Source organism: Podarcis erhardii, assembly GCF_964252035.2.
Source record: "Podarcis erhardii genome assembly, chromosome: 13".
In the NCBI taxonomy this organism is placed as follows: domain Eukaryota; kingdom Metazoa; phylum Chordata; class Lepidosauria; order Squamata; family Lacertidae; genus Podarcis; species Podarcis erhardii.
Genome location: NC_138502.1, coordinates 2,112,700 through 2,254,641, shown reverse-complemented (window position 1 = coordinate 2,254,641; position 141,942 = coordinate 2,112,700). Strand labels below are relative to the sequence as shown.

General features: G+C 50.2%; 3 protein-coding genes across 6 annotated transcripts in view; 1 reads left to right on the top strand and 2 right to left on the bottom strand.

Annotated features, from left to right (window-relative positions):
- PLSCR3 (phospholipid scramblase 3) overlaps positions 1-16,575 on the bottom strand; it is a 23,746-nt gene extending 7,171 nt beyond the window's left edge. Inside the window, exons 1-4 of one of the 3 annotated variants that reach the window (XM_081835795.1) lie at positions 16,459-16,575; positions 10,004-10,113; positions 3,103-3,380; positions 1,111-1,153 (exon numbers count right to left, since the gene is read on the bottom strand). In XM_081835795.1, coding sequence (XP_081691921.1) covers positions 1,111-1,153; positions 3,103-3,380; positions 10,004-10,016 — 334 coding nt within the window. In that variant the 5' untranslated portion in view covers positions 10,017-10,113; positions 16,459-16,575. Of the gene's footprint in view, positions 1-1,110; positions 1,154-3,102; positions 3,381-10,003; positions 10,114-12,953; positions 13,208-13,237; positions 13,678-16,458 lie in introns of those variants that run through there. The other 2 variants (XM_081835797.1, XM_081835796.1) reach the window with 2 other exon arrangements.
- A 4,961-nt stretch (positions 16,576-21,536) lies between these two features.
- Positions 21,537-31,136, bottom strand: TMEM256 (transmembrane protein 256). The gene is made up of 4 exons (XM_081835864.1): positions 30,986-31,136; positions 28,705-28,742; positions 23,219-23,299; positions 21,537-22,040 (listed from the first exon to the last, which is right to left on the bottom strand). Exons 1-4 carry the CDS (start codon positions 31,071-31,073, stop codon positions 21,897-21,899), a joined length of 351 nt encoding a protein of 116 aa, XP_081691990.1. The 5' UTR covers positions 31,074-31,136; the 3' UTR covers positions 21,537-21,896.
- Positions 31,137-46,047: 14,911 nt separating this feature from the next.
- Positions 46,048-121,525, top strand: NLGN2 (neuroligin 2). 2 transcript variants are annotated; one of them, XM_081835677.1, is made up of 7 exons: positions 46,049-46,167; positions 75,820-76,612; positions 86,859-86,915; positions 96,526-96,675; positions 105,500-105,685; positions 112,997-113,786; positions 115,885-121,525. In XM_081835677.1, exons 2-7 carry the CDS (start codon positions 76,147-76,149, stop codon positions 116,702-116,704), a joined length of 2,469 nt encoding a protein of 822 aa, XP_081691803.1. In that variant the 5' UTR covers positions 46,049-46,167; positions 75,820-76,146; the 3' UTR covers positions 116,705-121,525. The 2 variants fall into 2 exon arrangements, with proteins under 2 accessions (XP_081691804.1, XP_081691803.1); XM_081835678.1 differs by lacking the exon at positions 86,859-86,915 and having other exon boundaries at positions 46,048-46,167.
- The last annotated feature ends 20,417 nt before the right edge of the window (positions 121,526-141,942 follow it).

Here is a 141,942-nt window from a genome sequence, read left to right as displayed (position 1 = left end):
TGGTGGACTCATGCGCCACCATCGACAGCCTTCCATGGCAACCTCTTTTCTTTTTTATTTATATATGCTTTTCAGATCCAGCGGCGTAGCGTGGGTTGTCAGCACCCAGGGCAAGGCAAGTAATTTGCGCCCCTAACCCCTAACCTGCCGCCGCTGCCAGCTTCTTCTTGCTGCTGCCTGGGCTGGGGTATTGACGGTAAGGTAGCCATGGCGGCGGGGGCGGGGGCGGGGGCGGGTCCGTGTCAGGTGATCTGAGGCGAGTTGCCGCTGGCGCTGCCGCCCAAACGACGCCGCTTGCCCGGAGGAGGAGGAGGGCAGAGAGGCAAGGAAAATGCAACATGGCCCAGCAGCTGCAGCAGCGGCGGCGGGGGGGGCTGTGAGGAGGGGCTGCCTGGCGTGCCCCTGACGCGCGGGGACCGCGACGAGCGCTGAGAGCCGCTGCCTGCCGGACGCCTTCAGCCCGGACGCGCGCACAGCTCGTCGGTTCCGTGAGACACGGGGCTCTGCTACAGCCTGCGCCCGAGGCTCTTCGGCGACTCCGGAGGCGGCGAGTGCGCCCCCCCCAGATGTTGCGCCCGGTGCGGCCGGCCCCCCCTGCACCCCCCACGCTACGCCACTGTTCAGATCTATACATTTCACTGATCTTCCAATCATTTTGACACTTTAAAAACTTGACTTCCTTCCCCCTCTTTCTGCAGATCCAAAGTGGTTTCCAAATAAGATAAAACAAGAAGATGATCAATAAGAAAATTAATGGAAATAATTTGAGACTTTTGGAAAGCTGAAACAGCAACAGACTAAGATTAAAATTCACACCAGCATTTCTAAGCAACTGGGTAGGTTTGTTTAACCAAAAACATTTTTAGCAGGTGCCGAAAAGAGCACGGTGATATGAAGTGGCAGGGAGTTCCAAGGCTCACTAATGAGCTTCGTGGAGCAGTGGGGACATCTGAATTAAAACATCTGAATTAAACCGCCACAGCACCCAAATCTCAAACTATAGGGCAGGCCCTCTGTGCATAAGCTTTAAAAACAAAACTTTGGTCCAGATTTAGGAAACCACTTCCTGGTGGACTCTGAACGCCAACATCTCCGCCATTTGTCTCTCACCTTCCACGAGTTCCACTTTCTGGTGTATCAAAATTTGGTCAACCTGAGGAGACAGAGGCCACAAAAATCAGTAAAAAAATAAAAATTGTGTGTCTCCCCCTCATCTAAAAAAAAAGAAAAGAAATAATCCACAACATAGACCACATGCATTTAAAGAGTTTAAAGTTTTAACCATCATGCCTTCCCCCAAAATACAGTCTGGGAATTATAGTTTTTTTGAGGCACCCCCATTCCCCTCAGAGAGCTAGAATTCCCAGAGTTCCCTGGGAAGAAAAATGGAAGATGGTACCACTCTGGGAACTGTAGGTCTCCTATCTACACCAGCATCCCCAATGAAACTATAGCTCCCAGAATTTTACGGGGGAAGCCGTGTCTGTCGATTGAAATATATGGCATTTCCAGGCCTGAACCATTTCTGAACCCGGACACTCCCCGATTTAGAGACACGGTTCAGCTCAGCCTACCTCACCTGGCAACTTTCAACAGGGGCCACACCTGGGCCTCCACCTTCAAGAGCAGGTGTGACCTGTTTGTGTAGTGGTCATGATTGTTATGAGGAATTATGAAAAATGAAGCGAGCCATTGTGTCGGCGGTGAAAACATCGCTTTGACTGGGTTTGGGTCATGGACATGATTTCTGATTGAACCCACAAGCATCTCTGCCTCATTTTCTCTATGCCTGACAGTCACGTGTAGTAGTAGTAGTAATTATTATTATTATTATTATTATTATTATTATTTACTTATACCCGCCCATCTGGCTGAGTTTCCCCAGCCACTCTGGGCAGCTCCCAATCAAGTGTTAAAAACAATACAGCATTAAATATTAAAAACTTCCCTAAACAGGGCTGCCTTCAGATGTCTTTGAAAGATAGGATAGCTGCTTATTTCCTTCACATCTGGTGGGTGGGCGTTCCACAGGGCGGGCGCCACCACCAAGAAGGCCCTCTGTCTGGTTCCCTGTAACCTCACTTCTCGCAGTGAGGGAACCGCCAGAAGGCCCTCGGTGCTGGACCTCAGTATCTGGGCTAGACGATGGGGGTGGAGACGCTCCTTCAGGTATACAGGACCGAGGCCGTTTAGGGCTTTCAAGGTCAGCACCAACACTTTGAATTGTGCCCGGAAACGTACTGGAAGCCAACGTAGGTCTTGGCAGCCGCTCCCAGTCACCAGTCTAGCTGCCACATTCTGGATTAGTTATAGTTTCCAGGTCTTAGTTATAGTTTCCATGGCAGTAGTCCAAGCAGGAGATAACCAGAGCATGCACCACTCTGGTGAGACAGTTTGTGGGCAGGTAGGGTCTCATCCTGCGTCCCAGATGGAGCTGGCAGACAGCCGCCCTGGACACAGAATTAACCTGCGCCTGTGTAAAGCATTCTAACACAGACTGTATGCTGGTCTCCGCCAGCAATTTCTAGATCAACTCTGTATCCCCAAATGGAAACCAGAGTCGGAGGTCATACATTTCCTATTACTGGGGAACGATCAGGAGCTCACCAAGTTAGTGGCTAAATATCTCTATTTGGTTTTTTGTTGTCGAAATACGGCGCAGATGCCTGATCTACCTGGAGACCAAGAGATATGGCAATAGACTGCTCTGCCTCCTTTTTGGGGGGGGAGTGGCGAATCTGTATTGATTCGTTTTGGATGTGATGCCAATAAAAGGTTTGAAATCAAAAGTAATCTCTGGGTCGTGGGTTCGAGGAAAAGATTGGGTTGGACGAGATGACCCTTCCATCTCTGCCTGGGACCACCGAGACCTGAGCGTAGCCACCGATAGCCCTCTCCTCCACCTCCACGAATTTGTCCCATCCTCTTTCAAAGCCGTCCCTGCCTCCTGTGGCGGGGAGTTCCACAGGTTAACGGCGCACAAAGCGGAAGAAGGGCGTGAGCCGTCCCTCTCAAGCTGCTCGAGATCCTTTCGGCCGGAGAAGCTGGAGGATGAACGCAGGGAGAAGCACGTGGCCCAATGGCCAGGGTACGGACCCTTACCTGCGCCAGGTACTCAAGGCCGGGCGGGATGTTGCTGGCCACAGGCAGGTAGGGAGTGATGCCCGCGTGGGGGTCCGGCGCTTGGTGGTGGTGGGGCGTAGCGGCGTGATCCCGAAAGGCACGAGGAGGCGGCTGGGGGGGAATTAATTGCCCTGCGGCGGGGCTGCCGGCTGGATAGACGTTGAACCCAGGGCTCGGCGCCGTGGGGACAGGGTGAGGTTGGTGTATGGGATATGGGGGAGATGCTGTGGGATATCCCGGCTGTGGAACGTGGTACCCTATGGGATGGGTGGGAGAGAGAGAGAGAGAGAGATTGTTTAAAACTCATCTACACCCGCAAATCCTTTAAAAAAATAAACATTACTGTGCCTTTAAGAAACAAGTGTTACTTTGTTGTTGTTTTATAATTCTTAATAAATTTTCTGTTTTACAAATTAGGGTATTCATTTAAACCAGGCTTCCTCAACCTCGGCCCTCCAGATATTTTCGGGACTACAACTCCCATCATCCCTAGCTAGCAGGACCAGTGGTCAGGGACGATGGGAATTGTAGTCTCAAAACATCTGGAGGGCTGAGGTTGAGGAAGCCTGGTTTAAATGAATATCCTGATTTGTAAAACACAAAATTTAGTAAGAATTATAAAACAACTGTAGCCTTTCAGCTAGGAATCCCAGAACTGTGGCCCAGGAAGCCATCGCCCATGTCCAACAGGTAGATCGCGATCTACCGGTAGATCACTGGAAGTCTGTGGTGGATCACTGGTAGATCACTGGCTCCCCGCAAAGAAGCTCTACAACTTTGGCCTCCCTAAAAAAAATCTCAACATTTTTACCCTGCACCCCAAAGAAAAGTGGTAAAAAAACCTCAACAACTTTGACTTGAACCCCTAAAAAACAGAGCTTTCCTTCCTGGACTCCAAAAAGGGGAATAGATCACTGCCAGTTTTTAACTCTGTGAGTAGATCACAGTCTTTTTGGAGTTGGCCACCCCTAGTGCAACCCATTGTGAGACGGAAATTGCAGCTTAAAGGATCCCCTGCTTTAAAACATCCAAAATCTCTTCTCTTTTTCTCTTTCCACGGTTCATCTTGCAAATCACAAATCCCTGCTTATTTTACAAAAAACTAAACCGTTCCGTCTTCCATTATTACTTCCACCAAAACTTATTTACCCTGCTGGGTTTATCTTGACACTGCCAGGGTTTTCAAACCAACACAATCTCCCCCCATATATTCAATAAACATTATTATTAAAGGTTATTTATGTACGCCACTACTGCGGCCCGTGTTTTGTTAGCCCCAAAATGGAAAACGAGCGAGGTCCCAGCCAAAGAAGAACGGCAACTTAAACTGATGGAATATGCGCAGCTTGCGGACCTAATGTATAGAATATGAGAACAAGAAGAACATACATTTAAAGAAGATTGGAAAACGTTTATTGAATCTATGGGAAATATATTAATGCTGGCAGCATTAAGATAAATCTAACAGTGCAAATAAGTTTTGATGGATGCAATAATGAAATACTGAATGGTATAGTTTCTGTCTCTACTTTTTTTTTTTTTTGCTCCCCCCCCCCCCCACTTTTTAAAGCAGAGACATCAACTTGCCAACAAAGGTCCGTAAAACCAGTAAAAGCTCTGGTTTTCCCAGTAGTGATGTATGGAAGTGAGAGCTGGCCCATAAAGAAGGCTGATCGCCAAAGAATGGATGCTTTTGAATTCTGGTGCTGGAGGAGACTCTTGAGAGTCCCATGGACTGCAAGAAGATCCAACCTCTCCATTCTGAAGGAAATTACGGTAGCCCTGAGTGCTCACTGGAAGGACAGATCCTGAAGCTGAGGCTCCAAGACTTTGGCCACCTCATGAGAAGAGAAGACTCCCTGGAAAAGACCCTGATGTTGGGAAAGATGGAGGGCACAAAGAGAAGGGGACGATGGAGGACGAGATGGTGGGACAGTGTTCTCAAAGCGACCAGCATGAGTTTGACCAAACTGGGAGGCAGTGGAAGACAGGAGTGCCTGGCGTGCTCTGGTCCAGGGGGTCACAAAGAGGCGGACACGACTAAACGACTAAACAACAACAACAATAGTTTTTGTCAAATATGCAGGGATTTGTGATAGGTAAAATGAACCATGGAAAGAGAGGAAGGGAAGTCACTGATATCTTTAAATTGTAAAACAGAAAATTTAATAAAAATTATATAAAAAGAAAGAAATACAGAATGGGAAAAATGGAGAGGTGTAAAAAAACACAAAACCACAGCACCTCAGTGTCCCCCTTAAGCCAACCAAAAATAAATAAATATTCCTGCAGAAAGATGCGTATTATAAAAAGCAAACCATAGCTGTGTCTATAAGAATAATATTCTAAGCTCCACAGTTGGGTGATACCTTTATTAGTCAACCTGAGAAGCCACAAAAAAGGGGGCAAGCTTTAGAATTCCCCAGATAATTTATGGAGAACTTGAAAGCATGTCATGTTTCTGTGACTTTTTCATTTTCCCTTATTTTTTTAAAAAAGGTCTTTAAACGGCTTGCAACTTCCTAGCTGAAACTGCGGGTTCCAGGTCTGACAGGAGCTGAGCTGGGGAGGCAGCAAAAGAAAAAGTTTTTCGGGAGCTCCTGAAAGAGCGATCGGAGGAGTTGACGTGTGTTAGGAGGAGGAAATACACAGGGAGAAAGAAATGGCAGGGAGGAGAAAGCTGAAAACAAAGAAAAAGGAAATTGCAAATGGAAAGCAGGGAGGAGTCATGGCCAGGGAGGAAGTGAGAGCAAGTCATGAGCTTAAAATATTTTTCTTTAATAAAAAGGAGCGTTCAGGATGCTATTGGTGTTCTTTGGGCAGCTATTTTAGGGTGGAGGGCAAAGTCCTGTGGGGGCACCTGCGTCATCCCGCCCAGGACCGGATTTAGGTTTGATGAGGCCCTAAGTCAGGGGTCAGCAAACTTTTTTTGCAGGGGGCCAGTCCACTGTCCCTCAGACCTTGTGGGGGGCCGGACTGTATTTTGAGGGGGGGGAAGAATGAATTCCTATGCCCCACAAATAACCCAGAGATGCATTTTAAATAAAAGGACACATTCTACTCATGTAAAAACACGCTGATTCCCAGACCATCTGTGGGCTGGATTTAAAAGGCGATTGGGCCGGATCCGGCCCCCGGGCCTTAGTTTGCCTACCCATGCCCTAAGCTACTGAAGGTAATGGGGCCCTTTCTATGTCCAGCTGTCCTTTGTCAACAACAAATTGTCCCTGTTTTTTGTGTTGAATATATGCTATATGGTAATTGATGGACCTCATAGGTATCTCAAGCCATTTGCCCCTGTTGCCATGCAACCAGTCCATGCAGAATGCAGGCACCCTATATATAGAAAGGAGCAAACCAGTGATATTTCAGGGAGCAGGTGGGGTCCATGACTTACATCCTAGGAGCCTACACAACCCAAAACACGGTTGCTGTAGGTAGGTTTTATTTTATTTGTTTTTTATCTTACTTTTTTGGGGGGGGGGAATTCCCTTTAAATTTTTGGGGGCCCCCTAAGAGAGTAGGGCCCTAAACTATAGCTTGTTTAAAGATAAAGGGACCCCTGACCATTAGGTCCAGTCGTGGCCGACTCTGGGGTTGTGACGCTCATCTCGCTTTATTGGCCGAGGGAGCTGGAGTACAACTTCCAGGTCATGTGGCCAGCATGACTAAGCCGCTTCTGGCGAACCAGAGCAGCACACAGAAATGCTGTTTACCTTCCCGCCAGAGCGGTACCTATATACTTGCACTGGTGTGCTTTCGAACTGCTAGGTGGGCAGGAGCAGAGACCGAGCAATGGGAGCTCACCCCGTTGTGGGGATTCGAACCGCCAACCTTCTGATCGGCAAGACCTAGGCTCTGTGGTTTAACCCACAGCGCCACCCGCGTCCCTACCCTATATATGGAGCAAACCAGTAATATTTTAGGGAGCAGGCAAGCAGGCGGGGCCCATGACTTACATCTAGGAGCCTACACAACACAAAACACTATTGCTGTAGGTAGGTGTAATTTTATTTGTTTTTTATGTTATATTTTCGAAATGTACATCCAGGGGTTTTTTTCCCCCTTTAATTTTTTTGGGGGGCCCCAAAGAGAGGTGGCCCCTAAACTATAGCTTGTTTAGCTTATGCCGAAATCCGGCACTGAGAAGGCGACTTGCAGGCGTCTCAGGTAAGTTAAAATAGCCCGGGGGGGGGAGCAGACAGTGACGCAGCCCCCCTGAGCCCAAATCCTGCTCAGCCACATTCCAGCTATGCCCCGTCACAAAAGGCCTTGCCCTCCCCCAGGGAAAGGGGTGGCAAACATCGCAGCCGACTTGGGTGGGGCTGTAGAGGCACCTCCTTTCATGCCCCAATGCCCATGTCTGCAGCAAAGTTCCTCCTCTCCGGTTTCTCTTCAAATCCCTCTTTTCTTTTCTCTTCCTCGCCCACTGAACTGGTAAGTGCTTCCTGGATCAGGCCAGACAGCCCAGCATTCAGTTACCCCAGGGGGCTAAGCAGATGCCTCTTCTGGGAAACCCGCAATCAGGATTCGAACACAAGACCCCTCCTGAGGTTTCCAGTAACTGGCTTTCGTAAGCATTTACAGCCTCCAACTGCAAACGCAGAATACAGCCATCCTGGCTAGTAGCCATCGATAGCCCTTTCCTCCTCCATGAATTGATTTAATTTTCTTTTATAGCCATCCTAGTTAGTGAACATTGCTGTCTCATGTGGCAAGGAGTTCCACAGTTCCCTCTGCATGAACTTCATTTCCTCTGCCCCAAACCTTCCAACATTCAGTGGATTGATTGTGAGACTGCGGAAATGGATAAAAGCCCCCCATCAAAACAATGACTATCATCAGCGCAGGGAAGAATTATTTTTTTAAAAAATTATCATCTACCAATACTGTCTTATATATTTTATAGTACAGTACATTGATTATTAGCGGGACGTGGGTGGTGCTGTGGGTTAAACTACAGAGCCTAGGACTTGCTGACAGAAGGTCGGCGGTTCGAATCCCTGCGATGGGGTAAGCTCCTGGTCTCTCGGTCCCTCTCCTGCGAACCTAGCAGTTCGAAAGCACATCAAAGTGCAAGTAGATAAATAGGTACCGCTCCAGCGGGAAGGTGAACGGCGTTTCCGTGCGCTGCTCTGGTCCGCCAGAAGCGGCTTAGTCCTGCTGGCCACACGACCCGGAAGCTGTACGCCGGCTCCCTCAGCCAGTAAAGCGAGATGAGCGCCGCAACCCCAGAGTCGGCCACGACTGGACCTAATGGTCAGGGGTCCCTTTACCTTTTTACATTGATTATTGCTTTTATTTTTCGGATCAATGGTCTCATTAGAGTAAAATTCATGTTAAATTGCTGTTTTAGGGGTTGTTTTTAAAAGCCTGGAGTGGATTAATTTGTTTTGCATGACTTTCTATGGGTAATTGAGTGCCTTGGTTTTGGAACGGACTTCCGGAACGGGTTAAGTTTGAGCACCAAGGTACCACTGTACAAAGACTGTCACAGAATTGGCTTAAAGACCGAAAGGGCAAAGACGATTAAGACGGGCGAGGAGAGAGAACATTTGCATATTGTAGGAATCAGCATTTGGCAACCTTGACGCTCATTGGAGAAGCAGCCAAGACTGCAGACTCAGAGGTGATTTTTGGTTTGAGTTGGACGAATATCGTGGAAAAGTTCATTTATTTCGGTAATCCAACTTAAAAGGTGAAACTAATATATGAGATAGACTCATGACATGCAAAGCGAGATACGTCAAGGCTTTATTTGTTATAATTGTGGTGATTATGGCGTACAGCTGATGAAAACCCCAAATTAACAATCTCAGAAAATTAGAATATTGTGGAAAGGTGCAGTAGCTATTCGAGACATAACACCTGCAATGGGTTCATCACAATTATAACAAATAAAGGCGTGACATATTTCGCTTTGCATGTCATGAGTCTATCTCATATATCAGTTTCACCTTTTAAGTTGAATTACCGAAATAAATGAACTTTTCCACAATATTCTAATTTTTCTTGCAATATTAAAGATATGTAATCACTTGAGAGAATCAATTAGGCTTAGGACTAAATTGGGATTAAATAAATAAATAAGAAAATGTACGATGAGAAAAGTTAGGAAACATGATTTTGACTGTGATATGGTTTTATGAAATAATGATATTAGAAACTGCTATATATAATTACTAAGAAATTCAGATGGAAGAGACTTGAGGAAGTCAAGTAATATGTCTATGAAGATGGATTTTAATTAATTTACTAACTTTTAGCTTATGTGGCGATTTGATGTATTTTATGTTTTATATTTTTTTTCCCTTTTCGTTTTATTCTTTTTTATTATTGTTAACTCTTTCTTTTGTTATGTCTTTGCATGAAAAATAATAAATATTATTGTGATATTCTAATTTTTCGAGTTTCACCTGCACAATTCTATGAGAAAGAGAGAGCGATCGAAGTAGTATTAAACAGACACACAATAATCTTCAGCGTTGCATTCCGATTTTTGTGCGTGCGGACGATGGAATCGAGGCGGGACCGCCTAGCTACGAGGCCAGTTTACGCAAAGAAATCAAATGCATCCACGCTTTCTGCCGTTTGGCTGTGCAACTGCTTACATCGTGCAAAATCAACTGCCTTATCGGAGGCCAATATATAGATTTCCCGAGGGCTGAAATCCACTTTGCATCCTCTGAATAGAGCGAGTTTGCAAAACAGCTGGGTTGGATTTAACTTGAAATACACTCCCCTCGCGTAAGGACTCCTCCCCGCCCAAAATATACGTGCAAGTTGCTACTTATGTGGGGAACGGCTCCTTCGTTTCCTCCGTAATTTAGCAACGTAATTAAAAAGCAAGGTAAGGCAGGGATGAGAGGCCCGACCAGACCTGGAGCCGCCATTTTTGTATCCTTCTGGAGAGGGGTGTGGGGTGAATGATGACCCCGCTTCCGGTGTCTTTCTGATCAGCGGCGGCGACTGCCTTCCATTTGGACGTCCCTGCAAGGAAATAGCAAGAGAAAGGGATCATTTCGGGACAGAAGCATATTGGTCGCTAGCACAGCAAACAGATCTGTAAAATATTAGGCGGCCTCGGCTGTTTGGGTGGAGGCAGGGAGACAATGAGAAAAAAAGGATGGTTTTTCAAGAGAAGGAGGTGCATATTAGCACAAAACATCTCAAATAAGCCTGAACAGAGCACAGGGCGTTTGGATTTTTAAAAATCACCTTTTTTGCAGTACAGTGGTACCTCGGGTTAAGTACTTAATTCATTCCGGAGGTCCGTACTTAACCTGAAACTGTTCTTAACCTGAAGCACGACTTTAGCTAATGGAGCCTCCCGCTGCTGCCGTGCTGCCAGAGCATGATTTCTGTTCTCATCCTGAAGCAAAGTTCTTAACCTGAGGTGCTATTTCTGGGTTAGCGGAGTCTGTAACCTGAAGTGTCTGTAACCTGAAGTGTCTGTAACCCGAGGTACCACTGTACAAGGTTATGGAATACAGTGGTGCCTTGGGTTACATATGCTTCAGGTTACAGACTCCGCTAACCCAAAAATATTACCTCGGGTTAAGAACTTTGCTTCGGGATAAGAACAGAAATCGTGCTCCAGCGGCGCAGTGGCAGCAGGAGGCCCCATTAGCTAAAGTGGTGTCTCAGGTTAAGAACAGTTTCAGGTGAAGAACAGACCTCCGGAACGAATTAAGTACTTAACCCGAGGTACCACTATATGCAGAAATAGCCAAGCTAACGGCAAAAATTCGACATCAAGGTGATGAAACATATCGAAAAGAATGGAGGAAATTTATGTTATATCCAGAGAAAGCGATTTGAAATAGGGAAACCAGTAGAACTGAAATAAACCACAAGTAAACACAAGAAATTTATTGGATAATAATATCAAAATGAATTAAAAATGTACACTAGGACTATTGTTGAACAATATTTGTAAATGAATATAGACAGACAACAAGAATTGTATATATAGAAAGATTTGTTTACAGACATTTTATGGAAAAAAATTGAAGAACAATTCTATATAAAACGAACAAAGACAACGCAAAAGTTAAAGACGACATAAAAAAGATGGAAGGAGGAAGGAGGGAAGTCAGCTCGGAAGAGCAAGAACAAATGTGAAATATAATGTATGTGTATGTATAAAGGTAAAGGAACCCCTGACCATTAGGTCCAGTTGTGGCCAACTCTGGGGTTGCTGTGCTCATCTCACTTTACTGGCCGAGGGAGCCGGCGTACAGCTTCCGGGTCATGTGGCCAGCAGGACTAAGCCGCTTCTGGCGAACCAGAGCAGCGCACGGAAACGCCGTTTACTTTCCTGCTGGAGGGGTACCTATTTATCTACTTGCACTTTGACGTGCTTTCGAACTGCTAGGTGGGCAGGAGCAGGGACCGAACAACGGGAGCTCACCCCGTTGCAGGGATTTGAACTGCCTACCTTCAAATTGGCAAGCCCAAGAGGCTCAGTGGTTTAGACCACAGCGCCACCTGCGTCCCCATGCAGAATGTAGACACCCTATATATAGAAAGGAGCAAACCAGTGATATTTTATGGAGCAGGCAGGGCCCATGACTTACATCCTTGGAGCCTACACAACACAAAACACTGTTGCACTTGCACTTTGAGGTGCTTTTGAACTGCTAGGTTGGCAGGAGCAGGGACCGAGCAACGGGAGCTCACCCTGTCATGGGGATTCGAACCGCCGACCTTCTGATCGGCAAGCCCTAGGCTCTGTGGTTTAACCCACAGCGCCACCCGCGTCCCGACACAGGTCTTAAAAGGGGGTTAAAGGAGAAATAACTGCTTTGTGATGTGTGATACTGGATTTGGGCCGCCCGCTTTTCAAAATCTGCACCCATATGGACGTCTCACTTATCCTTGTATACCTGAGCTTTGTCATTTGGGGAGAGGTGACTCTCTGTTGCTGCAGCAAAGCACAGAGGGCTGTTCTCCTAGATTCAAACAAACACACACAGCCTCCTCGCCGACTGGCACAAAAGCGGGTAAACCTAGTTGGCACAGAGGTACCCCTTTTGCTCTTTGCATTCATTCTTCATCACAATGCAGACCTGGGGCCTGTCTCCAGGAAGCCAAACAAAAGGTATTTACAAAAAACAACAACAAAAATGGAGACACACGATTGCCACCTCTCTCATTGGCAAGGCTCCCGAGCTTTTGAAGAGCTAGCAGGCAAGCCGAAATCCAACAGGTGTGCGGAATTCCTGGCTGCGGCAGGCAAGAAACGCTTCACCGGTGGAACTGCACAGTTTTTAAACGCACAAGATAACACAGAAGCTTTGGGTGGCAATTCGCACACGTACAACCCGTGCCGAAACGTGCAGAGAATCAAATTCACACAATCGCAATGGTGTCAAAAACACCAAAGAAGAGGAATTAAGTGTACAAAGTTCTCACTTCCTCTCTGACCGGGTCAGGATTTCTTTAGCAGCGATTCCTGCCACTAAATGGGGTTGGGATAGATGTCCTTTGGGGGATCCCTTTCCACTCTGAAATTCTGTGATACACCAGAGTACAGAAACCTGCACACACACACACACACACACACACACACCAGTCTCCCAAGCCCACCCAGAAGTGAAAACACATGATAGCCATCAACACAGAGACACAAAGTGTCACAGAACACAAATCGTGTCCCCAGAGGGAATTGGGAAACAAACAGTTTAAAAGTCACCAGACCCTCCGGCCCAAATGCCAGAGGCCACACACTGATTTGTGCAACCGTGCAAGGCGTTGCGTGCAAACACACACACAAACACACAAGTCTCAAGGAGAATCAAACTCAGAAGCCTCCAGGCGTTACTCACTTCATGCCCGTCCCTGAGTCCGGCTTTCCAGAAATGGCACCCACTCCTCTTGCCTAAGCAAGGAACACATGATCCAAGTGAAACTGGATCTCCGCTTCCCCCCCCCTCCTCAAGCCCACACAGACTCATCATGGGGAGGGCAGGAGCAGCAGCAGGAGAGGCAATCCCCGACTCCTTGCCAGGCCTCTGAGCCGAACTTTCAGCCTCCAAACCCTCCTGCCCTCTCCGAAGAACCCAGGAGTCCTGACACACACACACACACCCCCCCCCTTGGTCCTCCTCACCCAAGAGTTCTGCCTACCCTTCGATCTCTCGCCTTGCGAATACAAAGTCTGCCTTGATCTTCCATCTGCACCCAAGCGGCTTGGGGGAGGAAGAAAACAAAGCCTTGCGAAAAACCACATGACAGCAGCTACCCTCTTAAAAATAGGGGTTTTTTGGCAAGCTCCTCTCACTGGCAAACCAACAGCTCAGAGTCTTCGCCCTACACCAAAATTGGGTGGCACCCAAGGTTTTGGGCTTGTGTGTTTTTGTTCCAAAGCAGGGATTGTTGCTGGAGGGGGGTGTGTTAGGCGATTCAGGCCTCCTGTTTCCAGGCAGCGCTTCCAAACTCCCCAGACCGCGTGGGATCCAGTCCACTCTCCCTGAAAATCCCAGTGACCTTTGGGTGTGCCTGGATGTCTGCGCTGGGTTCTGGGTTCAGAAGGGAGAGGCTGGGTTTCCCCGCGGAAAGATGGAGGCGGCTTTCCAGAAAACCCACACAGATGGCAAGAGAGCCTGTTTTCCACTCCCTTAAGATAAAAAAAACTAGAGCCCCAAGATTCGCCAAGAGAGTATTTTCTCACCCTTGAGAGAAGCCACAAAATCCCCGGCTTTTCGCCCACTTGCAAAAGCCACCCAGGAATCCTGTATCTTTCAGAATCCGCAGCCCAGATGCTCTCTAATCAACCCCTTCCTCTCCCTCCTGGCAAAGCTCAAACACACATAAAATCATGTAGAGTCGGAAGGGTCCCAGGGTCATCTAGTCCAACCCCCTGCAATGCAGGAATCTTTTTGCCCCATGTAGGACTCGAACCCAAGACCGGGAGAGTCTCATGTTCTACATGCCGTATCCCATCCCCTGTTTCATCCCCCCTGGTATATTTGCGTCCACTGACAGCACCGAGGCAGCACCATGGGAATTTATTTATTAATTGCATTAATTCGTACCCTTTTCCTCCAAGGAAATCGAGGGGGAGTACATGGTTCTCCCCCTCTTTTATCCCCACAACAATCCTGCGAGGTAGGGTAGGCAGCAACTGGCCCAAGTTCAGCAAACAAGCTTCAGGGCCGAGACAGGATTTAAACCCGGGTCTCTCCCAGGTCCCAGTCCGACATACGAACCATAATATACTCCCACTAGCCGGTGTTTACAGTGTTCAGATTGTAACTTCCTAGAGAGCAGAGACCTCTCTCTAAATCGCTTTACACACAACAGTACACAGATAAAACAAAAGCCCTTCTTCGTGCGGCATATAAACTTCGGAACTCCCTGCCACAAGATGGACACCAAATTGGATGGTTTTAAAAGAGGATTAGGCAGGCTCATGCAGGAGAAAGCTATTGATGGCTACTAGCCAGGGATGGTTCTGTTCTGCCTCCACAGTCGGAGGCAGCACTGTTTCTGAATCCCAGTTGCTGCAAGCCGCAAGAAGGGAGAGTGGCTCCTGTGTTCGAATCCTGCTTGCTGCTTTCCCGTTGGGGGCATCTGTTTGGCCACCGCAAAGGCATGATGTTGGACTAGGTGGGCCACTGGCCTCATCCAGCAGGCTCTCTTGATAGAAGCACAGAATTGTAGCGTCGGAAGGGCCCCCCAAAGGCCATCTAGTCCAGCCCCCTGCAATGCTGGAATCTTTTGCCCAACGCGGGACTCGAACCCACTACCCCGAGATCAGGAGTCTCATGCTCTACTGACTGAGCTATCACGATGCTTAAACTCCTTTCCAACTCTACAATTTTATGACTAGAACAGCGGTTCTCAACCTGTGGGTCCCCAGATGTTGGACTACAACTCCCATCATCCCTGAGCTCTGGCCTTGCTAGCTAGGGGTTATGGGAGTTGTAGTTCAACAACATCTGGGGACCCACAGGTTGAGAAAGGCTGGACTAGAGCCTAAGGAGAGGCTGTTAGATCAGGCCAAAGCGGCTCATTATTTTATTTTATTTATTAATAATTATTATTATTATTTGTATACCGCCCTATACCTGCAGATCTCAGGTCGGTCCCAACAAAAATTCAATATAGAAGACAGAAAATACACAATAAAAACAAAGACCACCCAATCATGCAGCCAACCAAGTCCTTGTGCAAAACCAGCAAGCGGAACCCGGGCGCAAGAGCCACTCTCCCTCCCTAGCAGTGGCGTAGCGTGGGGGGTGCAGGGGGGGCCGGCCGCACCGGGCACAACATCTGGGGGTTAGGGTTAAGGGGCGCAAATCCACGGGTTGGGGGGCGCAAATTACTTGCCTTGCCCCGGGTGCTGACAACCCACGCTACGCCACTGCTCCCTAGCGCAGGCTTCTGGGTGTCGCAGAACTCGCACTCAAGGCCGGGGGAATCGAAAACTGTGCAGGAGGAGCGAGAACAAAGGCGAGGGCTGGACAGGAAACCTGGATGAAGGGAACATAGGGAGGAGGGGGGAAAGCATTTTGTGGAGCCTTCCGAGAACCTTGGAAACATAATTCTGCAGTGTTTTGCAAAGCAACCACCACCTGGCTGCAAGGCGTCTCTCAGGCTGGGTGCAGAGAGAGGGGGGGGGGAGATTGTTGGGTTAAGGGAAGGGAGGAAAATCAGGAAGAGGAGAGGAGGGGAGGCTCCCTCCCTCCGGGGGGGGGGAGGCGAAACAACAACAGCAAAATTTAAACCATCTGGTTTCTCTCCTCCCAGAGCTGCCAACCTGGCGCCCCCCAGCTGCTGAGGACGCTGGGGTGGGGCGCCAGGATGGTCAAGGCTGCGCCGAAGAGCCAGCAAAGGAGACGGGGAGGAGGGGCGCGCGCCCCCGACCCCCCCCGACCCCCCCATCCTCTCTCCAAAGAAACTTCTTTGCTTTCTTCCTCCTCCCATCTTTATTTCCACGGGCAGGATTGAGGGGGGGGGGTTTTCCAAACAGGAAGCCCCTCCCTCCCTCCTTGCAAAACAACCTCCCCGCTGTCCACATTCACACGAGAAAGAAAAGACACCCCCCCCCGGCAATTGCAAATCCAGCCTTGAACTGAGAGGCCCCCCAAATCTGTCCCCGGGAACAGAAAGAAACCAAGCGCGCAAAGGATGGGGATACCCATCTTTTATTTTCCTGGCCATCTCAGCTGGTTTCCCAAACAGCCCCCTGGTGGGGGGGGGTAGAGGAGGGAGGGGATACCAAGGCCAAGGACCCCCCCACCCCACGGCTCCTCTCCCTCCCCCCCGCCCCACATTATTTGGGCCTCCCCCTCGCCTCCCCGGCTCCTTCTCCCCACTCCGCGTTACCTTCACGCCCTGGAGCCAGCAAAGAAAGTGGCGGAGGGAGGAGAGAGAAGAGAAAGAGAGGAAAAGGATGGACTGAGGAAAGGAGGGAGGGCAGGGCGAGGCAGGGGCCGCCCCCTCGCCCTCCCATCGCCGGCAGCAGCCCTGGAGCGGCGCCGCGCCCGGAGAAAGAAGCGCGAGAGAAAAAGGAGCGATGCGCGCCGGTCGTGTGAACGCGACGTGTCCGGGCTTGCTCTTTTGCTTCGAGGGATGGGAGGGGAAGGAAAGGGCTTAGGGGCTCTTAACCCGGGTTAATGGTCTCGGCCAACCCGGCGCCCTCCAGCTGGTGGGTTTTTTGTAGAGTCCTCCCGGGCTGCCCTAGAAGCGAGAGACGCGCGTCTTGCGCGGCTGTTTTGTTTGGACGCGCCGCCACGCGAGAACGCGGCCCCGCTGCTGCCTGGTAGGAGGGAACTTGCCTTTTGGACACCGACTTCAGGCCTGTTTCCACGACGCCTTGGGGAGAAGCACTTCTGCGCCACCCGATTGGGAAGGTTCACACGTGACAGCTATCTAGCCCACGAGCAAGCATCCCCGCTTTGTGTTTTTGCAAAAACCGGTGCGCAATGATGGCCCTTCCTGGCTGTTGCCACGGTCATGCTCTAGTCCCTGCAGCACCTGACATAGAATCAAAGAATTGTAGGGTCAGAAGGGACCACGGGGGTCATCTAGACCAACCCCCTGAATAGACCCCGCCCCTTTCCCCTCCAGATTTAATCTCAAAACCAGGTAGGGCTCCAAACCCCACTGATTTCAAGCGCTCAGACTTCCCCCAGCCTGCCTCAGCTAAAAGAGCCCTCTGCAAGTCTCTTTTTATTATTACATGTTTTTAATAAAATATTTTCTTAAGTAACAATAGAACACACAGAGTCTCGCTTTTCAAGTCAAACAAATCAGTTGCATTCTGAGTGAGACGTTACAATTACAGGCAATATGGGGTTGTGTGGGAGAAAAGGAGGCAGTAAAATTTCATTCTTCTGTATGGCGTGTCAGCAAAGTCTTTGTGTCAGCATCACATAAACCGGTACTTGTTTTTGCTGGCGGTGCAAGAGCCCACAGGGCCCAGGGCGTGGTTGGTTGCTGTGTGTTGTGTTTGTGTGTTTCTCAGACCATGTGCAGAGTGACTTCACCACTAGAGCAACTACAGTTGGCTCTTCCAAGATTGTGGGGCAGAGTTCCTGTGTAGGCCCGTCCTCTCCAAAAAAACTTTCCTTTGAGGGTGGAGATCTTCCCGCCCCCAAGTCAACCTAAGGCTTCACTGTTCTGAGAAAACTTCCCTCTATAACCTCCTTTTTTTACTTTCTTGGGCTCCATGATCACTGCAGATGGTGACAGCGGTCATGAAATTAAAAGACGCCTGCTTCTTGGGAGGAAAGCAATGACAAACCTAAACAGCTTCTTTAAAAGCAGAGACATCACCTTGCCGACAAAGGTCCTTATAGTAAAAGCTCTGGTTTTCCCCGTAGTGATGTATGGAAGTGAGGGCTGGACCATAAAGAAGGCTGATAAAGAATGGATGCTTTTGAATTCTGGTGCTGGAGGAGACTCTGGAGAGTCCCATGGACTGCAAGAAGATCCAACCTCTCCATTCTGAAGGAAATCAGCCCTGAGTGCTCACTGGAAGGACAGATCCTGAAGCTGAGGCTCCAATACTTTGGCCACCTCATGAGAAGAGAAGACTCCCTGGAAAAGACCCTGATGTTGGGAAAGATGGAGGGCGCAAGGAGAAGGGGACGACAGAGGACGAGATGGTGGGACAGTGTTCTCGAAGCGACCAGCATGAGTTTGACCAAACTGCGGGAGGCGGTGGAAGACAGGAGGGCCTGGCGTGCTCTGGTCCAGGGGGTCACGAAGAGGTGGACACAACTAAACGACTAAACAACAACAACAACAACACCATCTTCTAGACCAGCATCTGTTCTCACAGCGGCCAACCAGGTGCCCGTGAACCGTTCCCGCGCCTGTGTCTTCCAGAAACTTGCGTTCAGACGGATCACTGCCTCCCAACTGCAGAGGCAGAGCAGACACATCCTGGCTAGTGGCCATTGATATCAGCCTCTCCGTCGTGAATTTGCCCTGTCCCCCTTTTAAAGCCATCCAGGTTCTTGGCCGTCGCTGCTTCCTGTGGCAGGGAGTTCCAAAGTTTAACTCTGCGTTGCGTGAAGGACTTTTCTTTCATCCGTCCTGAATTGTCCAACATCTACCTTCATTGGATGCCCATGAGTTCTCGTGTTGCGATCATTTATAAACTTATTTTTATTATAAATGTTATTAGTATTTTCCACACAACAACACAAAAAATAACAATACACAAAACACAAAAACCAACATACAAAAAACCCACAAATCCATATCTTACAAATTAATAATATAAACACAAAAAACAAACATTAACTTCCACCAATCCCACAGCACCTCCTTTACCTCTCATTGTGTCTTCCTGTTTTATCCTCTCTATCCTAACATCTAGATATAAATCCTTCTTTCAGATCCTTTCACTTCACAAGGTTATTCCAGACTCAGCCAGATTTCTGCCCTCAAACCTTGGCTTTTAAGGTATTTATTTAGACACTCCATTCAGTTATAAACTTCTATCGTGTTGCCTCTTAAAAAACCTTATAATTCCCAGACTCTGCATCTTTTCCGTCCTCGCAGGGAAATTTCTCCATTTCCCAATTATTTGTGTTGCCCTTTTCTGAACCTTCTCCGACTCCTCAACATCCTTTTTGAGGCAAGGTGTCCAGAACGGTATTCCAAATGCGGCCGCAGCGTAGATTTTGATGCTAAACCAGGTTTCCCAGAGCTTTTATTTTATTTATGATGGAGACTGTGTTGTTCTTAGACGGCTTTTTAATGCCGCTCAAAAAGAAAGGAGCTTTACGGCAGCAATATTGGAGTCTCCATATTATCTTTTTGGCTTTTATGCTGTACTGCTTTGATGACAGATGTATTGTTGTTTTTAATCACCGCTCTGTACATTTTTATGAGATGGCAGCTTACAGTGGTACCTCGGGTTAAGTACTTAATGCGTTCCGGAGGTCCGTTCTTAACCTGAAACTGTTCTTAACCTGAAGAACCACTTTAGCTAATGGGGCCTCCTGCTGCTGCCGCGCCGCCGAAGCACAATTTCTGTTCTCATGCTGAAGCAAAGTACTTAACCTGAAGCACTATTTCTGGGTTAGCGGGGTCTGTAATCTGAAGCGTATATAACCTGAAGCGTATGTAACCTAAGGTAAAGGTAAAGGGACCCCTGACCACTAGGTCCAGTCGTGGCCGACTCTGGGGTTGCGGTGCTCATCTCGCTTTACTGGCCGAGGAAGCCGGCAGACAGCTTCCGGGTCATGTGGCAGCATGACTAAGCCGCTTCTGGCGAACCAGAGCAGCACACGAAAACGCCGTTTACCTTCCTGCTGGAGCGGTACCTGTTTATATACTTGCACCGGTGTGCTTTTGAACTGCTAGGTTGGCAGGAGCAGGGACTGAGCAACGGGAGCTCACCCCGTCGCGGGGATTCGAACCGCCGACCTTCTGATCGGCAAGTCCTAGGCTCTGTGGTTTAACCCACAGCGCCACCCGCGTCCCTATGTAACCTGAGGTACCACTGTATAAAAACATATATTTAATAATAATAATAATAATAATGGTGGTGAAATAAATGCATGGAGAGAGATTTTTTAACGGTGGGTTAGCATCTGTCAAAGAGCATTCAGTAGGAATTTCAGGCCCAGATCCTTCCAGATATTCCTAGACTACAGCCCCCATCATCCCTAACCATTGGTCCTGCTGGCTCATGGGGAGTTTGCATCCCAATATCTGAAGGGCCAAGGTTTCCCCATCCCCACTTTTTTAAACAACGAATTTTATGACCCAATTTATTCCTGCATTGCCAGGAGTTGCACTAGATGATCCTTGACGATTCCTGGCAACTGCAATTTTATTATCTTTTGCCAACCTATAATAATAATAATTTATTATTTATACCCCGCCCATCTGGCTGGGCTTCCCCAGCCACACTGGGCGGCTTCCAACAAAGTATTAAAATACAGTAGTCTGTTAAACATTAAAAGCTTCCCTAAACAGGGCTGCCGTCAGGTGTCTTCTAAAAGTCAGATAGTTGTTTATTTCCTTGACATCTGGTGGGAGGGCGTTCCACAGGGCGGGCGCCACCACCAAGAGGGCCCTCTGCCTCCCTGTAACTTGGCTTCTCGCAGGGAGGGAACCGCCAGAAGGCCCTCGGAGTTGGACCTTAGTGTCCGGGCAGAACGGTGGGGGTGGAGACGCTCCTTCAGGTCTACTGGGCCTTTGAGACCGTTTAGGGCTTTCAAGGACAACACCAACACTTTGAATTGTGCTCAGAAATGTACTGGGAGCCAATGTAAGTCTTTCAGGACCAGTGTTATATGGTGTCAGTGGCCACTCCCAGTCACCAGTCTAGCTGCCGCATTCTGGATTAGTTTCCGGGTCACCTTCAAAGGTAGCCCCACGTAGAGCGCATGGCAGTAGTCCAAGCGGGAGATAACCAGAGCGTGCACCACTCTGGTGAGACAGTCTGCGGGCAGGTAGGGTCTCATCCTGCGCACCAGACGGAGCTGGCAGACAGCTGCCCTGGACACAGAACTGACCTGCACCTCCACGGACAGCTGTGAGTCCAGAATGACTCCCAGGCTGCACACCTGGTCCTTCAGGGGCACAGTTGCCCCATTCAGGACCAGGGAGTCCTCCACACCTGCCCGCCTCCCGTACTTCTGTCTTGTCAGGATTCAACCTCAGTCTGTTAACCTAGGGCTCCTCACCTGCTTTGGACTACAACTCCCAACCAGCCCAGCCAGGTTGCCTGAAACACCCTTTAGCCCTTCTTTTGTCTCTCAAAAGTCTCATGACTGATGGGAGTTGTAGTCTAGCAACCTCGGGAGGGAGGCGGAGACGCACGTGAACGCTTTGTGCTTCCTGCTCTTAGCTTACGCGTGACATCTAACATATAGCCCCGATTTACCACGACATTTATCCACGGAATAAATTTATTCACAGAAAAAAAGGTGCGTGGGTTTTTTAAAAAGGTAAATCACTTTCATCATTTATTAAGTTAAAAAACACCAATTGAAAAGCACCGATCAGACATTGCATTTCGTGGCCTCCATCGCAAACTCAAATCTGGTTGCAATTTTTTTTGGGGGGGGGGGAAAGGATCTTGGCTTTTTGAAAAGGGGTTCGGCATTCGGGGAATTCCAAGACGCAGGACAGAGATGCGTTTGGGGTGGGCTAAAGACCTCAAGGGATCCCACTGACATTTGGAAATCTCTCTTCTCCTAGGGCTCCCTTCTGGCTAGCCTATGGGGGGAGTGAGGGGCAGGGCTGATTGCCCTGGCGAAGGGAGATGGGGGGCCACATGGGGACAGAACAGGGTGTCAAGGGGCCATGGCGATCCAACCGAGGATGAGGAGGGAACCACCATAAGGAGCCGCCTTGGTCAGGATCGGGTCCCCTGTCACGGCGTGGTAATACAGGGCGCCAGAAAACATCCCCATGCCCAGAGACAGGATGCTGCCGGCCTGGGAGGAACAAAAGGTGCAAGTTAGAATCACTGAATGAATGAATGTTTATTTGCGTCAGCCATTGGCCGCAGCATTAAAACAACAATATGATATACAAAGAGGAGAAATAAAAAGGTTTTATTTCAGGGGGTCAGACTAGATGAGATTTGGGGTCCCCTTCCAACTCTGAGGTTAGTACCAGTACCTAGAATGTGGCCGGGCTGTGCATGTCCCGCCGTCAGGGATGATGGGAACAGCTTTTTCCAGCATGGCAACCACCAAACATTGGACTACGACTCCCATCATCCACACCCAACGGTTACCCCAACCTCCCCTGCCTTGTGGGACAGCTATAGAATAGAATAGAATAGAATAGAATAGAATAGAATAGAATAGAATAGAATTTATTATTTATACCCCGCCCATCTGGCTGGGTTTCCCCAGCCACTCTGGGTGGCTTCCAACAAAGTATTAAAATACAGTGGTCTGTTAAACATTAAAAGCTTCCCTAAACAGGGCTGCCTTCAGATGTCTTCTAAAAGTCTCGTAGTTGTTTATTTCCTTGACATCTGATGGGAGGGAGTTCCACAGGGCGGGTGCCACCACCAAGAAGGCCCTCTGCCTGGTTCCCTGTAACTTGGCTTCTCGCAGGGAGGGAACTGCAAGAAGGCCCTCGGAGCTGGACCTCAGTGTCCGGGCTGAACGATGGGGGTGGAGACACTCCTTCAGAGATACTGGGCCTTTGAGGCCGTTTAGGGATTTCAAGGTCAGCACCAACACTTTGAATTGTGCTCGGAAACATACTGGGAGCCAGTGTAGGTCTTTCAAGACCGGTGTTATGTGGTCTCGGCGGCCGCTCCCAGTCACCAGTCTAGTGGCCGCATTCTGGATTTGTTGTAGTTTCCCTTCAAAGGTAGCCCCACGTAGAGCGCATGGCAGTAGTCCAAGCGGGAGATAACCAGAGCATGCACCACTCTGGCCAGACAAACAGCGGGCAGGGAGGGTCTCATCCTGCGTACCAGATGGAGCTGGTAGACAGCTGCCCTGGACACAGAGCTGACCTGCGCCTTTAGGAGAAGAAATGGCCCAGGAATAAACCCTACACAAATTTGGAGTCTCTAAGGCGCTTGGTTGGCACCTTGTAACCCCCCCCCCCAAAAAAAAACCCTAGCCAATTCTAAGTTGTGGATCCTTACCATCATGGGATAGCGGCAGTGGGGCACAGCCAGGAGGGCCAGGCTGTGAAGGAAGTGGTATTTGTTGGCCGTCTCGTAGAGCTACAAAAGAAGGTCAAGGATTAAGGTGAGGACAGTGATTCAACACACACAGGCCATCCCTGTCGTCGTTGGGGGCTCACAACTCCCATCAGCCCCTGCAAGTGCGATGGCCGTTGCAGCCCAGCAATTTCTGGAGCCACAGGTTCCCCATCTCTGTACTTCAGCCATTTGCTTCCTCCCCACCAGACGTTGGACTACAACGCCCATCATCCACAGCAAGCTTAGGAAACGGTCGTGGATGATGGGCTTTGTAGTCTTTCCGGTGCCTTCCTTTTTCAACAAGGGGAGATCTGCTTCCCAGGCTGCCTCTGTATTAGATTATTTTTTTTTAAAAAAGTCCTTATTGAGCATATTCCACAGATTTATACATCAATATACTATATTATGATTTATATCCCATCCCATACCGGGGGGGGGGGGGGAATGAAAATACAAGAAAATTAAAACAAAAAAAGACCTAGATTTCTGATTGTTCTCAAAAAACCTAAATCACACTTGTTATATTTTACACAGTGTTATATTATTTCCTTAAATCTTTTTAATAAAGAAGAAGCAGAAAGAAAAAAGGTTAAAGAGAAACATTTGTTTTAAACATATTATCTATACATTGTATTGTATACATGTTTTAAATACATTACCTATACATCTGTACTGGATTTGAAAGTGTTTCAAATTGTTTCTATACGTGGAACTGTTTTTAGGAACGTTTTCATTTTAAATTGTGCCATTGTTTTTTTTCCTATGTGGAATTAAAGCCACTGCTTTTATTACTGGTGTTTTTCTCTGGGAAATACAGCTTTGAGATTACCGTATTTTTCGCCCTATAGGACGCACCTTTTTCCCCTCCAAAAATGAAGGGGAAATGTGTGTGCGTCCTATGGGGCGAATGCAGGCTTTCGCTGAAGCCTGGAGAGCGAGAGGGGTTGGTGTGCACCTGGGGGGGAAATACTTTTTTCCCCTTTATTTCCCCCCCAAAAAACTAGGTGCGTCCTATGGGCCGGCGCGTCCTATGGGGCGAAAAATACTGTATTTCGCAGGAAGAAATCTGCAGACTGAATTGGACAAGCGTGGCTACATCTTGGGGGCCTCGGGTTGGGAAAAAAACGCTTGCCTACACGACCCAGCGTTCAAGTAAGAGGAGCGTCTTACGAAGGTGAATTCGGGAATACTGATTCGCGATCTCACTGAGAACGGACAGCTCCATACACCTGCGGCATCCCAATCTCCTTTCCGCAAAGAACCCAGGAATCCGGGTTCCCTCCCAGCCCCTTCCCAGGATTGGAGCCCACCTGGAGATGGGTGCCAGGGGGGCCCGACTAGCAGCCACAATTCTTCTTAAGGACATAAGAGGAATCAGCAGGATCAGGCCAAGAAGGGCCCATCTAGTCCAACTTCTTGTTCTCACTGCTGCCATTATCAGAATCCCACATCAGGATTCGAACACAAGATTCCCTTTCTCCCCTCCTGCGGTTTCCAGGAACTGGTATTCGTAAGCATCCCTGCCTCCGACCACGGAGACCTGAGAATAGCCACGAACAGTCCTCTCCTCCATCATGGAAAAAAAAAAGGCAATGCAATTCTTGGCTGCATCAATAGGAGTATAGCATCTAGATCAAGGGAAGTAATAGTGCCACTGTATTCTGCTCTGGTCAGACCTCACCTGGAGTACTGTGTCCAGTTCTGGGCACCACAGTTCAAGAAGGGCACGGACAAACTGGAACGGGTCCAGAGGAGGGCAACCAAAATGGTCAAAGGCCTGGAAACGATGCCGTATGAGGAACGGCTAAGGGAGCTGGGCATGTTTAGCCTGGAGAAGAGGAGGTTAAGGGGTGATATGATAGCCATGTTCAAATATATAAAAGGATGTCACATAGAGGAGGGAGAAAGGTTGTTTTCTGCTGCTCCAGAGAAGCGGACACGGAGCAATGGCTCCAAACTACAAGAAAGAAGATTCCACCTAAACATTAGGAAGAACCTCCTGACAGTAAGAGCTGTTTGACAGTGGAATTTGCTGCCAAGGAGTGTGGTGGAGTCTCCTTCTTTGGAGGTCTTTAAGCAGAGGCTTGACAACCATATGTCAGGAGTGCTCTGATGGTGTTTCCTGCTTGGCAGGGGGTTGGACTCGATGGCCCTTGGGGTCTCTTCCAACTCTAGGATTCTATGAATTTGTCCTAACCTCTCTTAAAGCGGGAAGGAGTTCCACAGGTTAAATAATAATAATAATAATAATAATAATAATTTATTTATACCCCGCCCATCTGGCTGGGTTTCCCCAGCCACCCTGGGCGGCTTCCAACAAAGACAAAAAATACACTAGGATGTCACACATAAAAACTTCCCTGAACAGGGCTGCCTTCAGATGTCTTCAGAATGTCAGGTAGTTGTTGTTCTCTTTGACATCTGGTGGGAGGGAGTTCCACAGGGTGGGTGCCACCACCGAGAAGGCCCTCTGCCTGGTTCCCTGTTACCTCGCAGGGAGGGAACCGCCAGAAGGCCCTTGGAGCTGGACCTCAGTGTCCAGGCAGAACGATGGAGGTGGACACGCTCCTTCAGGTCTACTGGGCCTTTGAGGCCGTTTAGGGCTTTCAAGGTCAGCACTAACACTGAATTGTGCTCAGAAACATCCTGGGAGCCAATGTAGGTCTTTCAAGACTGTGTTATGTGGTCTCAGGGACCACCCCCAGTCATCAGTCTAGCTGCCGCATTCTGGATTAGTTGTAGTTTCCGGGTCTCCTTCAAATGTAGCCCCACGTAGAGCGCATTGCAGTAGTCCAAGCGGGAGATAACCAGAGCATGCACCACTCTGGCCAGACAGTCTGCAGGCAGGGAGGGTCTCATCCTGCATACCAGATGGAGCTGGAAGACAGCTGCCCTGGACACAGAACTGACCTGTGCCTCCATGGACAGCGGTGAGTCCAGAATGACTCCCAGGCTGCGCCCCTGGTCCTTCAGGGGTACAGTTGCCCCATTCAGGACCAGGAAGTCCTCCACACCTGCCCGCCTCCCGTACGTCTGTCTTGTCAGGATTCAACCTCAATCTGTTAGCCGCCATCCCTGCTCCAACCGCCTCCAGGCACTCACACAGGACCTTCACCACCTTCGCTGGTTCTGATTTGAAAGAGAGGTAGAGCTGGGTGTCATGTGCTGGATGAAGGACTTTCTTTTATTGGTACTGAATTTCTGAATTATTATTATTATTATTATTATTATTATTATTATTATTATTATTATTATTTCTTAAATCTGTCAGTCGCTTTAAGCCAAAGAACATCTCCCAACGTGCAGCTTCACAAGTTCTAGTGTTAGGAAAGAGGTAGGGAAAATAATTATCTGTCAACTTTCTCCATGCCAGGCCTTATTTTATAAACTTCTTCCTTCCATCTAATTAAGAACGCACAAACTTATTTCCCATCTATCACACCCAATTGTGCCTCTTCTTCCACTAACCTGCCCCACTTCATTCCTCCCCCAGGGGTTGAAAATTTGAACCCCCCAGGGAAGGGTTTCTCTCTCCACCCACAAACTATGACAACCAGCGGTTCCGGTTTAACTGGCTCAGCCGAAGGGACTTGGAAGGGAAGGAGGAAGTGAAGGTAAGTGTGGTGTAGTGGTTAGAGTCCTGGACTCTGAGCTTGGGAGAGGCCAGGGTTTGAATTTCCACTCAGTCACAAAGATGTGACGTTGGGGGCCAGCCACTGCTTCTCAGCCTAGCCTACCTCAGAGGGTTGTTGTGGGAATAAGATGGGGCAAGACGCGAACCATGTAAACGTCACTGTGGGCTCCTTGGGATACTGTTATGGATGCTTTTGAATTCTGGTGCTGGAGAAGACTCTTGAGAGTCCCATGGACTGCAAGAAGATCAAACCTCTCCATTCTGAAGGAAATCAGCCCTCAGTGCTCACTGGAAGGACAGATCCTGAAGCTGAGGCTCCAATACTTTGGCCACCTCCTGAGAAGAGAAGACTCCCTGGAAAAGACCCTAATGCTGGGAAAGATGGAGGGCACAAGGAGAAGGGGACGACAGAGGACAAGATGGTTGGACAGTGTTCTCGAAGCTACAAACATGAGTTTGACCAAACTGCGGGAGGCAGAGGAAGACAGGAGTGCCTGGCGTGCTCTGGTCCAGGGCGTCACGAAGAGGCGGACACGACTAAACGACTAAACAACAGCAACTGTTATGGAAATTACCAGGGGGTAGGCACATATTTAAAGTTGTTAAATGTTACAAATATTATGCATAAATGTATCTTTTCGACTTGAAGTTACCTAGCTTTAACAATCATATAAAATCAACTCCTTTGCCAGTTTCCTCCATTCCAAAGCTATTTTGTGCTTGGAAAAAGGACTCCAGGAAGTTCCCAGAGGTGAAAATTGCTGAGCCGATTGTTGGCCAAGGAAAGCCTAATTCCATCACCAGACCTGCCAAGGGGCCAGACATGCAAAGGAAGTTCTCTTGTCCTTTGGGTGGTGGGACTTCAGAGGGGTTTGCCTATGCTCATCTTATACCTGGGTCTTGCCCTGACATGTCTGCTTATGGCAATCTTGGACCAAGGACTTGTCTGGACATGTTTGCCAAGGTTAAACTAGTGTAGCCCCTGTCTCCCCCTCCCCTTTGGTGACACGTCAGTGATGTAGCAATGATGCTGTACGAAGTGTATTCTGGGATATGGTGGGAAAGTTTTAAAAGTCCTTGTCACCCCATCCTCAGGGTTCAGAATTCCTCTTTGAACGTGTTGCGTGATAAACTTTGGTCTACAGCTATTTGCTCCAGTTGGTGGTTGGACTCCCTCCTTTATTCAGCAGGGATCTGCATGCTCTTCCCAACCAGCTGGGGAACTGAGCAGCCTCGCACCTAGATTCTTCTGTAACAGATAAAGGTAAAGGTAAAGGGACCCCTGACCATTAAGTCCAGTCATGGCTGACTCTGGGGTTGCTGCGCTCATCTCACTTTACTGGCCGAGGGAGCCGGCGTACAGCTTCCGGGTCATGTGGCCAGCATGACTAAGCCGCTTCTGGCGAACCAGAGCAGCGCACGGAAACGCCGTTTACTTTCCTGCTGGAGGGGTACCTATTTATCTACTTGCACTTTGAGGTGCTTTCGAACTGCTAGGTGGGCAGGAGCAGGGACCGAGCAACGGGAGCTCACCCTGTCGCGGGGATTCGAACCGCTGACCTTCTGATCGGCAAGCCCTAGGCTCTGTGGTTTAACCCACAGCGCCACCCATGTAACAGATACAAATGCAATAAATAGAATCAAGGAACTGTGGAGTTGGAAGGGGCCATGAGGGTCATCTACTGCAACCCCCCGCAATGCAGGAATCATTCGCCCAACGTGGGGTTCGAACTCACAACCCTAAGATTAAGAGTCTCGTGCTCTACTGACTGAGCCAAATAAGACCGTTTACCTCCTTCAAGTAGTCATCTCGGTCGCTGCGACGGAAATCTGGGAGGAGGAGGGCGGGGAAGAGAGAGAGAGGAGTTAGCAGAAACTTCACAGGAGATAAACTGGGGGAAAGGGGTGGGTCATAAACGCCTCCCCAACGGCTGCAAAATTCGATAAGGTGGAGGAAAAGTCTCCAGGATCTGAGCTTGGAACACAAACAGGGGAGCTGAACCAAAGGGCCCAATTCACCCGGGGAAATTCTCAGCCAAAACAAGCCAAAACCCTGACTTGATATTTAAGTGGACTTTGGAACTTCCTGCTTTCACTATACAGTGGTACCTCAGGTTAAGTACTTAATTCGTTTCGGAGATCCGTTCTTAACCTGAAACTGTTCTTAACCTGAAGCACCACTTTAGCTAATGGGGCCTCCTGCTGCCGCTGCACCGCCGGAGCACGATTTCTGTTCTCATCCTGAAGCAAAGTTCTTAACCTGAAGCACTATTGCTGGGTTAGCGGTGTCTGTAACCTGAAGCGTATGTAACCTGAAGCATATGTAACCCGAGGTACCACTGTAATATTTTCAGTGCCTGTCTAAAAACATTATTCCTTAGACAAGCCCATGCAGATATTTAGAAAGCTGATGGTGCAAGTTTTTGGCCTGTTGTAACTTAATGTTTCAAACACCTTCTGTTAATGCTCATTTTTCTTGCTGGTCATTTTATTGTGTTACTATTAGTAGCAGCAGTAAACCGCTTTGAGTGGTTTGATCGCTTGATTTCATTTTGCAACCAAGGGGCACATAAATGTTATGAAATAAAACAAATCCAACCGCGGCTTCCGCTGCAGAACTTCCAGGTGGTTTAATAGCAATTTGCTGATTTAATAAGGGGGCTGGGTGGGTGGGTGGGTGGGTGGGGCAGCTGGCAAACCCCAGGGGCGTCTTGCAATAACCAGCCCCCCCGAGGTAATAAAGGGACCGCAAACCTCATCTGCAAAAACAGACCACACCTCGCTTAACTTTGCGCTGACAGCCCCATTTCAAGGCTCGCCCCCCGCACCTCAGCTGCAACCTCCTTTTTTTTACGATACGATAATCTTTATTGTCATTGTCCCATACAGAACAACGAAATTGAAAAATCTACATCAGATATTCAAAAAATAACAAGCCTTCTATCCCAGCCTGGTTAGCCCCTAAAAATTCTGATACCCCATAAGTGAATACAATATACTCCCATAGAGACTACCTTAAGGTAAAGGGACCCCTGACCATCAGGTCCAGTCATAGCCGACTCTGGGGCTGCGGCACTCATCTCGCTTTATTGGCCGAGGGAGCCGGCATACAGCTTCCAGGTCATGTGGCCAGCAGGACTAAGCCGCTTCTGGCGAACCAGAGCAGCGCACGGAAACGCCGTTTACTTTCCCTCTGGAGTGGTACCTATTTATCTACTGGAACTTAACGTGCTTCCTTACTGCTAGGTTGGCATGAGCAGGGACCGAGCAACGGGAGCTCACCCCGTCATGGGGATTCGAACCACTGACCTTCTGATTGGCAAGTCCTAGGCTCTGTGGTTTAACCCACAGCGCCACCCGTGTTCCTTCAGAGACTACCTTACCCTGCGTTTAAATCCAAAATCGCATTTGGGTAGAAACTGTTTCTCAGATGGCTAGTCCTGGTCTTTATAACCCTGTCCCTTCTTCTAGAAGGCAGAAGCTGAAAGAGATCATTTCCGGGGCCTGCGCTATCCTGCGCTATCTCTGCAGCTTTCCTATGGCACCTGGAAACATAGAATTGATCCAAGGTGGGAAGAGTGCGCCCAATTACAGTGGTAACTCAGGTTACATACGCTTCAGGTTACAGACTCCGCTAACCCAGAAACATTAGTTCCAGTTACAGATAGCTGTGTTGGTCTGCCATAGTCAAAACAAAAAATCTGAAGTATCTGTGTATCTGAAGAAGTGTGCATGCACACGAAAGCTCATACCTAGAACTAACTTAGTTGGTCTTTAAGGTGCTACTGGAAGGAATTTTTTGTCCAGAAACATTACCTCGGGTTAAGAACTTTGCTTCAGGATGAGAACAGAAATCGCGCGGCAGCAGCGGGAGGCCCCATTAGCTAAAGTGGTGCTTCAGGTTCAGAACAGTTTCAGGTTAAGAACGGACCTCCGGAACGAATTACGTACTTAACCCGAGGTACCACTGTATTCTCTCCGCAGTATTTGGGAGCTGCCCACAAATACCGTCGGGGGATCGAGGCCAGGATTGCACCCACTCTTCTCCAACCCCAGCACCCGCCTGTCCTCACCGTGAGCCCCGTAGGCGGCCGCCCCGACGGCCGCAGCCCCGCTCAGCGCTCCCAGCCGTCGGAAAAACGCCCCGGCGCCCGCGACCATTCCGATCCCCGACGTGAAAATGTATCAACTTCGTTCTCGACTCCCGGCGCGTTTTATCCAATCAGCGCCCTGGGCGGCTCGTTAGTATGCAGCCCCCGCCCCCGCAGAACGCTGCGCCTCAGCCAATCGGCGTTCCCCAGCCCTTCCTTCCGCATCAGCCAAAGTTCGGAAAGGGTTGGCCAATGGCGTGCGGCGTCCCGGATTAGAACTCGGGTGCGTCCAATGAGAAGCGCGGTTCCTCCTTCTCCCCGCCTCTCTTCTCCAGTTCCATTCTCCTGATAGGTTGCCTCCGGGAAGTCCATCTCAGCACCTCAACCAATCAGGGGGCGCCTGGTAGAGGAACGCGCTTGCAGCAGCTTCTGCCGCAGCTTAAAGAGGAAGGAAAATTAAAGTGTGCGCTGCTCTTAGGATGCATACGGTAAGCACGTGACAAATAGGAAAAGTTGGCTGCGCGTTAAAAATCCCACCAACCTTCATCCCATCTTTTTGGAAGGAAGGAAGAAATGGTTTGTGCTCCTTGTTTAGAATATTTACGGCGCCCCAAGTGTCTCCACAGCGCCGCCTAGTGGAGGAAAAGAGATTCCCATGTGGTTTCTCCTTTAAGCCATTGCCTCTTCCATCATAAAGAGGCATTGTCTGTTTCAGCGTTCCCCAACCTGGCGCCCTCCAAATGTTGCCGACTGCAGCTTCCACCAGTAGTCCAAAAAATCTGGAGGGCGCCAAGAGTTTTTATTATTATTATTTCAAACAAAAAGCAAAAAAATAATTCAAATAATTCTCAAAGCACTCGTTGGTCCTTTAATTACTTTTCATCATCAAGACTAGGATTTCTCTCCTCGCTCCCCCACCCCAATTTTTCATTTTTTTTTGCAAGCGTCGACCACCAGAGGGCGGCAAAGGCGCGACAATTCAGCGCATGGCGACAGCATCGGGTTTTTAATGCTGGGTTTTGGGGTGGATGCTGGCTCCGCCATCCGCATTGCTGGCTTAGCAATGCCACAAATTAAATTTTAAAAAAAAAAAAACTTGCCCGGTTAATTGCACGAGCGTCGATCGAGGAATCAATCGCTTTACCCACGCACAAAAAAATGAACACGAGTGTAACAGGTTTGGGTTTTTTTTTAAAAAAAATGGAAGACGTTTTCCGTGAATGATAGAGGGGGAAACCCCTGTTTATAAAGCGACCTGCAGTTTTAGCAAATATTCAGGGTTTAAAAGCGTTTACATCCCCAATTTAGGGACGTTTTTAATGACTGATGTTTTAATGTACTTTTAATCTTTTGTTGGAAGCTGCCCAGAGTGGCTGGGGAAACCCAGCTAGATGGGTGGGATATAAATATTATTATTATTAATTATGGATTGGCCAGACCTCACAATAAGTCCGCAATCCCATTTCCACATGTGATCAGATCTAGATGTTTGCTTTGAGCCAGGATCCCACATCTTCTAAAATTCTCTTTTTCTCCCATTGCAGTCTTCCTCTAGATATTTGGCCTACAACTCCCATCAGTTCCCATTGCGCTGATGGGAGTTGTAGTCAAAAACACCTGGAAGGTGCCAGCTCTAAACCGCTTTTCCCAGGTCCCCAGGCGCTGCCGGACTACAACTCCCATCGTCCGCGACAGTTGGCTGAGCTGCCTCAGGATGATGGGAGTTGTAGTCCGAAAGGGCGCCAGGTTAACAACGAAGGCTGTCTTTGTGGTTCTCCCAGGCCCGGGAGGTGTTCTGAAGGCAGATCTTCAAGAAACGTGAAATTAAAAAAAAAGACATCAGAGCATGCGCAGAGTGGGATTTGAGAAAGAGTGGGGGGCACCCCTCCTTCCTGCCGCTATCTGATCACGCCACCTTCGGTCCCGTGATATCCCGTGTTGCTCATCTGAGGAAGGTGGCAAGGACGTGTTCAGTGTAAATTGCATTCACCACCAACACCTCACCCTCCTCCGCTCTCTGCCCTAAATAGCTCGTTCTGGGGTTGTTGTTTTTTAACACACACACACACACACATATATAAACATAGGGACGCGGGTGGTACTGTGGGTTAAACCACAGAGCCTAGGACTTGCCGATCAGAAGGTCGGCGGTTCGAATCCCTGTGACGGGGTGAGCTCCCGTTGCTCGGTCCCTGCTGCTGCCCACCTAGCAGTTTGAAAGCACGTCAAAGTGAAAGTAGATAAATAGGTACCGCTCTGGCGGGAAGGTAAACGGCGTTTCTGTGTGCTGCTCTGGTTCGCCAGAAGCGGCTTAGTCCTGCTGGCCACATGACCCAGAAGCTGTACGCTGGCTCCCTCGGCCAATAAAGCAAGATGAGCGCCGCAACCCCAGAGTCGTCCGCGACTGGACTTAACGGTCAGGGGTCCCTTTACCTTTAAAAGAGGTATCTAAAGCCATTTGAAAGGGACACAAGTGGCGCTGTGGGTTAAACCACAGAGCCTCTTGGGCTTGCCAATCAGAAGGTCGGCGGTTCAAATCCCCGCGATGGGGTGAGCTCCCGTTGCTCAGTCCCTGCTCCTGCCAACCTAGCAGTTCGAAAGGACATCAGAGTGCAAGTAGATAAATAGGTACCGCTTCGCCAGGAAGGTAAACGGCGTTTCCGTGTGCTGCACTGGTTCGCCAGAAGCGGCTTAGTCAGGAAGGCCAACCTGGAACCATTTAGATTCCTAAACTGAGCAAATGTTTTCTCCGCAAGGTCAAACTGGAAAAGCCTCCCCATTGTCTCTTTCCTCACAAGTCCTGTCTTAAGGATATGTCTGTTTGAATAGGGTGTGAGCCTGTGACCTGGCCCAGGACCTAAGTACTTATCATCAGGAAATCCAATCAAGTAACCTGCTAGACAGGAGATAAACAACAACAGGAGAAAAACAATATTAAAATTTCTGTGATGTAGGTGAGATGTATCTGAGGTTACACCCCTTCTGTAATGTATGTATGATGTTCGTGGGGGTGGTCTTGATCTACAGGATGGGAATTTCAAAAGTCTTTATAAAGCTTTGCACACCATTTTTCTGGGTCCTCCTCCTTTCCTGTGTTTGAGGGGAGCACCCTGTTGCAACAGATCAATAAAGATCAAAGATATGGAGAAGCTGCTTTGCTTCTCAATATTCTCTGGTTGGCCTCTGTTATTTTCTCCTACCAATAGGGAACCTATGTAAGGACTCTATATGGGCTCTTGGATACCCCATAAGGGAAAATGACACATTTTTATTTACAACATGGCCAGTAAAGCGAGATGAGCGCCGCAACCCCAGAGTCGGCCACAACTGGACCGAATGGTCAGGGGTCCCTTTACCTTTACCTTTACCAGCTTGAGCAGCAAGCTCTGGAAACGAAGGGCTAAAAACCGGCGCTGCTCTCCAAAATTATCTGGTCCCTTTTAACTTTGTATTTCAGGCAATTGACTAAAATCCCTTATTTTGGCTGCTGATCCCTTTTTTTCAAATCTGTAAGTTGACAGCTATGGGTGGGGCACATCTTTAAAGTTGTTAAATGTTACAAATATTATGCCTGAATGTATCCTTTCAACTTGACAACTCAGGGAAGTTACCTAGCTTTAAAAATAAAATAAAATCAACTCCTTTGCCAGTTTCCTCCATTCCAAAGCTATTTTCCACTTGATAAAGGACTCCAGGAAGTTCCCAGAAGTGACAATTGCTGAGTTGATTGTTGGCCAAGGAAAGCCTAATTCCATCACCAGACCTGCCAAGGGGCCAGACATGCAAAGGAAGTTCTCTTGTCCTTTGGGTGGTGGGACTTCAGAGGGGTTTGCCTATGCTCATCTTATACCTGGGTCTTGCCCTGACATGTCTGCTTATGGCAATCTTGGACCAAGGACTTGTCTGGACATGTTTGCCAAGGTTAAACTAGCGTAACCCATATCTAGGTAAAGGTAAAAGGACCCCTGACCGTTAGGTCCAGTCGTGGCCGACTCTGGGGTTGTGGTGCTCATCTCGCTTTATTGGCTGAGGGAGCTGGCGTACAGCTTCCGGGTCATGTAGCCAGCAGGACTAAGCCGCTTCTGGAGAACCAGAGCAGCGCACGGAAACGCCGTTTACCTTCCCACCAGAGCGGTACCTATTTATCTACTTGCACTTTGATGTGCTTTCGAACTGCTAGGTTGGCAGGAGCAGGGACCGAGCAACAGGAGCTCACCCCGTGGCGGGGATTCGAACCGCTGACCTTCCAATCAGCAAGCCCTAGGCTCTGTGGGTTAACCCACAGCACCACCCACATCCCAACCCCTGTCTACCCCTCCTCTTTTGTGACATGTCAGTGATGTATCAATGATGCTGTACGAACTGTATTCTGGGATATGGTGGGAAAGTTTTAAAAGTCCTTGTCACCCCATCCTCAGGGTTCAGAATTCCTCTTTGAATGTGTTGCGCAATAAACTTTGGTCTATCACCTTGCCAACAAAGGTCCATATAGTTAAAGCCATGGTTTTCCCAGTAGTGATGTAAGGAAGTGAGAGCTGGACCATCAAGAAGGCTGATCGCCAAAGAATGGATGCTTTTGAATTCTGGTGCTGGAGGAGACTCTTGAGAGTCCCATGGACTGCAAGAAGATCAAACCTCTCCATCCTTAAGGAAATCAGCCCTGAGTGCTCACTGGAAGGACAGATCCTGAAGATGAGGCTCCAAGACTTTGGCCACCTCATGAGAAGAGTAGACTCCCTGGAAAAGACCCTGATGTTGGGAAAGATGGAGGGCACAAGGAGAAGGGGACGACGGAGGGCGAGATGGTGGGACAGTGTTCTGGAAGCTACGGACATGAGTTTGTCCAAACTGCGGGAGGCAGTGGATGACAGGAGGGCCTGGCGTGCTCTGGTCCAGGGGGCCACGAAGAGGCGGACACGACTAAACAACAACAACAACACGACTAAACGACTAAACAACAACAACAACACCTTTATTTGCTCCGGTTGGTAGCTGGAGCTGGGTGACTGAGCAGCCTCGCACCTAGATTTTTCTGTAACATGCATGATAAAAAGAGAACGTAAGTAGCAGAATGGACTCCCTGGGAAGGCGATGGGCGGTTTCTAAGCAGAGGCTGGACAGCCGTCTGTCACGGATTTTATTCCTGCCTCACAGCGGGATGACCTTTTGGGTTCCCTTTGAACTCGGCACTTCTACGATCCCACGGCCCAGCCCTCCCACGGCCCAGCCCTCCTTCTGGATCTCAGTTGGGCCGTGCCATGTGCCCAACTGTCCTTCGCCACCTCTCATTTGCTCTTTCCGGCCGAGAAATTCCCCACCCCACCCCAGGGGCCACGGGCTCTATTGACTGGAGACGGGTCTGGTTCATCATCTATTTTTCTCCCGCATCGATTTCAACGTGGAGATCAACACCTCCTCTCTTTTCCACGCAGTCAGCTTTCGTTCACCCACAAGGAGGCATGAATATGCAACGCGGGGGCCAAATCGATGGTGACCCTTTGCACGCCTCCTGTCTCGTTGGCGCAAGACGGGGGGGGGGGGAGAGAGGTGGGGGGGGTCGCTCCCCCACCCTCTGCCGCAGGGGCATCTGATGGGAGTGTTGCAGGAATTTATGTATAGGTTGGGGGGTTGCCCCTCCAGCAGATATCATGCACATGCAGCCCACTACTAAAATCAGCACAATCAGTTTTGTGACTTTTGTGATTTGTCCCCACAAAACACTTCGTCACAGTTTCTTCCTATCTATTCAAAGGGCCTTTGCTGCACGATACCAAATGTAAGAATTCACTGATAGATGTACCTATGTACTGGCTCATTGGGAAGACTTCAGAAATTCATTGACATGTGAGCTGAGCTCCTCAGCAGCCCCTCTGCCTGAGTGATAATCCCTGGCATCCTGATACCTGAGTGCCAGACAGGTAGCCATTCCAGAAAGAACAAACCCAGATGAAGACAAAAGGGTGGGATTAACTTGGCAGGGAAACAGGGAAATGTAAAGATCTCTTTTGTCCCACTTGATGGGTGTTTGGTGGAGGGCAAGGGGAACCATGGGGCAGGGTCCAGGATGCTCAGATTCCTGCCACCAGACCTCCCCTTTCATGATGTGACCCTGATGTCGTTTGGGGGGATGTAACATGGGGATTAGCAGCTAATAAAAGTTTGGAGGCTCTTTTGTTCGGGGCTTCCACCTGGTGGCAGGTGGGAGTCCTGTTGCAACAGTCTTCAATCAAGACCAAGCCGACTGGCTGCTGTTTTGCTCTGGGATTCCTGGCTGGCGTCCTTGTTTCTTGTCCAAGGGAGCCCTCCGATTTCTCCGTTAACAGGAGACAGAGTCAGGCCTTCTCTCAGTTCACAGTTGGGAGAGGGCGATCGATGGCTTCTAGACACAACGGCTTTGCTGCTCTGCCTCCAGGGTCGTGGCTGTAAAGGCTTTAGAATCCCAGTTGCCGGACAGTGCAGGAGCGGGGAGTGTTGCTCTGTGTTCGAATCCTGCTTGCTGGTTTCCCATGGCCTCGTTGCTGCCCCATCAAAGACACTTGGTGTGCTCCATAACACTAGCAGCTAATGGGAAAGAGCTGGGGAGAGTTGTTGTTGTTTAGTCATTTAGTCGTGTTCGCCAACAGTGTGATGCGGCAGCTAAAAAAGCCAATGCAATTCTTGGCTGCATCCATAGGAGTATAGCATCTAGATCAAGGGAAGTAATAGTGCCACTGTATTCTGCTCTGGTCAGACCTCACCTGGAGTACTGTGTCCAGTTCTGGGCACCACAGTTCAAGAAGGACACTGACAAACTGGAACGTGTCCAGAGGAGGGCAACCAAAATGGTCAAAGGCCTGGAAGCGATGCCTTATGAGGAACGGCTAAGGGAGCTGGGCATGTTTAGCCTGGAGAAGAGGAGGTTAAGGGGTGATATGATAGCCATGTTCAAATATATAAAAGGATGTCACATAGAGGAGGGAGAAAGGTTGTTTTCTGCTGCTCCAGAGAAGCGGACACGGAGCAATGGATCCAAACTACAAGAAAGAAGATTCCACCTAAACATTAGGAAGAACTTCCCGACAGTAAGAGCTGTTCGACAGTGGGATTTGCTGCCAAGAAGTGTGGTAGAGTTTCCTTCTTTGGAGGTCTTTAAGCAGAGGCTTGACAACCATATGTCAGGAGTGCTCTGATGGTGTTTCCTGCTTGGCAGGGGGTTGGACTCGATGGCCCTTGTGGTCTTTTAAGGCGTGATATGATAGCCATATCATATTGTGGTCTCTTCCAATTCTATGATTCTATGATTCTATGACCCCCTGGACCAGAGCAGGCCAGGCACTCCTGTCTTCCACTGCCTCCCGCAGTTTGGTCAAACTCATGCTGGTAGCTTTGAGAACACTGTCCCACCATCTTGTCCTCTGCCCTCCCCTTCTCCTTGTGCCCTCCATCTTTCCCAACATCAGGGTCTTTTCCAGGGAGTCTTCTCTTCTCATGAGGTGGCCAAAGTCTTGGAGCCTCAGCTTCAGGATCTGTCCTTCCAGGGAGCACTCAGGGCTGATTTCCTTCAGAATGGAGAGGTTTGATCTTCTTGCAGTCCATGGGACTCTCAAGAGTCTCCTCCAGCACCAGAATTCAAAAGCATCCATTCTTTGGCGATCAGCCTCCTTGATGGTCCAGCTCTCACTTCCATACATCACTACTGGGAAAACCATGGCTTTAACTATACGGACCTTTGTTGGCAAGGAGATGTCTCTGCTTCTTAAGATGCTGTCTAGGTTTGCCATCGCTTTTCTCCCAAGGAGCAGGCGTCTTTTAATTTCATGACTGCTGTCACCATCTGCAGTGATCATGGAGCCCAAGAAAGTAAAATCTCTCACTGCCTCCATTTCTTACTGGGGAGAGAGGAATGGTCAAAATTAAATGCGTCTCACATTTCCAAACATAGTCATAGTAAGTTGGCGAGCCTAACATGGCAGAATCACCACAGCAACCTTCTGCATTTGGCAACCTAGTGCGTCCACCCTTGTTTGAGAATCCATGCTTATTTGAGACTGTTTATTGTGTGCAACGTTCCCTCCAACATTTCTCCAATGAAATCCTCTTTTCAAGCCGTCTCAGTTGGCCGTCGCTGCCTCTTGTGGCAAGGAGTTCCACGGTTGTGCTGCCTGAAAAAGGACTTTCTTTCGTCCGCCCCAAATCTGCTAACATTCAGCTTCATTGAAAGTTCCAGTGTCGTCAGAGAGGGAGAGAAACTTTCTGCCACCAACTTTCCCCATGTCGTGCACGATTTTTAAATTTTTTGATCGTTTTGACTTCTGCTCACCTTTCCTCTAAAGCAAAAAAAATCTCAAACACTGCAACCTTTCTTCATTTTTATTCCACCTCCGTGATCGTTTCGCTTGCACTCGCTGGATCCCCAAGTACATAGGATCACAGCCTCAGTCCCCTAAATAAATCTTGTTTTCGGTTCCTCATGCCCGTGCGATCATGAATTTCCATTTTTGGTTTCCTGGTTCCGAAGGCTGGATCTTGGCAAGGAATCCATCTGCTTCTCCAACCCGTGGAATATTTTCTATGCATCACCCAGAGCTTTTGTGCGTGGTGCTATCCATCTCGCCCACGCTGCATCACAGGTTTTGTAGTCTGTCACTTTCTCCAAATGCTTGTGGCAAGGAGTCTCCCTGCTTCTCTGACCCATGGAGCATTTTCTGTTGCAACAGGGCTCACCCAGAGTTTCTGCGTGCGTTGGGATCAATTGTGCCACGCTGCATCACAGGTTTTGTAGTCTCTAAGGCTCTGTGAACATTTCACGTGTTTTGATTGCGATGATCGGAACGGAGACTTTTTTGTGACCACATTTGCAGTAGTGTGATAATGAAAATATCATCAGAATACTCATTATGTATGTCTTGCATGAATAAAAATATAAAGGATGAGCCATATACGGGATGAGCCCCATCTTCTCAGGGTCTGCAACAGTGTCTGAAACCGGCCATCTCCCCATCTCACGGACTCAAGGACTCGGGACGCAGGGCGCCTCTGTGTATTTTTCCCAGGATTTGGTTCCCATTTCCTGGCCGGTATCCAGCCTGTCACTGCCTCAGAGGAGTGATCTAGCACTTCAAACGCCACTCCTGATCTCAGATGGAGCAGACAGATAGAGCCGGGTGTCACTCACGTATTGACGGCACTTCTGATGACAGCTTTTCCCACCCTCAACACTGCGTGAAAACCTCTGGGGGATTTCTGAGTTCTTTCGTCTGTGAGCAGGGCAGAGAATCTCAACCAGGCATCCCTGAGCTGGTGGCCTCCAAATCCTTCGGATCTCAAACTCCTATCAGCCCTAGCAGGGCAAGGCCGAAAAGCCTATAGGTTTATAATAATAATATATATTTTTTATACCCCGGCATCTGGCTGGGTTTCCCCATAGCATGGAGCCCATCCATTCAATAGGCACTCAGTCAGGTGGGAGGGGGAAAACTTCTGATTGTTACGGAAATTGGGGGGGGGCACACATCTTTAAAGTTACATATTACAAATATTATGCCTGAATATATCCTTGACAGCTCAGGGAAGTCACATATCTTTACAAATAATATAGAATCATCTCCTTTCCCAGTTCCCCCCATTCCAAAGCTATTTTCCCCTTGCAAAAGGACCCCAGGAAGTTCTCAGAGGTGAAAATTGCTGGGCTCTGGCAGAATCCGAGACCTGGGAGAAGAGTTGGTGGAAGAAGATTGGAAAAAATTTAAAGACTATTTGCAGAAATATTATAAAATTAATGAAAGTTAAAATGATGTTGGACTGAAACGAAATGGTTTTAGCAATAAGGTTAGAATGAATTCGCAAAAATAGATTGATAACAGATGAAAGTATAAAGTCACAATGTGTTAAGATATTGGATTAAGATTAAAACAAAGAGGGAAAGGATTTGCTCAACTAAATATGTGAACTGGAATACAGAAAAGGGAGGTGAGAGGGGGTCAGGAAATTAAGTAAATGAAGTATAAGTTATGAAAAGATGGACTTGTTTTTAACCTTTTGGTTTTTTTTCTATTTTGTACTCTGTAACCTTTTTTTGTACTTCTGTAATTCTGTATTTTTTATCTTTATCTTTTTTCTTTAGACATTTACTTTGTAATTCCATTTATTGTTCTAAAACTTTAATAAATATATTTTTTAAAAAAGAAAAGAAAATTGCTGGGCTCATTGTTAGCCAAGGGAAGCCAAATCTCATCACCTGACTCGCCTCAGGCTCCAGACATGCCAAGGAACTTCTATTGTACTTTTGGGTGGTGGGTACTTAAGACATATTTGTCTATGCTAATCTTATACCTGAGTCTTGCCCTCCCATGTCTGCTTATGCTAATCTTGTACCAAGGACTTGTCTAGACATGTTTCCCAAGGTTAACCCCTCCCTTTCGAACTGTATTCTGGGATGTGATGGGAAAGTTTTAAAAGTCTTTGTCACCCCATCCTCGAGGTTCAAAAATTGTGCAATAAACTTTCCAGTTCTGGGCACCACAGTTCAAGAAGAACACTGACAAACTGGAACGTGTCCAGAGGAGGGCAACCAAAATGGTCAAAGGCCTGGAAACGATGCCTTATGAGGAACGGCTAAGGGAGCTGGGCATGTTTAGCCTGGAGAAGAGGAGGTTAAGGGGTGATATGATAGCCATGTTCAAATATATAAAAGGATGTCACATAGAGGAGGGAGAAAGGTTGTTTTCTGCTGCTCCAGAGAAGCGGACACGGAGCAATGGTTCCAAACTACAAGAAAGAAGATTCCACCTAAACATTAGGAAGAACTTCCTGACAGTAAGAGCTGTTTGACAGTGGAATTTGCTGCCAAGGAGTGTGGTGGAGTCTCCTTCTTTGGAGGTCTTTAAGCAGAGGCTTGACGACCATATGTCAGGAGTGCTCTGATGGTGTTTCCTGCTTGGCAGGGGGTTGGACTCGATGGCCCTTGTGGTCTCTTCCAACTCTAGGATTCTAGGATTCTAAACTTTGGTCTACAGCTATTTGCTCTGGTTGGCTGGACTCCTTCCTTTATTACGCAGGGACCCGCGGGCTCTGCCCGACCAGCTGGGTGGCTGAGCAGCCTCGCACCTAGATTTTTTCCTTAACATTATGAACTACAACTCCCATCCTGGCGAAGGATCAACCTGATCTCTGTGATCAAGTTGGGGTAGGAGGGTTCAGACCAGTGCCGGATTTACATATAAGCCAAACAAGCTATAGCTTAGGGCCCCATTCTCTTGGGGGCCCCCCAAAAAAAAATTAAAGGAAAAAAAACCTGGATGTACATTTCCAAAATATAAGATTAAAAAAAAAAACCAAATAGAATAAAACCAACATAGAGCAGCGGTGTTTTGTGTTGTGTAGGCTCCTAGGATGTAAGTCATGGGCCCCGCCTGCTTGCCTGCTCCCTAAAATATCATGGGGTTGCTCCTAGAGGAGAGCGCAAAATATGGTCTTGAAGCTCAACATCAGAAAAACGAAGATCGTGGCCACTGGTCCCATCACCTCCTGGCAAACAGAAGGGGAAGAAATGGAGGCAGTGAGAGATTTTACTTCCTTGGGCTCCATGATCACTGCAGATGGTGACAGCAGCCACAAAATTAAAAGACGCCTGCTTCTTGGGAGAAAAGTAATGACAAACCTAGACAGCATCTTAAAAAGCAGAGACATCACCTTGCCAACAAAGGTCCATATAGTTAAAGCCATGGTTTTCCCAGTAGTGATGTATGGAAGTGAGAGCTGGACCATAAAGAAGGCTGATCGCCGAAGAATGGATGCTTTTGAATTCTGGTGCTGGAGGAGACTCTTGAGAGTCCCATGGACTGCAAGAAGATCAAACCTCTCCATTCTGAAGGAAATCAGCCCTGAGTGCTCACTGGAAGGACAGATCCTGAAGCTGAGGCTCCACTACTTTGGCCACCTCAGGAGAAGAGAAGAGTCCCTGGAAAAGACCCTGATGTTGGGAAAGATGGAGGGCAGAAGGAGAAGGGGACGACGGAGGACGAGATGGTGGGAAAGTGTTCTCGAAGCGACCAGCATGAGTTTGACCAAACTGCGGGAGGCGGTGGAAGACAGGAGGGCCTGGCCTGCTCTGGTCCAGGGGGTCACGAAGAGGCGGACATGACTAAACGACTCAACGACTCAACAACAACAACAACATTCTGCATGGACTGGTTGCAGGGCAACATGGGCAAATGCTTTGAGATACCTATTAGGTCCATAAATGACCATAGAGCATATATTCACCACAAAAAACAGTGACATCTTGTTGTTGACAAAGGACAGCTGGACATATAAAGGGCCCCAGTGCCTTCAGTAGCTCAGGGCCTCATCAGACCTAAATCTGGCCCTAGTTCAGGCGGTTCCAGGAGCTCGAACCTGGTTCAGGAGCAGCTGAGCAGTAGCCCATGCAGCTGCTTTAACAAGACACTGTGTTGGACACTGAGCAGCTCAGAAGAGCCCTGCTGGAAGAGGCCAACAGTCCATCTTGCCCAACATCCTCTTCCCACAGCGGCCCAGCAGGTGCCCATTATGGAGAACCAGTGGGCAGGATTCAAACACAAGAGCCAGCTCTCCCCTCCTGCGGATTCCAGCTGTCGCGGCCGACCCCAATCAATAGCCCTCTCCCCCATGAATGTGTCAGACTCCTTTATCTTTCTTTTTCACAAGCAAATTTTATTTTCACATTTTGCAAATATTTTAAAAGAGGGGGCGGGGAAAGTCTTTACAAAATTCAGTTGACATTTCGCTCCACCTCCCTCCTTTCCCTGGTTACTTAATTTGTATCTTCTTATTACTGCATCTCTGATTCAAAACTATTTACTAATTTCCCCTTATCTTCCCATTTAATTATTTCTTACTGCATGTGTTCATATCAATCCTGCTGGTGTTTCAGATTATTTACAATATATACCGGTATTCAGATAATCAATACATTTCCCCCATTTTAAAAGAGTCTCTCTTCTTGGTTTCCTATTCTTCCGGTAAGTCTCGCCATTTCTGCCTACTCCGTCAATTTTAATTGCCAGTCCCCCTTTGTTGGAACGGTTTCTTCTTTCCATCTTTGGGCACAAATCATTTGGGCAGCTGTACACCTGACTCCATTTTCCAGATGTCCAAGTTGGTGGTTTCCTGTGGGAGGGAGTTCCGCAGTTTCGCACCCGCCCAGCTTATTTTATTGTGGGGTCTGAAGTCTCGGAGACCTCCTCCGAGCCCAGGCGAGACCTTTGCAGGGCATCGGGGCTGCGGAACTCCCTGCCACTGGGAATTCTCCCGAGCCCAAGCACTGCTTATTCGGCTCGGCTCTGAGCACCCAAGGCTAAGCAGGCACGTTTGCCAGCAATACGTTCCCCTTGGCATTTGACTCCTCTGCTTCACTGGGTGGTGGGCCGCAAAGCCCACCCAGTCCAGCCTAGCGTCCCGTGCTGCAAACGTGAAACCAAATCTGCCAGGGCCAGGATGCTGCTGCCTTTCCGCTCGTCTCGTGCCGGGTTTTTGGTCAATTGAATCCTGTCGATAGCAATTCTCACAGGCCCAGAGATTGCCCTTAGCCAATCCATCAGCATGCTTCGAATCACATTTTTTTCTTTCTTCGTGGAATGGTGGGGGGCGGAGTTTGGGGCAGGATAGAACCCAGGAGTCCTGGCTCCCCACTCTCCCACCTGCCCCCCCCCGGAGCAGACGCTCCCTTTTGTTGTGACATTGACACCCCTCCATTATCTCCTTTCCTTTTTGCTATCGCCCTCGTTCTTTCGTTTCATATTGCTGTCTGTGGGCATTTTCAGCTTTAACTTCATCCATCCGATATCCATCTATTTATCTCCTCTTTTGGTCACCTGCCAGGCAGATGGACACAGGTCCTTCTCCCTCTTCCCGCTGTCATTTCTTCCATAATCTGGGTTCACACCGATTCAGACTTGGAGGGCACCACCTTTGGGATCTGATCGAGCCCCTTTCCCCCTGCCCTTCCTTCCATTCTGCAACTCTTCCTCTTCTCCCATAATCCTATCCATCCATGCACCTGGGAGTTCATGTCTCTTCAATTTTCCTGCCTTGAGAGACCCTTGCAGGGCCTGTGGAACTCCATGCCACTGGGGATTCGCCAGAGCCCAAGCACTGCTTTTTTGGGTTGCATTCTCAAGGCTGAACAGACACCTTAGCTTTGATTTCTCTCTGCTGTGTTGCCTTCCTTCTCTCTCTCATTCCCTGCTTCTTTCTTCCATCTCCACCTTTCTGTCTTCCATTCCCAGCTGGGCTCCATCTCCTTTTCCTGTCTTCCGTTTCTCAAGAGCTCCTTCTGTTTACTCTCTGCCCCTTTCCCTGCCTTTAAACCAGCTCCTTCCTTCCTTCCTTCCTTCCTTCCTTCCTTCCTTCCTTCCTTCCTTCCTTCCTTCCTTCTTTCTAGTTCTCTCCCTCTCACCCTTTCAACGGGGGCCTTTCCTACCCCATTCTTCCACCCTGGCCTTCTTTCATTCTCTCTCTTCTCCCCAATACTCCCTTCCTCGCTTTTCCCCCTCCCCCCTCGCGCTCCTCCCTCTCCCCCCCCCCTCCGGGCCGGGGTCCGCCTGCATCAGTTGGGAGGGAGGGGCTCCATCTCTCCATCTCTCCTTCCCTCCCTCCCTCTCTCCCTCTCTCTCGGCTCCCGCCTCCCTGACGCGGCCGCTGATGCGGGCTCGGTGGGCGAGGCGAGCGGGCCAGGCAGCGGGGCCGGCGGGCGGGCGGGCGCCGAGAGCGGCCAAGCGGCGGCGGCGGCGGGCGAGCACCGGCCACCTCCCCTCCTAAGCCGGGGCGCCGCCGGGCACAGCGGCGTCGGGGGGGCGCCCTCTGGAACCTCCCACCGGCCACCCATCCCGCCCGGCTCCGGCCTCTCCATCCTCGGTGGCAACAGCAGCAGCGGACGACCCCACAAGCCAACCCACCCCTCCACCCGTGCGCCCCGACAGCACCCTACTTTCACCCCACCACCCGCGCTTCCTCCCCCCCCATGGCCTTCGGCTGAGAGGCAGCCGCTCTCCCCCTCCCTCCCTTCTCCCCCCAGCCCCCCCTCCCAGGATGCGGGCAGCGCTGGGCAACGGACGAGACCCCCCGACGGCGGCCCCGGCACCCCGAGAAGCGCGCAGGCGGCGGCGCCGGCGGCCCCAACCCTGCTCCTCCTGCTGCTGAAGCCGGTAAGGAGCCGCGACCCCGCTGGGGTTTTTTTTTGGGGGGGGGGAGAGAGACAGACCACCCACGACGGGCTGGGGTGGGGGGCGCAGAGCCACGCGGGCCCCGCCAGCACCTCCATCTTCATCCCGCATCTCCATCTTCCCCGCGCGCCTCCATCCCTCCGTTCGCCCGCTCCATCTCTCCATCACCCCCCCCAAAAGAAGAAGACTCCATTCGTCACCCCTCCACTTCTATAATCCCTTCTTCCTCACTGGCACCTGCTTCTCTCCCCCCCCCCATCTCTATCTCCCCCCCCCCACAACAGCAACCCAATTTGAATGGACGCACTCAGTCAGGGACATAGGCCCCGGCACACGCGCGCTCCCCCTGCCTCTCCTCTCCCCCCTCCAAGCTCCTTGCCACCCCAGAGCGGGCCCCCCCACGGGAAATGCCCCCCCTCTCCCATTCCTCACCCCCACCCCCGTTTTCCAGAGGAATTAGAGCAAAATGTTGGCGTCGCCCCCCAGCGCAGCCGGCTTAGAAAACAAATAGATGCGATTCCCCTGCATCCTTTTTGTTAGCGCTGCCTCTCATCCTTCTGCAAAGGAGGAGCCGGGCCGGTAAAGCGTTTATTCCTTTATTCCTTCTTCCTTCCTTTCTTCCTTCCTCCTGCTCTGCCTGTCGCCCTGGCTGCTGCTCCCGTCTTCCTTTGCTTACTTATCCATCCATCCATCTTGTTCCGCCTGACACCTGGTCTGTCATTTCTCTCTCTGCCTGTCCCCCCCCCCACCAACAATTCCCCCATTCCCTGCTCTCTTTCTCTCACACATTCACCCCTTTTCTCCCCCCTCTCTCTCTCCTTCATTGCTCCATCCCCCCATCTAACCCTGCTCTGCAACAGGGGAGCTGGGGCCAGCGTTTGGCGGGGGGGGGGGTCTCTCCCACCCACCTGCCTGCAGCTCAGTCAAGGCCCAACACGGTGGGGGGGGGGAGAGACCTTTCAGGGCTGCATGCGGCAGCCTGGCAGACCCCTGGACCGACCCCACAAGCGGTCCTTGCAGGGGGCTGAGACCCCCTGCCAGTGTGGGTCAGGGGTGTTTTTCCTTTGGAGGGGGGGGGAGCTTTTGGAGAAGATCTCCCCAGAGGTATGGCGGGGTGGTTGCTGTGAGAGCCAGGAGGATGTGGAGAGAAGGAAGGCAGTGAGGAGAGAGAGAGAGGGAGGGAGCGAGGAAAACGGTTGTGTGGAGGAATAATCCCCGGGCCTGGGATGTATGGAAGCTCAGGTTGAGGAGAAGAAACCATCTGCCCTTTGGGAAATGATTGAGGACCATCCATCAGAGCGGGGGGGGGGGAGAGGGCTTTCGGAGGGCACAGAATTTGGGGGGCAGGCCCAGGATTTGGGGCGCAGGATGGAGGGGAGAGAGGGGTGGTTTCGGAGGCCGCTGAGCCTCAGCTAAGCCACCTCTCCTGGGACTAGCTAGAGCGAAGACTTGTAGGGTTGTAGCATCTTTGTCCATTATCAGCTACTGCTGCTGTAGATCTGTTTCTTTCTACCTGTGATGCAGAGCAAAAGTGTTGTGGTGTGTTGTGTGTTTTGTGTGTGTGTGCATCTGGGGGAATCCGGTAGCGCTAAGGCGCCGGCTTTTCAAGCCAGCGCTCCTTGTCCCAATCCCTGATGGCGAGGGTGCAGGGTCGACGTCGCTGCTGCCTGCCCGAGTAGGCAACACTGGAGCAGGTATGACTCTGATATGACAAAAGGAGGCCAGTGTTTGGCCTGGGGGGGGGCAGGGGGCGGGGCAGGGAGTCCCCTGGGAAAACTCTTTGAAAAAAGAAAAGAGGAAGGGGAAAATGGGTTTGTGTCAGAGAGAGGATTCTGGCCCAATTTCTCTCGAACTCACCTCCACTCCATCTACTCGCTTCCCCGCCCCCCCCCAGCAAGGCCTATACCTCAGTGAAGCCTTCCTAAATTTAGTGATCCCTCCGGACAAAGCTGGACTCCCATTCCCCCCCCCCTTTTCGCTATCGAGGGTTCAGGGAACAAATTCCTGCTTGTGGATGGATAACAGCCATATATCAAAAGGGATTCCTCTTTGCTGCTGGTTTGGGGAGTTCCTCGGATCCCACTGTTTTTATTTCCCCAGTCTTCAAGTCCTTATTACGCACATGGCAGAAAATTTCTGAGTCTTCTGATTAGTCAAGCACCTCCAGCTGTTTTGGGACTACAACTCCCATCATCCCTAGCTAACAGGACCAGTGGTCAGGGATGATGGGAATTGTAGTCCCAAAACAGCTGGAGGGAGGGCTGAGTTTGGGGATGCCCGGATTAGATAGTGTTTCTAGGACGCCTCCGGATATTTCTCTCCCAGGTGCGGTCCTGGGATAGCAATGGGTTTTGGGGACTACAATTCCCATCGTCCACGACCCTTGGCCACACTGGATCATGGGAGTCGGAGTCCAACGCATCCAGTGAGTGGCCACGCAGGCGCCATGTCCCCATCCTAGATTCTCCTTCGGAGCTGGTGTGTGTGTATGTGTGACTGTGTAGAATTGACATGTTGGTTGGTGACATTAAAGTTCAGTGCGTGGGGTCAGGCTAGATGACCCCTCGGACCCCTTCCAGCTCCGCCGTTCTTAAGTTTGTTATTTGTTTGATTGTTTGGCTTCAGATCCCGAGCGGGACAAGAGGAAGTTTCACTCGCAAAACTGAACGGGGAGTTGATTTGCCAATTGGGGGCGTCGTTTGTGTGCTAACCCAGCCCCCAAATCTGGGGGTGGAAGGAAGCAGTACAACAGAGCGGGCGCTTTGGAGCAGGGGAAATAACAGGGATTCGGTTAATTTGTGGGGGACAAACGTATTTGTTCAATACTGGCCGTGACCGCTAAATAGAACCTCCTTCTGCAGGGGCAGTCTACCTTAGAATATTGTGTCGGTGGGGATAAATAGCAGGGCAGTTGGAGCTGTTGACACAAGTGGACCAGGTGGGCCTGATCCTGCAGGGCATGACTAACGCTCTGACTTATTTGCTGCATTTATATCAAGCCTTTTCCCCTCTGAGGAGCTCAAAGGTGGCCTGTGCGTGGTTCTCCCACGCATTTAATCGCCAGGTAAGTTGGGTTGAGAGACAGCGGCTCGCTTTGTGGCTGAGCTTTGAACCCGGGTCTCTCCCAGGCCCGGCACTCTAACCACTAGGCCGCACTGTCAGAAGGACTGTTTCCGAGCATCCTGACCCGCCATTTCCCATCGCGCCTCCTTTCGTTAACAACGAACCTGAGCAAAGGTCCTGCGTTGCAGCGGGTTGGGCTAGATGACCGCTGGGGTCCCTCCCAGCTATATGGGAGACCTTCAGCCTAGAAACGGACGGGACGACTCTGCAAAATCCGTTGGTGGAACCGACCGCAGCAAATTGTCCCAATGGCCGTCGGCTTGGACCAGCCCCTTCAACATGGCGCCCTGTGCAGATGCTGAGAACTACAACTCCCATCGGTTCTGATGTCATACAGCCATGCTGACTAAGGCTGATGGGAGTCGTAGCTGGAGGAGCTGGAGGGTTTGGCTGACTTGAGGGTTTGTCAAGGGCTTTTGAGCCTCCTTGTTCAGGGGCAGTCTAACCCCTCCACCTATAACCCCACCCTCCTCCCTGACTTTGTCCAGTCCTCTTTCGAAGCCCTCCAAGTTGGCAGCCATCAGTACCCCTTAGAACCATAGAATTGTACAGTTGGGAGGGGCACCCAAAGGTCATCCAGCCCAACCAGGGAAGGAGAGACCACCGCCTTCCGTTCGGCTGTCACCGCCAGGAAGTCCTTCCTGATGCTGAGTCAGAATCTCCTTCCTTGTGGCAGTGAGTTCCGCTGGCTAACTGCGAAAACTTCAGGAGAGCCTTGTGGCAGCTGGGTCAAAGGGGGCCCGGCCAGGCCAGCATCCTGTTCTCCCAGGGGCTAACCAAAGGCCCCAGTGGGAAACCTCGAAAGCAGGACACGGCATAGCTCAGGCAATTGAGCGTGAGACTCTCGACCTCAGGGTTGTGGGTTCGAGCCCTGCGTTGGGCAAAAATATTTCTGCATTGCAGCGGGTTGGGCTAGATGACCCTCGGGGTCCCTTCTGACTCTATGATTGTACAGCAAGTCTCCCTACTTGGCAGAGCCGAGCCATCATGGCCTTTGACAGCTTCAAGAATTTGTCTAATCCGCTTCCTGTGTGTGTGTGTTTGTGGGCAGGCAGGTGTGTGGTCTGTGGTTAGAGGTGCCTGCCTAGGATCTGGGAGAGACCGGGGTTCAAAGCCCCCGCTCTGCCATGCTGACCTCTCGACCCGTCCTGCCTCACAAGGTTGTTGTGGGGTTTAAATGAGGGACGGGGAGAACCATGGAGGCGCCTTGAGCTCCTTGGAGAAAAAGGTGGGATAGACAGGCAATGGCGGGGTGCTGGAGAAGGGGTGCGTCAGAACACCTCACCTGAGATGATGGGCTTGGAGGATGAGTCCTAATGCCAGGGCAGAGGGGCAGGCCTGCCCTCCCTCCCCCTTATTTCATATTCCTTCCCTTCTTTTCCTTTCCTTCTTTTCCTTCCTTCCCTCTTTTTCATATTCCTTCCCTTCTTTTCTTTCCTTCCTTCCTTCCTTCCTTCCTTCCTTCCTTCCTTCCTTCCTTCCTTCCCTCTTATTTCATATTCCTTCCCTTCTTTTCCTTCCTTCCTTCCTTCCTTCCTTCCTTCCCTCTTATTTCATATTCCTTCCCTTCTTTTCCTTCCTTCCTTCCTTCCTTCCTTCCTTCCTTCCTTCCTTCCTTCCCTCCTTCCCTCTTATTTCATATTCCTTCCCTTCTTTTCCTTCCTTCCTTCCTTCCTTCCTTCCTTCCTTTCCTTCCTTCCTTCCTTCCTTCCTTCCCTCCTATTTCATATTCCTTCCCTTCTTTTCCTCCCTCCCTCCTTCCTTCCCTGCTTCCACTCCTCTTCCCCAGTTCTCCTTCCGTTGTGGGGCCGTGTGGGGCAGAGGTGATGGATTTGACTAAGGACGTAAGGAGGAGAAACCTCAGTTGTGCCCCCAAGGCTGGGCTCTCCTTCCGCAGTTGGAGGCAGCGATTATGATGCTTCTGAAGACCAGTTGCAGGATGGGCGAGGGATCTTGGGTTCGAGTCCTGCTTGCGGCTTTCCTATGATGGGCTCCTGGCTCGGCACTGTGAGGACAGGGGCTGGATTGGATGGGATCTTGGCCTGATCCACCAAGGCTGTTTTGATGTTCTTCGGTCGGTGGATTTGGGGGCGCAACTGGACTGCAGCCCGACAAATCTGTGCCAGCGAATCGAGAAGTGTTGCCCTAAATGCATGTTTGGGCTGGCAGCAGCAGTGGCTCTCTGGGATTCTGGGTGCGTTTGTCTCCCAGCCCTGCCTGGAGATGTCATTTGGGATCGAACCTTCTGCAAGCCAAACAGGTGTCCTGCCATGGAGTTGTGGCCCTTCTGCTAAGATTATAGTCCTCATGGTTGTGAGCCAAGGCCTAGTGTGCAGGTTTCAGGCAGCAGGCCTCACCCAGTCTTGCCCAGAGATGCCGCTGGGAGTTAAACCTTCTACATGCCAAGCAGGTGCTCTACCTCTAAGCTACATTCTTTCTGCTGGATAGACTAGAGATTACTGGTAAGGGTTGTTTAAAGCCCTATACGGCCTAGGACCCTCGTACCTACGGGACCGCCTCTCCTGGTATGTCCCACAGAGGAACCTACGGTCTGCAAATAAAAACATCCTGAAGGTCCCAGAGAGGTTAGGCTGGCCTCAACCAGAGCCAGGGCTTTTTCGGCCGTGGCCCCGATCTGGTGGAACGCTCTGTCACAAGAGACTAGGGCCCTGCGGGACCTGACATCTTTCCGCAGGGCCTGCAAGACAGAGCTGTTCCACCAGGCCTTTGGCCAGGGCACAGCCTGACTCCCTCCTCTGGCAATCTGCACAGAATTTTGCTTAACGGTTGCCATCAATTTGATTTTAATTAATTTTTATAATGAAATGTTTTTAGAATGTTGGATTATTTGATTGTTGTTAGCCGCCCTGAGCCCAGCTTTAGCTGGGGATGGCGGGATATAAATAAAAATTTATTATTATGATTATTGTTTGTGTGTGCATATTTGCTTGTGGAGTCCAGGACCAAGAGAGATATTTGGGGTTGTTTATTGAGGAGTTGCTCGTGGTCTAACCCAGCCTTCCCCAAATTGGACCTCTCCTGATGTTAGTATGAAGAATTTGTGAATATACTTACAGATATTCTATCACATGTACATAGAATTGTAAGGGACCCCACGGATCATCCAGCCTACCCCGCTGCAACGCAGGAGTCTTTCGCCCAACACGGGATTCAAACTCACAACCCTGAGATTAAGAGTGCCATGCTCTCCCAACAGAGCCATCCTTCAGGACAATATTACTATATGTAATAGTACTATTGCTAATGATGTTACTGTTTTGGACAGCGACTGGGCACCTCGAGGGCACCAGGTTGGGCAGGGCTGTCCTGGCCGAGCAGGGGGAATTGGGAGCCCGGACTCCTGGGTTCTGGCGGGTCAGTGCAGAGCATGTTGGGTCCAAGAGACAGGGCCCCACCTAGCCGAAATGCTTGTGGAGTTGGACAGAAGATGGCAAGGAGTTGGACAGAAGATGGCAAGGAAGTCTCTGGGTACGCTGAGGTACCCACGATGCCAGATTCTTGGGGAAGACAGCAGGCTTGCCGCGAACCCATCATGTTGGGGGACCCCCAAAGGCCATCTAGCCTGACCCCCTGTGAGGCAGGAATCCCAGCTCAGGAATCCCTAGCAGACGGGTTCCCCCAAGGAAGGAGAGTCCATCTTTTGAGGGAACCCATCCCCTAATAGAAAGTTCTTCTAACGGTCAGTCGCAATCTCCTTTATTAACGCCTAAGATAATAGGTCTGGGGGTGCGAGCCCCTCTGAGAGAGGAAGGCCCTCTGCGCTTCCTCAGAGGCCCTCTTGCCCATTTTCGCTGATGCCTTCTTTCCTTTAAATAATCTGGTTCTCCTGCTAGACACAGAGAGAGCTGTAATCTCGTGACAGGTGAATGGATATTTGCAGGGTTTTCGGGGCGCAGAAGAAGCCTCCCCCCCGGCTCCGAATCCAGCCCCCCCCCGCGTGGGGGTGGGTGGGGTGGGTGGGTGGGGTCCCACCCAGCCCACCGAGCCCACCCAGCCCACCGCAGGGATTTCAGGCAGGGATGAGTAAGCGGGGAGAACGGCGGCGGCTCTGGAAACCCGGTTGCCACGGATACCCGTAGTGACTGCCGCCACGGCAACGGGCCCATGCCTTTACGCCGGGAGATTGTGGGGTTGTAGAGTGGGGGGGGGGAGAGGAAAAAAAAGGAGGGTGGTGGTGCAGGGAAGGAAGGAATCTCCCCTGAGCTGCCCCCCCTTCTTGCGCTCCTCTGCGTCGCCATCCCTCTCCTTGCGCGGCCGCCACGGGGCTACAGCATCGCTGCCTTAGCAACACCTTGGGGGACCAGCGATGGGAGAGACTCGTAGGTGGGCAGTGGGGGCGAGAGGGGTGCCCCGGTGCCAGATGGAGACGTGGGCTCGATCCAGGCCTGGCTTTCCAGCAACGCGGGGCGGCTGGCTGTGTGCGCCTCCTCCGTGCAAAACGCTCCGCGCGCGTTCCTCTCCCCTACGCGTAATAATAACCCTTTCCTCCTCTTGCGCGCGTGTCCCTCCCTCTTCCCCCCCCCGCAGTGTGCTTTGCAGCATGGGGGGGGGGTCTTGGGGGGAGGGGCTGGCAGGCAGGCAGGCAGCAAGCGGCTCCTTCCGTGGATTTACGGCCGGCCGATCCCCGAAAGGAGGAGGGGGGGGGGGGAAAGAGGAAATAAAAGATCCAGCAAAACTGCCCTAAAGGGACATCCATTATTAATAAAAAAGATTGTTCCTCGCCGTGACCGCAGGAAGGAGGGAATGGGGAAGGCATAGAGGAGGAGGAGAGGAGAGGAGGAGGGAAAGGAGGAGGCCGGCGCTGGCTTCTCCCCTCTCCTGCTGCAGGATTTCGGCAGAATATTTGACACACTCGCTGTCTCCATATTTATCTCCTCGCCCGCTTTCCCTGTTCGCCATCAGTTGTGCTGCTGGCCCTTCCGCACTTTCCAGAGTGGAATTCCCTCCTGCCCCTTTTAAACTGTGAATCTGCCCCCCCCCAGGACAATTGCATGCATCCCTTTTGCCCCTTCCTTTGTCGGCAAGCGCCAGGATCCAGGTGGGATGCCCAGCGGATGGCTTGTCTCCCTGGCACCCTCACAGCACCCAGCCTGGGTGCACCGGCCACCCTCTCTCTGCCTCCGCCAAGCTGCAAGCCAGGGCCCTCAGAGGCCTCTTCCCATTTTGCTCCATTTTCACACGTCCAAAACAGAGAGGGCCGCTGTTAACAACGGGCAGGAAGGTGAGGATCGGAACTGTAAAATGGGCGCGCAGAACGAGCGCAGGTGCACAGCGGTTAAAATGTAAAGGATATCAGCGTTGTCGGGCTGGCGGGTTTAGGTCCAGATTCGCTGGGCTTTGCCGGGAATATGTCTGTTCCTCCTTTGGGGGCGGTTAGAGCTAATCCGCCCTCCTCAGTTAATTCCCACAACGACCCTGAGAAGTAGGCCAGGAGGCTGTAAGAGTCCTCGTCCGACACTAACGACTACGTCGCACTGGCGGGGCAGCTCTGTAAATTAAGCAGGTAATAAACATGAAGAGAGCAAAATGTCACTTAGAGAAACATTTTCCTTCAATCTTGACTTTTATTCCAGACGGTTTTATTTGACGTTTTGCTGTGCTGTAAACCACTTTGAGGCTGTTTCTGTCAAATACAAAGCAGCCCAAAAAAAGAATAACAAAACAATAGATTACATTGCAAAATAAACGGTGCCTAGACATTCTGATATATCTTGAGATATATCTTGAGTTTCTAACCCCGGCAGGAATCTTTTGCCCAGCGCGGGGCTCAAACCCAGAACCCTGAGATGAAGGGCTCTCCGAGATGTCCAGGCCTAAATCAGTTCCTGGATGTCGGATCTCCCTCTTTCCGAAAGTCGGCCGGCAAAATTGGGGTGTCGGGGTAGAGGAGGCAGTTGCCCCTATCAGCCCCCTCGCTGCCAGTTGGCCCCCCAAGCCAAGGGGACAAGGCCGAGCCTGGTTTGGGCCTGGGAGACAAGTGTCTACCCCACCCGCTTGTCTCTGGCCCTCTGCCCAGCCGGGAGATGGTGGCTTTCTTGTCCTGGCCGCCGTCCAGCACAGCTTTTTCTATTGAGGATCTCGTTTCCGGCCCTGTGCCCCCTCCTCCTTTCACCCTTGCCAGCTGCACCGAGACTCAGCCAGGCGCCACAGTGAATCCCCCTCCCCATCCAGCCCGGGAGCTGGGGAGATACATATTTTTTGGGCGGAAGGCATGTCCGAGCAGAGGCCAGGTAACCGACCCATCCTAGAGGACCCGGGTTCTCCCATATACAGCAGCAGCTTTCTCTCTCTTCCTCCCCGCCTGCCAGAACGGATCTAGAATAACGTTGGCTCCAGATCACACGCCCACCTGTTTTCCAGTAAATAGTGGGCGCTCCGTCCAAGCAGCCTTGGCCGACCAGGCGCACTTTGGATCTTCTGCACTACAATTCCCATCAACAACTCTCCCCCCCCCCAGCCAGCACATCTGTTTTGGCAAGGGAGGGAGGGGTACTGATGGGAGTTGTGGTCCGGACGTCAGTGGGGATGGGAAGTCCAGCCTCTCGCCTGGGTCTTGATTCAGGACGGATCTCAGTTGGGGAGAGAGAAATGAAAGTCCTTCTTCACATGGCGGAGAGTTCAAATGCAGAACTCCCTGCTACTGACCAAGGTGGCTTTGAAAGAGGGCTGGGCAAATTCACAGAGGAGGAGAGGGCTATCGATGGCTACTAGCCAAAGTGCTGGTGTTGACCTTTAAAGCCCTAAATGGCCTCGGCCCAGTATACCGGAAGGAGCGTCTCCACCCCCATCATTCTGCCCGGACACTGAGGTCCAGCTCTGAGGGCCTTCTGGGGGTTCCCTCCCTGCGAGAAGTGAGGTTTCAGGGAACCAGGCAGAGGGCCTTCTCACCTTCTCACCCCTTGCTTTTAAGACCTATTGCAGTCGTTAAGAGTCATCAACAGGCTCATCACAGCTATCTGCCAATCACCCATTCCCACCACCCACCACCCTTCTGAGTAATACCCCTCCCCACCTTCTCACTATATAGAAGGGTCTGGTGACTTCTGTTTCAGTGTATCTGAAGAAGTGTGCATGCACACGAAAGCTCATACCTAGAACTAACTTAGTTGGTCTTTAAGGTGCTACTGGAAGGAATTTTTTTATTTTGTTTTGACTATGGCAGACCAACACGGCTACCTATCTGTAACTGTGTCAGCAGAGTCTGTAACCTGAAGCGTATGTAACCTGAAACGTATGTAACCCAAGGTACCACTGTACCTGACATTTAGAAGACATCTGAAGGCAGCCCTGTTCAGGGAAGTTTTAAATGTGTGACATTTTAATGTCTATTTGTTGGAAGGTGCCCAGGGTAGCTGGGGAGACCCAGCCAGATGGGTGGGGTACAAAATTATTATTATTATTATTATTATTATTATTATTATTATTGCCAGGATGGCTGGGCTCTGCCTCTGCAGTTTGAGGCAGCTGGACTATCCCCTTGAACCCAGAACACCCTCACCAGCATTTTATTTATTTTATTTATATTTCTCTGACCCCGCTGCAATGGAGTTGACCCCTTATGTTAATTGCTAATGAAAGGATCTCTGTTGGGAAATGGTGGGTGAACGACGCCCGAAAGCATCCTTCTGTCAAAAGAGGCTCAGTGCGGTCGGACGAGGGAGAGATCCGGTTTCACATCCCCCCCTCCCGCTTGGCTATGAAATTTACTGGGTGGCCTTGCGGGGCCGGTCGCTGCCTCATTCAGCCTACCCTGCCTCGCAAGGTTGTTGTTCCATGCCACATTGAACTCCTGGGAGAAAAAGGTGGTCCACCAATGCAATCTTAACAGGTCAAGAAAATGTTTTGGACTACAATTCCCATCAGCCTCCAGGAGTTGCAGTGCGGGAGGGGAACTTAATTTTATTTGCATTTAAAGGCAAACTCAGTCCAATTCTGATTTCTGGGAACGAGAGGTGGAACTGAAACCTGGCCACCCTTCGCTAATTTGACGCCGTCCAGTTTTTGCAGTGTTTATGTTTCCTTCATCCAAAGTTGCATTCCTATACATTAGGGTAAAGCATGGGCACAACTGCATGCATTGGTGAAAAGGACCTACAGAAATGCCTTTGCAAAAATGTGTACATTGGGCAAAATATGCATATGACTGCGTGTGCAAGTTAGGAGAAATTTGCACTTAAATGTTGGCGAATTACCATGGTGCCTTAAAAAAAATAATGCAATTGGATGTGGAGTTTAAGACTGGATAAATGAGAATCATTCCTGGTTGGACAATGGGCAGCAGGTTGACCAAGAATGTCTTATTATTTTTTAAAAAATATTTTTATTCGGTTTTACATATACAAATTTATAACAAATACAAGCACAACTCCATGTAAAGAGATACCTCTGAATCTCTGGACTTCCCCCTATCCCTTCCATGGCTCCTACTGTCAACATTTACACCTGTGTGGCGCTATGGTCTAAACCTCAGAGCCTAGGGCTTGCCGATCAGAAGGTCAGCGGTTCGAATCCCCGCAATGACGGGGTGAGCTCCCATTGCTCGGTCCCTGCTCCTGCCAACCTAGCAGTTCAAAAGCACGTCAAAGTGCAAGTAGATAAATAGGTACCGCTCCAGCGGGAAGGTAAACGGCGTTTCCGTGCGCTGCTCTGTTTCGCCAGAAGTGGCTTAGTCATGCTGGCCACATGACCCGGAAGCTGTACGCCGGCTCCCTCGGCCAGTAAAGCGAGATGATCGCCGCAACCTCAGAGTCGGTCACGACTGAACCTACTGTATTTTTCGCTCTATAACACGCACCCGACCATAACATGCACGTAGTTTTTAGAGGAGGAAAACAAGAAAAAAAATATTCTAAACGAAACAGTGGATGTATGATTTTTGTGGTTCATGCTGTGGCCACAGACATGTGATCTGACGGTGAGTTTGGGGTAGCCCAATGCAAAAATCCTGAGGATCCATGTGGATCCATGCTTTGTAACTATGTTTTTGCACCACTGCGGCCCCAGGCAACAGTGGGTGCGTGATTTTTTGGGGGCAAACTGTAGCCATGGACATGCTATGTGATCTGATGGTGAATTTGGGGTGACCCAGTGCAAAAATCCTGAGGATCCATGTGGATCCGTGCTTTGTAACCAGGCTCTCTGTCCCTTTCTTCTCCCCACTCAGCGGCTCTTCTCCCGCTGTGCTGTTTCAAAGCGAGCCACGGAGGAGGGAAGGAAGGGGAACCATGGATCCTCTGCTCACGACTGCAGCAGATCCCCCCGCCATCCGTAGGCATTCACTCCATAACACGCACAGACATTTCCCCTTACTTTCTAGGAGGAAAAAAGTGAGTGTTATGGAGCAAAAAATATGGTAATGGTCAGGGGTCCCTTTACCTTTTATCAACCCATCATCCACATTTTTTATCCATCTAAATTATCCATAGTCTTTGTTACCCTGCAAGTGAGTTTAAAATCCTGCCAGTTTTTTCATCTGCTTACAATGATCTCCTAAGTAAATTATAAATTTCCCCCATTCCTTTTTAAAGTTTGTGTCCGCTTGGTTCCTGAGCTTTCCGGTTAATTTTGCCATTTCAGCATAGTCCATCCACTTGGTTTGCCATTCTTCCCTGGTCGGGACTGTTTCGTCTTTCCATCTCAACAAAGAATGTCTTAGATACCGTGTGGGGGTGGGGGTGTCCCTACAATTCTTCCTCTTTCTAAATATGTATTGGTTCATTTGTCTGATGAATATGGGATGCGGGTGGTGCTGTGGGTTAAACCACAGAGCCTAGACCATGGGTAGGCAAACTAAGGCCCGGGGGCCGGATGCAGCCCAATCGCCTTCTCAATCCAGCCTGTGGACGGTCCAGGAATCAGTGTGTTTTTACATGAGTAGAATGTGTCATTTTATTTAAAATGCATCTCTGGGTTATTTGTGGGGCATAGGAATTCATTCATATTTTTTTTCAAAATATAATCTGGCCCCTCACAAGGTCTGAGGGACAGTGGACCGGCCCCCCGTTGAAAAAGTTTGCTTGTATAAAGGTAAAGGGACCCCTGACCATTAGGTCCAGTCGTGGCCGACTCTGGGGTTGTGGCGCTCATCTCGCTTTATTGGCCGAGGGAGCCAGCATACAGCTTCCGGGTCATGTGGCCAGCATGACTAAGCCGCTTCTGGCGAACCAGAGCAGCGCATGGAAAGGCCGTTTACCTTCCCGCCGGAGCGGTACCTATTTATCTACTTGCATTTTGACGTGCTTTCGAACTGCTAGGTGGGCAGCAGCAGGGACCGTGCAACAGGAGCTCACCCCATCATTGCGGGGATTCGAACCGCCGACCTTCTGTTCGGCAAGTCCTAGGCTCTGTAGTTTAACCCACAGCGCCACCTGCATCCCTAGACCCTTGTATACCCCTCCCCATTTGTGACATGCTAGTGATGTAGTGATGATGTATCAGTGATGTATTCTGAGGGAAAGAGGGAAGTTTTAAAAGAGGAGATCACCCCCTGTTTGGGGTTCTTACTCCTATAGGGACCTTTGTGCAACAATAAAGATTGTGATCTACTGACCGCTCTTCTGCTCCAAATTAGTCATACCTCGGGTTACAGCTGCTTCAGGTTGCGTTTTTTCGGGTTACGGGTTATGGTACCCATGGTCTAAACCACAGAGCCTAGGGCTTGCAGATCAGAGGGTCGGCAGTTCGAATCCCCGCAATGACGGGGTGAGCTCCCGTTGCTCGGTCCCTGCTCCTGCCCACCTAGCAGTTCAAAAGCACGTCAAAGTGCAAGTAGATAAATAGGTACCACTCCAGCGGGAAGGTAAACGGCGTTTCATGTGCTGCTCTGGTTCGCCAGAAGCGGCTTAGTCATGCTGGCCACATGACCCGGAAGCTGTACGCCGGCTCCCTCGGCCAATAAAGCGAGATGAGTGCTGCAACCCCAGAGTCGTCAGCAACTGGACTTAACGGTCAGGGGTCTCTTTACCTTTACCTTTACACAAGGGTTACGCAAGGTCAACATTAGGTCACTTTATCAGACACCTTTCCCAACACCTCTTAAGTTCCCATCACCCAAAAGAACAATCACACTCTTGACATCTCCTTGCCTTCAGGACTTATCTGGAGATGGGCTTTCAGAAGACCTGACTTGCTCAACTGCCTCTGGGGGTGTCTAATGTTGCCCCCTTGGTCACTTCCGGGGTAGGGGGCTGTGAATGCCCTCTCACGTGTTACAGTAAAATCTGGGTGCGAGGCTGCTCTGCCAGCCAGCTCGTCGGACTAAGTCCGCGGGTTCCTGCGGAGGAAAATGAGCTCAGCCGGAGACAGGAGCAAGCTGCAGAAGATCCAAGTTTATTGCGCAACAGGTTCAAGGCGAGATTGAACGGCGAGAAAGGGGTGACATGAGTTTTTGAAACTTCCCTCCATGTCCCAGAATACAGTGCAAAATACATCCCAGTTACATCATGAATACATTAAGAAGAGCTTGGGTTACACAGATTACATCATGAATACATTAAGGAGAGGTTGGGTTACACAGGATTAACATATGGAGGAGGGAGGGGGGAATATGCAGAGCTGGAGATATGCGCAGATAAACACTTCCTGAGTACCAGTGATGAGAAGACAATGGTCCATGTACTGGCATTGCCCGGAGGAAAGGCTTGGCAGAGTGATTTGACAGGATTAGGGTCTTGACACCTTGCTTGAGGGATTATGGGGGACAGGGGAGGTGTCATGGTGTCCTAGAGAAATTGAGCAAATTGGCACGTTGAGTTTCTATGAATTTTATAGATTTTAGTCCCTTTTGACATTGACAATTGGAAATAAATGGATATATTGTAGCAAAGAAGAAGGTGAAGAAGACATGCCCCCCCCTCCGTATCACACGCTTGGGGAATTATGGCAGGATGCCCTGTTCCTACTTCTTGGTTCATGGAGGGAGGTGGAGCCCAAATTCACCTTTCTTTCACGGTTAAAATGGTCTTGGAATGAGGAGAGTCAGTTAAAGTATGGATTTTCTACGAATTTATAAAGCTAGATTTCTCCCCTGCGCTGTCAAGTCGAAAGGATACATTCAGGCATAATATTTGCAACATGTAACAACTATAAAGATGTGTTTTCCCCCTTGTCATTTCCGTAACAAAAAGAATGGGGGAAATTCTTAATTTATTTAGGAGACCACTATGAGCAGATGAAAAGATTAGCAGGATTTTAACCCCACTTGTCATGTAACAAGTGCTATGGATAATCTGGATAGATTCAAAATATAGATTATGAAATAATATGGAGTTGAAAATGTTGTCAATAGGACCCATGGAGAGCATGAAGTCTTGAGTTTCAGAAAAATCTCTCTTTATGTATTTGTATTTGATATATATATATATATATATGCAGGTTTTGGTGTCCTCGGGTGTCTTCCCGTGTAAAAGTTGGGGTGTCTAGGCGACGTTTCGACGAGGTCGCCTAGACACCCCAACTTTTACACGGGAAGACACCCGAGGACACCAAAACCTGCATTCCTGTACCCGTGAAAATCTACGAAAGCATATATATATATATATATATATATATATATATATATATATGAAAAGTCAAATAAAAACAATTTCCAAAAAAATAAGAAGAAAATAGGGATCTCCTATTTAATAATGTGCAGCTTAACATACATAAAAACATAATAAAACGTTAAACGTTGAATAGCTTCCCCATACAAGGCTGTCTTCAGATGTCTCCTAAAGGTTGTATAGTTACAGTGAGGGGGGGAAGTATTTGATCCCCTGCTAAATTTGCCCGTTTGCCCTCTGACAAAGAAATGACCAGTCCATAATTTTAACGGTAGGTTTACTGTAGCTGTGAGAGACAGAATAACAACAGGAAAAACCACCAGAAGAGAAAAGTCAGAAATTGGTGTGCATTGTATAATGAGTGAAATAAGTAATTGATCCCCTGTCAACCAGCCAGATGTCAGGCTACCTGGTATCCTCCTCACTGGATCTCCTTGGCTCGGGGGTCCCATAACCCCATACCCTCTCCGCTGAGAATAAGAACGTCCTGATCGCCGAAGAATGGATGCTTTTGAATTCTGGTGCTGGAGGAGACTCTGGAGAGTCCCATGGACTGCATGAACATCAAACCTCTCCATTCTGAAGGAAATCAGCCCTGAGTGCTCCCTGGAAGGACAGATCCTGAAGCTGAGGCTCCAAGACTTTGGCCACCTCATGAGAAGAGAAGACTCCCTGGAAAAGACCCTGATGTTGGGAAAGATGGAGGGCACAAGGAGAAGGGGACGACGGAGGATGAGATGGTGGGACAGTGTTCTTGAAGCGACCAGCATGAGTTTGACCAAACTGCGGGAGGCAGTTGAAGACAGGAAGGCCTGGCGTGCTCTGGTCCAGGGGGTCACAAAGAGGCGGACACGACTAAATGACACAACAACAACAACAACAAGGAAAAGTGGGAGGTTCCGGGATCAGTTCAGAAACTGGGACGGTTTCTGTCAATCCGGGACTGTCCCTGGAAAATTGGGATACTTTGAGGGTCTGTCTCCCCCCGGGCTCCCTCCCTTGGGGGTTCCCTGGCTGGTGCCTCCTACCATTCAACGGCATCCAGGCAGTCCATGACAAGACTTTGAACTGCGGAACTCCCTGCCACAGGAGTCAGTGATGGCCACGAACCTGGATGGCTTTAAAAGAGGGCAGGACAAATTCATGGAGAGGGCTATTGATGGCTCCACCCCCATCATTCAGCCCGGATGCTGAGGTCCAGCTCCGAGGGCCTTCTGGCGGTTCCCTCCCTGCGAGAAGCCAAGTTACAGGGAACCAGGCAGAGGGCCTTCTCGGTGGTGGCGCCCGCCCTGTGGAACTCCCTCCCATCAGATGTCAAGGAAATAAACAACTATCTGACGTTTAGAAGACATCTTAAGGCAGCCCTGTTCAGGGAAGTTTTTAATGTTTGAGGTGCTTTTAATGTTCTGTTGAAAGCTGCCCAGAGGGCCTGGGGAAACCAAGCCAGTTGGGGGGGGGGTAGAAATAAATTATTATTATTATTATTATTATTATTATTATTATTATTATTACTCCTCCTAGCCACAATGGCTCTCCTCTGCCTCCACGGTTGGAGGCAGGGATGCTTCTGAATTCCCTCCTGAAAACCGCAGGAGGGGAGAGCGGGTCTTGTGTTCGAATCCTGCTTGCGAGTTTCCCACCACGGGCATCTGGTTGAGAACAGGATGCTAGATGGGGCTCTTCTGAGCAGCGTTCAGAATTAGCCAGGCGCCAGACGCCTTTTGCACCTGACTATCAGCCACCTTGCCAACAAAGGTCCGTATAGTTAAAGCTCTGGTTTTCCCAGTAGTGATGTATGGAAGTGAGAGCTGGACCATAAAGAAGGCTGATCGCCAAAGAATGGATGCTTTGAATTCTGGTGCTGGAGGAGACTCTTGAGAGTCCCATGGACTGCATGAAGATCAAACCTCTCCATTCTGAAGGAAATCAGCCCTGAGTGCTCCCTGGAAGGACAGATCCTGAAGCTGAGGCTCCAAGACTTTGGCCACCTCATGAGAAGAGAAGACTCCCTGGAAAAGACCCTGATGTTGGGAAAGATGGAGGGCGCAAGGAGAAGGGGACAACGGAGGATGAGATGGTGGGACAGTGTTCTGGAAGCTACCAGCATGAGTTTGACTAAATTGCGGGAGGCAGTGGAAGACAGGAGGGCCTGGCGTGCTCTGGTCCAGGGGGCCACAAAGAGGCGGACACGACTAAACGACTCAACAACAACAAATCGGCCACCTGCGACCAAGTGAAGTTGCCCGGGTGCGCATCCTGACATCTCCACCACCTTGCGGATCCTTGGATCTGCACTGTTTCCGCTCACTCGTGCCCCCGTCCCATAGAATTCCATCAGCTATATTTTCTCTGCACAATTGGAACAAATTTCCAGAACCAAAACAAAATAAAAAACTTCCTTCCAGTAGCACCTTAAAGACCAACTAAGTTAGTTCTAGGTATGAGCTTTCGTGTGCATGCACACTTCTTCAGATACACTGAAACAGAAGTCACCAGACCCTTCTATATAGTGAGAAGGTGGGGAGGGGTATTACTCAGAAGGGTGGTGGGATTGGGTGATTGGCAGATAGCTGTGATGAGCCTGTTGACGACTCTTAACGACTGCAATAGGTCTTACAGGAAAAAGCAAGGGGTGAGAAGGTGAAAAATGGCTTTGTCATGTATAATGAGATAAGAATCCAATGTCTTTGTTCAGACCAGGTCTCTCCGTGGTTTTAAGTTTGGTGATAAGTTGCAATTCAGCAGCTTCTCTTTCCAGTCTATTTCTGAAATTCCTTTGTAATAGAACAGCTACTTTGAGATCTTGTATAGAATGTCCTGGGAGATTGAAGTGTTCTCCTACTGGTTTCTCTGTCTTGTGGTTCCTGATGTCGGATTTATGTCCGTTTATTCTTTGGCGTAAGGTTTGGCCTGTTTGTCCAATATAGAGAGCTTGCAGGGCAGCATCACTGTAAGACCTATTGCAGTCATTAAGAGTCGTCAACAGGCTCATCACAGCTATCTGCCAATCACCCAATCCCACCACCCTTCTGAGTAATACCCCTCCCCACCTTCTCACTATATAGAAGGGTCTGGTGACTTCTGTTTCAGTGTATCTGAAGAAGTGTGCATGCACACGAAAGCTCATACCAAGAACTAACTTAGTTGGTCTTTAAGGTGCTACTGGAAGGAATTTTTTTATTTTGTTTTGACTATGGCAGACCAACACGGCTACCTATCTGTTCCAGAACCAAAATGCTTTTTCTGCGCAGCCTGAGAAGGTGCCCTCGCCCTTAAGAAAAAGAGGTAGGGACGGGCCGATATATACCGTATTTTTCCATGTATAAGACGATAGTTTCCCCCCTAAAAACGAATGTCAAAAATTAGGGGCCAGATAGATATACACGGATAGCGTCGAGGGTGGACTGGCAATTGGTTGTTGCCCCGAAAATCGGAGGTGTCTTATAGGCGGAAAAATACGGTATGTGGGGTATACCTGGATCAAGAGACTTTTCGTCACGTTCTCAAAGCTCCTAACGTAGCTCAGCGTTGTCATCTGAGGTAGCCATAATAATAATAATAATAATAATAATAATAATAATAATAATAATAATATATTATTTGTACCAGCCCATCTGGCTGGGTTTCCCAGCCACTCCAGAAGCGAGAATCAATCTCAGCCAGTCCATTGTTTGAAAAAATAAGACTTTACAGCCTCCTGGCCCCCAAAATGGCGACTGTAACCTTGGTTTTAGGAGCCATTTGGCGCCTAGATTATACATCTGAGTTTCTAACACTGCTTCTGAGGTTCCTGTGTATTGTGGTGGGCTTAATATCTCAGATGGCTTAATATCTCGCAGTCGTTTGGGGGTAAAGACTGCTACCGGCACGCTTCTCTTTCTCTAGAAATTAAGATCATAAGCAGAGCTCTATGGATCAGGCTTATCTTAGTTCAGCATTCTGTCCTCACAGTGGCCAACCGGGTGCCCATTGTAGGAAACCCGCCAGATTCGAACACAAGACCCTCTCTCCCCTTTTGTGGTTTCCGGCAACTGGGATTCGGGAACATTTCTGCCTCAATCCACAGAGGCAGAGAGCGTTCAGACAGCTGAACCTCCGGCGCTTAGTGAATTCTGTTTTAAAAATAAAAATAAAAAATAAATCCAGTTAGCTTTTTAGTTGAATTCTGGTTTTACCGTTTGAGCTCGTTTTTATTTTCATTGCCCTGAGTTTTTTCCAGAGACGGCTACATTTAAGCGGGATGCGAATTTGCCTAAATAGATAAATAGGTACAGTGTTGCCCTGGGCTCCTTTGGGAGGGAGGGAGGGAGAGAACAGAAATTTAATAAAGAAATAAAATAAAAACGGGCCTCTATCTCAACCATGTCAGCGCAGCCAAGCTTCCATCAGCCCGACGATTACACTGGCTGGATGCTGTAGTCCCAAACAGCTGGAAGGCATCAGGCTGGGATTTGGCTAACGCATGTAAGAAATAATATTATTACAATTATGTATGTGTTGCATTTATATCCCAACTTTTCCCTCTGAGGATCTCAAGGCGGCACAGGCAGGGCTCTCCCCTCCCTCATTACAACGGCCCTGTGAGGTTGTTGTTGTTGAGTCATTTAGTCGTGTCTGCCTCTTCGTGACCCCCTGGACCAGAGCACGCCAGGCACTCCTGTCTTCCACTGCCTCCCGCAGTTTGGTCAAACTCATGCTGGTAGCTTTGAGAACACTGTCCCACCATCTCGTCCTCTGTCGTCCCCTTCTCTTTGTGCCCTCCATCTTTCCCAGCATCAGGGTCTTTTCCAGGGAGTCTTCTCTTCTCATGAGGTGGCCAAAGTCTTGGAGCCTCGGCTTCACGATCTGTCCTTCCAGTGAGCACTCAGGGCTGATTTCCTTCAGAATGGAGAGGTTTGATCTTCATGCAGTCCATGGGACTCTCAAGAGTCTCCTCCAGCACCAGAATTCAAAAGCATCCGTTCTTTGGCCATCAGCCTTCTTTGTGGTCCAGCTCTCACTTCCATACATCACTACTGGGAAAACCAGAGCTTTAACTATACGGACCTTTGTTGGCAAGGTGATGTCTCTGCTACCCTGTGAGGTAGACTAGGCTAAGAGAGTGGAAGTGTTGGGCACAGCTTCATAGCCAAGTAATAGTAACAACAACAACAAATTTATTTATACCCCGCCCTCCCAAAGGAGCCCAGAGCTGGGCTCAGGGCGGCTAACACCAGTAAAATTACAGTAAAAACATAATAGGGGGACAAAACCACCAATTTAAAATACAGGTTAAAATGCAATTTAAAATGCAGTCTCATTTTAAAAGTAGCCGATAAATCAAGACCATAAGGGGAGGGAAACATAAGGGTCAGACCGAGTCCAAACCAAAGGCCAGGCGGAACAGCTCTGTCTTGCAGGCCCTGCGGAAAGATGTCAAGTCCCGCAGGGCCCTGGGACAGAGCGTTCTCTTGGGACAGAGCGTTCCACCAAGTCGGGGCCAGTACTGAAAAGGCCCTGGCCCTAGTTGAGACCAATCTAACCACCTTGCCACCTGGGACCTCCAAAATGTTGTCATTTGTGGACCTCTCCGCGGGGCGTACCAGGAGAGGCGGTCCTGTAGGTACATGGGTCCTAGGCCATGTCAAAGTAAGGGGACTTCACCCCTGGTCTGCCCCATGCTCCAGTCAAGCGCTCTAACCACTACCCCACACTGCCTCTCATCAAGCACTGGAAGGGAGCTGGTTGGACCAAGGTGCCTCTGGCAAAGGCGAGGTGGTCGGGTAGTCAGCGGCTCTAAAAGGCGGATAATAATAATTAGCAGTAATAATTAGCATTTATATAGTGCTTTCGAAACGCAGAAAGGTTGGTATTGTTATAATTTGCCCGATTATTCTTCATAATCATGCTGGTTGTGCGGTGGGGATGAAGTGTCTTGATGTGTTTTTTCGCGGAGAGGGGGAATTGTTTGAATCCACCGATGATGCCTTTGTTTCCACGCTGCTGACGAGGCGAAAACCAATAAGTGAATTGTAGAATTCTAGAATGGGGAGGTTCCCTGGGGTCGTCGAGTTCAACCTGCTGCAGTGCAGGAAACCCAGCGAAAGCATCCGTGATAGATGGCCACCCGACCTCTGTTTAAAAGCCTCTAGCGAAGGAGAACCCAAGGGAGAACGCTCCATTACGGTCAGAAAGTCCTTCCTCCTGTTCTGTCGGGATCTCCTTGCTTGTCATTTGAATCGACTCGGATCCTGCCCTACGGAGCAGGAGAAAGCAAGCTTGCTCCATCTTCCATGAGATATTTGGTGAGATATTTTGGCGCTGTGGGTTAAACCACAGAGCCTAGGGCTTGCCGATCAGAAGGTTGGCGGTTCGAATCCCCGCAATGACGGGGTGAGCTCCCGTTGCTCGGTCCCAGCTCCTGCCAACCTAGCAGTTCAAAAGCACATCAAAGTGCAAGTAGATAAATAGGTACCACTCCAGTGGGAAGGTAAACGGCGTTTCCGTGCGCTGCTCTGGTTCGCCAGAAGCAGCTTAGTCCTGCTGGCCACATGACCCGGAAGCTGTACCCTGGCTCCCTCGGCCAACAAAGCAAGATGAGCGCCGCAACCCCAGAATCTGCCGCGACTGAACCTAATGGTCAGGGGTCCCTTTACCTTTACCTATCTCTTCTCAGTTTCCTCTTTCCCAGGCTAAACATATCCAGTTACTTCAACCGTTCCTCATCAGGCTCAGTTTCCGGACTCAGTGCTTTCCATCAGCTTCGGCCAGTGGCCCAGCTACACCCCTATCTGGACAGAAATAATAATAATAATAATAATAATAATAATAATAATAATTTTTATTTATACCCCGCCCTTCCTGGTTCAAAAACCGGGCTCAGGGCGGCTAACGACAAATTTAAAACACTTAATTGTAAAAGCAGCATAAAACAGTCTAAAAACATGAATAACAATAAAATTCAAAGTTCAGAAATCAATTTAGGGGAAATCCATGTAATAAATGTTAGATAATGACCAGGGATAGCTGGCTGAATTAGTCCTACTTGGCCAGTGAAAAGGCCAGGGGAGTATTAGCTGTGGGGTCTCAGAGCGGGTGATCTTCATAAAAGGGGAGGGGGAGGGAAGAGAAGGGAAAATAAAAGATCAGGCTGAATTCAAATTAAAAGCCAGGCGGAATAGCTCTGTCTTAAAGGCCTGGCGGAAGGAGGTTAAATCCTGCAGGGCCCTGGTCTCCTGGGACAGAGCATTCCACCAGGTCGGAGCCACCACTGAGAAGGCCCTGGTCCTGGTGGAGGATAATCTGACTACTGTTGTCTATGCTCTGGTAACCTCAAAGTTAGATGACTGCAATGCGTTCTACATAGGGCTGCTGTCAGGGAACTGCCATCGGAGCCCAGGGTGGTGGCAAGGCTCCCAGATGCTGGGGAGGGAACCAGCAGGGAGAGAGGGAGAGCTTCCGCTGAGGAAGGAGAGGAGGAGGGGGCGTCGGAGGGAGGCTCAGGGACGCTTCCAGTGAGACCAGCGGAGAGAGCTCAGGACCTCCCATTGGGACGCCCACTCTGCGCAGAAAGCTGTCGCGCAGGGAATCTAGGCGGAGACTCACTGTCAAGGAGCTTTTATGTTGGAAGAAATTCAGGAAACACCCACTGACGGATTCTGCCAGTGATTAAGACAGCCACGAAGTAAGGGCTGTTCGGTCAGGGAAAGTTTTAGCCAACTACTCAGCTTGGAGCGGTTCGGCGCTTACGCACAAGCAACCCCTTATCCCATTACAGCTGCCTTTGGCAACTTCAGTTAGTGCAGAATTCAGCAGCCAGGTTGCTCACCAGAGCAAGACGGTTTGAGCATATTTCACTGCACTGGCTACCAATTAGTTTCCGGGTCCAATTCAAAGTGCTGGTTTTGACCTATAAAGCTTTAAATGGCTCAGGACCGCAATACCTCAAGGACCGCCTCTTCCCATAATAACCTGCCCGGACCCTGAGATCATCTTCTGAGGCCCTTCTTTGTGTTCCTCCTCCTCGAGACGTCCAGAGGGTCGCAACACGAGAACGGGGCCTTCTCTGCAGTGTCTCCCCGCTTGTGGAATGCTTTTCCCAGGAAAGTTTGCCTGGTGCCTTCATTATACAGCTTTAGGCATCAGGCAAAAATGTTCCTTTTTCTCCAGGCCTTTGGTTGATCTTCTTGACATCCAACACACTTTTAGAATGTGGTTCTTTTTGCGGGGGGGGGGGAGTTAAATTGGTTTATTGTTTTTTGGTTTGATTTTATATGTTGTGCTCTTGTTGTGAACCGCCATGAGACCTCCAGGTATAGGGCGGTGTGTAAGTTGAGTAAATAAAAGCAAATAAATCATTTTGGGCACCCTCCTCTGCACACCCTCTTGCTTGCCCACATCGTTCTTAAACTGTGGCACCCAGAACTGGATCCAGGACTCCATTTGTGGTCTGGCCAAGGCAGAACAGGCAGCCCTGCTCAGGGAAGTTTTAAATGTGTGATATCTTAGTTTATTTTTGGTCTTTGTGGAAGCCGCCCAGAGTGGCTGGGGAAACCCAGCCAAATGGGCGGGGTACAAATAATAAATTATTATTATTATTATTATTATTATTATTATTATTATTATTATTCCTTCGATCAAGACTGATGCAGCCTGGAATAGTGTTAGCTGTTTTTACTGCTGCATCACACTGCCAACTCACTCTTTGACATTCGCCCCTTTGGATAGAAAGAACGTGGAATCGTAGAATTCTCTTTGTCTCTCAAAATTGGAATCGCCACCCATTCACCCTGCCCAGGGCCGGATTTAGGTTTGATGAGGCCCTCAGCTACTGAAGGTAACGGGGCCCTTTAAATGTCCATCTGTCCTTTGTCAACAGCAAATTGTCGCTGGTTTTTTAGTGTTGAATACCGTATTTTTCGCTCCATAGGACGCACTTTTTCCCCTCCAAAAATGAAGGGGAAATGTGTGTGCGTCCTATGGTGCGAATGCAGGCTTTCACTGAAGCCTGGAGAGCGAGAGGCATCGGTGCGCACCGACCCCTCTCGCTCTCCAGGCTTCAGGAAGCTATCCACAAGCCTTGCAAGCCCGGCGGGAGGTCCCGCGAGCTCACGAGGCTTGCGGGCAGCAGCCTGCAGCCCCGGCAAGTGTCCACAAGCCTCGCGCGCCCGGCGGGAGCTCCCGCCGGGCGCGCGAGGCTTGGGGCGGCAGCATGTTGCCCGAAGCACGCGGAGCCCCCCGGAGGGCTCTGCGTGCTTCGGGCGAGTGTCTGCAAGCCTTGCGCGCCCGGCGGGAGGTCCCGCCGGGCGCGCGAGGCTTGGGGCGGCAGAAGGGTCTCCTTCTGTTCCTTCTCCAGGTTCGCTGAAGGGCGATGCCCCTTCTCCCTCTCTGCGCAGCACCTCTCCTGTGAAGGAGGGGCGCTGGGCAGAGAGAGAGAAGGCACAGTGCTCCTTTTAGCGACGCGTCTGTCCTGGCTTCTGCTTTAGCCCTGCGCAGCCTCTTTGGGCAGGGGGAGCCTTCATCCCGCTGCCCTGAAGAGGCTTGACGCGGTTACCCCAGAAGCCAGAACAGCCACACGGTATCCCAGAAGCCAGATCCCTCTTGCTGTTCTGGCTTCTGGAGTTCAGAATAATTTTTTCTTGTTTTCCGCCTCCCAAAACTAGGTGCGCCCTATCGTCCGGTGCGCCCTATGGTGCGAAAAATACGGTATATGCTATACAGTCATACCTCAGGTCACAGCCACTTCAGGTTATTTATCAGGTTGTGGACCGCCGAAACCTGGACGTACCGAAATGGGTTACTTCCGGGTTTTGGCAGCCGCACAGAAGCACTAAACCGTGCTTTGCACATGCGCAGAAGCGTCGAATCGCAACCTGCACGTGTGCAGGCGCAGGTTGCAAACACTGCGGGTTGTGAATGTACATCCTGCACGGATCACGTTCATAACCCGAGCGTCCACTGTATGGTCATTTATGGACCTAATAGGTATCTCAAGCCATTTGCCCATGTTGCCCTGCAACCAGTCCCCTCAGAATGTAGGTACCCTATATATAGAAAGGAATAAACCCGGGATATTTTAGGGAGCAGGCGGGACCCACGACTTACATCCTAGGAGCCTACACAACACAAAACACTGTTGCTGTCTGTAAAAAAGGTAAAGGGGACCCCTGATCATTAGGTCCAGTCGTGGCCGACTCTGGGGTTGCGGCGCTCATCTTGCTTTACTGGCCGAGGGAGCCGGCGTACAGCTTCCGGGTCATGTGGCCAGCAGGATTAAGCCTCTTCTGGCAAACCAGAGCAGCACACAGAAACCTATTTATCTACTTGCACTTTGACGTGCTTTCGAACTGCTAGGTGGGCAGGAGCAGGGACTGAGCAACGGGAGCTCACCCCGTCGCGGGGATTTGAACCGACCCTCTGCCGACCCTCCGATCGGCAAGCCCTAGGCTCTGTGGTTTAACCCACAGCGCCACCCGCGTCCGTTGCTGTCTGTAGGTTTTATTTTATTTGTTTTTTATCTTATATTTTGGAAATGTACATCCAGTTCCCCCCCCTTTACATTTTTTGGGGGCCCCCAAGTGAGTGGGGCCCTAAGCTATAGCTTGTTTAGCTTATACGTAAATCCGAATGTAGCCCTTGCCCTGGTCCCATCCACAACAAGCCTCCGCCAGGAGCCCGCCCATTCCTCCCTCTGGCCACCCTGACCCCTCTATCAAAGCACTGCAAGCCAGCACCCTCCAGATACGCAGGAACGCAATTCTCAACACCCCCTTGGGCCGCACACCCGCTATGCTCTCATCAGCCTCCCAGAGGGTCATGGGAGTTGTAGTCCCAGCCTGCTGGGAACTGTTAACTGAGAAATCGGAGGGCTCCCTTGGACATAAAACAAGGACGCCAGCCAGGAATACCAGAGCAAAACAGCAGCCAGTAGGCTTGGTCTTGATTGAAGACTGTCGCGACAGGACTCCCACCTGCCACCAGGTGGAACAAGATGGAAGCCCCAAACAAAAGAGAACCCAAACTTTTATTAGCTGCTAATCCCCATGTTACACCCCCCCAAACTACATCACAGTTACATCATGAAAGGGGAGGTCTGGTGGCAGGAATCTGAGCATCCTGGACCCTACCCCATGGTTCCCCTTGCCCTCCACCAAACACCCATCAAGTGAAACAAAAGAGATCTTTACATTTCCCTGTTTCCCAGCCAAGTTAATCCCACCCTTTGGTCTTCATCTGGGTTTGTTCTTCCTGGAATGGCTACCTGTCTGGCACTCAGGTATCAGGATGCCAGGGATTATCACTCAGGCAGAGGGGCTGTTGAGTAGCTGAGCTCACCTGTCTATATGAATTTCTGAAGTTTTCCCAGTGAGCCAGTACAGAGATACATTTATCAGCGAATTCTTACATTTGGTATTGTGCAGCAAAGGCCCTTTGAATAGATAGAAAGAAACTGTGATGAAGTGTTTTGTGGGGACAAATCACAAAAGTCACAAACGCGATTGTGCTGGTTTTGGTAGTGGGCTGCATGTGCATGATATCTGCTGGAGAGGCAAAGACACCCCCCCCCAACCTATACATAAATTCCTGCAACAGCACCAAGCCTGGAGAAGGCCGGCGCCAAGCTTCTGCGCCGCAGCAGCTGCCTCGACTTCCCCTGCGTTGAAGCGTCCGTCCGTCTGTCCGTCGGCTGTTCTGATGGCGTCGGGTTCTGGCATGCGCTCCCAGCACCGCCCCCCCCTTTCTCTCTGGGCCTTTTGGATTCTCCCAGACGCAATTTGGTACTAATTACACGTTCCTGCCTCTAATTGCCACATTGTAAATGATAAACAAAAAACTCCAGTTTTATTTAATTAAAGACCTGGTAGAATCCACCGGGGAGAACTGGTACGGTTGGGAAAGGGGAGGCGGGGGAGAGGACGCCGCTTCTCCCAGCGCAGCACAAGAATCCCGCGGGGATCAGTTTCGGCGTGGGAAATGATCCGCACTTCGATCTGCCCGGGGTGGAGGTTCAAGGGATGGCGTGTTTGTGGCCCCGACCCAGAATGGCTGCTTACCTGCGTGTGGTAACTCAAAAGCACACCTGGTTTGTGAAGAAATCAGAATTGAAGGAGGGCATGTCCGGGAAAGTCCATGAGGATTAAAAAGGTAAAGGTAAAGGGACCCCTGACCATTAGGTCCAGTCGTGGCCGACTCTGGGGTTGCGGCGCTCATCTCGCTTTACTGGCCGAGGGAGCCGGCGTACAGCTTCCGGGTCATGTGGCCAGCAGGACTAAGCCGCTTCTGGCGAACCAGAGCAGCGCACGGAAACGCCGTTTACCTTCCCGCCGGAGCGGGACCTATTTATCTACTTGCACTGGCGTGCTTTCGAACTGCTAGGTTGGCAGGAGCAGGGACCGAGCAATGGGAGCTCACCACGTCATTGCGGGGATTCGAACCGCCGACCTTCTGCTTGGCAAGTCCTAGGCTCTGTGGTTTAACTCACAGCGCCACCCGCGTCTACCCATGAGGATTACCTGTGGCCAAAGTTGTCTGTCCTTCCTTGAAGGTTTTTAAACAGAGGTTGGATGGCCATGTGTCCTGGAGATTTTAGCTGAGATTCCTTCATTGCAAGGGGCTGGACTAGATGACTCGTAGGGTCCCTACGATTCTACACTTCTTTGAATCAGAAGATTCCCCCTACGCAGGAATCTCAGCATCCCGGACAGATGGCCGTCCGACCTTTGCTTATACATCTCCAAGGAAGGAGAGTCCGTCAATTCTTGTGGCAGTCTGTTCCACTGTCGAACAGCTCCTGCCGTCAGAAACTTCTTCCTGGTCGGATTCTCCTTTACCGTCCCTTGAATCTGTTGGTTCCTCCTCCCTTGTAACGCTGGAACCAGCGGACGTTCAGAGAAGCCGAGGGTCGGGCGATTTGGGACGGATAATAGGAAGTCCTTCAGCCCGTAGTTAGACGGTGGAACTCCCTGCCACAGGAGCCCACTGGGATGGCTTTGAAAGAAGATTGGACCTGTTCGTGGAGGAGGAGCGGGCTGGTGTTGCCTGCTGTGTTCTGCCTCCGTGGTTGGAGGCAGTAAATGGTTCTGAATCCCAGTTGTAGGGAACCTCAGGAGCGGGAGAGTGAGTCTTGCGTTCGAATCCTGCTTGTGGGTTTCCCAGAATGGGCAATTGGTTGGCCGCTGTGAGAACAGGACACCAGCCTAGATGGGCCGCCAGCCTCATCCTTACGTTCTCTATGTTGCATTTGGTTTCGTGGTCCATCACTCCCAACGGAAGGCGAAAAATGGAAGTGTGGTTAATAGAATAGTTGTGCAAGGAGGCAGAGGAGATGTTTCTAACCAAATCCACTTGTTTTCCCTTAAGGGAACGGAGGTGCCTGGGGTGACACAGGGTACACCTGTTCTCCCCCCCCCACTCCACAAATCCCCAATCTCCCCTTTCCCTTTTTGTCCTCAACTCCCTCTTCGCAGGAAATGTGAAGCGCATAACGCATTGTTACGTAATCATGCATAATCTACATGATGTTAATATGCAGATCGGTTCCCAAGCCAAAAAAAAAAAAAGATTTTGGAGGTGAGTGGGCAGTACTTTGGGGGAAAGTAAAGGTGTTTTGGGGATGGGAGCTGTGTGTACTGTACATTTAAAGCACACACACACACCTCCAAGAATCCTAGGAACTGTAGTCGCCCCTTCCGGAACTATAACTCCCAGCACCCTCAAAGGAAAACTACAGTTCCCAGAATCCTTTTTTTTTTTTTTTAAAGGGGTGAACTATGCTTTAAATCTATGGTGTGTCCATTTTAGGCAAAGAAAACTATTTGAGGGGTGAATGATCAGAGGACGGCTTCTTTCTGAAAACCCCTTTCTTTCTCTCTTTCTCTCCACCCGTCCTGCCTGTTTCCTTCCCTTTTCTCTCCTTCTGGCTCTTATTCACCCCTCCCTTCGATTCCCCCCCCCATCTCTTGACCTCTAGGTGCGTTTCTCAAGTCTGGCTGGACGCTTCCCACTCTCCCGGGCCACGATGGAACGCAACAGACGCCTTTCCTCTGCCGGAAAACCCTCCTGCGATTCTCGCTAAGACCTCCGGGCTTCCTAATCCTCTCCTCTCGGGCTGCTCTCCTGGTGGTTATCTCCTCCTCTTCTTCTGCTGCTCCTCCGGCGGACGCCCGGCTCGCCTCCCGCGCCCCTTTCCTCATCCCTCCTCTTCGCCTGCTCCTCGCGCGAGGACGCTCCTTTCTCTCCCTTCCCCCGGCCCGCCCTCCCAGAATCCGTCGCCCACCACCCCACCGACGCATCCGCCATGTTCCTCCCGCCTTCGAGGCTCGTCTTGCGGGTGCTGAATCTCCGCACGGGCTCAGCCGTCCTCTTCTGGCTCCTGGGCCTGGCGCTGCGCTCCTTGCCGCTCTCAGGGCAAAAGCCGGAGGACAAGTACCCGGTGGTGCCCACTAACTACGGCAAGCTGCGGGGGATCAAGAAGGACCTCAACAACGAAATCCTGGGACCCGTGGTGCAGTACCTGGGCATCCCCTACGCCACGCCGCCCGTGGGCGAGAGACGCTTCCAGCCCCCCGAGGCACCCGCATCCTGGTCCGAGGTGCGGAACGCCACCGCCTTCGCTCCTGTCTGCCCCCAGAACATCCACGGCATGCTCCCGGGCATCATGCTTCCGGTGTGGTTCACCGAAAACCTGGAGATTGTGGCGGGTTACGTGCAGAACCAGAGCGAAGACTGCCTGTACCTCAACATCTACGTCCCCATGGAGGACGGTAAGGGTGCAAAAGGGGGGCGGGCGAGCGGACACGGGCGAGCCCCCCCCCAACCCTCCCCTCAGCTGTCTCGCATCTCTCCCCACTCTCCTCTCCAGCGTCGTAGGTCAGGGAACCTCACTCCCCGCTTAACACCGCAATCCCTTCTTTGAAATAATAATAATCACCATCAGAATCCAATCCTCGTCTTTAGCCCTGCCCGCCTCCCCTGCGCTGCTAACCGGAAACCCCTCCAATCGCTAGCTTCCCAGAAACAGTTTGAGCAGCGCCTCTGGGCATGTGCAGAGTGCTTTTTGCGACCGGAAGAGCTCCACAGGATCGGAGCAGCGAGACCAGCATCCTTTAGTGTTATAATTTTTTAAAGAACAGTTTAGTTCAGGCGTATGGGATGGTCTAAACCACCGAGCCTAGGGCTTGCCGATTGGAAGGTCGGAGGTTCGAATCCCCGCCGCGGGGTGAGCTCCCGTTGCTCAGTCCCTGCTCCTGCCAACCTAGCAGTTTAAAAGCACGTCAAAGTGCAAGTAGATAAATAGGTACCGCTCCGCCGGGAAGGTAAACGGCGTTTCCATGCGCTGCTCTGGTTCGCCAGAAGTGGCTTAGTCATGCTGGCCACATGACCCAGAAAAACTGCGGACAAACGGCTCCCTCGTCCAATAAAGCGAGATGAGCGCCACAACCCCAGAGTTGTTCACGACTAGACTTAACTGTCAGGGGTCCCTTTACCTTTTTAGTTCAGGCATAGGCAAACTTGGCCCTCCAAATGTTTTGGGACTACAATTCCCATCATCCCTGACCACCGGTCCTGTTAGCTAGGGATCATGGGAGTTGTAGTCCCAAAACATCTGGAGGGCCGAGTTTGCCTATGCCTGGTTTAGTTGAATGAGCTCGGTTGGTTAGAGTGTAGTGCTGGTGACACCAAGGTTGCGGCTTCGATTCACCCCCTTCAGGGTCGGGGGCACATCCCTGCATTGCAGCGGGTTGGACTAGATGACCGCTAAGGCCCCTTATGACTCTGGTTCTGTGAGTCTAGTGGGAATTGATTGACTGATTACAATGTGGAAGGGAAAACGAAAAGCAGGGGGAAATGGATAAGGGTATACTGTGCTATTATTATAAAAGTTAACAGTGGCCATTACGGGCAACTCCCCATTTGTGTGCGCAGGCCAGGAGCCGCAAAATAAATAAATGATTTGATTCCAGCCCAGAAGTGGCGGGAGAAAGCGGGGAAATCCTCGTGGCTTGCGAGGAGACCCTTCCCAGAGCCCGAAGAGGATGCCAGTGAGCCAAATGTCCAGAAACAAATGTTTAAAAGGCCAATAATAATAATAATGATAATAATTTCGAAATGCATGCTGTTCTCGAACTGGCCAGGTCGATGCCCCCCATAGGAAGCCCACAAGCAGAATGTAAGAATCCTAGAATGGTAGCGTTGGAAGAGACCCTGAGGGTCATCTCTAGACCAACCCCCTGCAAAGCAGGATTTTTTTGCCCAACGCGGAACTCGAACCCACAACCCTGCGATCAAGAGCCTCGTGCTCTACTGACCGAGCTGTGCCGGTAGCCCTCAGGCCAGGCCAAGGGCTCACCCAGGCCAGCATCGTCTTCTCACCGCGGCCAAACGGACGCGCCTCGCGGGAAACTCGCAAGCGGGTCCCGAGTTTGAGAGCAACCCTCCTCTCCTGTGGTTTCGAGCAACTGGGAGTCAGAAGCAGTGCACCTCTCACCCTCAGGCTCACCCTGAACACGCAGCTGCTCTCCTTTGGGGAGCAATGAAAATCCTGATTTCATTTTGTTTTTTCAAGCTGGGGTCGAATAAGTGCAGGATTCGCTCTCCCCAAAACAGACTGGGGCTTGTGAAGCTGAGTTTTGCTTCTCCAGATCATAGCATTGGACGGGGGACCCCATGAGTCATTTAGTCTCCGCTAAAGAATGCCTGGCAGGTTCCTATCCAGCCCCTGTTTAAGAACCTCAGATTCATCGCAGAATCCTGCCAGATGGTGCAAATAAGAAAACTATTATTATTATTATTATTATTATTATTATTATTATTATTATTCTAGCAACGGAGCTATCCCAGTCTCAGACCAAACTGGCCTATCTAGCAGACCGTTCCCTGCACGGACTGGCAGCAGCGGCTTGCTAGGGCTCCCGGCAGGGCCCTTTACTTATCCAGAGATCGTACCCGGAGCCTTCTTCACTCCAAGCAACTCTCCCCCTGAGCAGCTCGAAATGTACAAAGACAGCAAAATGCCTTCTATCTAAAGCCAGACCTCTGCAGGCTACTTAGCTCAGTGCAGCCTACACGGGCCGGCAGCAGCCCTGCTTTCAGGCACTGGAAGGGGGGAATACCCGAAGACGCTCCCCCAGGATGGAGCCTTCGGCAAGCCAAGCAGGTGTCCTGCCACTAAGCTGCGACCTCGGGTCTAGCGATGAGCTTCATCCCTCCAGGAACAAGGGCTCCTCTCCCCAAAAAACCAGGGTGCTCTGGCTCCCATAATCCTTTGCTGCGGCCCTTTGGGGACTCCCCAAGGCCATTTCCCCCCCCCACCGCCAGGTCCTGTCCGAGTGACGCTTGCCCTACAACCACCCCACTAACTTCAGGGTCGGGGGGCTTTGCCGGTCGGGGCGGAGAATGGCAAGGAATGGCCTGGCCTTAGGGCTACTGGCACAGCTCGGTCGGTAGAGCACAGGGCTCTCGATCGCAGGGTTGTGGGTTCGAGTCCTGCGTTGGGCAAAAAAATCCTGCTTTGCAGGGGGTTGGTCTAGATGACCCTCAGGGTCTCTTCCAACGCTACCATTCTAGGATTCTTACATTCTGCTTGTGGGCTTCCTATGGGGGGCATTGACCTGGCCAGTTCGAGAACAGCATGCATTTCAAAATTATTATTATTATTATTAGCCTTTTAAACAGTTGTTTCTGGACACAGTTTGAGATGAATTAATTTTAATGAAATGATGTTAGAATGTTGTATTATTTTGTTGTTGTTAGCCGCCCTGAGCCCGGCTTTGGCTGGGGAGGGATATAAATAAAATTTATTATTATTATTATTATTATTATTATTATTATTATTATTATTAAGGGAGGGAGAACTCTCCGCAAAAAGCAGGGGATGGTGCGAAAGAGGAGAAGGAGGGGAAACCAGCTGCTTCTTCTCCGCCCCCCCAAATGCCACCCCTTCCATCTCCCACCAAGCCGTCCCTCTCTCTTTTTGCAGCATCGCTAAGCCAGTTTCCTTGGCAACGGCCGGGAAGGGGGGGGGGTTTGCATTTAAAGAAGGGGGGGAGCAAATCCCAAAGCACTAGGCGGAAAAAAACACACACAAGGCATCGGAGCGTCTCCCCCCCCCCCCCGTGTGGGGACCTGCTTCTGGCAGAGGTAGCCGCTGTTCTTACACTCATCCCCCCAACCCCAAACTCTGCCCCCCCACCCTGTGCCCCATATCTTCTCTCCCTCCCTGTCTTTCTCCCCTCCGTGTGACACGCTTTTCCCCAGCTGCTGCCTGGGGCGTCGCGGAGAAATGTCAGGTCCCATTTGGGAACCCTGCCTGCTGCTTCTCACCCCCCCCCCATCTCCCTCACCTGAGCAGCAAAGGCTCTCGCGTCTCCCCGGTCCAGCCTCTGCAAAGATGCCCTCACCTGTCCTCACCTGGATGAGGCTGAGGCAGCGAGGATGCAATAGTTCCCTGGTGGAAATAGGGACATCCCGTTCCGTCGCGATAATTTCGCTGTTTATGCCCGGTGCGTCTTCCTGGGTCGCAGCTTCCAACAGATATAAAAACACAATACAGTGGTGCCCCGCAAGATGAACGCCTCGCAAGACGGAAAACCCGCTAGACGAGAGGGTTTTCCGTTTTGGAGGCGCTTCGCAAAACGAATTTCCCTATGGGCTTGCTTCGCAAGACGAAAATGTCTTGCGAGTTCCTGCGGGTTTTTCCCCCTTTCCCCCCTTTTCCTAAGCCGCTAAGCCGCTTATCAGCTGATCGCTAAAAGCCGCTAATAGCGCTAATCTGCTAAGCCGTCAATGGTCTGGCTTCGCAAGACAAAAAAACCGCTAGACGAAGAGAATCGCGGACCGCTAGATGAAGAGAATCGCGAAACGGATTAATTTCGTCTTGTGAGGCACCACTGTAAAAGCATTTTAAAAAAACAACCCTTCCCTATACAGTGGTACCTTCGGTTAAGTACTTAATTCGTTCCGGAGATCCATTCTTAACCTGAAACAGTTCTTAACCTGAAGCACCACTTTAGCTAATGGGGCCTCCTGCTGCCGCCGCACCGCTGCTGCCCGATTTGTGTTCTCATCCTGAAGCAAAGTTCTTAACCTGAGGTAATATTTCTGGGTTAGCGGAGTCTGTAACCTGAAGCGTATGTAACCTGGAGCGTACGTAACCCAAGGTACCACTGTACTGTCATACCTTGGGTTGAAGTAACGGAGCGCGGTACTTCCGGGTTTCACCGCTCGCGCATGCGCATGGCAACACGCGCATGCGCGAAAGCGGTGAATTGCGATGCGCAGACGCGGGTTGCGTTCGCTTCTGGGTGCGAACGGGGCTCCAGAAGGGATCCCGTTCGCATCCAGAGGTACCACTGTATAGGATTGCTTTCGGACGGCTCAGGAATCAGATAACTCCACACCCTCCAACATTTCTCCAATGGAAATAGGGACGTCCTAAGGAAAAGCGGGAGATTCTGGGATCAAATCAAAAAACCGGGACGGCTTCTATAAATCAGGAAAATAGAGAAACTTGTTTTTTTAAAAAATGATATTTTATTAGATTTTAACAAGAAAAAAGGTTACAAGACAATAAAGAAAAAGAAAAGACATAGAAAAAATACAAAAAACCGAAATTTGACATAAAAAAGAAAGATAAAAAATAAAAATCCCTCCTTTCAAGTTCTTGCCATTCATTTACTTATTTTCCTGACTTCCTCTTACCTCCCCCATTTGTATTCCATTTAAAAGTTTGTTCAGAAAATTCCTTCTTAATTTACTCTTAATTATTTATCCTCTTATGTTATAACTTCAGATTTTCATCTAATATCAATCTGTTCTTACAAATTCTTATTTTACCTTATTGCTATAACCACTTCATTTCATTTCAACATCAATAACATTTAAAAATTTTTACAGTTCAGTTTACCTTTAGTTTCTTTATCCTTATCTTACTTTCAAGAAATTAAAATTTCAAAATTTCAACCATACTTGAACTTAACTCCTTCAAACCTATTCTGCTAAAGCCAATTAATTCCTTTCCGGCACATTTTAATAATTCATTAGTTTTACACTAATTCCAGAAATAACATAATTTACAAAAAGGAAATTCTCATTCTAGTTTTATCCAACGTCCCGGATAATGTCAGTCCAGGAAAATAGAGAAACTTGGAGGGTCCGGAATAGAAAACACAACCATCTCAGCCCCAAAGGTTATAAATAGGGACTCCTGGAGGGTCTGGAGTGGGGGTAGGAGAGGCCCACAGGAGGAGAAAGGGGTCCCAGATGCGGGTTGGTTGCTTTGGGTTTTGGTGTTTTTTTCCTGGCCAATTTCAGCAGGTTACAGGCAGATTTAATGCCAGGCCTGATCTGGGATAATCTTCATTTAAAGAGGAGCCAGTAACTGGAAGCCCCATAACTGAATCTGCCCCACTGGGCGGTTTGCCAAACATGGGTCTCTGGGACTACAATTCCCATCATCCCCGACTGCCGGTCTTGCTAGCTGCGGGCGATGGGAGTTGTAGTCCAAAAACAGCTGGAGACCCACGTTTGGGAAACACTGGCCATGTTCATGTCGTTCATGGAGCACATGGCTCCCCCCCCAAGGAATCCTGGGAACTGTAGTTGGGTTGAGGGTGCTGAGAGCACAGAGGAAAAACCCCCAGAGTTCCCTGGGAAGCGGCGCTGGAGGTCAAACAGGCATGTCTTCTCCCAAGGGATTCTGGGAGATGTAGTTTGCCGAGTGCGGTGAGCAGACTCTGCTGTTCCCACTCACGGAGCTATCATTCCCAGAGTGGGTTAACAGCCAATCCCTCTTCCCAGGGAATTCTGGGAATTGCAGTTCTCTGAAGGGAATAGCGGGGGGGGGGGTCTCATCACAACTCTCAGCACCCTTAGCAAACTACAGCTCCCAGAATCCTTTGGGGGAAGCCATGACTATTTAAAGCGGTATCGCAGCGCTTTTAACATTTGGCATGAATGCAGCCTAGGTGGGCCGTTGGCCTGATCCTGCAGCCTGGATCTTTTGATGTTCCTGTTTGATAGGGAAGTCCCGCCCCCCATTTAGGGAAGTTTTTAATGCCTGATGTTTTATTGTATTTTAAATATTTTGTTGGAAGCTGCCCAAAGTGCCTGGGGAAACCCAGGCAGGTGAGCAGGCTAGAATTATTATTATTATTATTATTATTATTATTATTATTATTATTATTTATACCCCGCCCTCCCCAGCCAAGGCCGGGCTCAGGGCGGCTAACAAGCAAGGATAAAAACAAATTGAATGAATACAACTTAAAAACAAGATTAAAAAACAACATTAAAATATTGAAATGCAGCCTCATCACAGGAGGAGAAGGAAAAAGAAAGAGGGGGAGGGAATCGAATTGGCTCCAAGCCAAAGGCCAGGCGGAACAACTCTGCGGAATGTCCGGGGCTCACCCCAAACTATAACTCCCAAGGAGCATGATAGTTAAAAGCAACGGGAGCATGGCAGAGGTAGCCCACCTTGGGTCTGATCCAGTGGGAAGCCGCATGCATTCATATAGAATAACAGAAGCTGGAAGGGGTCCCAGGGGTCATCTAGTCCAACCTGGCTCAACCACAGCTAAATTCCATCGGATCGGGTCCTTTGATAAGTAGCGCAGGGCGGCTGGGTTCACCTACCTTTAGGTAAAGGTAAAGGGACCCCTGACCATTAGGTCCAGTCGCGGACGACTCTGTGGTTGCAGCGCTCATCTCGCTTTACTGGCCGAGGGAGCCGAAGTACAGCTTCCAGGTCATGTGGCCAGCAGGACTAAGCCGCTTCTGGCGAACCAGAGCAGCGCATGGAAACGCCGTTTACCTTCCCGCTGGAGCGGTACCTCTTTATCTACTTGCACTTTGAGGTGCTTTCGAACTGCTAGGTTGGCAGGAGCAGGGACCAAGCAACGGGAGCTCACCCCGTCATTGCGGGGATTCGAACCGCCAACCTTCTGATCAGCAAGCCCTAGGCTCTGTGGTTTAACCCACAGGGCCACTCACATCCCCTTCACCCTCCTTTGGGTCGGCCCAAACACCAGCAGCCTCCTCCTTCCCTTTCCATTGTTGTTCTCTGCACAAACGGCCGTTAACCTCCGGAACTGCCTGCCACAGGAATTCCTGAGAGAGTCAAGAGAGAAGGCCGCGCTTTGAATTGTGGGCGGGTGGAAGAAGAGGGACAACGTCAGGGCAGAGAGGCAGGATCTGCGGGCTTGTCCCAAGAGAGTAGCACAGGTCAGGAGGGTGAAGGGGCACTTGTGGTTAGCCCCTTCCCTCCCTCCTTCTCTCCCTGTTTTCCGCTCTCCCGCTCTGCCCTCCCTTTCGCTGCTCTCTTTATATAGCAGAGGATGCTGCCGCCCGGGGCAAGTCGCCAGCCCGTGAAAAATCCTTCTGTCTTAATCTGCAAATGCCCAGTTCCCCCATCACATCAGGGAGGAAAGGGAGACGCCAGCCGTCGCGCTGGCCCAGATTTCGGCCGGCGGAGCTGAGCCGGGCACGGCGCCAAGCCTTTCGCCTTTCCTTCCCCTGTCCCCCAAAACTCCCCCTCTCGGCATAGGATTTCCCTTCGGTTGCAAGTCCCCCTCCTCAGATACTGGCAAACTCTCTCGGGAAATCCTGTAGCAGGGAGTTCCAGAGATCTATAGGGGTCTCATTGCATTGCTCAGGAGCTGGAACACCCTGGCCTTCCACGTCTCACGCCTCTCCCCTCCCTTCCGCGGGCTTAAGAGTCCCACCCCCTTCTCCCAGAAGGGACAGGATCGGCCTCAGTGGGGTCGTGTGGGGCATCGACATTTCCTTTGCCCCCTTCCTCCTCCAGCTCAGCGCTCTTCAGGCGGCGCCGTCTGCTCGTCTGTCGACACCTCCTCCTCCAGCCGCAGGGGGTGAGATGGATGACCGTACGGGTCCCTTCCAACGTCCTGCGGCTTTGCGGCAGCCACACACGCCCCCTCTCCCATCTGCCCGCCGGATCCCGTCTCGACGCCTCCTTCCTGCGTCCCGCTGGGCTCTTGGCTTCGCCTCAGATGAACCTTTTCTCTAGGACACCGAATTAAAAAGAGCTCCCGGTTCGCTCTGCTTTCTGTCGCTTCCCTCTCTAGTCACCATCCTCGTCCTCTTTGCCTCCCGGTTCCTTCCTCCCGCGTCTTCCAGAAGGATGCTTGGGACGCAGGCAGGCAGGAGTCCGACGGGTGTAGCTTCCGCGCACAGTTCTGCCTGGGGAGGGGACTGCACCTGTGGAATGCTTGCTTGCTCATAGAATTGTCCAGATGGAAAAGGGACCCTGAAGTGCCATCTAGACCAGGAGTCCTGCCCACAGCCACCCGTGGCTGGACTCGAACCGCCAGCCTTCCGGTTAGCAGCCAGGCGAACTGACCCTCTGCGTCCCTGAGAAATGATGTCACACACCGGTTAAAGGCCATAAGAACCAAAAACGACAACCATGACCCAGGAAGCGGGTTAGTGACTCGATCCTGACTTTGGAATCAGCACCCTTGGGAGAAAAAGTCTCCAAAAAGCATATTTATTTCATTTTATTTAAAAGCGCTTAGCATTTTTTAGCATTTCTAAGCGGTTACACGAGGAGATGTATCCGTTTATTAAATTTCCTCACAGTCGTACCTGGGAAGCCGAACAGAATCTGTTCCGGGAGTCCATTCGGGTTCCGAAACGTTTGGGAACCAAAGCGCGGCTTCCAATTGGCTGCAGGAAGCAGCTCCTGCAGCCAATCGGAATCCCCATCGGATGTTCGGCTTCTGAAAGGACGTTCAGAAACCGGAACGCTCACTCCCAGGTTTCGATCATTTGGGAGCCGATTTGTTCTGGAGCCAAGGCATTTGAGATCCAATTTATGACAGCATCCGAGGATCACAAAGGCATTTTGCAAAATAAAAATGCACAATATAATAACCAGTGCTTTTTTTCTGGAGGTATGCAAAGCCCACATTTTGTGAATCTTTGTAGAATCATACTTCGGGTTACAGACTGCCAAAACCCGGAAGTACCGGAATGGGATACTTCCAGGTTTCGGCGGTCGAGCATGCGCGGAAGCGCTAAATCACGCTTTGCACATGCGCAGAAGCTCCGAATCGCAACATGCGCGGATCACGTTCGCAACCCAAGGGTCCCCTGTACTTTTGTCCATTTGCTGTGTTTCTGTCCCTCGATTTGAAGTACAAAATGGTGGTTTTTCTCGAGTCAAAACGAGAGTACCCCCCCAAGCATTTTCTTCAGGAAAAAAGCACAGATGATAACAAAACAGGACAGCTTTTGCAGGCACACAGGTTTCCTAAGACGCTGGTTTCCAATTTAAAGATCCGGCAAGTCCCTTGCGAAGAGAGGAATTTGGTGTGGCCCTTAAGTAAGTGAGCTTGTCTGCCCTCTCCCCGGCCGCTGTCCCAGGGGTGTTGAATGGTAATGAAATTTGGAAAGGGAGCCCCAAATATCCAACCCTCCTGCGATGCAGGAAAATCGCACCTTGCAGGGTCCCTTGCAGATGGTTGTAGACTTGAAAGGGACCAGCAGCGGTCATCTAGTCCAACCCGCTTCGATGCAGAAACTGCAAGCAAAAAATCCCTCTCTCCCAGGTAGTCTATATGGTTCTGTTATCCATTTCAGGATCCAACCCACCACACAACCACTCCTCCCAGCCCGGTTCGTCTCTAACCTACCTTTAATTTCACAGCATCCGGTTTCTCTATAATTCTGTGTCATATATATAAATCTATTATATATATATATATATATATATGCTTTTTTCGGTGGGGGGGGGAAGGAAAAATAAAAATATCCCAGCAACATCAGCAACACACACACACAAACCCAGGAGAGAAAAAAAAACCTTTAAAAAACGAAAATTGTTTGTATTTTGCTAAAAGAAAGAAAAGAAATATTGCTTTTTTCCCTTTTTGCTGAAGCAGACGAAAAACAAAACGCAAAAACCGATCTCTTTTTTTTCTTGATCTTTCTCTCTCTTTTTACCCCCTTGTCCCATTTTTCTTTTTTCTTCTTTTTTCTTGCTCTTAGGTCCGCTCACGAAAAAGCGTGAGGAGGTGTCAACTAACAATCCCTCTCCAGACGAAGGTATTTTTCCTGCATGTTTCACAAATCTTGCTTTTTTAAAAAACAAACAAAAACAAAGCAGAAACAGAAACAAAATATTTTCCTTTTTTTTTTTGGTTTTGGTTTTTTGGTTTTTTACTTCTTCTTCTTTTTAAATATATATATATATTGATTAAAAAAGAAAAGAAAAGAAACCAGAACAAATAATACATAAACTTTTGGAAAAAAAGCAACCCTTCCCCCCCCTTTTTTCCTTTTTTTGGGAAAGCACCCCCCCTTTCTTGTTTTCCAAAATCATCACAATTTTCGCTTCCTTCTTTCTTTACCTTTTCCTCTCTTTTTTTCTCCTCCTTTTTTTTGGAAGGGAAACAAACAATAATAATAATTACAATACTGTCCCCCCCCCCAATCCATTTAGGGCCAGATGATTTACTGAGATTTAGAAGAACTTTTATTGCAAAGGGAAGAATTTCATTTGGGATTTGGGTGTGTGCTTGTATTTGTGGGTGTGGGGCTGGTGTCCACACCAAAGCAAACCAAGCTTTGGGCCTGTTTCCCATAATCCTCCTCGCTCACAAATTCCAAAATAAAGTGGCTTTCTTTTTGGTGGAGAAAAGCCCACGGGGGGTATTTTCTGAACTTGGCAACTTTTAATTCATTGTGAGAGAGGAACGGGGTTCGTGGGACGGGACTCTGGTGTTGTTCTCTGGTTCCCATTGTTTTCCTGCCTTTTCGAACTTAAAAAAATATATCTATTTGGGTTGTTTTTTCCCCCAATCAGGGTGTCCCTTAAACAAACCATCACCACCCCTTAAAAGTCCCCAGTTGTGAAAGGGGGAAGATTTCTTGTCACTCCCAAGCAGGTGGTGACCCAATTTCCCTTGTGCCCATTTTACAGAAAAGTTGCTTTGTTTTCTTGGTCAGCAGCCGAGAACGGCTTTCGTCAACCAGATGTCGACGTACTACAACTCCCATCAGCCTCAGCCGGCGTGGCCCAATGGCCAGGGGGATGATGGGAGTTGGAGTCCAACGAGACCTGGCTCCCCTTCTGCCGCTTTGCACCAGGGCGACGTGGGAATTGTAGTTCAGGGATGGCAAGAAAGGAACTAGAGAGTGAAGGAATTGTAGGTGCTTTGACTGTTTAGTTAACAGGATACGCCCGCAGCTTCTCGTAAGAAATGTTACCTAATTGGGAGAAACGCAGGAAAAAACACACGCCTTGTGCCATTTTTGCCCATCTAAGCCAGTGTTACCCGTTCTGGCTGGCAGCATCTCTCTGGGTCCCTGGCTGTTCCTTTTAAAACGGAGACTCTGTCGGGGTTTGAACCCGCAACCGTCTGCATGCAAAGTGCTCTGCCCCCCTTGAGCAAAGGGGGCCAACCCCCAAAGCTAACCGATAAATACTTTTATGTGATAATTTCACCGATTTAGGGTGCAATGATGCGCCCGTTTAAAGACCAAAATAAGTTAAGAATTATTTCCCTTTTTTGCCTCACTCAGCACTGGCCTTACTGTTTTCCATCGACTTTTGCCCCAAAACAATCAGACGGTTGTGTTTCGGGTGTCCCTGCGGAATTCTATCTCTCACTGATATGGCCATGCAGGGAATTTTCGTGAAATTTTCGGAGGAGAAAGGGGGAAGTCTCGCTGAAAAGTAGGCCTCAAATATCTTCCCTATCTCCCCCCCCCTTTTTTTTTTTGCAACCACAGCCCTTTATTTCGCCAGGACTGGAACGGCGCTGCTGAGAGTTCTAATTTGAGGAAAGAAAATGCAGGAAAGGGTTTGGGGGTTTGCGTTGTTTTTTAAAGGGTCCTGCAGCAAATTATTACGCAGAAGGAGCAGCAACTTGGTGGACTGGACTATTTTGGGTTTATTAGATGGAGCGGAGAAATTGGACTCGTGGGTCCTGGTGTACGCGGAGGGTTATTTCGTACCAACAAGAGTCCAAACTGCAACTCTCCCCCGGGTATTTTAATCCCATGTAGGAAAAGAAAAATGAGCCAAAACGGTGGGAAATCCTCTGCTGTTAGCAAAATTTGCACACTGGTTGTGGTTCCAGCCTCTCTTTGCAAGGTTATGCAGACCGTGTTTGCTCGTAAATGAGCTACTGGATACCCTTAGTCCTAATTTGCCCAGTCCTCTTTTAAGGCCATTCAAGTTGGTGGCCACCCTGTGGCAGAGAGTTCCACAGGTTAACTGCGCTGCAGGAAGAAAGGCTATCTTTTATCTGTCCTGAAACTTCCAGTGTTCAACTTCATTTAATGTACTTTTAATCTCTTGTTGGAAGCCGCCCAGAATAAGAAATTATTATTATTATTATTATTATTATTATTATTATTATTATTATTATTATTTGCCCTACTGCCACGAGAGAGGGAGGAAAAGATTTTCCTTGGGCCATGCGTACTTGACTTCTATCATGTCGCCTCTTAATCGTCTTTTCTCTACATGAAAAAGCATCGCAAACTGTTCTGCAACTTTTAAACTGACCACAGTTTCCCATTTCGTCCAGATCTCCGGAACTGTGGTTTCTGTAAACTGTGGTTTCAGAACAAGCCAGAACAATTTGATTGCGGTTCGTTTTAACAAACCACGGTGTTTCCAGGAAACCGCAGTTTGGATGTAATGGAGACGACGACTGCGGTTAGTTTAAGAGCAGAAATTGACACTTCTGATCTCCCAGAACCTGAGGCTCGTGAATGCAGAACCATTTGTGTGTGGTTTTTATTGTTATAAAAACTATACAAGCGGAAGCCGAGGAAAGAAGACAAAGCACAAAGAGAAACGTCTTGTTTCGCACCCAGTGCCACATTCACTGACGGTGGCAGAATGAGGAGGTGGAACAGTTTCATTTTACTTATTTAAAATGTATACACTGCTTGATTGTAAAAAATAAATAAATCCTAAAAACAAGTTTACAAGGAGAAGAAAACAATAAATTTGCCAGTAAGAACAGTAAAAAGCGACTCTTTAAAACAAACAAAAATCAGCAATAAAGTAAAATCAGAGTAAAACGTACGTCGACGTTCTACATGTCTGTGCGGGCTTGTCTGAACAAAACTAAATTTTTTTTAGCTGGCCCCGAAAAGAGCCCAGAGGCTAGGTGCTGCCACACAAATAGATCAACAAGGGTTTACCTGGGGTGTAGAATGGGCAGCACTGCTTTAGACTGAAATAATAGGGTCACGTTTTTACAATCTTCTAAAAGATGGGGGAGGGACGGGGGTGGCGCTGTGGGTGGCGCTACTCTCTCGGGACAAGCCCGCGGATCCTGCCTCTCTGCCCTGACGTTGTCCCTCTTCTTCTGCCTGCCCGCAATTCAAAGCGCAGCCTTCTCTCTTGACTCTCTTGGAAATTCCTGTGGCAGGCAGTTCCGGAGGTTAACGCCCGTTCGTGCAGAGAACAATAACGGAAAAGGAAAGAGGAGGCTCCTGGTGTTTGGGCCGACCCAAAGGTGGGTGAAGGCGACGCGGGTGGCGCTGTGGGTTAAACCACAGAGCCTAGGACTTGCCGATCAGAAGGTCGGCGGTTTGAATCCCTGCGATGGGGTGAGCTCCCGGTGCTCAGTCCCTGCTTCTGCCAACCTAGCAGTTCAAAAGCACATCAAAGTGCAAGTAGATAAATAGGTACCGCTCTGGCGGGAAGGTAAACGGCGTTTCCATGCGCTGCTCTGGTTCACCACAAGCGGCTTAGTCATGCTGGCCACTTGACCCGGAAGCTGTACGCCGGCTCCCTCGGCCAATAAAGCGAGATGAGCGCCGCAACCCCAGAGTCGGCCACGACTGGACCTAATGGTCAGGGGTCCCTTTACCTTTACCTTTCCTAGATGGGGGGAGGGGCATATCTAAAAAGATCCCTGCAAGTAGAAATCTAGCAGAGCAAGGCAGACACCGGTTATCTAAAAAAGACTCCCTGCAAGTAGAAATCTAGCAGAGCAAGGCAGACACTGGTTATCTAAAAAGACACCCTGCAAGTAGAAATCTAGCAGAGCAAGGCAGACGCCGGTTATCTAAAAAAGACCCCCTGCAAGTAGAAATCTAGCAGAGCAAGGCAGACGCCGGTTATCTAAAAAAGACTCTCTGCAAGTAGAAATCTAGCAGAGCAGGGAAGAACCTGGTTATCTAAAAATAATCCCTGCATGGGGATACCATGAAACAGTGCCTGCTCAGGATTTTACCGATTCCATTCTACTAAATTGGTAGAGTTTGGTGGAGGTAAGGCAGGGAAAGAATTCGGGGTTCACCGTATACTTAAGAACTCCTTTCTTGTCCCATCCCGTGGCCCGCTCTCCAGCACAGGGAAAAGGAGAATTTACTCCTCTGGAAAGCAGAGGAGAGAATCCCAAGCTATTGAATTAGTCATAGAAATAAAGAGTGGGGACACCAGAGGTCATCCAGACCAACTCCGTGCAATGCAGGAACTGCGGCTGTTTTGTGAGCTAGTCCCGTTTTAGTGAGCTAAGATTGCGAGCTGCATTGTTCAGCCGAAGAGTACGGATTTAGAAAATCACGTTCTGAAGACAAGGCACACCCTTCGGAACACTTCCTGCGTGTGTTCCTGAGCACGTGAAGAGCATTTTCTTTCTTTCTCTCTCCCGTACCAATGCGGCCATATTCTGGCAGTACAGGACAGGTGTTTATTTCAAGTATCCATTTCTGCATATGTTTCCCTTATAAAGGAAACTGCTCCAGATTGCTTATTATTTCAAACAAAACAGCAACGACGTTTCAGAGGTGTAGGTTAAAACCGATAACTGAAACGAAAAATGCAACTTAAAACCGGCGAAACAGCGGCGTAAAAGCAAACGAAATTAGGAAATCAGGAAAGTGAAGGCTGGGGCATGGTCTCGTGGGTCGAGGAAAACCTGGGCACATAATAAAAATAATAACAACACATCTTTCTTTCTTTATCCTTTTTATTTCTTGAATTTATAGCCGGCCGTTCCTCCCTGAGGGTCCCGGGCCTACAAACGGAGAGATGCAATTGAAAAGCAAAATGCAAAAGCCTTGTAAAACAGGTGGAAACCTTCTAAAAACAATTGCATCTAAAAGCAATTACAAGCTAGAATCTGCCCCCAAAGCAATTCCAACGAAAAATAACGCTTCTTGTCCAAAGATTTGGGGGGCGCCTGGGACCGTATTTGGCAGCCAGTGCATGTCTGAAGCGAATGGCGTTTGCTGGTTCAGGTTGGGACAGAGCGAAGGACGACCCAGAGATCTGGGCCATATCCCACCTGAGGAAAAAGGTCTTCAAAATCAAAAATCCCTGGGCTATTAATTTTTTCCCTTTTAGGGCAGCTGACACGGCGTTCGTTTAAAACAACGCCACAAAGTCCAAGAGAATACAGCGGAGGATTCAGCGTGAAACGGGTCTAAAATCAGAGCGGAGGGCTGTTTAAATGCCTTGAAGGGAGATGATAGAATTGTAGAGTCGGGAAAGGGTGCGCCGGGGTCATCTAGCCTGACCCCCCGCTTATTTACCTATTGTTCGTTTCGTCTGGCGAAACAATGGTGAGGAGAAGGAAAAGGTCTCAGAGCGGCTTACGGGAAGTTTAAAGCGATAAGAGGATGGGTAAAAGCAGCTTTTTTAAAAAAGGTTTAGGAATAATGGACAATAAGCTAAAAAACACACAGATTAAAACACCCGTCAGCGGCCTATGTGTCTTAAACAGGTTTGCCTAAACTAAAATGTTCAAAACAGGCACCCCAAAAAGTGTGGAGCCGGACATCAAGTTGCAGGGAGTTCCAAAGTTATTAAATTTGCACCCCGATATATATATATATATATATATATATATATATATATATATATATATATATATATATATATATATAAATAGCATATCTGTTGGGGAAGACTTCTCACAGTGACCAGCCAAATGCCCCAAGGGAAAGCCTACAAGCAGGATTCGAACACAGGATCTGAGCCTCGTTCCACCTGCTGTTTCCTACTGGTGGTAGAATACAGCCATTGCAATTATTATTATTATTATTATTATTATTATTATTATTATGTATTGCTCTTCATCCGAAGATGTCAGGGCAGTTCACAAGATTAAAATACAGCATAAAAGCACAAATAAAGAGTTAAAACAATAGCCCCCCTCTCCCACATTTAAAAGTCTGTGGAATATTAAAAAGACACAGACTGGCTCGGAGAGGAACATTTTCTCCTAAAGATGTCAAATGATGGCGCCTGGCTGTCCAAAGCCGTCTCCTCTTCCACAAATTGGTCCAGTCCTCTTTTAAAGCCATCTAGGCTGGCTTCCTGTGGCAGGGAGTTCCATAGTTGAACAACGTTAAACGAAGCATGAAAAAGGTCTTTTTTAAAAATCTTCCAACATTCACGAGTTCCAGTGTTGCCAGAGAGGGAGGGAAACTCTTTCTCGGTCTCTATGCAAGGCCTAATTTCACGGAGTTTGGCCTTTCTTCTGAAACCAGAAATTCCCAAACGTCGCAACCACTCCCCGTCCCCTCGATAATTTGGGATGGCCTTTTCTGAACCCTTTTGCAGCTCTGGTTTGTGGGTTGCCAACGGCAATCCGTACACCGAGCAAAAAGAACATATTCGGCAACGTATTTATCTCCCCGCTTTGGAGCCCCCTCCCCTCCTGCAAAACATCTGGCAAACAGCTGGAGCACCCAGAATTTCTCCTCCAAACACTCACAGCAGGGCGAGAGCTCACTGCAGCAATCCTCAACCGGGTGCCCTCCAGATCCTTCAAACAGCAGCGCCTGTTGGCACCGCCCGCTGTGCTTTGAACTACAACTCCCATCATCCCCTGGCTGGGGTTGATGGCAGCTCCAGTCCAAAATATCTGGAAGGGTCTGGTTTGCAGTATTGAAACGACTCAAGGGCCACCCAGTGGTTTTCACGGACCTGCCAATCTTCACGCAACAAATAACCATCGAGTTGCATGGGAAATGCAGGGATCTTTGACCCAACCTGAGGCTCGAACTCACGACCTTGAGATTAAGCGTCCCGTGCTGTAATTAACCAGCGGAACTCCCTGCCACCAGATGAATTGTCCCACAAATGGAATACACCTTCAAATAAGGATTGGAGAAATTTGTGGAGGAGAAAGAGGAATATCTGTGGCTCCAAGCCAGGATGGCTGTGCGTTGACATCCACGGTCAACGGCAGCAACGCTCCTGGATCCCAGCTGCCGGAAACCGCAGGAGGGAAGAGCGGGTCTTGCGTTCGAATCCTGCTTGTTGGCTTTCCCACAGGTTGGCCGCTGTGAGAACAGGATAGGCCGTCGGCCTGATCCTGGTATTTCTAAACGTTGACTGGAGTGGGTGGGAGCTGGAGTCCCAGCAGCAGTGCGGTGTAGCGGTTAGAGTGCTGGGTTAATAATAATTTAATAATAATAATAATAATTTATTATTTATACCCTGCCCATCTGGCTGGGCTTCCCCAGCCACTCCGGGCGGCTTCCAACAAAATATTAAAATACCATAATTCATCAAACATTAAAAGGGCTGCCTTCAGATGTCTTCTAAAAGTCAGATAGTTATTTATTTCCTTGACATGTGAAGGGAGGGCGTTCCACAGGCGGGCGCCACCACCGAAAAGGCCCTCTGCCTGGTTCCCTGTAACCTCACTTCTCGCAGGGAGGGAACCGCCAGAAGGCCCTCGGAGCTGGACCTCAGTGTCCAGGCTGAACGATGGGGGTGGAGACGCTCCTTCAGGTCTACTGGGCCTTTGAGGCCGTTTAGGGCTTTAAAGATCAGCACCAACACTTTGAATTGTGCTGGGAAATGTACTGGGAGACAATGTAGGTCTTTCAGGATTGGTGTTATGTGGTCTTTGCGGCCACTCCCAATCACCAGTCTAGCTGCCGCATTCTGGATTAGTTGTAGTTTCCGGGTCACCTTCAAAGGTAGCCCCACGTAGAGTGCATTGCAGTAGTCCAAGCGGGAGATAACCAGAGCATGCACCACTCTGGAGAGACAGTCTGCGGGCAGGGAGGGTCTCATCCTGCGTACCAGATGGAGCTGACAGACAGCTGCCCTGGACACAGAACTGACCTGTGTCTCCACGGACAGCGGTGAGTCCAGAATGACTCCCAGGCTGCGCACCTGGTCCTTCAGGGGCACAGTTGCCCCATTCAGGACCAGAGAGTCCTCCACACCTGCCCGCCTCCCGTACTTCTGTCTTGTCAGGATTCAACCTCAATCTGTTAGCCGCCATCCATCCTCCAACCGCCTCCAGACACTCACACAGGACCTTCACTGCCTTCACTGGTTCTGATTTGAAAGAGAGGTAGAGCTGGGTATCATCCGCATACTGATGGACGCCCAGCCCAATGCGAGGGGGACCAGGTTGCCCAAAGTCAAACACATGTGTGTGGGGTGGTGGTTGGTTTTTTGGGGGGGATTCTATGAATCACGATCCCCTTTCCTTGGGCCCCACCCTCTTCCCCATCTGTTCCCCTCAGGAAAGGCGGGTGGTGGGGGGAGGGGCCGGGTGGAAACCGCTAATTAAGACCTTGGTGCGTCTAATTAACGCTCTCCCCTTGCAGCGAATTAATTAGGCTCCAGGTTGCCATGGAAATGGATGTGACCTAGAAACGCAGGACGGGGCTTGAGGAGAGGGGCTGCCCTTTTTCCACGTCTCCCCCCCCCCCCAGGGAGGCATGGTTCGGGGGCACAGCGGGTCACAGCCCCCCAAGCCCTTTCACCTTATCCCAGTGGCCAAAGTTGGGCTGAGGTGTTGCGGGGGACGGAAAGAGGGACATAAAACACCACAAAAATCCAAAAATGAGCACCCCTCCATTGGCTAAGCTTCAACCATCGTCCTTTCATTCATCTCTGGCCTGGGACCCAGCTCACCTGCGGACCCCAAACACACCTGTCCCACCAGTTCCCTGGTCATCGGCTTGTGGGATTTGGGCTTGGGGTCTGACCAGGATTCTGGATCTCATTGCAGAACCCTACTGATCCGCTGGGGTTCCCAGCCAAAGCCGCATTCGCACCCTGTCTTTAAAGCGCGGTCAACAGTGATGGCTTCCCAGAGAATTCTGGGAGTTGTAGTTCTTCCCCTTGCAGGTCTGCATTTCCCAGAGTTCCCTGGGAAGGGATATGGAGTGTCAAAATTGGCTTCCCTCAAGGAATCCTGGGAGTTGTGGTTCGGTTAAGGGTGGTGGGCGTCGTGAGGTGACCCCCCCCCTCTGAGCTACAGTTCCCAAAGTGGCTTAACAAATCCACTCCTATTTTCAAGGGATGGAGGACAGTAGCTGTGTGAGGGGAATAGGGGTCTCCTCGGGGTGCTCAGCACCCTTAACCCGTCACGCAACTTGACTCCCAAAGGCCCAACAATTTCAGGGGTCCCGTGAGCGCCTGGTTTCGATAACTCACGCTGCCCGTTCCCCCCTGTTCCCATCCCTCTCACCTCCCAGCTCTCCTCAGCTACCGATTCTTGCTCCGTATTCATGGACTCTCAGAACGGCAGAGTCGGAAGTGGGTCCCCCAAAGGTCATCCATCCCAACCCCCTGCCATTCGTGGAACAGCAGCGCGCAGAGTGGAGCTGGCGTGTCTGCCGCATGCTAGGGGAGAACGGCGAGAGGCCGTCGTGGAGGGAACGGTCCCAGCCTCACGGCACCCATCTCTCCCTTCTCGCCCCGCAGATATCCGGGACAGCGGCAAGAAACCGGTGATGCTGTTTATCCACGGCGGATCCTATATGGAGGGGACCGGGAACATGTTCGACGGCAGCGTCCTGGCCGCTTACGGGAACGTCATAGTCGTCACCATGAATTACCGGCTCGGCGTGCTGGGTACGGGGGCTTCGCTGGGGAGGGCTGGGGGAACGGAGCCCAAAATCTTGACTTCTATCTATCTATCTATCTATCTATCTATCTATCTATCTATCATCTATCTATCTATCTCTCTATCTCTCTATCTCTCTATCTCTCTATCTCTCTATCTCTCTATCTCTATCTCTCTCTCTTTCTCTCTTTCTCTCTTTCTCTCTTTCTCTTCCTCTCTCGTTTCCCCTAACATAGTTGCTCTCCGCAATCGCAGGTTTCGTTTTCCTCTGCCGTTCTCGCGTTGCATGTGTGCCACCGGCTCGAAGCGTTCATTTTGCCTCAATTCGGATCGAGACTGGTTTGGCGGGGAGGGCAGGAACGGACGCCTAAAAATGCAGCCCTTTCTAAGAAACGGCCGGATAGTTAAAAACAAATTGTGTCCGACAACTCGTGTACAGTGCGATGCAGATTTCAGTCGATCGTCACATTATAACTTTTCTAAAGTTTTAAAGTGTTGTTGTTGTGGGCAATTTCCGTGCTGGTAATTTTGTCATTTTCTCTCTTCTTCTTCTTTTGTAAACTGGTTTGAGCTTGTTGCTTTTAACAAGCAAGCAGTGTATAATCTTTAACTGAAATCAAATGAAATAAATACAGCAGGCCGGGCTCAGAGGCGGTGGGGAGATGTGTGGGAAAGCCTTTGGGCGTCTTGGTTTCTGCCTCTCTTGCGACGGACGTAGTTTGAAAAATCGGAGAAATGAAAACTGGTGTTGCGTTCTGGAAGTCGTGCACGGCGAGAGAAAAATCTGGCCTCCTGTTCTGATCTCGGAACAGTTCTGTACACAGTTCCGAGTGCGGCCAATCTGTTCCCTGCCCATGTGCCAAAAAGTATAGCAAGGTGTTTTGTTAAAACATATTTGTTTCTGCTCCGAATTGACCCTCATGGATAGCCAAGCCGTGATGCACCTTTGCCCTGGACTTAAAATCGCTGTGACAGCTCAGTTGGTAGAATCTTGATCCCAGGGTTGTGGGTTCGAATCCCATGTTGGGCTAAAGATTCCTGCATTGCAGGGGGTTGGAATGGATGGCCCTCGGGGTCCCTTCCAACTTGGAAATTCCGTGATTCTGCTTGTACGTTCGGATGAGCGTTATGTGCACAGGAGAGCCGTTAGGGACATAGGAAGCTGCCGAATCAGACCTTTGAGGTCCATCGACCTCAATATTGTTCACACTGGCTGGCAGCAGCGACCCTCCAGGGTTTGCGGCAGGTGATATTCTGAGGACCTGGACCTGGGACCTTCTGGATGCAAGGCAGCGCTACTCCCTGAGCTATGCCCAAATTCCCTTAAAATAACGCAAGATTCTAGTCTTCTTTGCTCTGAAGGAATGGCTGCAATAAATAGGAATGTAGCAAGCTGGAGTGTTACTGGACGGGGGAACATATTGTGCTCCTTCTGGGGTAGTTTGTCCAACTTTTGGCCCCACGCCTGCACTCGGCTCTCACTTGTGGCTCCTAGAAGCTGTCAGCGTGCGACAGGGGCCACACCCTGGGAACGGCTTCGACTGGACGGCTGAACCAGGCGAGGGGAGCCGATGGGTCTCAAACCCTCAGTGAGTTAGGGTCTTCCTCTGCCTGTGAGGACAGGCTCTGGCAGATGTAGCGGACGAGACTAGGAGTGGGTCCAATGGTCCTGAAAGACCCACATTGGCTCCCAGTACGTTTCTGAGCACAATTCAAAGTGTCGGTGCTGACCATGAAAGCCCTAAACGGCCTCAAAGGCCCAGTAGACCTGAAGGAGTGTCTCCACCCCCATCGTTCAGCCCGGACACTGAGGTCCAGCTCCGAGGGCCTTCTGGCAGTTCACTCCCTGCGAGAAATGAAGTTACAGGGAACCAGGCAGAGGGCCTTCTCAGTGGTGGCGCCCGCCCTGTGGAACGCCCTCCCAGCAGATGTCAAGGAAATAAACAACTATCTGACTTTTAGAAGACATCTGAAAGCAGCCCTGTTTAGGGACGTTTTTAATGTTTGATCTTTTATTGTGTTTTTAATATTGTGTTGGAAGCCGCCCAGAGTGGCTGGGGAAACCCAGCCAGATGGGCAGGGTATACAGTGGTACCTCGGGTTACATACGCTTCAGGTTACAGACTCCGCTAACCCAGAAATAGTGCTTCAGGTTAAGAACTTTGCTTCAGGATGAAAACAGAAACTGTGCTCCGGTGGAGCGGCAGCAGCGGGAGGCCCCATTAGCTAAAGTGGTGCTTCAGGTTAAGAACAGTTTCAGGTTAAGAACGGACCTCCGGAACGAATTAAGTTCTTAACCCGAGGTACCACTGTAGATAATAAAATGATGATGATGATGAAGGCAGTTTCTGCATTTGCTGTAGAGCAGCCTTTCTCAACTCATGGGTCCCCAGATGTTGTTGAACTACAACTCCCATCACCCCTAGCTAGCAAGGCCACAGATCAGGGGTGATGGGAGTTGTAGTCCAACAACATCTGGGGATCGCTGCTGTAGAAGGAAGTGAGGGGCAAACGGAGCTTGCCCATCTCAGAGAAGGAAAACTCTCATCCTCAAACTCCGCTGCCCTGCGGGACATCTTCGGGAGAAGAAAAGGCTCAGGAGGAAACACTATTTGTTGTTGTTGTTGTTTCGTCGTTTAGTCGTGTCCAACTCTTTGTGACCCCCTGGACCAGAGCACGCCAGGCACTCCTGTCTTCCACTGCCTCCCGCAGTTTGGTAACTTCGAGGACACTGTCCAACCATCTCGTCCTCCTTCGTCCCCTTCTCCTTGTGCCCTCCATCTTTCCCAACATCAGGGTCTTTTCCAGGGAGTCTTCTCTTCTCAGGAGGTGGCCAAAGTCTTGGAGCCTCAGCTTCAGGACCTGTCCTTCCAGTGAGCACTCAGGGCTGATTTCCTTCAGAATGGAGAGGTTTGATCTTCTTGCAGTCCATGGGACTCTCAAGAGTCTCCTCCAGCACCAGAATTCAAAAGCATCCATTGTTCGGCCATCAGCCTTCTTTATGGTCCAGCTCTCACTTCCATACATCACTACTGGGAAAACCAGAGCTTTAACTATACGGACCTACAAATCTGGAATGGCGTCCCTAAGGTGGTTGAACTGGTGCCAAGCATCTTACTCTGGTTTCATTTGGGCCACACCTGCGAGGATGAGAGGGGGGTCTTGTCGTCTGGGAAGCCCAGGACCTCCACACACACTGCCCAGTCTTGTGCCCCAAGGAAGAAGAAGAAGAAGAAGAGTTTGGATTTGATATCCCGCCTTTCACTCCCTTTAAGGAGTCTCAAAGCGGCTAACATTCTCCTTTCCCTTCCTCCCCCACAACAAACACTCTGTGAGGTGAGTGGGGCTGAGAGACTTCACAGAAGTGTGACTGGCCCAAGGTCACCCAGCAGCTGCATGTGGAGGAGCGGAGACGCGAACCCGGTTCCCCAGATTAGGAGACTACCGCTCTTAACCACTACACCACACTGGCTCCCAAGGAGGTCACTTTGGGGCTGCTGACGCAGCGGTTTGGCTTCACCCCGGAAGTGCACTCCATTGTCTCTCAAGACAGACTCTGGCTCCATCTAGCTCAGACCTGCCTGGAGAAGCCATGAGGGATTTGAACCCGGGACCAGGTGCCCTATTGACTCAGCTACGATGTCCCTGCAAAGGGGAAGATGCACACACAGGCATTGCGTAACATGGGAAGGGGGCCTCCCACCGCTCTCTGAGTGCTGGGGGTTGGGTGAGGTTCTCACCTGGAGCGTGGACCCCTCTTCTGAGGCTCAGCCTCGCCTGCCCGATCTGCGGTTCAAGCCCCGTCTCGGCCCCTTCCTCTCGCCTCCACTCCCCCTGCGGGTGTGAAATTTACCCAGGCGCAGTCGAAATTAATATTTCATTAAAAAGCTTTTAATAATTAACGGCGAGGCCTCGTTATCTCCAGCAAAAAAAGGGGGAAAAGCAGGCGCCCCCGGGATGGAGCGATGATTAATTTTAAAGGAGACGTGGCCATGCGGACGGGAGCGTTGAGCAGAGGCAGAAAGAAAGAAAGGCCTTTTCCGATTGATCGCTTTGCTGAGCTTCCCTTTGTGTTGTGCGTTGAATCGGGAACGGGAGGAAGTTAAGACCTAGGACCCTCGTACCTACGGGACCGCCTCTCCTGGTATGTCCCATGGAGGACCTTAAGGTCCACAAATGACAACACTTCGGTGGTCCCGAGCCTCAAGAAGGTTAGATTGGTCTCAACTAGGGCCAGGGCCTTTTCAGTACTGGCCCCGATGTGGTGGAACGCTCTGTCCCAAGAGACCAGGGCCCTGCGGGACTTGACATCTTTCCGCAGGACCTGCAAGACGGAGCTGTTCCTCCTGGCCTTTGGTTTGGACCCTTACGTTTCCCTCCCCTTATGGTTTTGATTTATCAGCTATTTTAAAATGAGACTGCATTTTAACCTGTATTTTAAATTGGTTTGTTTTCCTCCCTCTCTTTCCCCCCTATTATGTTTTTACTGTGATTTTATTTTATTGGTGTTAGCCGCCCTGAGCCTGGCTCTGGCCGGGGAGGATGGGGTATAAATAAATTATTATTATTATTATTATTATTATTATTATTATTATTATTAGGGTTTATTATTATTAGGGTCAGGAGCAGCCTCTCCTCTGCTGCAACCTGGTGCCTGCCAGATGTTGGGGGGTTTTTTGGCGGGGGGGAACCCGTTGGACGTGAAGCATGGAATCATAAAATCATAGAATTGGAAGGGACCCAGGGGTCATCTAGTCCAACCCCGCTGCGAAGTGGAGTCCATTACCTCCTGAAGGAATCCATTCCACATCCAGAGGGGGAGCCAGGATGGGCTGGAGGATGTTTAACAACTTGGGACCACTTTACCTGCAAAGTCGCTTTGCCAAACGCAGCTGCTTTGATTGGCAGAATTGGCACTGCTACTAATACGCCCAGGAACCTCACCAAAATGCTGGAGAGGGTGCACCTCCACAGGCACATACCTCCATATGTGGTGGGAGTGCCCCAAAATCCAACTATTCTGGACAACAGCCATACGAGAAATGTGTACAATAACTAAGCAAGTACAGTGGTGCGTCGCAAGACGAAATTAATCCGTTCTGTGAGTCTCTTCGTCTTGCGGTTTTTTCGTCTTGCGAAGCACGGCTATTAGTGGCTTAGCGGCTTAGCGGCTATTAACGGCTTAGCGGCTATTAACGGCTTAGCAGCTTTAAGAAAAAGGAAACAAACTCGCAAGAACTCACAAGACGTTTCGTCTTGCGAAGCAAGCCCACAGGGAAATTCGTCTTGCGGAACGACTCAAAAAACGGAAAACTCTTTCGTCTTGCGCGTTTTTCGTCTTGCGAGGCATTCGTCTTGCGAGGTACCACTGTATTAGACATCACCCCAGAATTGGCCCTACTAAACATCTTCCAAGACAACAATGCCCATTTACACCACAAAGAACTCATAACCCACCTACTTTCAGCAGCCAGAAACACCATAACCAGACAGTGGAGAGACCTGTCAGGAGTAAGCATGGACCAATTCGCTGAAGAATTGATGCTTCTGAATTACTGGAGGAGACTCTTGAGAGTCCCATGGACTGCAAGAAGATCAAACATATCCATTTGTAAGGAAATCAGCCCTGAGTGCTCACTGGAAGGACAGATCCTGAAGCTGAGGCTCCAAGACTTTGGCCACCTCCTGAGAAGAGAAGACTCCCTGGAAAAGACCCTGATGTTGGGAAAGATGGAGGGCACAAGGAGAAGGGGACGACGGAGGACGAGATGGTGGGACAGTGTTCTCGAAGCTACCAGCATGAGTCTGACCAAACTGCGGGAGGCAGTGGAAGACAGGAGTGCCTGGCGTGCTCTGGTCCAGGGGGTCACGAAGAGTCGGACACGACTAAACAACTGAAAAACAACAACAATGGTACCAAATAGTATGGGAAACAGCCCTACTAGAAAAATTAACCAATAAACTGAAACTGACACGGGGACAAATAGAAGAAGACACCTTCACCCCGGTATGGCTCCCCTTTATCACACACCCAGCCCAACAAGACAATGACAAAAACCCACCAACAGCATACAAATCGATATGGCTAACCTGATTCAAAACACCCGCCCACCCCACTCACACATGACAACAAAGATCACCACAGCCAACCACAAATGAACAACCACACCCTGGGCCAACCCCAACCTCTCTCAACACCAAAGGAACACAAGTGAACAGCAGAATACCTGCATGAGCAATGCTGACACCAAACCCTACATACATTAAGCAAAATAGAAACATCGTACCTGACCCCCCCATCTCTCTCCCCCCCCCCCCATTTCTCAACAAATGAAACTGATTTGTAAAAATGTTACACGGAAAAAATACGAGAGACATTACACATACTTCTGTAAAACAAGAAAATCTTTAATAAAAAAGGAAAGAAAGAAATGACAATATATATAAAAAAAGAATTGGCGCTGCTATGGGATCTTCTGATTCCCGTTTTCCGCATTTTTAAAAACCCGATTGCTTAGTGTGGCAGCGAGCAAGAGATCAAGCCCGCTAAAAACATGCTAAAAACATGAAGGAACTTTTCATCACATGTGGTGGACCTGCCCCAAGGTGAAAGACTTCTGGGGAAAGATTTAGAATGAATTGAAAAAAATGTCGAAATATACATTTAGAAAGAAACCAGAGGCCTTTCTTCTTGGAATAACAGGTCTGGAATTGCCCGAGAAAGATGTTCAATTATTTTTGTATGCCACAACGGCTGCTCGAATTTTACTAGCTAAGAAGTGGAAAACGCAAGAACTACCAACTGTAGAAGAATGGCAGATGAAGATGATGGATTTTTCGGAGCTAGCCGACCTGACCGGAAGAGTCCGCGACCAGAAAGAGGAGGAATATCAGGAAGAATGGACGAAATTTAATGACTATTTCGTTAAATACGTTAAGTTAAACTAACTGGAAATAGCTTGCAAGTACTAGATCGGCTTAGGATTTCATATAAATTAAGTGTTAATATGTTTAATCCTGAACTGAAAAGTTAGAATGATGATAAGTGATTAAGTTAAGTTTATAAGAACTTTGATTTGGAAAACCGTTAAAAGGATATGCAATGAAATCCAACCAAGGGGAAGCGAGGAAGTCACTTAACAATGTTAAGAAGTGTAATTTTTATAAGGTTATGATTTATGTTTGTTTGTTTATTATTTTGTGAAAACCATTAAATAATTTTTGAAAAAATAAAATAAAAACATGTTATGTTCTGCTGGAAGTTGCCCAGAGTGGATGGGCAAAGCAGCCAGATGGGTGGGGTAAAAGTAATAAATTATTATTATTATTATTATTATTATTATTATTATTATTATGTACTGAAGTTCTCACCCTGGGCCAGCAGGGGGATAATGTAGATAGTTTTCACTCAGGTCCGCATATGCAAATAAGGAATTGAAAGTGACCTTCAGTGATTGGATAGTAACAGAAAGTTGTTACAGTTGCGTTGTAGTGGAGCTCTATATAAGCAGGCTGGCTGAACCCTTCAGTTCAGTTCTGTTCTGGCCTGTGAATAAACAAGAGCTGTCTGAAGAATCGCTGTGTCGTCTGATATGTTCACCCACGACTTAACAATTATTATTATTATTATTATGATTAAAGACAAGCCTACTCAGATGCTTAGAAAGTTGAGGGAATTTGAATCTGTTTCTTTTTTTTTTAAGTAGGGATATGAGGCATCAAAAGGTGTGTGCGTATGTTTGTGTGTGTGTGTGTGGTTTCCCCTGGAAATCAGAGTTCCAACCCAGCCGGACGGGCGGAATATAAATAATACAAATATTATAAGATGATTATTATTATCAAAAGAAATATGTGTGTGTGTCTGTGCACACAGGGAGGCGGGTGGCGCTGTGGGTAAAACCTCAGCGCCTAGGGCTTGCTGATTGCATGGTCGGCAGTTCGAATCCCCGCGGCGGGATGAGCTCCCATCGTTCGGTCCCAGCTCCTGCCCACCTAGCAGTTCGAAAGCACCCCTAAGTGCAGGTAGATAAATAGGTACCGCTTTATAGCGGGAAGGTAAACGGCGTTTCTGTGTGCTGCGCTGGTGCCGGCTTGCCAGAGCAGCTTCGTCACGCTGGCCACGTGACCCGGAAGTGTCTCCGGACAGCGCTGGCCCCCGGCCTCTAGAGTGAGATGGGCGCACAACCCTAGAGTCGGACACGACTGGCCCGTACGGGCAGGGGTACCTTTACCTTTTACTGTGCACACACCTTGTTTCTCCCAAACCAGCCTCGATCCGGATTGAGAAAAAGCAACGACCCGGCTGTGTTTTAAGACATACGCAGCCTAAATTTACCGTATTTTCCGCTCTACAGGACGCACCTTGTTTTAGAGGGGGAGAACAAGAAAAAACAAATTCTCCCCCTCTCTGCTCAGCGCCCCTTCAGTGAAGCGGCAGGAGAAACGGAGCCCCTTCCATTTCTCCTCCCGCTTGGCTGAAAGGGCGCTGCGCAGCTCTCCCTCTCTGCTGAAGCCAGGAGAGCAAGAGGGGTCGGTGCGCACCGACCCCTCTCGCTCTCCTGGCTTCAGCGAAAGCAACGCAAAGCCTCCGGAGCGCGGAGGGAGCTCTCCCTCTGCGCTTTGGAGGCTTCGTGTTGCTACCGCTGAAGCCAAGGAGCCTGCATTCGCTCCATAAGACGCACACACATTTCCCCTTCATTTTTGGAGGGGAAAAGTGCGTCCTATAGAGCGAAAAATACGGTAGGTGGATCAGCCTGCACTAAATCGCGCCTTTCCCCCTCTTCTTCCTCCTCCTGACACGGCTTTTTTCCTTTCTTCCCTTCCCCTCGGCAGGCTTCATGAGCACCGGCGACCAGTCTGCCAAGGGAAACTACGGAATCCTTGACCAGATCCAGGCCCTGCGGTGGCTGAACGAGAACATTGGGCATTTTGGGGGCGACCCGGAACGGATCACCATCTTCGGTTCAGGAGCCGGGGCCTCGTGCGTCAACCTCCTCATCTTATCCCACCACTCGGAAGGTAGCGCTCGGCTTGTTCGGCGTTAGGGCGGCGGGTTCGCAGGGTTTCAGGGGGTTGGAAATAATTTATTATTTATACCCCGCCCATCTGGCTGGGTTTCCCCAGCCACTCTGGGCGGCTTCCAACACAATATTAAAATGCAGTAATGCATCAAATGTTAAAAGCTTCCCTAAACAGGGCTGCCTTCAAATAAACCTTTGAAATAGTTATTTACCTGTGTGGCCAAACTGAACAGGCCTAGGATCCGGCCTAAGTACCTGTGATCTGGTCCCGCCCCACAGAACACCCCCTTTGGGGGGGGGGGACTTAGGCCCCAGTCTCCGTTCAGCCAGCTTTGGCTGAGCTGGGCATGAGGCAGGGCCTTATCGGTGGTGGCTCCTCCCAGACTTTGGGACTCCCTCCTTTGAAAAGCCAGACAGGGTGTCCTTCTGCCAGCAGGCAAAGACTGTTTCATTCCCACAGGCCTTTGGGGACCGGCTATTATTATTATTATTATTATTTTATTTTACATTTCAAAATAAACATTTTACAAACTTTAAAATATCAAATGCCTTCCCTTCTTCTGCTTCCATGGTTCATTTTACGTATCATACATTCCTGCATATTTTACTGTAACCATTCAAATCAATTTCCCACTTTTACAGCCGTCAAAATTTACAGTATTTTTCCGTGTATAAGACGGGAGACTCTATTTTGGGAGACTCCAAATTAAGAAAACACCCCTCAGCACTATTGCTCTCTTATTCTATGTGTCAAATCTGCAAGTTCTGCATTTTGCTCCCTGTCCATTTTGGGGCTAACGAAACACAGGCTGCAGTTGTTGCATACATAAATAAGCTTTTCTGACACCTAGGAATTTCTGTCTGGGTTATTCCCAACAAAAAGGACTCTTTTTTGGGGGGGGGGGAGTTTTAAACATTTTTTTCAATTCATTATAAATTATTTCCCAATATGCTTTTACCCTTTTACAATATATGAAAGAATATTCCGTCTGCCTCTTTGCATCTCCAGCACTTATCTGATTCTGTTTTATAAATATTAGACAACCTACTTGGAGTTAGGTACCATCCATGAATCATTTTCAAATCATTCTCTTTCAATAAATAAAGGTAAAGGGACCCCTGACCATTAGGTCCAGTCGTGGCCAACTCTGGGGTTGCGGCGCTCATCTCGCTTTATTGGCCAAGGGAGCCGGCATACAGCTTCCGGGTCATGTGGCCAGCAGGACTAAGCTGCTTCTGGCGAACCAGAGCAGCGCACAGAAACGCCGTTTACCTTCCCGCCGGAGTGGTCCCTATTTATCTACTTGCACTTTGATGTGCTTTCGAACTGCTAGGTTAGCAGGAGCAGGGACCGAAGAACGGGAGCTCACCCCGTCGTGGGGATTCGAATCGCCAATCTTCTGATCGGCAAGTCCTAGGCTCTGTGGGTTAAACCTGCGTCCCTACATGCAGTAAATTTCAGGTTGCTTTTCCAAAGCTTCTCCCAGAGGTTAAGATCTACGTTGTCTCCTATATCTATTGCCCAGTGTCTCATTGAAACTTTAACTAGCTCGTCTTTTGTTTCCCATTCTAATAAAAAATAATACATTCTAGGCAGAAGTTTATCCTTATTTTATAAGAATTCCTTTTCAAATTTGAGCTTTGGTCCACTAATCCATTCTTCCTATCTAATTTAAACATTTCATATATCTGGTGATATTGCAACAAATCCATAACTTGTCTTCTTAAGTTTTCCAATGATTTCAGTTTGGGTCCCCCGCCCCCCAGTCAGTGGCGTAGTGTGGGGGGTGCAGGGGGGGCCGGCTGCACCGGGCGCAACATCTGGGGGGCGCGCTCGCACTCGAGTGCTAAAATCCACGGGTTAGGGGGCGCAAATTACTTGCCTTGCCCCAGGTGCTGACAACCCACGCTACGCCACTGCCCCCAGTTCCCTGTAAGTCACCCATCGTCTGTCCATATTAACTCTCTTAATTGCAATTGCTTCAGTGGGAGAGAACCGTAAATGTGTTTTTCTTTCCAGCAGTTTTTTTCTATTTCTCCCAGACTCTATATAGATACTTCCTAAGATTGTGGTTCAAAAAACTCTCATAGATTTTAGCCTTCCCATGCCAAAGACATGCATGACAGCTGAATTTTAAATCGTGACCTTCTAAATCTAAAATGTCTGCATTGTCCGATACAATCCATTCTTTTAACCAACACAAACAAGCTGCCTCATAATACAATTGAGCATCTGGCACTTATCTGAAAGAATATTATTTATTAATATATTTGCAGATTGATCAGTAGAGATTGTTTTAATTCCTGCCACGAAAGAATTACCTATTTCTCTAAAACCTTGATCATAAATGACCATGAAATATTATCAAAAGCTTTCTCCACATCTAGAAAGGTTAGCACGGCCTATTTTTCATTTATTACTTCCAGATACTCTATTAATTACATTTCTGTAATGGTTCTAGGGATTGCTCGTGCGTAAGCCGGTGCCTATCTCCCCGGCTGGGTGTAAACACCTGGCTGGGTTGCCAAAGTGAACTTTTTCTGTCCGGACAGCCACTCACCCGTGGCTGACTCAATCGCTGGCAGAATCCGTGAGTGGGCGTTTCTTAAACTTCTTCCAGCAAAGAAGTTGACGCCTAGTCTCCGCCTACCCTCTCTGCGCAGAAGCCTTCTGCGCAGGGAGGGCGTGGGCAACGGAGGACCCCTACTCTCCCCGCTGGTCCCAGGCAAGGAGTCATGAGACCGCCTCGCTACTTCCCCCAGCTGCCCCCCTTCTCCCCTGGTGATACGCTGATTCTCTTCCCCAGAAGATGGGTTGCTTCTCCCGATCCCTGGACGCTCTCTGGAATCCCTCTGGCTTTCGTTCTCCCCCTCCAGTACTGATGGCAGTTCCCTGACAGTTTCTTATATTGTCTTTCTTTTGCCGGCCTGGTATAAAACCCGGCCTGTTCTCTGTGGACTGCCTCAGTTAATGTCCCTTTCAATCTATTAGCCAAGATTGTAGCAAATAGTTTGCACTCAACAATGAAACAGGTCTGTAATTTTTGGTCTTTGTTAAGTCGCTGTCTTATTTGGGGATCAAAGTAATAAATGCATCGTTCCATGAGGCTGGAACTACCCCATCACCAAAATTCTGCTCATGCTGTCCTTAAGTGGTTTTATAAGTGGATCCTGAAACTTTTTATAATAAATTGCAATAAGTCCACCTGGCCCTGGTGCTTTTCCCATCTTCATTCGATTTATTGCCATTTGCAGTTCCGATAAAGATATGGGTGTATTTAGAATTTGCTGGTTTTCCTTAGATACTCCGGGGTATGCAACAGTCACTTAAATAAGAATCCGTTTTTTAAAAGTTCTCCTTCTCACAACGGTATAATAAAGAATTTTTTTTTCTTTTTCAAATGCTTTCCTTATCTCTTTTGGGCTAGTGAAATGCTTATCCTCATCAACAATATTATTGTCTTTCTTTTTGGAGTTGCCATGCTAATCATTTACCAGGTTTATTAACAAATTCGAACATTTTCTGTTTCATTAATTTAATTTTCATCTCAATCTCTTGATTAACTAACACTGAAAATGGTGCTTGCAGGAGTTTAATTGCTTGACATACATCTTTCTCCTTTGGCTTTGCGATTAACTTCTCTTTATTCAGTCGAGCATCTAATATCTCTTGTTTCTTTTTCCCCTTTCTCTTTTCTGAAAAGTGTTTTGTTGAATTAGGAAGCCTCTCATCACTGCCTTACTAGCATCCCACACTACACGTAAATCAGGTCAAAAAATTATTGTAGAGAGTGTTGCCCCTTACTCACAGTTTGTTCATTTTGCAACACCACATCGTTTAACCTCCACCTAAACGAAGATCATTTCTCACCTGTTATTGTCATCAAGATGGCCTTGAGATCAGATAGTGTCTTAGGTTGAATTTCTACCATTTTTACCCTGGTTGTTAATTCTTTGGAAGCCCATAAATAGTCTATTCTGCTTGAAGAATTGTTTGCGTTTGATAAAAAAGCAGATTGACGTTCTAATGGATGCTTAAGTCACCATAGGTCAATTACCGTATTTTTCCATGTATAACTCGCCCCCATGTATAAGACGCCCCCATGTATTTGGGGGGACTCAAAATTAAGAAAATGGGGGGAGATTGTCAAGAGTTGTTGAGCTTTGGGAGGGGATTGCTCTCCCGACGCTGACAATTGCATGCATCACAGAAGACACCGATCGACTGCCCGATCACCGCCGGCAGCTGCCAATCAACCACCCAGTTGACGCAACGGCAGCCAATCGCCAACAGCCCTTCACACCGCCACCAATCACCCGCCCCATCGCCACTGAGAATCTCGTGCTCGCAGCTGCAACCAATCGCCCATCGCCCCTCAGCACTACCCATGTATAACACAAGCCCAAATTTTAAGCATAGTTTTAAAATAATAAAAAAAAACTTGTGTTATACACAGAAAAATACGGTAAGTCAAAATTGGACACCATATTTTAAAAAAGGCATTTGGAAGTTTCCCTTCTTTTGAATCCATTTTCAGTACAGTTCTAAGTCGAGGGAAACAACAGCGTTAAAATCACCCATCATTATTATTTTAGTATCACACAGATCAAACAAATTTTCTTCCAGATTTTTAAAAATCAGTTTTCCGTTCATTGGGGGCATAAATTCCCACTACAGTACAGTGGTGCCTCGCAAGACGAAATTAATTCGTTCCTCAAGTTTTTTCTTCTTGCGAGTTTTTCGTCTTGCGAAGCACGGTTTCCCATAGGAATGCATTGAAAATCAATTAATGCGTTCCTAGGGAGACCGCCTTCAGACCAGGTCCAGGGACAGTCTGCCCCCGGACCTCTTCTGAGGGCTGGCAGGGGGAGAAGGACTTTTCTCCCCACCGCCAGCCTTCAGAACAGCCTTCTGAAGGCTGGCGGTGGGAAGGAAAGCCCTTCTCCCGCTGCCAGCCTTCAGAAGAGTTCCTGCAGGGCTGCCTAGGCTGCGGATAGCAGCCTGCTGCCCGGCGCGAGGGGCGCTCTGCTTCAGAGCGCCCCTTGCGCGGGGCAGACATTCGCAGCTTGGGGAGCCCTGCAGGACTTCCCCGCAGGGCTCTCCAAGCTGCGGATAGCAGGCTGCTGCCCCGCACGAGGGTCGCTCTGCTTCAGAGCGCCCCTCGCGCGGGACAGACATTCGCAGCTTGGGGAGCCCTGCAGGACTTCCCCGCAGGGCTCTCCAAGCTGCGGATAGGGGCAGCAGGCTGCTATCCGCAGCTTGGAGAGCCCTGCGGGGAACTCTTCTGAAGGCTGGCGGGGGAGAAGGGCTTTTCCTCCAACCGCAAGTCTTCAAGACAGGTCCGGGAACAGAGGAGAAGCGCTGCCGCCTTCCCCTCTGTTCCCGGACCTGTCCTGAAGGCTTGCGGTGGGAGGAGGGCTTTCCTCCCCACCGCCAACATTCAGAATGCTGTTCTGAATGTTGGCGGTGGGGAGGAAAAACCCTCCTCCCACCGCAAGCCCCGGGAACAGAGGAGAAGCGCTGCGCGCCTTCTCCTCTGTTTCCGGACCTCCCACCGCAAGCCTTCAGGACAGGTCCAGGAACAGAGGAGAAGGCGCGCTGCGCTTCCCCGCTGTCCCCGGAGATTTCCCTAAGGGCTTTCGTCTTGCAAAGCAAGCCCATAGGGAAATTCGTCTTGCGAAGCCGCTAAAAATCGGAAAACCCTTTCGTCTTGCGGGTTTTTCGTTTAGCGAGGCATTCGTCTTGCGGGGCACCACTGTAATTGGTCCTCCACCTAGTCTCACTTAAATAGCCATCATTCTGCCTTCTTCATCTTTAAAGGTGAATTTAGGATCTCGTTTGGGGTTAACATACATCATCACTCCTCTCTTTTTAGTTTTATCAGAATAGATAAACTCTTGTCCCAGACCTTTATTTATTAGGAATTTTCTATGTTGTCTTTTTCTATGTGTCTCCTGTAAGCGAATGATGTCTAATTTCTGCTTTGTCAAGATGTGCGCTATTTTATTCCTTTTTGTTTTGTTATTTAGTCCATTTCCATTCCATGAAAGGATTTGAAGATCCATCTTAAATCAGGGGTGTCCAAGCTTTTTTCAAAGAGGGCCAGGTTTGATGAAGTAAACGTGCGAGGGCCGACCAGAGGGCCAACCATAGTTGAGCTTTTTTTCAGCTTTTACCCCAAGAAGTAAACAGGGCCGGATTAAACCGACTGGTGGGCCGGATTAGGCCCCGAAACAGACTTTGGACATGCCTGATCTTAAATTATATTTTGTGTGTGTGTGTGTGTGTGTGTGTGTGTGTGTAATACACACACACACAGCCAAACCTTGGTTTTTTATTGTCTCTGATGCTGAACATTTCTGCTCCTGAACGTTGAAAACCCGGAAGTAAGTGTTCCAGTTTTCGAATGTTTTTCAGAAGCCAAGCATCCAGCGCAGCAGACAAGTGGCTTCTGATTGGCTCTTCCGATTCCAAGAGCCAATCAGAAGCCGTGCCTTGGAAATAAAATGTTTCAGAAGTCTAACGCCCTTTTGGAACGGATTACATTTGACTTTCGAGGTACCACCGTGTGTGTCTATATCTCACAATTCCAGTTTTCCTTCTACCCCCTTCTCTCTTTACTTTTTGTCCTCTTCTTCCTTCTTTTCCTCTTCAGTCAGCAGGAAGGAAGGACAAAGCAAAATGATCCCAATTAGATTATGCAGGAATCCACCAGTTTTTTAAAAAATATAAATTCACAATCCATAAAGCGTATCCCACTCAGTCAGCCAAAATCCAAGCAGGAAATTATATTTATATATTTGAGTGTGCTCTCTACTCCATAAAAGAAAAAAACAAACTCAGTAGCCAAGAGAGAAGAGCACAAAACTCTTCAGGAATTGCTGATAAATCCTTGCAAGATAATCTAGGGGGTATACACCCAACTGCTGTAAGTTTAATAGCAAGGGGGGGAAATAAAAATATGCCAGGGGGGAGGACAATCAATCAATAAACTGATTTAAGTGTAGTGTGGGATGCCAGTAAGGTAGTGATGAGAGGCTTCCTAATTCAACAAAATCCTTCTCAAAAAAGAGAAAGAGGCATGTTTGTCCATTTCTCCATTGACTTTGCAGTGCGCACTTTGCGCCTCGGTTGTCAAACGTCTCAGAAGTCGAACAGTCTTCTGGAACGGATTACGTTTGACAACCGAGGTTCCACTGTATTAATAATAATAATAATAATAATAATAATAATAATAATAATACGTCCCAATGGCTTCTCCAGCCATTCCCTTCTCCTCTTGACCGCTGACTGTCCTTTTCCTTCCAGGTCTGTTCCAGAAAGCCATCGCGCAGAGCGGCACAGCCATCTCCAGCTGGTCGGTCAACTACCAGCCCCTCAAGTACACCCGCATGCTGGCCTCCAAAGTGGGCTGCGACCACATGGACACGAGCGACACGGTGGAGTGCCTGAGACGCAAGGCCTACCGGGAGCTGGTAGACCAGGACATCCAGCCGGCCCGCTACCACATCGCTTTTGGGCCCGTGGTGGATGGGGACGTGGTCCCGGACGACCCAGAGATCCTGATGCAGCAGGGCGAGTTCCTCAACTACGACATCCTCATCGGGGTCAACCAGGGCGAGGGCCTCAAATTCGTGGAGGACTCCATGGAGAGCGAGGACGGCATCTCGGCCAGCTACTTCGACTTCACCATCTCCAACTTCGTGGACAACCTCTACGGCTATCCGGAGGGCAAGGACATCCTTCGCGAGACCATCAAGTTCATGTACACGGACTGGGCGGACCGGGACAACGGCGAGATGCGCCGCAAAACCCTCCTGGCCCTCTTCACCGACCACCAGTGGGTGGCGCCGGCCGTGGCCACCGCCAAGCTTCACGCTGAATACCAGTCGCCCGTCTACTTCTACACCTTCTACCACCACTGCCAGACGGACACACGCCCTGAGTGGGCAGACGCGGCCCACGGGGACGAGATCCCCTACGTCTTCGGGGTGCCCATGATCGGCGCCACCGACCTCTTCCCCTGCAACTTCTCCAAGAACGACGTCATGCTCAGCGCCGTCGTCATGACCTACTGGACCAACTTCGCCAAGACGGGGTGAGACGATTGTGCGAATGGATTGATGCACTAGGAGAAGATACAGTGGTGCCTCGCTAGACGAAATTAATCTGTTCCGTGAGGCTCTTCGTCTAGCGGTTTTTTCGTCTTGCGAAGCAAGCCCATTGACAGCTTAGCGGATTAGCGCTATTAGCGGTTTAGCGGCTTTTAGCAGATCAGCTGATAAGTGGCTTAGCGGCTTAGGAAAAGGGGGGGGAGGGGAAAAAACCCCGCAGGAACTCGCAAGACATTTTCGTCTTGCGAAGCAAGCCCATAGGGAAATTCGTTTTGCGAAACGCCTCCAAAACGGAAAACCCTTTTGTCTAGCGGATTTTCCGTCTTGCGAGGCGTTCATCTTGCGGGGCACCACTGTAGGTTGCTTAGCTATTTGTCTTCCTTGGTGAGATCAGCAGAGTACCACCCTTTGCAGCTTTAAAACTTGGAAGCTAATTTAACTTCTAGAAACAATAATCCAAGATGCTTTAAGGCAGACTGGATCCCCCCCCCCCGCTATTATTCCTTTTCTCCCACTTAAAAATAACCATCTCTCACACACCTTGTTTTGTGAAGATGTAAAAGTAGCATTTACTTACATAATCCAGATCTCTGAGCGGCTAAGCGCATATTGTGACATTGGTTTCATAATTTTTAACCTGGCAATATATTGCGAATCAGGACATGTGTGTTATGCAAAAATCACAATGTCGGGGAAACCTCAAAGCCAGCCAATGCTTCTCTCAATTCCTGCAGCCCCTCTTGATTCTGGCAGCTTAGCTGTCCCCTGACTCCTACAGGGGGCAGCGAATCACAAGAGCAGGCGCCAGCAAAAATCACAGTGAACTTTTTGTTTTTATCGTGAGATAAAGTGAAGGCATAGAGCAGGGGTCAGCAAACTTTTTCAGCAGGGGGCCGGTCCACTGTCCCTCAGACCTTGTGGGGGGCTGCACGATATTGGGGGGGAATGAATGAATTCCTGTGCCCCACAAATAACCCAGAGATGCATTTTAAATAAAAAGACACATTCTATTCATGTAAAAGCACGCAGATTCCTAGACCGTCTGCGGGCTGGATTTATAGAATCATAGAATCCTAGAGTTGGAAGAGACCACAAGGGCCATCGAGTCCAACCCCCTGCCAAGCAGGAAACACCATCAGAGCACTCCTGACATGGTTGTCAAGCCTCTGCTTAAAGACCTCCAAAGAAGGAGACTCCACCACACTCCTTGGCAGCAAATTCCACTGTCAAACAGCTCTTACTGTCAGGAAGTTCTTCCTAATGTTTAGGTGGAATCTTCTTTCTTGTAGTTTGGAACCATTGCTCCGTGTCCGCTTCTCTGGAGCAGCAGAAAACAACCTTTCTCCCTCCTCTATGTGACATCCTTTTATATAGTTGAACATGGCTATCATATCACCCCTTAACCTCCTCTTCTTCAGGCTAAACATGCCCAGCTCCCTTAGCCGTTCCTCATAAGGCATCGTTTCCAGGCCTTGGACCATTTTGGTTGCCCTCCTCTGGACACGTTCCAGTTTGTCAGTGCCCTTCTTGAACTGTGGTGCCCAGAACTGGACACAGTACTCCAGGTGAGGTCTGACCAGAGCAGAATACAGTGGCACTATTACTTCCCTTGATCTAGATGCTACACTCCTATTGATGCAGCCCAGAATTGCATTGGCTTTTTTAGCTGCCGCGTCACACTGTTGGCTCATGTCAAGTTTGTGGTCAACCAAGACTCCTAGATCCTTTTCACATGTACTGCTCTCAAGCCAGGTGTCACCCATCTTGTATTTGTGCCTCTCATTTTTTTTGCCCAAGTGCAATACTTTTTAGAAGGCAATTGGGCCAGATCCAGCCCCCTGGTCTTAGTTTGCCCAACCATGGTATAAAGTAACGATGATAAGCAACATAAATTGAAATTTTGAGGGAACCAAGGAGGGAGGGAGGGAAAGTTGTAGGTGGAATGATCAATTGCTAAAGTTGAAATGTTGTTGCCTTGTTTGTTTGTTAAAATTTATAAATGAAATAATTTTGAAAAGCATTTTAATTAACGCAAATGATGACGGTGATGATGATCTCCGTCTCCTCTCCCCTTTTCCGCAGGGACCCCAACCAGCCAGTGCCGCAGGACACCAAGTTCATCCACACGAAGCCCAACCGCTTTGAGGAGGTGGTGTGGACCAAGTTCAACACGAAGGACAAGCAGTACCTCCACATCGGCCTGAAGCCCCGGGTGCGAGACAACTACCGCGCCAACAAGGTGGCCTTCTGGCTGGAGCTGGTCCCGCACCTTCACAACCTCCACGAGCCGCCCTACACCTCCACCACCACCCGCATCCCGCCTTACGTCACCCGCTGGCCCACCACCCGCGTGGGGCCCAGCACCACACGCCGGCCCATCCCCACCCTGCCGCCGGACGAGGACGACGTGGTCCGCCCCCAGCGCTACGTCCCCTTCCCGGGCGACTCGCGAGACTACTCCACCGAGCTGAGCGTCACGGTGGCTGTGGGGGCCTCGCTCCTCTTCCTCAACATCCTGGCCTTCGCCGCCCTGTACTACAAGCGGGACAAGCGTCACGAACTGCGCAGCGGGCGCCGGCTCAGCCCCCAGCGCAACGCGGCCAACGACCTGGTGCATGGTGGCCAGGAGGAGGAGATTATGTCGCTGCAGATCAAGCACTCGGAGCACGACGCCCACGACTTGGAGCCGCTGCGGCCCCACGAGATCCTGCGCCCCGCCTGCCCCCCCGACTACACCCTGGCGCTGCGGCGCGCCCCCGACGACGTGCCCCTGATGACCCCCAACACCATCACCATGATCCCCAGCACTATCACGGGCATGCAGGCCCTTCACCCTTTCAACACCTTCCCCACCGGACACAACAACACCTTGCCCCACCCTCACTCTACCACCCGCGTATAGTCGCCCTCCCCTCCGTGCCCCTCGGCCGCCCCGGCCTGCCCCGCTCGAGCAAAGAGCGGGCCACCTTTCCTGCCACGTGGACGGGTCTTTTGTACAACGTTGCGGGGGGAGGGGGGTCTAGCAGACGGAGGGGTCGGGCGATTCAGAGGTCCGCCCGTCTGTCCCCACGGCACACGGCACGGACGGGCTGGCAACGGTTCTCCACCCTGCTTGGGTCCCGACACCCTTTGGCGACACCCGTGGCATGGCATGGCAGCAGAGGAGGGCAGCACCAGCGATCTCGCTTCCTTTTGGGGTGCTGGGGGTTCTTTCCGGCACGAGGCGAAGAAGCGGGTCGCCTTCCCACCCTTGTTTTCCGGACGGGTGGCGGAACAGTGGCCATGGTTTTCGCCGGCGCTCCCGGGAGGAAGATTGGCCTGCCGTTCCTCGTCCATCTGGGTCCGGGCGGCAAAGGCATCCTTTGTCCTTCCGGGCGGAGATAAGGGAAATCTGACTCGTAGGGAAAGAGAGTCCCCGCTGTGGCTGTGATTGACAAAAGAAGGCAGTCCCTCTGCCCCCAGGGGGGTCGGAGACGCCACTCAAAGCTGTCAGCTCGGCTTGGATGGATGGACGGACAGTGGAGAGATGGTGGAGAGGAGGGGTGGGAGGTCAAAGGTCAGAGAGAGGGGAGAAAGAGAGACGGGAGCCAGTTCGCCTTGGCGCAACATCTCTCTGGGTGGTGAAGGTGCCCGGTGGTCCGCTCAGCGTCAGATTCCCAGTGCTGGATTGCTGAGGAGGGAGCAGCCGGTCAGCCCAGACAAATTCCCTTCTGGGTTGAGAGAGGTTTGCTAGAGATTCTGCCCCCTTTCTTTCACCACCACCCCTTATTTTTCCTTTTTCGAGTCTGTGTGACGGAGGTGGAGAGAGAGAAGGGAAGGAGACCTGGAGGTGTGTGTGTCTAGAGTGCAGAAGCAGGGGCGGGTTCGTCCCCAAGGCAGTGGTCCCAGCGATGGCTGGTTCACAGCTGCCGAAAAAAGGTGTCCCTGCTGGAACGAGGAGCGAGCCCTGCCTCTTCGCCGTGGGGTGGGTACTTGTCAAAATCCCAGTGCCTTCCTTGCACAATTTGCAGAAGGGTTATTTGACCCTTTCTTGTCCGCCAGGGGGCAATTTTCTGCCCCCACCTCCCTCCAATTTGGTGTAAGAGCTAAAGCTTTGCCGGGAATCACTAGGTGGTTTTTTTTGGGGGGGGGGGACTTAACAGTGTGGGGATGTGGAGCATCTAGAAGGGAACCCAGAGAGAGGGGATTCAAAGCAGGGTGGGGGTGGGCCGGCAGCATGCGCAAACTAGCTTGTTCCCAAGGCGAAATTTTGAATGCAACAACTGGAAATCTGCTTTCCCCCCTGAAGGATGTGACTACAAGATTTGGGGAGGAGGGGGGAGCTGTTAAGAAAACCTGCAAAGGTACACTGCATGTTCCAGGCTTTATTTTTTTTAATTAATCCGAGCAAGGAAACGAAGGAGTGGCGATCGCGGGGCGTGGGGCGTCAGAGTTTCAGTCTCTTTGGGATGGGGGAGCATCGCTTGCCTTTTGCTTCTGAGAACCCGGACCTCCCCCCAGATCATTTCTCCCCCCACAACCCCTCTTCTATGGCCGTAGGGGGAGGCTCCCCCTCCCTCTTCCTGAACACCCTCCTTGCGAACATCTGAACTTTCGTTGCTTTTCGGGTGGGATTCAGCCATGCATGGGTGCAAAATTCACTTTGCGCAGATCTCATTGGCTGGGAGGTCTTGTGCCAACATACCCATTTCTGTCCCCCCTCCCCACGAATGTCATAAAAACAAACTCACGGGCATCCGCTGAAACTGTTTGCCGTAGGATTCAGGGCAGGCGAAAGCCCGTTGTCGTGCGGCACAGAGTTAAACTCTGGAACTCCTTGCCACAGTGGCCATTTCTCACGGCTTTAAAAGAGAATGAGGCAAATTTGTGTACTCTGCCTTCACGGAGACCGTGACGCTTCTGGATTTTACTTGCTGGAAACCACAGAAGGGGAAAGGGCTGTTGCGCTGGGGTCTTGCTCGTGCGTTTACCGTCATGTGCAAAATGCGCCAGAAAGTGAGGGAGGCCACCCACACTTTCTCTTGACCTATGCTTTGATTTTATCGCCTACCGGTTAATTCTCCCGGGTCCTGAGAGGCTCTTTCGCCATTCTGCAGCCGCCCCTCGTGAAGATCCGATCGCAGAGGAACTGACGCTCGGTTAAGCAAAACCTCTATTTTGGATTTTCCGCACATCTGATAAGATCCGGTTCAGAGGGCAAGATCAGATCCCCGCAAAGCACATCCGTGGAACAGCGGGAAAGCCCTCGAATCTGATCGGTCAGGACACAGTATGATCAAAATATGGGTCAAACGAAAGTGTGGGTGAAGCCCACAAAATCCAAATTTTATGCGATCGATTTGCCCCTGGCGGTGCGTACCTGAGCAGCCTACATTCGGGTGTGATTTTTTAACCTGTCCATTCTCCCTGTTTCACACAATTTGCTGTTTTAAGCAACCTCGCCTTGATGTTCGAGATAAAAAATGCCCCTTTAAAAATAAATAAATCACAGAAAGCTTGCAAGGAGCGCTTTTAAAGAGGTGACCTTTCTGGATTTTTGAAGGACAGGGGAACTCTGGTTTTAGCCGGGGTGGGGAGTTTGGGACAGCAGTTGTTTCCAGTGAACAATGTGTGGACGATGGGAAATTAAAGAATGGGTCCTTGCTTTGACGCCATGCCGTCCCATTTCCTTGCAAACAGTTCCTCCGTAAATAAATTGGCACCAAGGCGTAAGACGCAGGTCACCCAGAAGCACCCTGCCTAAAACTTCTGCAAAGTGGGTGCTTCCCAGTGGGTCCTCATTTCAGGATCTGCGGGTTGCTGTTCTGCAAGTGCCATTTTGTTTTGTTTTGCACAAGCCGCAGGACGTTTTTGGCGTCGGGAATGCCAGCCCATTCGCCCTCCCCGTTTCCTTTGAGCCGACCCTTTTTCTGCGAAACATCCAGAAAGTTAAAAAAAACAAAAAAAACAGCCGCAGTTTCCAGTGAAGGAATGAACTGCGTTAAGCCCCAGCTTGGAAGGAGCTGGTCCGTCGAGAGCTGCAAATTTAAATTGGTGTGAAACAGGTTTAAAAGTTACGCTTCTCCCCCTCCAAAGAACGTAGTTTGGCAAAAGTGCCGAGTGTGCTTTTGTTCGTGACTTGCAGCCTTTTCCTACCGGATGGCGGCTACTCCGGTTGACAGAACTGGACAGCTGGAAGGGAACCCCAAAGTCATCTAGCCCAACCCCTTGCGACGGAGGCTCCTCATTCGAGAGACAAGGCAGTTCTGATGGGTTTAGACGTGCACCTCCTCCTTTGCAAACCTCTTTCCCCCTCGTTCCTTCCAGGAAGACCAACCTTTCCTTCCCTCTTTGGGCTAGGTTTTCCGCGCACGATGCGGCTGGGATCCGACCTCTCTCCTTCTGGAGCGAAATGAAGTTTTGGATTTCTTTTCTCTAGTTACGTCTGGGTTGGGAACCGACCCAAGGAGCAGGTGGGATAGCAGGGTGAGGCCGGGAAACAGCACCCTTCAAGAGAGAAGCTCTAGCACAGAAAACCGAGTCGAAATGTTCAAAGCCCTTCTCCGTGCAGTGCCGAGTTAGACTATGGAACTCCCTGCCACAGGAGGCAGAGATGCTTCCGGAAACCAGGAGAACGCTTTCTGCTCGCATCCGGTTGGCCACTGCGAGGATGGGCTGTTGGCCTGATCCTGCCCCCCAAATCCACCCCGTTTGCCCTGTATAAGCTCCGCCTGTCCATCAAACCTTGCCCCTGATCAATGCCCACCTCCGCAGAACTGAGCCTTCTTCCCCGCGTGCCTCTCTCCCCGTAATACGCAGCTTGGCTAGCTTGCATGAGCCAGCTATTGTTTCCTCCGAAGGCACTCCTTTTCTGTGTGTGCCTTTTTCTCTTTGCTTGAGGGCCGGGTCGTGTAGGTTGAAGGGGAAGGGAGGGCCGGGGGCTCTTTCTCCGATGGGGGTGGGCAGGGGCGAAGTCTAAAGGGCGTGCCACCACCACCCCCCGACCCGCCGATCCTTCGTTCCCGACTTCCGTCTCCCATCCCCGCCGTGCAATATGGACCCATCTATGCACCCACACACACTTCCAGTGATCTCCTGGGATCCCCAGGGAGATTCCTCGCCCCCTGCTCGGCCGTAGTACGCTCTTTCTAGAGCGACCTCGTACTTGCTGGCTCCAGTAAGATGGGGGATCGTAGAAGAATAGGATTGTAGACTTGGAAGGGACCCCCAAAGGTCATCCAGTCCAAACCCCTGCAATGCATGAAAGGGAAATGTGATATTTTTATTTTCAGAAGCACATCGTTCTTGGGTGGCTGTTTGGCTCTCGTTTTTCCTTTCCCCTCCTTTTCTCTCTCCCATCCCCACTGCTGCCTTCCTCGGTTCTCGTGCCTCTGGCGTTCATTCTCATGGTTGGGGGCCGTGTGGGGAGACCATTATTGTTTCCGGAATATTCCGACGACGAAAGAGGAAAGACGGAGGGGAGCGGATGAAGGCCGGTCGCGGGGAGGGGGAGGGCGGTTTTGGTTCTTAAGCCATTCTGAAGACTCCATCTTAACTTGGCGATGTTCCGAGTTGGTTTCCTTTTTTTAAAAAAAGAAAAGAATAAAAGAAATTTATTATAAATATAAATAAATATATATATAGATATCTCCATTTTTTTAAAAAAGGAAAACAATTATTTTGTAAAAAAAAATAATGAACAAAAACAAAAATTTAAAATGATTAAATAGATGGGGGCGGGCGGGAGGGCGGGGAATAAAAGCGAAATCTGTGCCAAACTCAGCAAACTTGGATGGGCCTGGGAAGCATATTTTTTTCGGGGTGGTTTGTTTGTTTGTTTTTTGTTTGGGAGGGGGGGAAAGAGGGGGGGCCTGTTCTCTTGGTTTTTCTGCAAATACCGAGTTTCCTGGGACTCCTGTGAACACAAAAAAAATAAAGTCTGTGCCAAGGAACGGAATGAAGTTCCAACGTGGGGTGCGAATGCACCTCTGGAAAGAGAGATGTCAGCGCCTTACACTGTTGCCAAATGCCGACCCCCCCAAAAAAAACCCTCGCCCCTTTGTCCTTTTCACCCCAAAAGCGCCAACTGCAATATCCCGGATCCGTCCGCCGGCGGCGAAAAGCACAGGCCATTTTGTTTGGAGGTCCAAGATGGCAGCCCAGACGTTCTCCGCCGACCCAACATGGCCGCCTGAGGGACAACAACTGCAGCGGCATCTCCGAAACCGAAAGGTTGCCGCGCGGGGCCTCCCCTCCGTTTGTTTCCGACGCCGTCCTCCTTCCCGTTCGCCAAATCCAAGGTGGCCCTCTTTGTTTCCAAAAGCCAACTGACGTGGCCTCCTCGGGGGCGGCTCCGGCCCACCGTTCAAGATGGCCGCCTGGGAAACGACACCTCCGCCACCTCGTTTTCTAAAAAAAAATCAAGCGCGGCCTCCGTCCGCCGGCTTCGCAGGCCGGCGCAAACCCGACTCAGAGGATTTATTCTTGCTATGATGACGACGGCCATCGTCCTCGTCGCCCCCTTCCGACATTTCAAGATGGCCGCCGCCCCGTCCTTGTGGCCCCTTTCAAGATGGCCGCCTTCCCACCGCCATGCGCCGTGACCCAAAATGGCTGCCAAGAACCTCGCCTCAGGCGGTGCAAGGAGGAGGGTCGGCCTCCCCTCCCGCCGCCATTGTTCCCCCACTTGCAAACTGGAGAGAAATCTATTTTTATGAGACTTTAGGTTTTGGGCAGGAAGGGGTTGATTTGGGGGTTTAGCAGAAAAAAAGCGAATTCTTTCCTGCACTCGGGGGCCACACACACCCACGGCTGAAATCTGGGCCCCCTCCCCGAACTTGTGGACTCTCGCCGCCCACCCCAGAAAAGAAGGACCATTTATCATGGAAGAGGGCGCGACTGAAATCAAAAACACAAATCCCAAGGTGGTGCTCTTCTTCTTCTTCTTCTTCCTCTTTTCTTCCTTTTTTTAATTTCGTCGGTTTGTTACGATCGAGACACAGCTGGTGGGTCGAAGCGCCTCTGGGGTGGGTTACCCCCCCTTCCAGCCTCCGAGAGAAGAGGGACTTGGGGTGCAATTTGGGGGGAGGCGGGGGTCCGAGCTGAGATGCTGTACACATTTTTAAACCTTGCAAGAAATGGAAAATGATATTGTAAATATATAAAAAAAATGATTTAGCTGCTGGGTGTGCTTCTTGAGCTCTTGGGGGGCTACGGCGGGGTGGGGTGGGGCCAAGACCCCGGGGCTTCACCCTTGGAAAGAGCCTTCTGTAACCTGGGGCTGGCAGGCTGCCTTGGACTACAAATCCCATCGTGCTGGGAGTTGTAGTCCCAAAGAGCCGGAGCTGGCAGAGGCTGATGGGAGCTGGAGTCCAAACAGAAGGAATTGGCAGGGGCTGATGGGACCTGGAGTCCAAAACAGAAGGAATTGGCAGGGGCTGATGGGAGCTGGAGTCCAAAACAGAAGGAATTGCCAGGGGCTGATGGGACCTGGAGTCCAAAACAGAAGGAATTGGTAGGGGCTGATGGGACCTGGAGTCCAAAACAGATGGAATTGCCATGGGCTGATGGGACCTGGAGTCCAAAACAGATGGAATTGGTAGGGGCTGATGGGACCTGGAGTCCAAAACAGATGGAATTGGCAGGGGCTGATGGGAGCTGGAGTCCAAAACAGATGGAATTGGCAGGGGCTGATGGGAGCTGGAGTCCAAAACAGAAGGAATTGGCAGGGGCTGATGGGAGCTGGAGTCCAAAACAGATGGAATTGGCAGGGGCTGATGGGAACTGTAGTCCTAAACAACTTGAGGACTCCAAATGGCATAAGGCCGGTTAGAAAATGGCTACCCCTTCCCAGGATGCTCTGCCTTGCGCCATGTGCTCTACCAGTGTGCGGCAGCGGCCAAAGGTAGCAGACGCTGTCGCCTCCCTTGTGTCCGGTGTAACTTAGCTGGATCCCAGATCTCGTCCCTGTTCGCTCCAGTTAAAAGGATCTGGAAGCACATCATAGAAGAAAACCGCCCCTCTTTCCGCAGGAAGCCCTGGAGCGCCATCATCGGCCCACGTCGAGATGCTGCTGGGCCAGGCAGACTAAGCTGGCCTATCACAGAACCGTCGTGTTCTAAGGGCCCTCATGTGGTCATCCAATCCAACCCCTGCAATACAGGAGCCACAGCCAGGATGCTTCCTGTTGGGTTGCTGCCTGGATCATAGCTGTCAACCGTCCCTTATTTGGCGGGAAACTCCCTTATCCCAGCGCCGTGTCCCGCTGCTGTCCCTTATTGATGATGTCCCTTAAATTTCCCGGGTTTCAAACGAAGCAGCTCCTCTCCCTCCCTCCCTCCCTGCCGGCCAGGGAGGAGGGAGGCTCCAACTGTGTTGCTCGGCTGCGTTGCTCACCCAATAAGGAGTCTGAGAACGACTGGGGGGTGGAGCTTGCAGGCCTGGTGCCAATCAAATCGGCCGCCTTGCCTGGGGACTCGCCTTTGCTCAGCGCTTCCCAGCGGAGAGGGGACGGGGGTTTTCCTTGCTGCATCCCCTTTGCCGGGTTGCTGCGCTGTGGGAACCACCGCTTGAGGCTTTGTTTGGCTGCTGGCTGGGCTTTCTGCCTTTGGCTCAGAAGCTGAACATACCTGTGCCCGGAAAATCCCTTATTTTGGCTGCTGATCCCTTATTTTCGAGGCTGCTGGTCCCTTATTTTCAAATCTATAAGTTGACAGCTATGGCCTGGATGTGCCCCGTGCCACATCCACCTCGGTGCCTTCTGGGGTGGGGGCTGGGGTTGCCCCTCGTCTAGAGGAGCCCTTGCCCCAAAGCAGGGGACGAGGACACATGCTAGGAATGCAGAATGTCTGGGTTCGATCCCCAGTTAGGAAGCGAGTTAGACCACTGGGGTCCATCAGGAAGGCACACACGGACTGGCAGCCCTCCAGGATTTCAGGCCCTGCCTAGAGATCGGACTTTCTGCACTCCAAGCATATGCCCTACCACTGAGCTACGACGGCCCTTCCCCATAAGGTGCCGGGTTCAAATCCTCCCTTATGCGACGTAGCCTGCAGGTCGTCCTCCAGCCGAGCCTGCTGTTCAAAGACGCCCCGTGGCTCATTTTAATTGGATTCTTCCCGGCACGGAGAGTAACAGAACTTCCTTTGCCCAAACCGGCTTTGAGAGCAAACTTTGGAGGCAGCACGCAGAATCGCGGCCGGAAGGGACCCCCAAAGGCCATCTAGTCCAACCCCAGGAAATGCAGGAACGTGAAAGTTCAGTGCTCCTTCCCAGGCCCCGTTTCCTCGCTCCTCAACCTCACCCCAAATGCGCAGCGCTCCCTTGATGCCGAAACTGCCCACTAAGGGCCTGGGCACGCCTCACTTGAATCTGGATTGCGAACCTTTCTTTCTGCCCCACGTTTTCTGCCCCATAGATTCTGTACAGGGCCACTGCTGCAGCTCCCCTATTCGGATTTCCAAAGCTCTGAAAATCCCCAGGTTTATTTAATTCAGCACATTTCATAAAATTTTCACACCGGCCGATTTTTCCTTACCTTATATAAAAGGAACAAAACCTCAAAGCGGTTTGCAAAACACTAAGCTTACTGTTTGGAACTCTTTGGAACATTCAAAAAAGGCTAAAATCAGCAAGAAATGAAAAAGCGAATTGAAACATACACACCGACGTTCTGCACATCTGTGTCCGCTCGCCTGAGCAAAAATCTTTCGGAAAATGTACATCAAGTGGCAGGGAGTTCCGGAGGGTAGGGTATTCTGAGGCAAGCATACCAGAACTGCCCTCTGGAAACCTGCAGGGGAAAATGGAGGGCAGGGAGCAAGCCCGGTCTCCCCAACAGGGGGTGCCGTGGGGCTTGCAACCTTCCCCAACCCTCCGCAGATGTGGGGCTACAGCTCCCAGCCGCCCGCAGGCCCCTCTCCTCTCCCATTAGGCTTTCCAGTTCGGAATCCCAGAACCTAGGAAGGGATCCCCCAGGGATCAACTAGCGCAGCACGGAAACTGCAGCTTAAAAGCTGCTTTGAAACCTCCAGCGAAGAGCTGTGACCCCAAAACCTCTGCAGGGCATCCTGGCCGAGGCGGAAGGAGGGTGAGAAGAAGAAGATATCTCTAGGGAGATTTGGGGGGGCAGGGAGTGGGGTTGCGTAGGCCAAAGTCAATGGGTCCTGCAGCCTCGAACACCCCCCCCCGTTGCAGCTGCACAAAAGCGACGTGACCTATATATTTTTTGCAAACGGTGCAGAACAGTGGCTTCGTCGCAGGGGAACCCAGAGGGGGACACTGCGGAGGATTTTGGAGGGGGCTGGCGAGGAGAAGGGCTTGGAAGAGGGCGGGAGGCGGGGGGGCTGATTGGCAGCGCTATGGGGCAGCCCCCTTCCTCCCTCTCAATCCAGAGCCATTTCCCCTCTCTAAGCTTTACATCCATCTCGCCTTAATTGCCTCTCCTCCTCATCCATCTTCTGCTTTCTCTCCTGTCTTCTTTTTTCTTCTTCTTCTTCTTCACCTCCCTCCCTTTCTCCCTTGCAAGTCACGGGATCCACAAAAGTCATACAGTCTAATAATAATAATAATAATAATTTATTATTTATACCCCGCCCATCTGGCTGAGTTTCCCCAGCCACTCTGGGCGTCTCCCAATCGAGTGTTAAAAACAGTACAGCGTTAAATACTAAAAACTTCCCTGAACAGGGCCGCCTTAAGATGTCTTTTAAAGAGAAGATAGCTGCTTATTTCCTTCACATCTGATGGGAGGGTGTTCCACAGGGCGGGCGCCACTACCAAGAAGGCCCTCTGCCTGGTTCCCTGCAATCTCACTTTTCGCAGGGAGGGAACCGCCAGAAGGCCCTTGGAGCTGGACCTCAGTGTCCATCCTGAACAATGGAGGTGGAGACGCTCCTTCAGGTCTACTGGGCCTTTGAGGCCGTTTAGGGCTTTCAAGTTCAGCACCAACACTTTGAATTGTGCTTGGAAACATACTGGGAGCCAATGCAGATCTATCAGGACCGGTGTTATGTGGTCTTGGCGGCCGCTGCCAGTCACCAGTCTAGCTGCTGCATTCTGGATTAGTTGTACTTTCCGGGTCACCATCAAAGGTAGCCCCACGTAGAGCGCATGGCAGTAGTCCAAGCAGGAGATAACCAGAGCATGCGCCACTCTGGCCAGACAGTCTGCGGGCCGGGAGGGTCTCATCCTGCGTACCAGATGGAGCTGGCAGACAGCCGCCCTGGACACAGAATTAACCTGCGCCTCCATGGACAGCTGTGAGTCCAGAATGACTCACACCTGCCTGCTCCCTGTCCCCCCAAAACAGTACTTCTGTCTTGTCAGGATTCAACCTCAGGATTCTAACCCCTTTGAAGGGCAGGGAAATCACAAAAAAGCAGACGGCTTGTCCAAAAATCTCCCTGGAAGGAGAGTTCACACCACACCTCGCAAGGTCACAGGGTCAGAGGATTGTACAGAAAGGGATCCCCCAGCGGTCATCTCGACTGAAATATACTCAGAGTCGCAAAGTGATTTCATGCTCTTTATTCAGCTCATAGTGGTGAGGAGGAATGAATGAAAGTCCCCTCAAGTATCTGCTTTATATACATTATTTACACAATGGGCTGCACATGACTGGCTAATTCTGGAATTCTACTGTAAGCCAATCAGGTTGTGGATTCACTTATTTCTGGAGCATGATTGGGTGGTTCCTGCCAACCAATCAGACTGCTGCATTGTTCTAGGACCAATCAGATTGCTGCATTCTGGATCCTATTGTTCTTGGACCAATCAGACTGCTGCAATTTGGATCCTATTGTTCTAGGACCAATCAGACTGCTGCAATTTGGATCCTATTGTTCTAGGACCAATCAGACTGCTGCATTGTTCTAGGACCAATCAGACTGCTGCATTCTGGACCCTATTGTTCTAGGACCAATCAGACTGCTGCATTCTGAATCCTATTGTTCTAGGACCAATCAGACTGCTGCAGTTTGGATCCTATTGTTCTAGGACCAATCAGACTGCTGCATCCTGAATCCTATTGTTCTGGGACCAATCAGACTGCTGCATTCTGGACCCTATTGTTCTAGGACCAATCAGACTGCTGCATCCTGAATCCTATTGTTCTGGGACCAATCAGACTGCTGCATTCTGAATCCTATTGTTCTAGGACCAATCAGTCAGCTGCATTCTGAATCCTATTGTTCTAGGACCAATCAGACTGCTGCAGTTTGGATCCTATTCAACTCAGTACATAACATAGACCAACTCCAGAAACGCAGGAATCACACCTAGAAAATGGCAACCCAACATCTGCTGGTCTTTCCCAGCTGTTGCCCGGGATCGAGCCTTCTGCAAGCCAAGCAAGCAAGCACCCCACCCCTGACCTATGCCCCTTCCCCCTGTAAACATAGGCAGTGAGCCCCACCTAGCGCAGCGTTGCCTACACAGGCCGGCAGCAGCGACTCTCCAAGGCTTCAGACTCTGGGTCTCTTCCCAGCGCCACCTGCACATGCCGTTGGGGACCGAAACTGGCTTCCTTGAAGTTGAATCCTGACAAGACAGAAGTACTGTTTTTGGGGGACAGGGGGCGGGCAGGTGTGGAGGACTCCCTGGTCCTGAATGGGGTAACTGTGGCCCTGAAGGACCAGGTGCGCAGCCTGGGAGTCATTTTGGACTCACAGCTGTCCATGGAGGCACAGGTCAAATCTGTGTCCAGGGCAGCTGTTTACCAGCTCCATCTGGTACGCAGGATGAGACCCTCCTTGCCCACTGTCTGTCTGGCCAGAGTGGTGCATGCTCTGCTTATCTCCCACTTGGACTACTGCTATGCGCTCTACGTGGGGCTACCTTTGAAGGTGACCCGGAAACTACAACTAATCCAGAATGTGGCAGCTAGACTGGTGACTGGGGGCGGCCGCCGAGACCATATAACACCGGTCTTGAAAGACCTACATTGGCTCCCAGTACGTTTCCGAGCACAATTCAAAGTGTTGGTGCTGATCTTTAAAGCCCTAAACGGCCTCAAAGGCCCAGTAGACCTGAAGGAGCGTCTCCACCCCCATCGTCCAGCCTGGACGCTGAGGTCCAGCGCCAAGGGTCTTCTGGCGGTTCCCTCATTACGAGAAGCAAAGCTACAGGGAACCAGGCAGAGGGCCTTCTCGGTAGTGGCGCCTGCCCTGTGGAACGTCCTCCCTTCAGATGTCAAAGCGATAAACAACTACCTGACATTCAGAAGACATCTTAAGGCAGCCCTGTTCAGGGAAGTTTTTAATCTGTGATATTTTAGTGTATTTTTGGTTTCTATGGAAGCCGCCCAGAGTGGCTGGGGAAACCCAGCCAGATGGGCGGGGTACAAATAATAAATTATTATTATTATTATTATTATTATTATTATTATTATTATTATTATTCCTTCTGCAAGCTGAGCAGCTGCTCTGCCGCTGAGCTGTGCTCCTCGTGGTTCTAGTCCTCCGATAAACAGGAGCCTTCTCCTGAGTTCACCTAGCCAATATTGTGCACACGGACTGGCAGCAGCAACGCTGAAGAAGACATCTCTCCCAGCCCAATTGGAGATGCCATGGGGGGCGGCAGCGGCATAGCGTGGGTTGTCAGCACCCGGGTCAAGGCAAGTAATTTGCGCCCCCTAACCCGGGTCAAGGCAAGTAATTTGCGCCCCCTAACGCGGGGCAAGGCAAGTAATTTGCGCCCCTAACCCCTAACCTGCCGCCGCTGCCAGCTTCTTGCTGCTGCCTGGGCTGGGGTATTTACGGTAAGGTAGCCACGGCGGTGGCCGCAGGTCCATGTCAGGTGATCTGAGGCGAGTTGCCGCTGGCGCTGCCGCCCAAATGACGCCGCTTGCCCGGAGGAGGAGGAGGAGGGCAGAGAGGCGAGGAAAATGCAACATGGCCCAGCAGCAGCGGCGGCGACGGGGGGGGGGGGCTGTGAGGAGGGGCTGCCTGGCGCACCCTCCGTGGCCTTGACGCGCGGGGACCGCGGCGAGTGCTGAGAGCCGCTGCCTGCCGGACGCCTTCAGCCCGGACGCGCGCACAGCTCGTTGGTTCCGCGAGACATGGGGCTCTGCTACAGCCTGTGCCCAAGGCTCTTCGGTGACTCCGGAGGCGGCGAGCGCGCCCCCCCCCCGATGTTGCGCCCGGTGCGGCCGGCCCCCCCTGCACCCCCCACGCTACGCCACTGGGTACGGGGAGCTGAACTTGGGTCAAACCCCCTGCGATTCAGAAATCCTGTCCACATCCCCTGCCCATTCCCCCCCCTTCCCTCCTGGTCTTTTGCCCCTGCCTGTGAATTTCATCCCCCCACCCCACCTCAAAAACATATATTCTCTCTGCTCCTCCCTTGCTCCAAGCATGCGCCCATAAATCCTTCTCTTCCCCCCCCCCAAGAAAAAACCCCTCAACCCTTAAGCCGCCCTGAGCCTGGCCTTGGCTGGGGAGGGCGGGGTATAAATAAAAATTATTATTATTAAGGGGAGGCAACTCCTAGGGGCCCGAGATCCCTTTGACCCCCTCCCCCAAATAAAATATTTAAGGGGGACTGGTGTGGGGTTAGCCATGATCTATTTTGGGGGGGGGGCAGAACCGAGATATCTGTGGTGCAATTAGTTAGTTAACTATTTCTTTTTATTTACTTGGTTTGGGGGGGGCAGCTGCCCGCTCTGCACCCCCCTGGCTCTGCCCACGGTGCCTGCCACCCCCCCCAAAAAAATCGATGAGCAAGACGTGCATACGATCGATTATGCAGAAAGAGGTTATCTGCCCCCCCCCCCAATTCTTTTATTCAAGTTGGCACCCCAAAGGGGCTGCAACGGAGAGGTCGGCACTTCTGGAAGGGAGGGGGGGGTTCAGTCCAGAAAAGGACCCCCCCCGTCATTATTTTTTTAGCCGGGAGGGGGGGATCCTTTTCCCAAGTCACGCATGGACCAGTCGAGGTTGGGAAGGGAAGGGGGATGCGCGCGTGGAGGAGACGAGGAGGCGACGCGTGTCAGCGTCACGTGGGGAGGGGGGCGCTCCCCCCTCTGCCTCTTTTGCATTCTGGCTCTGCGCTCAGGGCTGCTAAAAATAGCCTTCCTCTCCCAATCTCTCTCTAACCCCCCCCCAACTATGTCGCAGAGAGAGAGGGGGGGATGGATGGGGGGGTGAGAAGGGGGCGGCTGTGATGGCGCAGGGATGTCATGGCAACGCCTGACTGGTTGCCCCCCCCCCTTTCAAAAGGATGCAAAGGGGAGGAAGGGGATTTTTTTGGGGGGGGAGACAGATGAGAGGCTGATGGATTGAGAAAACTGGGGGGGGGGGGTGTCTTTAGCTGCCAACCCTTTTCTTGCGAGGAATCCTATTCGGAATAAGGGAATTTCCCTTAACAAATAGGGAAACGTGGACAGCTATGGTTCCTGGACCTGGGATGGGGGGAGGGAGTGTTTCTTTGGGGGCGGGGGGTTATTGTATTTTAGTGTTTTGTTGGAAGCCGCCCAGAGTGGGCGGGGTATAAATGAAAAATTATTATTATTATTATTATTATTATTATTATTATTATTATTATATTGGGGTTCAGCACCCAACGCCCTGGGTGGGTGCAGCCAGACCCCAGAGGCCGGCGAAGAATATTCCCCCCCCCCAAGAGTCCAAAAATCCAGCAAGCGGTGTGAATGAGGGACCACCTTCAGCCAGGCTTCCTTGCTCAAAGGCACTCTGCACATGCTCAGGGGCCCTGCCTCCTCCTCCCCTTAGCGCCACTAAGGAGCCGGAGGGGCCGTCTAGCCCGGGGGTCAGCAGACCTTTTCAGCAGGGGGCCGGTCCGCTATCCCTCAGACCTTGTGGGGGGCCGGCCTATATTTGGGGGGGGGGAAATACAGTAATGAACAAATTCCTATGCCCCACAAATAACCCAGAGATGCATTTGAAATAAAAGGACACATTCTACTCGTGTAAAAACGCGCTGGTTCCCAGACCGTCCGCGGGCCGGATTGAGAAGGTGATTGGGCCGGATCCGGCCCCCGGGCCTCAGTTTGCCTACCCATAGTCTAGCCCAATGCCCAGTTTTATGCCCAACGTGGGTTTCGAATCCGAGACCCGGAGATTATAAGAGCCTACCAACTGAACTCTCTGTTTGTTCTGAAGGGGCGAGAGGAAATGCCTTGGCTCAAGTCAAGTTCGGGGTGTATTGTGGGAGCTGGTGGTGAGGTGCAGTGGTTAGAGCGCCGGACTCGGGTCTGAGTTCAAATCCCCTTTCTAGGCCTCACCTGCCCCACAGGGATGTTGTGGGGATGAATGGAAGAGCTCCTTGGAGGGGAAAAGTTGGGATACAAACACAAAAAACAAACAAACAGTTCTTCCTCCCTACTTTTCTAAATTGTGATATGTCGAGGCTCCCCATCGCAGAGATCTTTCCCCCTCTAAATAATAATAATAATAAATAAATAATTTTATTTATACCCCGCCCTCCCCAGCCAAGACCGGGCTCAGGGCGGCTAACACCAGCTATAAAAACAATGGATTAAAATACAACTTAAAAACGAGATTAAAACGCAACATGAAAATGCAGCCTCGTTTCAGTAGAAACTCAAATCAAAAACTTTTGGGGGGATGAAAACGTCAAATCTTCACTGAGGCATATATATATAAAAAGGTAAAGGTCCCCCTGCCCGTACGGGCCAGTCGTGTCCGACTCTAGGGTTGTGCGCCCATCTCACTTAAGAGGCCGGGGGCCAGCGCTGTCCGGAGACACTTCCGGGTCGCGTGGCCAGCGTGACGAAGCTGCTCTGGCGAGCCGGCACCAGAGCAGCACACGGAAACGCCGTTTACCTTCCCGCTATAAAGCGGTCCCTATTTATCTACTTGCACTTAGGGGTGCTTTCCAACTGCTGGGTGGGCAGGAGCTGTGACCGAAAGACAGGAGCTCACCCCGCCGCGGGGATTCGAACCGCCGACCATGCGATCGGCAAGCCCTAGGCGCTGAGGTTTTACCCACAGTGCCACCCCGCGTCCCTTCATATATATATATATGCATATAGATAGATAGAAAGATATAGATATAAGCAGATATTTATATATAGAAATGCATATATATATATATATATATATATATATATGCAGATATATATACACAAATGAATATATATGTGCAGATATATATATACATATATATTAATGAAGCCAGGTGAGTGCTGAGCAAGAGCCACTCTGTGCATGCTCAGAGGCCCTCGCCACGCAGCCCACTGGCAAAAAAGAAATGTCAGCAACCATGTGCTACGAGTAGGGAGGGGGGCGTTATGGGACGATTTGGGCTAAAAATAGGTTTTGGGGCTGAGCCCGGGCAAACTGCGGCTCCAGCCAGGCGTTTAACATTCCTGCTCCGTAACCTGCAGCAGCCAGAGGTGCCTTGTGGGGTTTCGGAGGCGCCTCCTTCCCTGTTCATTTATATTCTCCGGTGACAGGCATGGATAATTTATACGCTGGCAGTGGCAGATTAAAAGCTGCTTCGCTTCCTCTCAGCACACGGTGTTCGCTCCGAGCCCGACTCCTGCCTGGCGAAAGGACCCAGGCGTCCGGGCTGAGGCTCACCCCCCCCCCCAAAATTATCTGGGAGAAAAGGCCTCACTCACCCAAGGGAATCATAGAATCCTAGAGTTGGAAGAGACCCCAAGGGCCATCGAGTCCAACCCCCTGCCAAGCAGGAAACACCATCAGAGCACTCCTGACATATGGTTGTCAAGCCTCTGCTTAAAGACCTCCAAAGAAGGAGACTCCACCACACTCCTCGGCAGCAAATTCCACTGTCGAACAGCTCTTACTGTCAGGAAGTTCTTCCTAATGTTTAGGTGGAATCTTCTTTCTTGTAGTTTGGAACCATTGCTCCGTGTCCGCTTCTCTGGAGCAGCAGAAAACAACCTTTCTCCCTCCTCTATGTGACATCCTTTTATATATTTGAACATGGCTATCATATCACTCCTTAACCTCCTCTTCTCCAGGCTAAACATGCCCAGCTCCCTTAGCCTCATAAGGCATCGTTTCCAGGCCTTTGACCATTTGGTTGCCCTCCTCTGGACCCGTTCCAGTTTGTCAGTGTCCTTCTTGAACTGTGGTGCCCAGAACTGGACACAGTACTCCAGGTGAGGTCTGACCAGAGCAGAATACAGTGGCACTATTACTTCCCTGCAAGTACTCAGGTCTCTCCTTCTCTCTGACCTCAGTCTCTGCAGCTCAGGAGATGTCGGTGGGTTACTAGACCCAGAGGCCGCCTCAGCTTCCCCTGACCCAACCGGTAGTGGAGCAGCTGTAAGTGATGGCCCAGCTGAAGGCAACGAGGTACCCGTATTTTTCGCTCTATAAGACGCACCAGACCACAAGACGCACTTAGTTTTTGGAGGAGGAAAACAAGAAAAAAAATATTCTGAATCTCAGAAGCCAGAACAGCAAGAGGAATCTCTGCACAGTGAAAGCAGCAATCCCTCTTGCTGTTCTGGCTTCTGGGATAGCTGCGCAGCCTGCATTCGCTCCGTAAGACGCACACACATTTCCCCTTACTTTTTAGGAGGGAAAAAGTGAGTCTTATAGAGCAAAAAATACGGTAATCCCCGCATCTGGAGTCAGGGCAGGCTCAGGCCCCTGACTCGGCCCAGCTGTGTTTGTTGCAGGAGAACCTGTGCAGACTGGGGCTCTTCAGGATCAGGCCCCAGACTTGGTTCAGATGATGCCTGGGGCAAAGGATCTGTTGCGGACTGAGACTCCTCTGGCTCTGAGCCTGAGTCCCAGGCCATCGCAGTGATATTTGAAGATGGCTCTCAGCCTCCTCTTTTCCAGGTTAAACATACCCAGTTCCCTCAACCGATCTTCATAAGGCTTGGTTTCCAGACCCTTGATTTTGATCCCCGTCCTCTGCACATGTTCCAGCTTGTCGATACCCTTCTTAAACTGAGGCGCCCAGAACCGGGCCCAGAAATCCAGGTGGGGTCTGACTCCATCGCATTTCCATCCAGATCACCTATCAGCTATTTATCAAACACTCCTTCTGATTGTTTGCAGCAAGGTTGGGTGACATTGTGTCAAAGCAATGGCGCCTGTATCTATCACTTTTTCCTTATTGCAAAAAAAATAATTAAAAAATCTTGGTCCGAGCTTAGAGAGATGTCCAGGGCATGAGCACAGCCTGCTCCTCCTTGCTCCTTGGTCCGGTAGACTGCCTCTGATCCTCGGAGCTTTGCATATTCACGGCAAGCGGCAGCTGCGAATTGGCGACTGGGAATTATTCAGAGTAAATAAACAGAGCCGGAATTTTATTGCCCTTTGGAGAATTGAGAAGAGTGCACAGAGATCTACCAAATACACACACACACACCAGTCGACAAGGAAAGGCTTGCTTACTCCTCCCAGATCCAAGCAATCGCTTCTTCCACTTGTCCTTTGCAATATTTCCCTCCTTCTTCACCTCTTCGCAGCTCAGGCCTCCGTTTCTGGGATGTTTGCAAGCGGAAGTTTACGTAAGGATAACAGAATATCCCCTGACACTCGCCCGGCCATCTGGCTTCCGCGGAGCCTGGTTTTGCTGCCTCAAAAACCCTTCTTTGCATCTCTCGCGCCTTTACGCTCCCGTCTTTGAAATGGGCGCGTCGAAAGGCCTCGTCTTCAAGGGCTGGGGAGTGGCTGGGGCTTGGGGGCCCAACGCAGACCTTCGAGAGCTCTCCAAATAATAATAAAAAAAATAGAGGTCCTCTTCCAGCAGAGCCACTGTGGGCAACCTGAGGGCCAGAATGTGGCCCTCCAGAGCTGCGTGCCTGGCCCTCAGAATGCTCCTAGGCCCCGCCCAGTCTCCCCAGGCCCCGCCCAGTCTCTCCAGACCACGCCCCTCGCAGGCCCTATTTCCCTCCCAGCTTGAATGTTTCTTTTTTTAATTTAATATAATTGTTTATTAGTTTTTTTAAACGTATCATTTTCAACAGTAATTAAACATACTTTTACATCTTATTCACATTTTTGACTTCCATCAATCCTGTCTGAAAATTTTCCAGTCTAATCTCTCAGTATGCATTTCTTAGCTTCCCTGTTACATTTCAAACACATAACCAGTATCTCTATTCTTTTTCTAGTTTGTAACACTTCGTATATTTCTCCTTACACAACTTCTTGTAGTCCTATTAGCGTAATTTGTTGATTACAGTTGCTCTTCAAATAATTCATATACTTCTTCCGATCTTCTGTAAATCTCTGGTCCCGCAGGTTTCGAATCCTTCCTCTCATTTGGTCCAATTCTGCATAGTCCATTAATTTGGTCTGCCGTTCTTCTTTCGTCGGAATTTCTTCTTGTTTCCATTTCTGGGCTAACAATACTCTTGCTATTGCGTATAAAAACAATTTAACATCTTGCCTATTAATGTCCTGACCTAGAATACCAAGTAAAAATGCTTCTGTTTTTTTAAAGAATTTATATTTCAACATCTTTTTCATCTCATTATATATCATTTCCCAGAAGTTCTTTACTTTTTTACATTCCCACCACATATGAGAGAATGTTCCTTCTCCGGCTTGGATGTTTCTGCTCGCATGGAAAGTGCTCTTGAACCCGGACCGCGCCTCTTGCTTGGCTGTGTGGAGGACAGAGGGGTGAACCCCAGGACACGTGTGTGTGTGTGTGTAGAAACCACCCCGTTGGGCAAATGTCAACCTGAGTTGCCCCACCTTCTTTTTCCTCTGGCCCCGCCCCAAGGCTACTCAGAAGCGGATGCGAATCTCAGGCTGAGAACACTGCAGGGCGTTGGACTAGATCAGTGTTTCCCAACCTTGGGCCTCCAGCTGTTTTTGAACTACAATTCCCATCATCCCTGACCACTGGTCTTGCTAGCTAGGGATGATGGGAGTTGTAGTCCAAAAACAGCTGGAGGCCCAAGGTTGGGAAACACTGGATTAGATGACCCCTGGGCTCCCTTCTGACTGTACGATCCCTTGAAATGGCATTTACTAGCTCATCCTGCCCTCCGACATCCCACTGATCAAAATCAGGACGCTCGGGTTTTTTGGTCCAAAGCTTTGTGTTCGAATCCTGATGGCGGGTTCCCTCCCCAGGCCGCTGGACTAGAAGGTAACCCTAATGGCCTGATCCTGCTGCAGCGCGCTGGTTAGATGATCCAAGCCAAACCCATTCAGAAGCGGGGAGGTCCATTAGGTCCAGTCGTGGCCGACTCTGGGGTTGCGGCGCTCATCTCGCTTTACTGGCCGAGGGAGCCGGCGTACAGCTTCCGGGTCATGTGGCCAGCAGGACTAAGCCGCTTCTGGCGAACCAGAGCAGCGCACGGAAACGCCGTTTACCTTCCCGCCAGAGTGGTACCTATTTATCTACTTGCACTTTGACCTGCTTTCGAACTGCTAGGTGGGCAGGAGCAGAGACCGAGCAATGGGAGCTCACCCCGTCGCGGGGATTCGAACCGCCGACCTTCTGATCGGCAAGTCCTAGTCTCTGTGGTTTAACCCACAGCGCCACCCGCGTCCTGGTGCGTGTACTTACGTAAAGGTAAAGGACCCCTCTCTAGGTGTTACAGGTGTACAAGAAGAGGGTGTACCTGATGAGGGTGTGGCCTGCATGTGGAGCAAAATAAATAATGTTACGCAGAAGTTCAGCCTTGCTGGCATTTCCAAACCACCCACTTGCGCCTCATTTGCAGCAGTAGCAGCTTCTCCCTGCACGCCGGATCATGTCCATCGCAAGATGGGAGTCTCATCCTCCCATTACCTTCCTTGCTTTTCTCTTCGGCGGGGACTTCGGCCACAAGGCACTCGTATCGGGCCTGCGCCCCAAAACAGGCTTTCTTCAACTCTGGGGAGGAAGCGGGAAAGGGAGGGGCAGTCAAGCCTTTCAACAATAAAACTGCCTCTTAGCGCCCCCTGTAGGTAATCCCACGACCACCTCTGGGGCCACAACCACCCCTGCAAAAGGGAAAAGGTAATTAAGGGGTTGCTGCGCTCATCTCGCTTTCAGGCTGAGGGAGCCGGCGTTTGTCCACAGGCAGCTTTCCGGGTCATGTGGCCGGCAGGACTAAACCGATTCTGGTGCAACGGAACACCGTGATGGAAACCAGAGCGCACGGAAACACCGTTTAGCTTCCCGCTGGAGTGGTACCTATTTATCTACTTGCAATTTGATGTGCTTTCGAACTGCTAGGTGGGCAGGAGCAGGGACAGAGCAACGGGAGCTCACCCCGTCATTGTGGGGATTCGAACCACCGACCTTCTGATCGGCAGTGGTTTAGACCACAGCACCGCTCGTATCCTTAGCATATGTGCCCAGGGGTTTTTTAAAATTTTTATTTCAGCGAAGGATTGTGTTATGTACTGAGTTGAATAGGATCCAAAAGGCAGCAGTCTGATTGGTCCTAGAACAATAGGATCCAGAATGCAGCAATCTGATTGGTCCACAGGAGCAACCCAATCCAGCTCCAGGTGCAAGTGAATCCACAACCTGATTGGCCTGCAGGTGAATTCTGGAATTAGCCAATCACATGGGGCCCATTGTGTAAATAATGTATATAAAATAGACATTCTGGGGGAACTTCCATTCCTCCTCACCACTATGAGCTGAATAGGTAAAGGGACCCCTGACCATTAGGTCCAGTCTTGACCGACTCTGGGGTTGCTGTGCTCATCTCGCTTTATTGGCCGAGGGAGCCAGCGTACAGCTTCCGGGTCATGTGGCCAGCATGACTAAGCCGCTTCTGGCGAACCAGAGCAGCGCACGGAAACGCCGTTTACCTTCCCACCGGAGCGGTACCTATTTATCTACTTGCACTTTGATGTGCTTTCGAACTGCTAGGTTGGCAGGAGCAGGGACCGAGCAACGGGAGCTCACCCCATCACGGGGATTTGAACCTCTGACCTTCTGATCGGCAAGCCCTAGGCTCTGTGGTTTAGACCACAGCGCCACCCGCATGAAATCCACTCTCGACTCCGAGTATATTTCAGATTGAGTTGGCCAGGCTCTCGCTTCCGCTCGCCCTAGGCGACCCCCTTTTGGCTCTGAAACCCTTTTTTTGAAGCCCAGGCTGCCTGCTTGCCCCCGAACCGCTCTCTCCCATGTCAAACCACCCACAGGACTGCGAAACAGCCCCCACATTCCTCCTCCTTCTCCTCCTCCTTATCTCCGCGTTGGAGAAGCAAATTCTCCTTCGCTCGCCCCAGTTCTCCTGGCCTGCAGGCTACAGCCTGATGTGCAGTGCGATGGGTGTGCCTGTGTGTTTGTGTAGATATAATTAGCATCTGCTTTTCACATCTCGGATGCTGCTGAACACCCAGCTGCGCAGATGTTACCGTCACCACCACCCCGGCCCAAATCCGACCCCCACCCTGTGCGGCGCTGCTTCCCCAAACCCCCGTCACACCCTGTCACAGACCAGGGTGCAGGGCGAGATTCGCACCCAGGCCCGGCAGCACCTATTTTGACTCGCTCTCAGGACAAAGCGAAAAGGAAAGGAAATAGAAAGCCACCCGCCAGCTCATGAGTGAGAAAGGGGAGTTCGGGCGGAAAGCCGTCCTTGAATGAGACACCTTGAGGCCTTATAGACCAACCCGAGAAGGCCACAAAGCCTATTAAGTTGCAATGCAAAGCCCAGCAAATTATCAAGTGCCCAAGAAGGCAGCGGCGTAGGGCGTGGGGACAACTTTGGCTCTGTTTGACAGTGGGAATAATAATAATAATAATAATAATAATAATAATAATAATAATAATAATAATTTATTATTTATACCCCGCCCATCTGGCTAAGTTTCCCCAGCCACTCTGGGCAGCTTCCAACAAAACACCAAAATACAATAACCTATTAAACATTAAAAGCTTCCCTAAACAGGGCTGCCTTTAGATGTCTTCTAAAAGTTTGGTAGTTATTTTTCTCTTTGACATCTGAAGGGAAGGCGTTCCACAGGATGGGCGCCACCACCGAGAAGGCCCTCTGCCTGGTTCCCTGTAACTTGGCTTCTCGCAGGGAGGGAACCGCCAGAAGGCCCTCAGAGCTGGACCTCTGTGTCCGGAAAGAACGATGGGGGTGGAGATGCTCCTTCAGGGATACTGGGCCTTTGAGGCCGTTTAGGGCTTTCAAGCTCAGCACCAACACTTTGAATTGTGCTTGGAAACATCCTGGGAGCCAATGTAGGTCTTTCAAGACTGGTGTTATGTGGTCTCAGGGACCACCCCCACTCATCAGTCTAGCTGCCGCGTTCTGGATTAGTTGTAGTTTTCGGGTCACCTTTAAAGGTAGCCCCACGTAGAGCGCATGGCAGTAGTCCAAGCGGGAGATAACTAGAGCATGCACCACTCTGGAGAGACAGTCTGTGGGCAGGTAGGGTCTCATCCTGCACACCAGATGGAGCTGATAAACAGCTGCCCTGGACACAGAACTGACCTGCGCCTCCATGGACAGCGGTGAGTCCAGAATGACTCCCAGACTGCGCACCTGGTCCTTCAGAGGCACAGTTGTCCCATTCAGGACCAGGGAGTCCCCCACACCCGCCCGCCTCCCGTACTTCTGTCTTGTCAGGATTCAACCTCAAAGGACTCCCTCACAGGGTTGTTGTGGTGGTTGTGGGGGGGTTGAATGGAGAGGTGGAAGGAGCTTGTAAGTGGCACCTTGAGGTCCTTGGAGAAAGAATAGAATAGAATAGAATAGAATAGAATAGAATAGAATAGAATAGAATAGAATAGAATTAAAAAAATAAAAATATTTTGCCTAGTCCAGGCCTCAGTGGATGGAGAAAAACATTGACCCCCCCTTTTTTTCTTTTTTCTTTTTTTTGCTCTCTGGCATGAGATTTGAGCGCTGCCTGGCTATATATCTCCACCTCAGCAACATACAGATCTGGCGGCTTCCAGGACACTCCGTCTCGCAAGTGCTGAGACATTGCTTTTTTCCTGCAGCTCTCGGTGAAGCAGAGTTAAAATCCCTCCCGCCGGCCAGGATCCTCGTCTAATCTTTGCACACACAGAGTAAGCCCCCTTTCGTTCAGCAAGGCTTCCCCGCAGCAACGTTAATTAAAAGCTTCTTTCTCATGGGCTCAGCCTCTTTAACGCCTTCCTGATCCGGGAGCTGGGGAAAGCGACAGCGACGGGTGGCCTATAAATTGCCCTTTGAATAGCTCCTCTGAATTGCCCCAAAGTCAGATTCTGTTCCTACCGGGGCTGGGGGACAGACGAGGATTATCCACGATGCAATTTTGCAGCAATCGCACCAGGGCCCATTCCTGCAAGGGGCGCTAGAATCTGCTCTTTCTTTTCTTTTCCTTCCTTCCTTCCTTCCTTCCTCCTTCCTTCCTTCCTTCCTTCCTTCCTTCCTTCCTTCTTTCTTTCCTGCCTGCCTTCTTTCTTTCTTTCTTTCTTTCTTTCTTTCTTTCCTTCCTTCCTTCCTTCCTTCCTTCCTTCCTTCCTTCCTTCCTTCCTTCCTCCTTCTTTCTTTCTTTCTTTCTTTCTTTCTTTCTTTCTTTCTTTCTTTCTCTTTCCTTCCTTCCTTCCTTCCTTCCTTCCTTCCTTCCTTCCAAGTCTCCAGGTTTTCTGAAAGTGATAGAGTGCTTGAATAAGCTTTTCTCCCCCTCTCCCAACGGGATTCATCCAGCCTCCTGTCCTGATAGAGGCCAACCGGGCAGGATTCGAACACAAGACCGCTCTGCGGTTTCAAGCAACTGGCATTCAGAAGCATCTCTTCTTCTGGCGGTGGAGGCAAAGCACAGCAATGCTGGCTAGTAGCCATCGGTAGCCCTCCATGAATTTGTCCTGCCCTCTTTTAAAGCCACCCAGCTTGGTGGCCGCCATCACTCCCTCCTGTGGCAGGGAGTTCCACAGTCCGCAATGCATGAAAAAGGGCTTCCTTTGGCCTGCCCTGAATCTTCCAAGGTAGAGTGGCTGCAAGACCTGGTCTTCTGGTCCCTGGCTTTCACTTGCCCGCCCCACTAAGTGGCTCAGCTGAGATCTTCTGCAGACAGAAGGACTTTGAAAGGAGGGGAGAGAAAAACAGTCGGATCCCTTCCCATTTCACCTCCTCGTTCCTGTCTGCCTGTGTGTGGGTGCTGTTGATGAACAGATCTCCTGCTTCGACAAGAAAGGATGGGGAGAATTATTGCGGTTAAACACACGCACACTGCCGCCCCAATTTCCTCGCCAGCCCTCGCCCACTTTCACAGTGCAAGCCTAACA

Coding starts and splice junctions, on each gene's coding strand:
- TMEM256 (XM_081835864.1), bottom strand. CDS start 31,073: ATGGTCGCGGGCGCCGGGGCGTTTTTCCGACGGCTGGGAGCGCTGAGC. Junction 28,743..30,985: donor GGCCGCCTACGGGGCTCACG/GTGAGGACAGGC, acceptor TCCTCCTCCCAG/ATTTCCGTCGCAGCGACCGA. Junction 22,041..23,218: donor ACTGCCGCTATCCCATGATG/GTAAGGATCCAC, acceptor TGTTCCTCCCAG/GCCGGCAGCATCCTGTCTCT.
- NLGN2 (XM_081835677.1), top strand. CDS start 76,147: ATGTTCCTCCCGCCTTCGAGGCTCGTCTTGCGGGTGCTGAATCTCCGC. Junction 76,613..86,858: donor CTACGTCCCCATGGAGGACG/GTAAGGGTGCAA, acceptor TCTTGCTCTTAG/GTCCGCTCACGAAAAAGCGT. Junction 105,686..112,996: donor CTTATCCCACCACTCGGAAG/GTAGCGCTCGGC, acceptor TTTTCCTTCCAG/GTCTGTTCCAGAAAGCCATC.